Below are 141,511 nucleotides of genomic sequence, written 5' to 3'. Positions count from 1 at the left end.
AAGCAGAAACTGACAGGTCTAGAACTTGAACCCTTGTCTGTTTGCTTCCACACGTGAGTTCTTCGCCACAGGACAATACCACAAAATACCAGGAAAGCAGGTGTAAGCCCAAGCCGCCCTACTTGGCAGAGTCTGGCGCTTTCACACAGAGACGAGGCAGCACCCTCAGCCTCCTCTACAACACGGGGTTCTGAGTCTGTTTGAGCTGAAAAGAGGCCCCAGGTACTTGGTCATTGATCTGACCTTGACTCCAAACTTCTCTAGAGGAGCCAAGGGTGAAAAGGGTTGGAAAAGCTCAGAGCACCAGAATATGGGCTATAGGAGATGCCAAGCCCTACATATGGCAAGCCCAGGGGGCATTTTCACTTCATTCTCAGGCCGACATCAGGATGGGCCCCTGTTGATTTTGCTGACTTGGGACTCTTCTTGCCAGGTCTTCCCAGGAACAAGGGTCAGAGTCTGTCCCTTGGCTCCTGCCTACCTACCTGCATTTTAGGTCTCATAGAAGACCCTCTTCCCCCCACTGGGTAGATTTTAGGGCATTTATGAAGGAGGATTGGAATTCAGGGTAAGTCACCTCTATTGGGTATTTATTTTGTGTCTTGACACATATTACCTTATGTGACCCCTTCAATATCCTTTCAAGGTACGTATTACTATTTCCAGTCAATGTAGAAGAAAACTGAATCTCAGGGTAACTTGCCCAAGGTCATATTACTAATAAGTGGCAGAATCAAGATTCACACCCAGGTCTGTCTGGTTACCAAACCAGTGTTTATTCTACTCTGCCAGTCACCTCTCTGTGAGGCTTCTCTCATCTACCGCTCGGCTTCTCAATCTAGACCCCATTCTTGTGGGTCTCATTCAGTCCTATGTCCACACCCCTACTTCTGATTACTTTTTCAAAAGTTATCACCATCCTTCATTACACTATTCATCACGATCACACAGTAATTACTATCACCCTTCTCACATCACCACCACCACCGCCATCAACTTAACCATTGCCACCAACAAAATCATCACTCTCATCACAATCCCACAAAACCATCAACATCATTATCTCTGATTTCACTATAACCATCACCACCTCACTTTCTTCATATCAGCTCTAATAATAGCATATTTTCATAATGGCATAATAGATAATAGCATAATCCCAACACCACAATTCACCTCCTCATCATCGCCATTCTTACTATATCCACCACTACCACCACCATTACCACGAAAGCTCTTATTAAGCACTTAGCCTCCAGATATCTTTTTTTTCCCACTGAGGAGCCCCTGGGAGAGCGGGAGACAGAGCCGAGGCACAGACACAGGCATGGATCTCCCTGTGAGCCCCTGCAATGAAACATCTAGGGGGTCTCCCCTGCCAGAGCACAGGGCTCAACTGTTCCCAAAAACAGGTCAAAGCCCCAAAAGGAGGGGTCTATTTCCTGAGGCTGCGGCTCTGATGACTACAGACTGACCTAAAGAAACAGGAACATGTGCTCTCCCCGTTCTGTGGCCAGAATCTGAAATCAGGGTGTCTGGGGCTGTGCTCCCTCAGAGGGCTGCAGGGTAACTTCCTGTCTCTTCAGCTTCTGGGGGCTCCTGGCCGCATCCCTTCAATCTTCACATGGCCCCGCCTCCATCCTCACGTGACCACTCTGGAGTGATCACATGGCCCTGCCCCCTTATTCACATGCCCACTTCTGGCTGATCACATGGCCCCGCCCCCTTATTCACATGCCCACTTCTGGCTGATCACATGGCCCCGCCCCCTGTTCACTTGCCCATTTCTGATTGATCACATGGCCCCTCCCCCTTGTTCATGTGACCACTTCTGCTTGATCATGTGGTCCCGCCTCCTTGAGACCTTGGATGGTCCCTGTTTCCAGGGTGCCACCCCCCTGGTTGACTGTCTGCCCCTGCTCTCACACCTGTCAACAGTCCCCCTGCCAGAGTCCCTCCAGAAAATCATTTGCGCATGCCATCCCTTTCCTGCTGGGACTGTGACAGCTGGGATTGAAAAGGAGACAGGAGAGCAGTGGCCTGTCCAGAGTCCATGCAAGAGGTCCAGAGGGGCCTGTGCAGTCCCTGGAAGGCTGATTAGGGAGCGGAAAGCCCTCAGGGCAGGTGGGGCACACACACAAGCACCCCACACTCCTGTGAGGAGCAGGGGTGGCCCATTGTACAGGTGAGACTACTGCAGCACAGAGAGGGCGAGCAACTTCCTCGAGGGCACACAGCAGTAAAAGGAGAGAGCTAAAAATGGAACGCTGGGCTGCCCACAGCCTGTGTCTCCTTTACCTGTGACCTCTGGGTAAGCGGCCCCTCACCCTGTGGCCATTTGCTCTGATGGGCTTCACCCTTCACCCCACCCCCTCTCCACCCCCAGCGAACAGGTGTCCTTGTCATTTTACCAGTGCCTCTGGTGGCTGCTCTCTGTCCCACGATCCCTCCCAGCTAGTAACCTTGGTGGAGTCCCACTGCATTGGGGCAAGTGTCTTATGTGGAGAACGCCCCGCCTCCCCTCGCCGTCTGTGGCTTAAATTACAAATACCATTATTTTTCCTGGTCTGGTTTCCACCGCCTGCCTCCCCTGGCAGATTTTGTTTTACCTCGAAAAGAAATTGATTCGGGGTCTGCAAACCAGCTGACTTCCTGCATTCCCTCTGTGAGACGTGGCTGTGTCCCGGTGCCTCCTGGTGCAAGTCCCTGATGCCACCCCACTTTCCTGGTAGCATCTCTCATCCCCTGGAGCCCCATTCAGCACACAGCACCCTCAGCACTCCCCTGCAGCTCCAGGGACCTACTGAACCCAGACCCCAGCCTATCACTAGTCCCCCAGGTCCTGCCTGCAGCCCCAGGGTCCTCAAACTAGTCTGGGGGAAAGGGGACGGCGGTGGGTTGACCCATTGGACAGAGGGGTGCAGACACCAGGTGGGCACTCCACCCTCCCACTCCCCCACCCCCGGAAATGTCATGAGCACTGAGTCTGTGCTGATGTCCAGCTCCTAGAGGGCTCGGCCTGCGCAGTGTGGCCACCAGAGGGGACCCGTTGCAGAGTGGCAGGTGGAACAGGCCTCCCCGGGCAGCTGGATACCCACCTGGCCAGCCTCCAGATATCTTAACTGGGAACCGGACTAAATTAGGAAAGCAAACACTTCGGAAGCTGGTGCTCATTTGTCACTGACCCAAGATTAATTAGCCCACTCCTGTGCTTCCCTCGTGTCCATTCTCAACACTTCCCCACAGCCCCCTTGGCTTTCTCTATGTCCTCAAGCTAATACAATACCTGTCCTTTCTGGGCCACTGCCACCCTCTGCCCCTGAGCCTTTCTGGGAGACAATGGCTCAAACACCAACTTCCTTCCCTCCAGACTCCTCCTCTATCTGAGTTGGAGGCCTGAACCCCAAAACTCTCTTCCTCCCAACTCCTTTTCTATGAATTGGAGGCATGAACCCCCAAATTTTCTCCCTCCCAGCTTCTCCTGATCTGAGTTGGAAGCCCGGCCCTCCTGATCCCGACTGTTAGTACCATTTCCAGGCTTTCCTGGAGCCCAGGGAAAGCTGGCCTCTGCCACCCCCACCCTGGGCAGCCGAGGGTCTGGCATTGATCACCAGCCCCATAATTACCCTGCAGGCACTGGCAGGGATTTCAAGGCTGGTTGACTTCAAATGAGAAATCCATGGGGATTTGAAGAAGGCGGGGGACCCTTTCCTAGGGGGAAGGGCGTGGAGAAAGCCACCCTCACCTGCATGGAGTCTGTGTCTAGAACCACAGCTTCGGCCAGGAAGCATCTACCATCTACCTGGGTCGGTACCTGGAGGCCTCGCCTGGAATCTGATCAGCGAAGCCCCCTGCACAGTCACATCGGCCCTCAGAGAGGAGCCGTCCTGAGAGAACCTGGGCAGGCTTGGGGAAGGAGAGCGATGCTGAAGACCCTCCCCAGAGCACACACATCGAGGTCTTTCTTCCCTGGAGGGTTAGGATGAAGGCTTGGAAGGATGAGTGGCAATTCAGTAAAGCTACTCAAGGCATTAAAAGAAACTGTTCCAGGAACCAAAGGAATTCAGAGGTGAGGCCCACCGGGAAATGCCTTCTGAAATGAGTCACAAATACACATCCTCTGATCCCATGCATTTCCTCGGGGCACCTGCACACACATATTTTCTCTTGTGAACATGCTCTCACCTGTCTCCTACATCCATGCACTCACACGCTTAGAGACAAAAATAAACACAAAAAGGCCATCCCACGTGTCCCTTCTCACACACACACACTCACACACACCCCTCCCCCCACCCTCGCACATACTCGCTAACACATTTCACACCATCACACACTCACATCCTCTCACACACATATGCTCATCCATCTTCAAACACATCCTCACATACTCAGAAGCCAATACCCAGGGAAAAGAGAGATGTCACCTACACACTCATAAGCTCTCTGAGGAATTGCGCCACGAGGTGAGCCACTTGTTCTTCTCTCCCTCTCCCCCCTCGCGGAGGGAATTTCATTTAGAAGTTGCCCGAGCCCTCGCTTTCAGATTACAGTCTAGACCATATAGGTTTCCTAAAGATAAGGCTGAGAAATTGATTTCAATTACCCAAGTGGAGAGGCTGCCCTGCTCAGCCTCCTGAGTGGAGCGTTAACCCTGCAGGTCCGGGAGCTGCAGCAGAGGAATCCCGCGTGGCAGGCACACGGCGGGGGCGGGGAGCAGGGAACGGGGGAGAGGGGGCGTGCACGCGCACTTGGAGCCCACATGGCCCTTTTCAAAGAGAAGCAGCAGGAAACGGCCTCAGATCCTCCCTCTGCGGTTCTCCTTTCCAGGGCCACCCAGTGGGCTTGGCAAAAGTGTGCCAGTCTGCCAGGGGGCTGAAGACCCCTCCGATGAAGGGAAGGGAGGCCACCTCAGGCGTGTCGTCCTCTTCTGAGTTCAGGAGCTGGAATATGAGAGACCTGCAAACTCAGGGCCGCATCCAGGGCACAAGACAGAGTTGAGAGTCCGCCTTGGGAGCGCCTATTGGGGCGTACCTGGGAGGTTCCCCACAGTACCAACCCCTGGGAGTCCAGCGGGGTCCTCTCGGAGCGTTAGCCTGGCACTGCTCAGTGCCGTGGCCACTTCTCTCCTCTCCCCCAGGGCGTTGCTGACCATGACCTCATCTCTCTTCATCATTCCCACCGCCCCCATGGAGGCTGACCGCAGAGCTGTGTGGCCCAGGGGACTGAGCTGCGGCAATGTTCTCCAGTTCCTGGGCCTGCTGTTACATGTGGGCCCTCGCCTTCCCAGCCGCACCGAGCACTGGCTTTCAGACCCTGCCCAGGGCCGGGAGCAGGGAAAGTGGGGGCTACAGGCTCAGCTCTTCCTCCTGGAGCACGGGAGAGGGTCTCCCTTCCGTAAGCACTTGCCATCGTAGGGGATTTTGAGCCAAGAAGGCTTTCCTTGCTTTAATGGTAGAAATTCAGGCCCAGGAAGTGTGTTTTCAGGCTGTTCCTCCTGCTTACCACCCTCCCCACTGCCCACGGCCAGGGCCAGGCTTGCTTGGGATGGCCGTTGGTGGACAGTGAAGAATGGGCATTTCTGCTTGGGGCAAATTCTAGCTCAGACCCAGACAGTGGGATCCCCTAGAGTCTCTTTCATCTTTAACTCCTCCTCCTCTGCTGTCTGAGCACAGTGGGGTCCAGGGGACTCTGCTGCTGCCCTGGGAGGGGTGTTGGGGGAGGCGAAGGGGGAGCCAAGAGCCAGGGAGGACGCAGTGTTCCCTTTCCGCTCCTGTGCACCTTAATTAAGTGCTTTCATTTTCCTCCTTTCGCTCCACACAGGCCCGGCTGAGATAAGGCATTGATCCCCTCCCAGAGGAGGAGAAGCCGGCGGGAGGCCTGCAGTGCTCTCTTTGTGGGACAAGACGGATGGCTTATTAGCGAGCCCTTAATTGTGTAGTTTGTAACTTGGGGAAGTTCAAAGGGAAAAGAAAAGAAGGCTGGACTGGGGGCTGCCTGAGGTTCCATTTCTCCCTTCAAGGGGGGTTCTGCTCAATATCCCAAATAAGAGAGACCAGCCCAGATCAGCCCAGCCCAGACCTGCCCCACCGAAGGGGGAGCTAGGAATCAGGATGCTCCTGAAGGACATCATCTCACGTAGCCAGAATGATGCTCTGTATTGCCTGATGCAGCCAAGGATAAGGCCCTGAGCTGGGAGTCCAGAACCCCGAGTCTAGGAACCAATTCTGCCCCTAGCGAGCTGCATGACCTTGATCAAGTCTACACCTCTCTGGGCTTCAGTTTCCCTTTTCATCAAATGTGAGGGCTGACCTGCATCCATATGTTTGAATTATGGGCTAGGACTGTGTGGCAGGGAGGATCCAGAGCCCCAGCTTCTTCACGGCCCATTTACATCTTCTCTGTGTATTGGAATTTCATGTCAGCTCTGTGACATCACCCACTTATTTAACCTCCTGTCTTGGTGCTTCAGCTGCAAAATGGGCCTAAGAATAGAATCACAGGATTGTCGGGCATCAATACATAGTAAGAACTCCATTGTTATTGCTTCTTTTTTGAAGTTTCTTGCTTTAAAAAAAAAGATTGGATTCGATCTCACACAAAAATCCAGGTTAGGTTATTGTCCCTATGTTACAGGTGAGGAGACTTAGCTCAGAGCAGTTCATTATCTTGACAACAGACACACAACTGCCCTCAGTAGCCCTGGACAGAGACCCTGAGTCCTTTCTCTTCCAGGGCCCAGAAGGGAGGGGTGGCAGTGTCTCATGGACCAGCTTTCACCAGTGTCTCACCAAGGGGAGGCCCTGACCATGCCCAGCTAGAGAGAAGGCACCTCCCAGAGTGGATGTCCACCCCCTCAGAAGCTTGGTCTCTTCTTGACCACGTCTTATGAAACAGGACAGCTGCCCTGTCCATTCTTAGTCAATGCCCACACACTGGGAGGAGAGGCAATGAGCACCATCCCAAATCCCTGGTCAGTTTCAAAACACCTAGAGTCCAAAGCTCCAAGTTTCCTTCCTGTTGAAGATGCTGAAAATCAAGACAACAGGTTTTACTGTAGGGGTTTTCAATTGGGTGCCACAAAACCCTAGGGTTCCTTACCAGAGTTGTAAGGGTATAGGGCAGTGGTCGGCAAACTCATTAGTCAACAGAGCCAAATATCAACAGTACAACAATTGAAATTTATTTTGAGAGCCAAATTTTTTTAACTTAAACTTATTCTAACGCCACTTCTTCAAAATAGACTCGCCCAGGGGCCAAAGAGCCGCATGTGGCTCGCGAGCCACGGTTTGCCAACCACTGGTATAGGATGTCAGTAAATTGGGCTCCTACTCCTCCATCCCCCCCAGAAAATCACTTTATCTGTTTTATGTTGGGTTTCCCTGTGAGATTTCACTTTCTGAAAGACTCCAGCTTTCTTAAAGTTTGAAGATCTTCGTTTCGCAGGAAAAGCATCAAGTGGGGAGCCAGAAAGACAGGTTTCAGCCCCAGCTCTGTGCTGTGAACCTGGGCACAGCCCTTCCTCTAAGTGTACAGAGAGAGTTTGTGTCCTGTGGGTCAAGTCCACCTGGACTCCCTGGGCTGCTCTGTGGGTGGGATGAGATCAAGTGGGCGGGAAGCCACATCCCCAGCAATCCTCGCTGCCCATCTTGCCGAAGCCACCAGAGGCCTAATAAAGCCCGGCATTGTTTTCTTCCTCGGATCTCTCTGAAAATATTGATACTGGCTTGCCAAACAGAAAAGCAATTCTTTTCTCCTTATGGCGGGAGGAGGACAGGCAAACGAGCCTGCTCATTAGCTAGGCAGCGGAGATGTCTCCCTCACTCCCCTGCTCTCCAGCCTGGCTGGGAGACTCAGGGTAAAACACAGATGAGAGAGATTCATCTGTTTGCATTTAATTTGAGGCTGAAGTTCCCCGCTCTTGACAATGGGGAGCTGCATTCCAGCATGCAGGACCAGGATGAGGGTGATGGAGGAGTGATTACTGCCTGTGAGGTACAGTAATTATAGATCAAGGGCTTCTTGGTACTATCTGGGTTCCATCACTGTTTCCTTGGTGATTAAAGCAGCACAAGGAAGGGAGGGCTGGGTGCCGATGTGAAGGGGCATTGGTGAGGACTGGCGCTTCTGAGACCTCCAGAGAAACCTATCTCCATCACCAATAGAACACAGTGGCCGCCCTTCATCAATTGCCTACTCTAAGCTAAACTGTGAGCTCAGGGCACTAGGGACTTTAATCTAATAAACCCCCCACAACAGCCCTGAGGCAAAATGGGGAGAGTGAGAGCTTCATTTTACACCTGTGGAAACTGAGGCTCAGAGAAGATTAGTAAATTGCTTGAAGTCACAAACTTGAGCCAGATTCTAACCAGATCCTCACCCCAAATTCCACAGCCTATGCTTTTAACCATTCCCCTGTTACCTCTCACGTTTCAGAGTTTATAGATTAACTAGAGGCCTGGTGCATGAGGTTTGTACACTCTGAGGGCGGGGCGGGGGGCGGGCGTCCCTCAGCCCAGCCTGCGCCCTCTCGCAGTCCAGGAGCCCTCAGGGAATGTCTGCCTGCCAACTTAGGCATGCTTAGTGGTGCTGCAGAGGTGGGAAAGGTTCCCACCACCACCGCTGCGCTCGCCAGCCATGAGCCGGCTTCTGGCTGAGCGGCACTCCCCCTGTAGGAGCGCACTGACCACCAGGGGGCAGCTGCTGCGTTGAGCATCTGCCCCCTGGTGGTCAGTGTGCGTCATAGCGACCAGTCGTTCAGCCATTTGGTCAATTTGCATATTACCCTCTTATTATATAGGACTAGCGTTCCCGTTGCAGGAAAAATCCTGCAATAGGATTTCCTGCTGCACTCTACCCCGCCTCCCCTCCGCCCCTGGCCCCGCCCCGCCTTCTCCTCCAGCCCGCCTGCTTTTCCGTTCGCCCCCGGCCCCGCCTCCCCTCCGCCCTTGTCACCTGCCCCGCCTTCTCCGCCAGCCCACCTGCTTTCCCCTTCCCCCCGGCCCTGACTTCGCTCCTCCCTTCTCCTCCCCCCCCACTCCCGGCTTGCTTGCTTCTTCGAAGCTTTACTCCCTTCTGCAGCTCTTGGCTTCTTTCGATGCTGTCTTGATATGCAAATTAGCCGCCATCTTTGTTGGGGTAATTTGCATACTCGTCCTGATTGGCTGGTGGGCGTGGCTTGGCTGGTGGGTGTGGCTTATGTGTAGCGAAGGTGTGGTCAATTTGCATATTTGTCTATTATTAGATTAGATAATAATAATAATATTTACTGAGTGGTTACTGGGTGCCAGGCACACTGCTCTAAGTGTTTTTACCTCATTTCTTCAACAATCGGGGTAAGTACTACTATCCCATTTTACAGGTGACAAAACTGAAGCACGAAGAACTTCACTCAGCTGCAGGAAGTCACACACCTACTTAGGAATGGAGCTGGGATTTAGTATTCTGTAGTTCAGCCCGATTGACTATTTCCTGTCTGTCTGACAGCCCCTGGGTGGGGAAGGGCTGAGCTGGGGCCTGTGAGCAGCTGGACATGTTGCTGACTGGCTAGATGACAGGCAGGAGACAGAACAGCCCTCTTACTCATATAACGGGGAGCTAAAAAAGAGGCTTCACAGAAACATCGCGATACAACACACGCTGCCTGCCCAAGTGAGGGGCCTGACCAAGACTCCATCCTGGGGTCTAAGTCCCATCTGAGAACTGGCGGAGAGGAAGCAGCTGCCTGGAGGTGGCCTGTGTGTCCAGGGTGTGTGGGGCCCAAGGCTGCGCCAGTGTTTACTGCAGAGCCAAGCGATAGAGAAGAGCTTGGGGCCACGTGACCTCCTGCCAGGAAGAGCAGGGACTCAACAGCAGGACTTTGTGGAGAGGCCATGGAGACGGGAGCTGAGCAGAGTCAGGGGCAACCATCAGCCGAGCTTCATTCAGACCTGCACCCGCTTCCCCAACCCTGGAGGGGTCAGTGGCAGCAGCCCCATTTCTGTCCCCTACAACCCGAAAGCTGCTCTGGCTGGAGGAGGGGAGAGATTTGACACCGACTCAAATTTGAAATGAGAATTATTATCTGGGACTAGACATTCTAATTTTGGAATAGAAACCTGTTTCATACCTGAAAGTAGCTCTTTTAAATGGACTCGTTACCCAAAAGGGAGCCAATATGCCATGGGGAGAATATTTAAAAGGACAATGGGAGACACAAATAAGATCGCATTTTGTTTCCATCCCATAAATTGCCATTTAAAATTTTTCAATGCATCAGTTATACCTGCCAAATCCACGATTCTGTGGGATGAGCAGCCAAAAGTGCAGAGGGAGAGATTCTGAAGTCCAGCCCAGAGCAAAAGTAAGGCCGGATTTATCCTCTAATCATTAGAGTCTAATGGAACCCTGCAGTTTAGCCAGACTCTCTGGCCCAGGCCCTGAGCCAGTGTGTGAGAGGAGAAGTAACAACATCAATACCAACCATTTCAACAGCAACACTGTCAGAGGGCCCAGGGAGCTGCCACACCCGGCCCAGCCCCAGCCTGGGTCTCTCCTGGAGACCTCTGACCTCTCACAAGCCCTAGGGGCTGAGTCAAAAGAACTTTGGAATTTATATAAAGCCTACACCAGGCAACTGTAAAGTCATTGAAAGTGTTTAAGCAAGAAGGTAGCCTGGGTCTTGCCCAGGGCCCTGGGGAGCAAGCGGGCTGGAGAGGGGGCCTTGGTCTATCAGGAATGGCTTCTGGCTGCTTCTGGGCCACACCCACCCACCATTCACCCTCTGGCTGCAGGTTACATGCTTTTGTAACTCCCCACAGGAACAGGACACAGAGATGCCCAGGACCTCAAGCATGCTATTCTGATGCAGCCGCCCTCACTGCGTCGGCCCCTGAGACCTCCCAGCCCAGAACAGAACCACCGCCCTGACCTGAGCATCTCCCAAATGCCCAAGACAGGCTCTGGGCCTCGAGGCAGGCCGGGGTGAACCAGGAGAGGTGGCCCATGTCCCTGGAGACTCCACGCGTGAGCCTGGCGTCTCCCTCATAGGCCTGTTGGACAGAGAAGAACCGAGACTGTTCTCTCTGGGCATGAGCTCCAGCCGCTCCCAGCCGCCCGGGGCAGCCCCGCTCCACCTCAGCACCAGCTGCAGGTTGGCTCCACGGCCACTGTAGCTCCAGCTCCTGCTCGCGCAGCAGGCCTAGAGCCAGGCTGCCGGGTTCAAATCTCTGACCTGCCACTTAGCCCTGTGACCTTACGCAAGTGACCTACCCCCTCTGCTGTCACTCTCCTCCCTTCATACAGGCGTGGTAATAGAACCTACCTGCCAGGTCCTGCATGGTGAAGCGACTGAGTGACAGAACAATGCCTCGCTAGCCTGACTCCAGCCCTCGCCCTCTTCCCCGGCTTCCTGGGCTCGGAGGGCTGATTTAGTGCACTGCCTCCCTCTCCACTCCAGGGTGGATTGGTTTGAATGTGATCTGTAATCTCCTGAAAGGCCCCGAAGGGACCCATTGGCTCCTTCTAAGGAGCATTAACTCACACTGTAACCAGCTCTCCGCCGCAGGAGGCCAGGTCCTCGGGGAGCCCTCCTGCCGGCCCTGGAGGAGCTGGCAGCCCGGTTTCCAGCCTGGGAGTAGGAGTCGCCTGGCAGCAGCCCCTACCCAGCCTTATGCGTGTCCAGGAACCCACTACCCCTCAGAGACCCCGCCCCGCTGCCAGCTGGGCCCTCCTTGCAGGGCCACTCAGGCAGGCAGCACAAGATGGCCCGGAGCCGTCCCCTTACTGTGGCTGAGAGCAGCCCTCAAGCTCCCATTAAACAGACTCCCTGTGGGTTTGATCACAAGTCCTTGACCCCTGCCCAGGAGCCCCTCCTCCTCCCGTGGGGGAAACGAGGAGTCCCCTAGCAACTAGCTCCCTGGGGCCCTCGTGGCCCTGGCTGCTGCCCCGTGTCCACCTCTCCAGGCCAGTCACAGGCCCTGGGCATCGGAGCGGTGGGAACCCCCTCATGAGCTCCTCCCTCACCAAGATCAGCAGCCAGGAGTAAAAGAGCAGCAAACCTCGGGGTACACTCCCCATCAATGAGGTCCTGCCTGAGCCTTCGGGGTGTTTACAGCCTTAGCCTCATTGATTCCTCAAACCTCCCCATGCGGTGAACACAATCATGTCATCGTAAACAGTGAGAGCGCTGAAGCTGAGGTTCCGGAGTAAATGCTACGTAAACTCCATGAAGGCAGATGTGTCCCTGTTTAATTCACTCCTGAATGCTCAGGCTCCAAGACCATTCCCAGTATCAAGGAAACACTCAGACTTTTTTTCTTGTACGAATGAATGATCAAAGAAACAAATGAAGAATTGCTTCTGGGATCAGCAGTTGACAGATTATCTCCCATCAGCCCGACCTGCCAGCAGCCCCACAGCTGGAACACAAAGTCCCAGCCTGCGGCCCCGGAAGGTCTAGAAGATGGGGACCCCTATGCTGAGCTGGGGCCTCCATGGATTTGACGAGTGTGGCTGAGACGAAAGAAAATACAGTAGAACCAATGCCCCGAAAGTCAGTCTAGCAGAAAAGCATTGATGCCAGGACCCCAGCCTCTCTCGTCTGAGGTGGGAGAGGGCGAAGGAGCTCTGCCCACCAACAGGCAGGCCTGTTACGCTGTCTGCCAGCCTGCCCGCCGACCCCCTGGCCAGGGCCTGCCCACCTCACCCAGCTCCCAGCAGCAAGAGGTCACAGGCTGAACCCGGAGACGCCTCCAGTCACTCCCCGACTGTGTCCAGAGCTTCTACCTTTTACCCCAGGCCTGAGCCAAGAAGTGACTGAGCCTCAAGGAGGAGAGAGAGTAAAGGAAATGATTTTCTGCCCCACCCCCTCCCGATACTCACAGATGCAGGTTGCCACTCAAAAAGCAATCTCTCCAAATGTTTAAAAACATGCATGCAATTTATATCTTGTGCTTGACAGAGCACCTCCGAGTCATTTCCTGGCTCATAGAAGTACAGACTCCTGAGCCCAGGGGGCTGTTCTGCCCCGCTAGGGCTCTAGGTTGGATACCCCCACAGGAGAGGGGAGGGAATAAGATGGGAAATCCCCCTGGATCTCCTTCCCACCTCGGAAGCCCTCAGAAGGGAGTCTCAGAGGCCAACAGCTGCAGTCCCAGCCAGGAGTCCCCAAAGGTTACAAAGCCAAATAAAAAAATGGGTGTGTTCTTTGACTTTTCAGACATCCTATATAATAAAAGCCTAATATGCAAATTGCCCCCATGACTGGGAGTTCTCCCACTCGCTATGACATGTGCTGACCACCAGGGGACAGTGTGGCTCTGGCAGCAGGCAGCAGTGGAGGCACTGCCAGCCCTGATGGGCCCCAATGAGAGCGAGACTGCAGCAGGATGGTGGGGCAGGTGAGAGGGCAGTGCCAGCTACCAGGCACTGACTCAGGTGGAGGGGGGCACGTGGAGGCCCAGGGGCCCAGGTGCTGCCCATGGCCCAGAGGTCAGCTGGGACCTGCCCTCCCATGCCAGACGCTCATGCTGTGATTGCCGGCCAGACCTAGGGACCACACCCGTGCACAAATTTTGTGCACCGGGCCTCTAGTTTACAAATAAGCCCCCTGCGGTGGGAAGCAGGAGATTCTAATGCAGTGTGTCCTGTCCTCTAAGACAGGGAGCCTGGGAACTGAGGGACTCAGAGGAGGAGATGCCAGCCTTCCCTTGCCAAGCTGAGACAGAGAAAGGACTCCAAGTGGAGGACACAGCATGGGCAAAGGCCCGGGGGTGTGAGAGAACCTGAAGTGTAGAGTATAAAGCCCTGGGGTAGCAGGAGATGCTGGGGGGTGGGGAGAGGGCGGAAAGGGCAGGGCGGAGATGGGAGGGATTAGGGAGTCCCCTGGCTCCAGGAGCTACCTGTGACCCTGAGGTGTGTCCAGAGGGCCTTGAAGGAGGAAGGGACATCGATGGTAGGACAGAGATAGGCAAAGAGGCCAACCTGAGAGGAAAGAAGCCGCTCAGAGAAGAGAGAGTCACTGTGGAGACCTGGAAGATTATGAATGTCCCCTCCTCTCCTCTCCTCTCCCCCAACCAGGGGCTGGGGCCTGAATTCCCACTTCATCTCCTTCCACCCTCTCCTTGCACACACTCACCTTCCTTTGGTCTGTTTGTACAATCTGCCAAGCTAATTCCCTCTCCAGACCTCCCCCCACCCCCACGTCTCCCCTGCCTGGAACACCCTTCCCCCAAACCCCCCCAGCTCCTTGGATGGATGTTCCTCCTCCTAATGCAGGTCATCGTTCAAATGCCACCTCCCCGGGGAGGCATCCTCTGCCCTCAGTGTCTAACATCGCCTCCCTCTGCTCCATCAGCCTTTTTCATTGTCTTCAGAGCATTTACCATCTGAAATTGGCTTATCATGGCTTTATGCCATCATTCTTCGTCATCTGCTTAGAATTTTAAACTCCATGGGAGCACAGCCCTTGTCTCGCTGTCCCCAGAGATAGCCCCAAGCACGGAGACCAGTGCCTGCCACATAGTAGGTGTTCAATAAATATCTGCCCAATGAATAAACAAACAAGCTCTTCATCACAGCATCTGAGATGCTGGCTCTCTTCAGAGTGGGGCCCTCCCACCTACAAACTCTAGCCGGGCTGCTGTCTGTGCAGCGCTTTCTGCAATTAATCACTTTCTGTCAGTGGTACCCTTTGTGTTGTCATTGGAAGCTGCACCTCATTCATCTCTGTCTCGCCCCAGGGCCCTGCGCATAGTAGGTGCTCCATCAGGGGTTCCCCATCATTAGCCCTCACTACCTTCCCGGGTGAGTGATGGGGCAGAAGCAGTGGGGTTGGGCAGACACCCCCCTTCTCCACGCCCGTAGGTCCCTTTGGGCAGAAAGGATAAGCAGAGAAGGGGCAAGTCACAGAGGGGTGGCTGGGAGGAGTGGTTCAACCAGGGACTGACCATCCTACCCTGAGAGAAAACTCCCTTTGGGGCAGGAAAGCAGTTGGTGCCGCCAGAAGGACACAGTTCTTGGTCCCAAAAAGACCTGATTCCAGCAAACGTCTGTACCACTCGGGAGCTGGGTGACCTTGGGCAAGCCCCTTCACCTCTCTGAGCCTCAGGTCTCTCATCAATAAAAACAGCGTTGTTGGGGAGATCACATGTTATCATGGATGGAGAGAGCCTAGCACACGCCTGGACACGGTCAATGCCAGCACTGAAAATAACAACAGTGATAACCAGCGGCTATCAGGAGCTCAGCCCATGTGAGCCACCTTTCAGTGTGTGCCTGTCTCCACAGCAGCCCCGACATCAGCACTGTCATTAATACCGTTTTGCAGGTGGGGAAAGGGGGAGCCAGGGGAGTTAAGTAACATGCCCCCAAGACCACAGAGCTGGCAAGTAGAGGAACTAAGATTCCAACCTAGGAAGTCCGCCTTCAGAGCCCACCCATCCTGTTAAGTTTGCTACTATTATTGCTAGAACAATGCACAACGGAAGCATCGCCTTACCTCTCTCCGCCTCAGTTTCCCTGTCCAGAAAATGGGTGTAATTACACTGCGTGCCTGTAGGGGTATTGGAAGGACTCAGTAACACGTAAGAGGCGTCTGGCACACAGTGGGCCCTGAATAAATGTCAGCGGCCTCTCCTCCCCCTGCCCAAAGGGCCGGCAGCCCACGCGAGCGCTCTGAGCAGAAAGGCACATGGAGAGCAGAGCCAGCTGATGAAACAAGTGTCGGCTGCTCATTTGGTAAATGGGATTTGGTTAGAAAGATGAACGCTGCCACTTCTGGCTAATGTGTCATGTAAATTCTAATGATAATACAGCTCCCGCACCCGCACCCGCCCGTGCAGCAGCCTCTGCCGCTGCCGCTCAATTATCTCCCGAGGCTCCTGGCAGAGTCCATGCCTCACTGGGATCCTCGCCCCAGCCTGCCTTCCCCAGCCACAAATAATGAAAACCCGCCTCGTCCCCAGATTGCTCACTTACATTTTCTATTAATTTTTTCCTTTCAGAGGAAAAATGAGAGGAGCTGGAGAGGGAGGAGGCAAGGGAGGGGGCGGGGGGTGAACAGCAGCCTTTCCAGGCCCAGTCAGCTCTGTCCCAGGGACCAACACGGGCAGCCTGGGGAGGGGTGGGCAGACTGGGGAAGCTGCCAACGGATCCCTGGGGCAGAGGAAGCGCCCTAGATCAGTGAGGCCCAGAGGGCAGAACCAGGACCCTTGCCTGGGGGGAGCACTGGACTAGGAGTCAGGAGCAAGGGTTCCCATGCTCCATTCGCTTGCTGTGTGACTTTGAGCAAGTCTCTTAACCTCTCTGGAAGCAGTTCCTTCATTTGTAAAAGATGGGTTGAGTTGGTCGGCTGGTGCCCAGGGCCGATCTCGGGCTGACTGGCTATGATTTTCCATCTCAGAGACTTGCAAGCACCCCTTTTCCTTGCAAAGAAGGACTTCTCAGGTGACAGGAAGGGGCTCTGTGAGTGCCAGTGAGTTCCCCGTCAAGGAAGGTGTTCAAGCTGTGACAAGGATGTACAGAGACTTGTTGTTCTCTCTGGCAAGGTTCTGGGTCCATTTATGCAGAATCTGATGGTTGGGGCAGCATGGAGCGTGGGGGAGGGCAGGGACCGTTGTCCCCATTCTAGAGAAAGGGAAGGCAAGGCTTGGGGAAGAACAGCTCTGCTCCAGGTCCCACCCAAAGTCTTGCATCTGTGTGGGGTCATGGGGAAGCCGCAGTCATGTTTGGAAGCAGTGTCTTCCGTGTGCTAGACATGGTGGGTACGGCCTTAAACCTGACCACAGTCTTTGTTCCCCAAGGAGCTGCTTACAGTCCAGCGGTGTGGAACAGAACCCACAAACAGGCCATGGCCCTGAAGGGTTGCCAAGAAAGTGAAAAAAATCACAAGGGATCCTAGTGAGAAAGACACCCACATGGCCACGCCCAGGGGCGGCTCCCATGAGGGGGTGGTGTTTATCCAACAGCTCTAGAATGGGCAAAGGCTGACTCGAGGATTCATTAACATGTAATAAAAAATCTGCACACCGTGGACACTCAATAAATGTTGTGACCCCACTCCCCCAACCCAGCAGCCCAGGACAGCTGGCTTCATGAGTCCATGACGTGTGCACGATCTGGCCTGGCTAGAGAAGAGACCATCGTGGCTGCCCTAGACCCCATCTGGCCTGGACTCTGTTCCCTGCACACACCTCCGGTCAATCTGAGGAGACACCAGCACCACCTCACTGCCCTTGAGGAGGCCAGCACAACCTCTCCCCCCATCTCTGCTTCAGAGACTGCCTGGTGAGGCCACTGCCCACCCATCCCATGGACAAGTGGCCTTCTCCAGAGACACCAGCCTCTCCGAGAGTCTGGGGGGGCCTCCCCGCCCCAGCCCCATGAGGGCATTTACACAGGGAGCGCCATGCAGGCGCCCGAGGCCCAGCGCGAGGCCAGACACAGAGCAGAGGCTCAGTCTGGGCCTGGAGAGTGAGTGGCAACACTGTATTTATAACCAGAATGTGATCCCGTTTCCATAAAGGAAAATCCTAAAACCTTCCAGTCTTATGTGCATGTATTCGGGGAGAGGCCTGGAAGAACACACACTAAGCCTCCGACTGGGGCTGCCCTGGACAGTGGACCTGGAGGAGGGAAGATGTGCACTCCGCTCTGCAAACTTCTGTATTTGTTGCATTACTTTTGTGATATTAATGACTTTTCAAATGCGAGAAATGGCCCTGGTCGGTGTGCTCAGTGGGTAGAGCATCAGCCCTCGCACTGAAGGGTCTCAGGTTTGATTCTCGGCCAAGGGCACATACCTGGGTTATGGGTTCAGTCCCTGCACCCGGTCGGGGAGTGTTTGGGAGGCAACCAGTCAATGTGTCTCTCTCCCCGCGATGTTTCTCTCTCTCTCTCTCTCTTCCCCTCCCTCCCTCCCTTTTGCTCTCTCTGAAAAAAAAAAAAAAAAAAACAAAGAAAATAATATCCTCAGTTCAGGATTCTTTTTTTAATGTGAGAAATGTTTAAGCATTGTACCTAATTAAAAATTAAATCAGTCTCAGAGAATTTCCCATCCTCCTTTCTCCCATCCAGGAACTGCCCTTGCCGGGAAGTCCTTCCCAGCGTCACGCCCGAATCCCTGGAGATACGAAGCTCCCTCGGTGGCTGTCTCCAGGTGAGAGGGAGAGGAGCTGGCAGGACCTCTGCCCAGCCACAGGCTGATGCACCGGCCCACAGGGCCCCAGCCCCATGGGAGGGAGAGGAGGTGCAGCGGCGTGGCCTGGCCCCACTCTGGGGAGAGCGCGTCACCTCCAAGGAGGGATTTTCCTGGCAGAAGCAGCAGCCCCTTCAGCTCCCAGGACGCGTGGGATGCCTTCAGGCCCAACATATGTGGGATCTTCTAAAACAGGGATAGAGAAGGAGGCAAAATAAAGTCTGTTCCCCCAGGTCTGTTGTCTCAACACACAGAGGCCGCCAGAAACACTTCCCACAAGAGGCAGTGGGGGCCAAGATTCAGAGGCAGAGTCCCAGTGTACAGATGGGCAAACTGAGGCCTACTGGAGGAGGGAGGTGAACTCTGGATCACCCATCACAGGGGGTTAGGAGCAACGCCAGGACTAGGACCTAAAGCCCCTGTATTGGACCTGGAGGATAAGGAGATGGTGGGCCTGAGAGAGGATGAGGATAGGGAAGGGACAGGTGGGGAGACCCAGAGTTGCAGAAACAGAGCTGGGGAGACTGGGTTGGAGAGGGGAAGTAGAGCTGCCCAGGTTGGCACTCTACAGGGCCCTTGTTGGGGTTCCCTGTCTCATGCAATTAGCAGAGAATAGAAAAGATTCACTCAGTGTTTCCAATTCTTCCCCTTCCTGGCAAGGGTAGTTGCACTTCCGGTTGCTGGAAACGAGGCATGAGACTAGTTCCGCCCACCAGTTGTGGTGTGCTCACTGCTGGACCAGAGCACATAAGTGCCATGGCACCTTCAGAGCTCTCTTTCCCTCTGCCCAGCAATGGGCAAAATCCAAGGTGGCAGCTGCTCTGTCAGCCAGGTGACTAAGATGGATGGAGTGACATAGTGAACAGAGGTGCTGCTGACCCTCGTTAGCCACTGAGACCTGGGGAGTGTTTGTTATAGCTGCACAACCTGGCCTATGCTGACTGATACACCAAATAGGAGCTTTGGAACCAGATGGCCCAGGTTCAAATCCTGCCAACACCACTGATTCTCTGAATGGCCTTAGGCAAGTCCTTTTCCCCGTGGTTCTCTGCCTCCCCTTTGATAAAAATATAGGACCCAAGCATTAGGCTCCTTCCAGCCCCCAGAATTCCAGGCCTCTCTATTCCTTGTGTTAGAAATCTCCCTACCCCAGCCCAGATCACCCGGGGTCCTAAAGAGAGGAGCCTCCCAGGAGAGGACACACTTCTGGGGATCCCCAGAGGGAATCTTTCTAGGGCGGTGGGATGTTCTCCGTCAGGGGTTCCCAACCTTGCTGCTCATCAGAATCACCTGGGGAGCTTTAAAAATGCAGATTCCTTAGCCGGACATCCCGCGACTCAGATGCGGGAGGTCTGAAATGGCGCCCCTGAGGTCAGGTTTGGGAAGCCCCGATGGATCTCCCCAAGTCTGGCAAAGGTTAGACTGGGCTGAATAGGCCAAGCCCAGCCATGGATCCCCACAGAGCCCACTGCCCCTCGTCCTCCCCCTCCTGGAGCCCTGGAACAGCCACCTCAGGCAATCCTGGCTACGTTTCAGATGAAAGCAGAACAGGGCACTCAATAATGTAGCCGATCCCAGCTCATCTGCACGGCCACATGCCTCCCCAGCCAGGTGCCGGCTAGGTGAATCTAGCCTGGAGGCCTGACTCCTTCCACAGGGTCCCTGGCCATCTCCCCATCCCTCCCCCCACTGTCCTCCCCAACCCCCCCCCCAGGGCCAAGGGGAGGAAAACACCAAGGTCTGAATTTCTGATTAAAAACCAACCTCTGCTTATTGCCTTGGCTGTTCTTTCGGGAAAAAGGGAAAGTGTACACATGTGTGCTCAGGAGAAAGGGAAAGTGTACACGTGTGTGCTCAGGCATGTGTGGGGGGTTACTGATTGGGGAGGGGGCTGCGAATAGGTATCTGTGAGCATCTGTGTGTCCATTGGAGCCTCGGGTGTGAGAGTGTGTACAGCCATATGTCTGTGTGTAAGTACAAGGTTTGGTTGAGTGTATGTATGTGTGTATCTGTGTGTTTGGGATGTGTGCAGGCATGGGTGTGTGTGTGCGTGTGTGTGTGTGTGTATGTACATGGATACACTTAGGAAGGTATGTGACAGTGAGTGTGTTCTTAGTGCAGGAAAAGCCTTCTGGTTAAGCTAATGTTTGGGGTAGTGGGGTAGTCACAAAGGCTGGTTCTGGGAGACATCATTAACAAAATTACACATCTTCACAGCTCCACCTTTTTTTCAACTTTCAGCATCTAAGTTGCCTTTTTTTTTAAATATTTTTTATTTAATGTCAGAGAGGAAGGAAGAGGGAGAGAGAGGTAGAAACATCAGTGATGAGAATCATTGATCATCTGCCTCCTGCACGCTGCACACTGGTGATTGAGCCTGCAACCCGGGCATGTGCCCTGACCGGGAATCGAACCATGACCTCCTGGTTCATAGGTCGATGCTCAACCACTGAGCCACGCCAGCTGAGCAAGTTGTTAGGCCTTGTTGTTTTCTTTGGTGCAGTCTCCCCTCTGCTTATGGGGCTGCTGATGGCAGCTGGCTCATCTTTCTTGGGTAAACTAAACCCAGAAGACATCATTCCCAGTTTCCTATTTCAATTTCTCTAAAGTGGAGCATGAACTTAAAACACTCTTGTAAAGCAAGGTGAGTGCCGAATCTAGAGTTTTGCAATATTGTTTCCAATCTTGGCTTACAGTTGCTTATCCACATCTAATTTGACAGCAATTTTTTTAGCAATTCACCTTAATAGAGTCTTTCTAAAGACCTCGATTTTGTTTTATAGAAACGAGAACTTTTTGTGTGTTCACAATATTGGGGTTGACTCGTTACTTACGTAAATTACACAATTTCAATGACAAGTGCCACTGGCATAAACAGGTTTGGAAACAAGGGCAGCTGGCCCTTTGTAAGCTCATAGCCCCGCCTGTGGGAGCAGAAGCCAATGGACCAGAAGATGAGAGAGAAGCCTTGCCGATGGGCGATGTCTGTGCAGTGTGCACGGCAGGCTGTGCGTTTCACAGAGGAAAGGGCGGACACAGGCAAACCTCCTGTGTGTGTGTGTGTGTGTGTGTGTGTGTGTGTGTGTGTGTGTGAGAGTGAGAGAGAGAGAGAGAGAGAGAGAGAGAGAGAGAGAGAGAGAGAGAATCTGTTGGTAGGGACATCTGAGTGTCCCTGTCACTTACCCCCTGCAGGCAGGTCTCAACCCAGACCCCGGGGAACCACATTTCTCCACTCAATCATCCCCTACGGCAGAGGGCAGTGGTGATGGTGGTGGCCGGCTCCTCTGTGTAAGTGAGCTGGCCCGGGCTGTGACATGGCCCGAGCCCTGGAAACACGACAGAGCTGGGGTGGGTCCCCACCAGTCCGTCCTGAGCATCACTCTCTGCCACTTCTTTGCAGTCTCCCAACAACCTGTGAGCTAGGGACCCTTCTACCCCCACTACCCATGTGGACGCTGAGGCTCTAAGAGATAAAGAAACAACCCAAAGAGGCGCCCCGGCAGCTCGTGAAACCTGAGCATGACCCACACTCTCGCGACTGGCAGTTAGTAAGTGCACAATGAAGTGCATTCGACTGACCAAGGTTTCCAGATAAATCTTCTAGCGTAGGTGTGTCCCAAGTAGTGTATGGGATATGCTTACACTTAACATTTTTATAGCTTCAAATTGAATTTAACAAAGCATCTTTTACTTCTTTTTCTTTTTATATATATTTTTTATTAATTTCAGAGAGGAAGGAAGAGAGAGAATTAGAAACATCAACGATGAGAGAGAATCATCAATCAGCTGCCTCCAGCACGTCCCCCACTGGGGATCGAGTCTGCAACCCGGGCATGTGCCCCTGACCAGAATCGAACCCGGAACCCTTCAGTCCACAGGCTGATGCTCTATCCACTGAACCACACCAGCGAGGGCGCATCTTATACTTTTGTCGGCTAAGTCTGGAACCCTACAATGACACCCCCCTCCCGCTCATCCACTTCTAAGCCTCCTAGGAAACATCGGATAAGAAGCGTCAGCCCCGCACCCCTCCACCAGAAAAAGAGCTGATGGCCCAGCGAAATGACTGGGGAGTGCTAGGCCTTGGCCTCTGACAGCTCTGGGTCTGAGCTCTTGCTCCCTGGAGTGTTATTTGGGCCGAGTCACTCACCCCCTCCGAGTCTCCATAGGCTGGTTACCAGCATTAAATAAAATTGCATGTAAAATGCTGTGTCCTACTTCGATGCTCAATGGAAGGGAGCCATTATTTTCATTCGTGTTGTTGTTTTATTGCTATTTACCAGGAAATGAAATTAAGACTGAGAGAAAGTGACGTGCTCAAGGTCACGAGGAATCAGAAGCAAACCAGACAGATGCCCATGCTCGGGCCCCCTGTGTCCTGGCCCTCGGCACTGCCCGCCGCCCAGCTGCTTCACTGCTTCGTGGCCAGAACGCTGGCTGGTCTACCCTTGAACATTCGCCATCTCCAAGCAGCTGCCTCCTCAGCGCCCTGGGCACAGCAAGCAACTCAGAGCCCCACAGTCTACACTCTCCCTCTGCCCCGCCCAACACCCACAGACTGAGGATGGCCCTCAGTCTGCCCCCCGCCCCCCCCCCCGACCTGGGGTGTCTCCCAGCCCCACCACCACCCAGGAAGTTCAGAAAGGTGCTGGGATGACAGGAGTGAGGAGGGGCATCCCATCCAGATATCTCCGGGGGGGTCAGGAGGCCTGTGGCTGCTCACCCCACCCTCACCCCCAGGTTCCTTCAGATGCACCTGTCCAGGGAGCCTGGGCTTTGCCTGGGGTTGGGAGGAACTGAGAGAAGGGAATGCGGGGCCATCGCAGCCCCCCCCCACCCCCCACCCCCCCACCCCCCGCGCCTGGGGCTCGACAGGGGGCCTGGCCCAGAACTCTGCCCTCTCCAGCTCCCTTCCTGCCCCCCCCCTCCGCCTCCAGCCCCTCATCTGTAACCCTAAGGAGCTGCTGGGCTGCTGACAGGCCCCATCTGCTCCTGCCTGGCTCCCTGGAGGAAGGGAGAGAGCGGAAAGGACACCGAGAAAGGCGGGCGGAGCAGAGAGAGGGCGGTGGGCTTCCTACGACGCTGGGCCCTGTGCCCTCAGGCCGGGGCTGCTGGGCATCTCTGGCCCCCATGGGAGCCCCTTGCCCTGCTGCCAGAGGCTTCCTCTCACCCTCACCTCCCAAGGGTGAGAGGGTTTTTGAAAGAGGAGGTTGCAGGCACTTCCTGTCTTGCCTGGACCCCTAGACCCAGCAGCTGGAAATCTTTAACCCCCCAGACGACCCACTTCAAGAAGAGAAGGGACAAGCCTTCCTCCCCAGCAGAGGAATTCCTGAGGTACCTCCTCCATGCCCCACCCCTCTCCCCAACCCCAGAGGCTCTCAGTCTGTGGGGAGGGGCAGGGGCTTGAGGACCAGAGGGCCCTGACCAGCCCAGCCCCCTCCGGTCACCTCCTCCTAGGCTCCTGCTCGCCAATGCTGCCATCTAGAGAGGAGATGGGGCACTGCAGGGATTGATGCCTGGCCCCGGAGCTGGGGTCGGTCCTTCTCCCGGCCCACATGGAAGGATGACAGCAAGCCCAGACTCCTTCCCTGCAGGTGCTGGGAGACATCTCATCCATGCCCAGTTCCAGGCAGCCATGTGGCCACGAGTCATTTCCTGGCTCCTGGCTCACTGAGTGACCCCCTCCAGGAAACCCAGAGCCCCCAAGAGGAGAAAACCGGGTGCTGGGCACTTCTTACACATCACCTCCTCTGAGAACCCACAGAGCCTGACACACAGTAGGTGCTCAGCCTGTTTGGAAAATGAGTGAGTGAGTGGATTTGGGGCTGTTCACATGGGAGCCCCCAGCCATATCGGGTCAGATCTACCTCCCCCTCCACTCCTGGCTGCCCTCACCCAGACGGCCAGGGAAGCCCTAGGGGAGAGGAAACGTCGGTTCTAGTCCAGGTCCTGCTTCTCACTTGCTGTCTGAGCCGTGGCAAGACTCCACTCTCTGGGCCTCAGGGTCCCCGTGTGTTGAAGGGGAGCTGGACTAGCCAGGAAGCCTCTAAAGCACGAGGAAGGGCCTTGGTATAGGAGAGAGGCCTGAGCCCACCCAGCCACCCTGACTCTCTTGCCCCTTTCACCCAGGGTCAAAGGTGAGGCCATGGCGATTCAGAGGAATTGCTGCCGATGCACATGTGTGTACCCCCCACATACACAAAGCATGCACATGTGTACATGCAAGCATGCACATATGTGTACAAGTGCCCACATACACACACCTGTGTCCACACACCGCACACTCCCACACACGCCCTCTACCAGCGCTGCAGAGCCTCAGGAACAAGTGTGGGGACGCACTAAAGTTATGAAATTGATTTCTCTGGGAACAGTTGGAATTAGTTTTAATTATCTTTATCTTTCTTCCAATTGTGCTCTCAGCCTTCTCCTTGCTGTTTAATCCATTGCTATTGACTTCCCCGCAGGCGCTGGGGAGGGGAGTTGCAGGGTGGGGTGGGCAGTGTGTTCATTTTCAGAAAAAATAAACAACAGCAACAACTACCCACCACCCCCCTCTTCCTCTGCGCCAGAGTGAACAGCCTCTCCCTGGCAGTTGGCAGGGCTTCCTGCACACGCACACACACGCACACACGCGCGCGCACACACACGTACACACACACGCACACACACACAAAAGGCCAAACCTCATTCTCCAAAGAAGCCCCATCCAGAAGCCATCCCTAACTGAGACAAGGAGCTGAGATGTGATGTGTTCAGATCTCAACATCTCACAAGTTTGGTGCTTCAAAGTGGTCCCTTGGGAGGCTGCGCTTCCTTCAGGAGTCTCAAACCCCCTTTCCCTCTCACTCTTCAGGCTCCCTTCTCTGAGCCCATCCCCAGAACACATGGGCCAGGTGGGGGGGGGGGGCACCTCCCTGCCACTGTACTTACCGTGGTGACAGCCACGCCTGGGTCAGATTCACCTGTGACGCCAGGCACATAGTAGGCGATCAGTAAATACTTGCTGAATAAATGAATGAAAAACTTCTCTTTGAAACCTGCATTGAGTCTAGCACATTCGCTCATTCATTCATTCAGCCAATACTGAGCACCAGTGAGGCTCCAGGCGCTGGGCCAGGGGCTAAAGATACAGAAATGCTGCCACCTTGTCCTGTCCTTATGGACGCCCACCTAGGAACCTGGATAGGTGGGTCGCAGTCCCCAAACCGAGCGAGGGTGAAGGGTGTATCTGGGAGAGGAGAAGACAAAGGCAGAGGCTTTTATTGTAAACACCCTCGATGAAGGCAAATCTCCATTTTTGAGGATGAGTTGATTTCCTTGCTCCTGCTCTGCCTCCAGAACTGGGCGGGGGGCGGGGGGCGGAGAGAGCACTGATCCTAGGATGCTCTGTTCTCCAGGGACGCCCCCAACTGCACCGAGGCCTGGGCCAATTCCACAGCAGGCTCCTGGCAGCGCTGCAGGTCTGCATGTGGGGGTGGGGGGGATATTGGCCCCTCCTCCACGGGCACTCCCCTGGGAGCCGCGGAGGGGGCGGAGGGCCATGCCTCACCAGCAAGGTGTCCACGCTAAGTGCCCTGCAGCGCTAATATTTTATGATTAAAAACCATTAAGGTTTAGACCGTGAAAATCCAAGGGACACAAAATCAATGGCCCAATATTGCTTCCCCTGGTAAGTTGTGTAAATATTGTGTCTTTTATTGTTTGGCCGATGGCAAGAGCAGAGATACAGGTACAGATTATACTAATGAATCCCCGCCCGTCCCAGCCCTGATCTGGTGGAATTAGCCCAGCTCGGAGAGCTGGCCACTGTGGACGGTCAGTCCCTCTCCCCAGCCCCTCCCACAGACTCCCCACCCGCACAGTCCAGCCCCATCCGCCCATGCTCCTCCCTCCCCCACGCAGTGTCCCACACGCTAACCACACAGACACAGACACTGGCTCACACATCACAGGGTGACATGCTCTCCTGACAGCCCGTCCATCACCGTGCTCCGCCATCTGCTTGAATTTGCATATTTAATCAGAATCTGTCTTTTCTCCTCTGGGGTTCAGATTAGGGTGGAGACGATGATTTCAGGGGTTGTTCCTGTCTGTGTGGGGAAGAGGATGATGAGGGGGTGTCTCTCCTGTCTGCTTGGGGTTCCTCCTGCCCCTCAGGGTGGGGCAATGCCAGGTGCTCTCCTCGCTCTGGAAGGGGCTGGAAAGGATGCCGCGGTCCTTCCTGTCTGGGGGGCTGGGGATGCCTGCATTCTCCCCAGCTTCTTCCAGTCTCCGAGCTTCCTTCTCCCTGCCCTGCCCTCTCAGAGAGCAGCAGGTGTGACCCTAGGATTTGCGATCCCAAGCCATGTCCCCGCTTCCCGCAGGGAGGAGGAAGTTGGAACAGAGTTGGGGGGGACCCTCTAGCAATGCCAGAGAAGCCACCTGGGAGAATCCAATCTATCCCTTCCTCTCCCTGAGAAGGCTCAGAAAAGAGAACCGCTGGCCAATAGAAGGAGAGAAGAGCCAGCTGACGGGGGCGGGCAACTGGGCTGATCTGATGGGGGAGAGATGCCAAACGCTGTGGAGGAGGACGGCTGGGTGGACCTGAGGAGGAATGGCTGGGCTGGTGTTTGGGGAGAACATCTGCGCAGATGGGGTGGGACACCTGGCCTGATGTGAGGGCACAACCACTGGCCTAATAAGGTTGAAAGTGGGGTGACATGGGAACATCTGACTGTAAAAGAAACAGGGAGATGTAAGAGAACGACTAAGCTGGTGCTGGGCGGCAGCTGGGCTCACGTGGGAAGGTCATCTTGACCAATGTTGGGAACAGACAGACTTCTACTGGAAATGTAGTTGGTTGAAGTGGGGCACAGCGGGGCTGAGATGAGGGAAGAGCTGGGCTGAGGTGAGGGAACAGCTGGGCTGAGGTGAGGGGACAGCTGGGCTGAGGTGAGGGGACAGCTGGGCTGAGGTGAGGGGACAGCTGGGCTGAGGTGAGGGAAGAGCTGGGCTGAGATGAGGGAAGAGCTGGGCTGAGATGAGGGAACAGCTGGGCTGAGATGAGGGAAGAGCTGGGCTGAGGTGAGGGAACAGCTGGGCTGAGGTGAGGGAACAGCTGGGCTGAGGTGAGGGAACAGCTGGGCTGAGGTAAGGGAACAGCTGGGCTGAGGTGAGGGGACAGCTGGGCTGAGGTGAGGGAACAGCTGGGCTGAGGTTGCGGAACATCTGGGCTGAGGTTGGGGAACAGCTGGGCTGAGATTGGGGCACAGCTGGGCTGAGGTGAGAGGACAGCTCATGTACGTGTGTGTGTGTGTGTGTGTGTGTGTGTGTGTGTGTGTGTGTGTATTGTGTATAGGTATGCACATGTTATATACACATGTTTCATTCACTTTTGTGTCAGTTCTGGACACGCCAGCATCACTGCTGTGTTTGCATCTGGCAGCATGAGGCTTAGTGTGGCATGTCGCTGTCACTCAGATGTGGCTGCTGGTAGGTACAGAGTGTCTATAGAATGTGGGTCAGTGAGTGTGTGTTTGTATGTGCATCAGTGTTGTGAGTGTGTCAGCACTGTGAGCAGGAATGCATCAGCATGTGTGTATGTAATGTCAGTGTATGTGTGTGTGTTGCATGAGAGCGTGTGCCAGGGTGTGTGTGTGTGTGTGTGTGTGTGTGTGTGTGTGTGTGTGTGTTGGCAACATTTGGGGTATATGTGTGTCTACAATGAGTGTGTATTTCAATGTTGAATTTTCTGTAGATGTGGGTCACTAATGGGTTCATATGTGCATCAGTGATGAGTTTTGGAGCCTAGCTTGCCAGACCTGGCACCTGCATCCCCCAGACGCTGCCCCCACCCCAGCCTCTCCCTGACTGGCACCCGAGTTAATGTGCTACTTTTCTCCTATTCTACTCAGTGTATATATATACACACTGAGTGGCCAGATTATTGTGTGTTCAGAGATCATAATAATCTGGCCACTCAGTGTATACACCCCCAATACTGACATATATATAAATCCATTACACACACACACACACACACACACACACACACACACACACACACCCCACAGCATACTAGCATACATACATGCCCATGGCTGATGCAGACACACACAAATGACAAACTGAAACACATACACTCATCACTAATGCACATATGAACCCATTATTGACCCGCATCTACACAAAATTCAACATTGAAATACACACTCATTGTAGACACACATATACCCCAAATATATAATATATATATATTAGAGGCATGGTGCATGAATTCATGCATGTGTGGGGTCCGGCCAGCCTAGCCAGGGAGGGGACATGGGTGGTTGGCTGGCCTGCCTGCTGGTCGAACTCCTGGTCGAGGGGACAATTTGCATATTAGCCTTTTATTATATAGGATATACACTGAGTGGCCAGATTATTATGCGTTCAGAGATCATAATAATCTGGCCACTCAGTGTATATGTCACTGTGCCCGTGACAGTGTGCATACGTGTTTTGTGTTGGATATGTGTGTAGATGTGTCATCTTCTGGTGCACATGTGGGTCAGTGCTCTGTGTGTGTCGATGTTGGGACTACGTGTGTGTCAGCACTGAACTCACATGCACACCAGTGCGTGCACGTGCATCTCTGCTCCCTCACCCCCAGCCCATCCACCTTGAGGCAGGAGGTCAGGAGGGCTCTCTCACCCCTGCATCTGAGCCGGGACCCCTAGTGCCCCTGGGGCCTGGCTTGCCAGACCTGGCACCGGCATCCCCCCAGCCGCTGCCCCCACCCCAGCCTCTCCCTGACTGGCACCCGAGTTAATGTGCTGCTTCTCTCCTATTCTACTCAGGCCCGTGATGGAAAATCCTCGGGCTGGAAGTGAGCCTCGAATCGATAGTCCATTCCATTTAACAGGGTGGCTGTCACCATAACGAGATAAAAGTGGATTGGCTTCTGTGCTGCTGCCGCGTCCGCAGGAAGCCCATCTGTTCCCTGCACAGCTGGCCCGGCTCAGTGGCAGCAGGGACAGGACCTGGCTGCGGGGCCCGCCAAGGCCTGGGATGCGTGGAGTGCGGGTCAGAGATGGCTCAAGACTGGGATCCAGGTGGGGTTCAGAATGGGGCGCAGGACAAGGTCCAGGCAGGATGAGGGTGGGCTCAGGACGGAGACGAGACGGGGCCAGGATGAGGCCAGCACAAGATGAGGGCCCTGTGTCCAGGCTGAAGATCCCTCGAACCCCTAAGAAGCCTTCCCTCTCCTGGACTTTACATGTGGATGAAAAGACCCCCAGGAGCCCTGTATAGTGTGTGACGTCGCCCCAAGGAGAGACCCTCCCATTCCCTACGGACTGAAGGAAAGAAGAGACTCCCACTGCAGCAAGAAGGATGCAGGTTGGACACCATGAAGAGCTTCCAGATCGTGAGGGTGAGCACTTTGACAAGCCGAGCACCGAAGTTCACGTTTTCAGGATTTGCACTAGCTCTTGATGGCTTTTTTAACACTAGGTGCCAGGTGCGAGCTAAAATGGAGATTGATTCCATGAAGCCCTCCTCGAGTTCTTTTTTTCTGTGGTACATGCTACCCATGCGTTTCCCGGTTGCTCTGCCTTGAACTTGGAGGTTCTTTTGATGTTGTCAGTTCTCAGTCTTGTCTGTAGTGTCTTCCTTTGTTTCCTGGGGAAGGCCCACCTCATCCTGAGATAATCACCTTCGCTTCTTCTAGTTCTTTGTGATTTCATTCTTTCTATTCACCTTTTTTACCCACCTGGAATTTGCATGGGGCAAGTCTCTTTATTTCTTCCAAATGGTTAACTAATTATCCATCTCCAGTTCATGACTAACCTGCCCTTGCTACACTGATTTGAAATGCCACATTCATCATTTATTGGGGTCCTATTTTGGACATCTCTGCTCAGTTACTCATTCTTGCGCTAACCAATCAAATTTATTTAGAAAGCTCGGTGGTATATTTTGATACCTGGAAATGTCTCTCTTTGACATCGGGGGCCTTGTATCCGTCTTATTTAATAGCTGTGTAAATGCACAACTTTATCTAATGAAGGTTCCAGAAAAGCATACTAATTGAAGCCTAGGGTGACGGCTTTTGAAATGTAAGCAGCGGTTCCTAATACTGTATATATGTTCAGGTTTTGTGGGTCCAGATCCCCAGGCACCAGGAAGCAGTACCCTGGCTGTAGCAGCCCATGGAACCCACTGGAGGCCCTGAGGACACGCCCAGCCGCCTTGCATCCGGAGGGGAGTGAAGGAATCAGACCTGCATATCCCAAGGCTCACTCTTGGGTGTGCAAGATGGATAGACCACAGTCCGGTCCTGACTGGGCTCCTAGAAGCTGACTCTGAGACAAGGACTTAGTGCAAGCCTCCTCGTCTTAGGGAGGCGATGGCTGGAAACCCCAGCAGGGGCGTGGGGCATGAGGCAGGGAAGAGAAGAAGGGAAGAAGGGAGGAAGCGGATAAGTGTACCTTTATCAAGCCACCATGGGGAATTGGAGCTTTCTTCCACTGGGACCTTGGAGACTTGAGTCACCTGTGGGCCTCAGTTATCCTGCCCACAGCGGGAAGAGCTGGGGCATGTATACACCAGCTCCCTCGGAGAAGCAGGGCAGGCCATCACCTCTGCAGCACTTCCTGCTGAGTGCATGGAGCAGGCTGCAGCCCCAGAGGCATTCCCGGGCATTTGGAAGTAGGGCCGGTATGTACTGCATGGATCTGGGCCTCACACCAACCTGTGGGGACATAGATGTGGTGGCCCCGTAAGAGAGGACAAGACCCAGATGAGGGCAGAGGTCATGGGAACGGGATAAAGGGGAGAGTCAAGAGGCTTTTGGGAAGCAGAATAGGCAGAGCTTGGGAGCCAAAAACAGAGGGGGTGGAAGGGAGCGCAAACTAGGCCACCCTCGGATTTCTGGCCTGGGAGACAGATGGATGATGGGCAAGGTGACTCAATGGACAACTCAAGAGGAAGAGCCTGGGTGGGGTCTTTGGAGCATCAGAGAGGAGCTTTCCTGGAGGCAGGTGGGTGTGTGGGTCTGGGCAGAGCTGGGAAGTAAATGGAGAATTGGGAATCGTCACCAAAGCCACGGAAGCCAGGATGCGGTGAGGTAGGTCCATGTTGCAAAAGGATCCAGAGATGGGGCATGGGGGGCCTCAGGGAATATCCCACAGATGTGCGGGAGGGACATGGGTGAAGCTTGACATGGGCCTGCCTCCTCCTGGTTCCCCAGTGACAGGGAGGCCCCTCCCACCCCCCTGGGGCAGGGAGTGGGGACTCAGAGAGGGAGGAGGGGAGGAAGAGAGGAGACGGGGTGAAATGGATTCCAAAGGAGCCGACAGCTGTCACATAATATAAAACCTCATATGTTAATAATTCTTACAATTTTGCCAAAGACTTAATGGCTGGCCTGTCAAGAGCGGTGACAGAAGCTATTATGGAAACAAGATGGGAATATTTGGAGGCAGCCTCAACATCAAGGCCCCGTGCTGGGCCTTCAAGGACCAGGAGGAAGGCAGCCGGGCCTTCTGCTCAGCCAGAGGGGACCGGGTCATTGAGGATTCAAGCCATTCACCGGGGATTGATCACCTGTGAGGACATTTTAATTAAGCATCAGATCTTGGAGCTGCCCCATCCTTCCTGTCCCCACTCCCTCTCTAATCTGCAGCCACCTTCACCCCAACACACAAAACAGAAGCAATCAGCCAGCAACACAGCACAGCGAGAGGCACCGCAGTGGGGTTCAGTGGTAAGAGGGGCAGATGAGAGGGTCTAAGGGGTCCCTGTGGCCTGATCTGGGGTCCTGCACTGCTCATGACCTTGGGTGCCAGGACTAGACCCAGTGCAGCTGCTGATTTCACTAAATGAGCTTGGGCTAATCACTTGGTTTTGAAACACCTCAACGTCTCGTGTTTAAAATGGGAACAATAGCAGGAAGCACATGCCACAGATCTCTGAAGTACCCTTCAGCTTCATTTATTTAAAATACATTTTTATTGATTTCCGAGAGAAAGGGAGAGGGGGAGAGAGATAGAAACCACCTGCACCCCCCACACCGGGGATCAGGCTCGCAACCCAGGCATGTGCCCTGACCGGGAATGGAACTGTGACCTTCTGGTTCATAGGTCAACACTCAACCACTGAGCCACACCGGCCGGGCCAGCTTCATCTTGTTTAACTCTCCAGTCAGCTCCAGGAGATGGCATTGTGACCTCTGTTTTACCGATGGGGACCATGAGGCAGGGAGCCAGGCTGAGGTGGGCACACAGGGCTAATTGGCAGAGCCAGTATTGGAGCCCCGTCTTCCCTGCAGCGCCAGAATCTGCCTGACGTTAAAGGATGCCTTTAGACTAAATCATGACAGCTCCCACCTGCGAGTGCCTACCTTGTGCCAAGAAGTATGCTAAATCAGAGCTTCTCAAACTGGACGTGCACGAGGAACCCCTGGCATCTTGCTGACATGAAGCTTCGTGTTCAGCAGGGCCGGGGCCTGAGAGTCTGCATTTCTCGTATGCACCCAGGAGGTAGCGCTGCTGAGTATCTAGGTGCTAAATGCTTTACCACATGTAATTGGCACAACACCCTATGAAATACGTACTGTTATTCACCACCCTTGTTTTACAGAGGAAACTGAGGCCTGGGGAGACAGAATCAGGCCACGGCGCTAAGCAGAAGAAGCAGGATTTGAAGCCAGGTCAGCCACCATCCTGAGTCTGCCCACTTACCCCCAGAGCTCTACCATCTCCCCAGCACAGGCTGGGTTTAGGGGAGCGTTTGGGGGAGTCCTGAGAGAGGTTCAAGAGAGAGCAGCATGCTTGGCAGGGAGATAGATAATGAGGAGAGATGCATACATAGGGAGCAGAAGTGAGGCTTTTAAGATGCAACTCTGCTTGTTGTGAACAGCCTTTGCCTTTGTGTTCCTCAAAGGACTTGAGTAAACACTCAAGTGGTTTTTCCATTTGGGGGGACCCCCAGACTGTTATGTCTCTGACTGTGACAACAGGCGGACGATGAGCCATGCAGCTGCTTGGTTTTGTACAGGCCCCACAGGGAGGCCAAACCACAGGCGGCTGAGGCCCAGGGAACTGCCGGCCAAGGGCCAGGGCCAGGAGGTAGCTGCCCAACCTGGGTCAGCAGGGGAGACCATGTCCTGCCCATTCCACTTGGAGTGGAGGGTCCCCCCAGCTGCCAACAAGTACGTCCTCTACTCTGAGCCACCAAAGACCCAGAGGCAAGAAAAAGAGGCCATTGATACAGAAAACAAGTGGCCGCTGGAAATACCACAGGACACCTGCCCCCGGGTGGGCGGGGAGGCCCCTGTTCGCAGGTGCGGGTCTAAGGCAAAGGGTCTGAGCAGACAGAGGAGCAGGATACAGGCGGGAAACCAGCCTGATGAAGACTTGGAGGAAGAAGAGAACGAGAGGGAGGGAGAAGCTGACATCGCTGAGCACCGGGCACGGCTTGCACCATCTCATTGAATCCCTGCAACCCTTTCTTTTTCGGGCCCTTAATCTTATTACCCCCACTTCGCAGATGAGGAAACTAAGTCTGGAAACGATAAATATGAATGGTCCCAGGGAGTGGTCCAACAGGACTGTGATTCTAGGCCTGTCTGGTTGCAAACTCTTAGCAGAGTTTGGGGCCCTTTCCTGGTGTCTTCGTCACCTCAGACTGCTCTAACAACTTACCACAGACCAGCTGGCTTCAACAAGCATTTGGTCCTCACTGTTCTGGAGGCTGGGACACTTAACATCAAAGTGCTACACACCCCGTGTCTGGTGAGGGCCCCCTTACAGGTTTGCAGATGGCAGCCCGTGGTGGAGAACAGAAAAAGGAGGCACACCCTCTCAGACCTCTTCAAACAAGGGCACGAATCCCATCATGAGGGCCCCCTCCTCATGACCTAATTACCTCCCGAAGGCCCCATCTCCAAACACCATCAGAGGGGGATAGGGCTTCAACATGTGAATTCTGGGAGGATGCAAACCTTCAGTCCATGGCGCCTGGGATGGGAGGCGGGTGCTTCCCACAGCAGAGGCCCTCAGGGTCCACTTTCCCACAAAGAACAGATCCACAGAGTTCCAGGCCATCCCCAGTGCTCTGTTTCACGTGGCCAGGAAGCACACAGACGTCCTGGCTGGGCCCTCCTGGTCCCCACCCAGTCGCTGCTCCCAGGCCACTGGGCTGCGAGCCCACCCTGCCTATAGGCGCCCGCCCGGGAGCATTAATTGAAAATTAATCCGCTCAGTGCGTGCTGATGTGCAAATCAAAACTAAGTGTCTCAATTAGGAAGAGAAATGGAGTCAGGCACTCGTCTCAGGCACCGGCTTATTTATGGGGATAATATCATTTTTAATGAGGGGAGCTAATAAAAGGCACAACAAATGCAACATTTAATAGAAAAAAATTACAGCATTCCATCAGCTGAACGCTGGCGCGAGGGTGGGTGCCAGGGACACGCGAACACCCGGGAATCTATCTATGGCTGTGCGGGCGCCTCTGTGCACCAGCATCTGTGTGTGACATGTGTCTGTAGGACCTCACATGTCCATGTGCACACACATGTCAGCACACATGTCCACATCTGAATATGTATATGTGTGTCTGCATCTGGGGGAAGGGTGGACATCCCTGTGGTTTTTTGCTACAGAAGGTAGATTTCCCACCTGCTGCCTAAAGTATCCCCATTCAGCATCCTGGGCTAGTCAACGAAGGGGCCCGGTCCATTTAGCCCCCGGAGAATTGTAGGTCTATGCCACCCACTCCCTGGAAGTCATAAAGGGGGAATTAGACCCGTGGGGCCCAGCCTCCTCTGGGCTCTCCCTGCCACACGTAGGCCATGGTCGTCCCAGCCAGCCACATCACTGACAGATGCAGGACAAGGCCCTCTGGACACCACCCCACTCCCCCAAGATGGCACTTAGGCCCAGCCTCCCCCTTCAGGCTCAAGAGCCAAGGACTTTGTTTGCCAGGCTCAAGTCCAAGTTCCCATCCCCACTCCTCCACTCCTGCACCAGGTGCAGCGCAGCCCCAGACCCAGGCTCTGCAGCCCCAGCCCAGGATGGCCTCAGCGTTAGCATCTGTGGAATGGGGAACAGTGGAGGTGGGCAGCTCAGAACCCAGCCTGCCTTCCCAGCACCCCAACACAACATGCACACGTTAACCTCCCCACCTCTGCTCCTGTGGGACCCTTCCTGGGATGCAGGTCCAAATACTGCCCTCGAGTCCATGCCCAGAGCAACCTCACCACCCCCACCCCTCCCCTCCTCAGGCTCCTCCCAAGAGGTCAGTGTCCTCACCCATCAGTTGGAAATTGCAACAGGGCTTGCCTCCCAGGCAGGTGGCTTGCCCTGAGGGTGGATGGGACATGTGCGTAGTACACCCAGTGTGCCCCCTCAGCACACGGGCCAGAGCAGCTCGCCCTTAGGGCTAGTTTTACCACTGTGATCAGGGTTACAACAGCCACCTCTGCCACCTCTTCCCAGCACCACACAAAACCTGGGAGGCACGGAGTGGTGATTTTTATCCTGTTTCTCAAAAGAGAAACCTGAAGCTCAGAAAGGTTGAGAGACTTGCCTGAGGCCACACAGCATGTGTGAAACACCAAAAGTTCTGCAGAGGTTCCAGAGGGCAATGGAACCCAGGCCTCCTGGGACCAAGACCAGGGCCCTCCCAGCTCAGAGGAGCCTGGGGGCTCTAAGCCAGGGGACTCCGGTTTAACCTGGCTATGCCTCCCACTCACTCTGTGACTTTGGACTCATTACTTAACCTCTCTGTGTTTCTGTTTTTGCATCAATAAAATGAAGTACTAACGGCACTTACTAGCGGGATTGTGTTAGGGTTAAATGAGCTAATACCCATAAAGCACCTAGAATCCGGTCTGGCACATGATAAACGATCGGTATGTATTGAGATGTCGTTACTAATATTAGTCCACCCTACCCCAAATCATTCTCTCCCTGGTCAGGCAGCAAGGTCATCCATCAAGCGGCCTTCAAAGGTCCTCAAGGCAGGGCCTTCCCCTCCCCCACCCGCCCAGCATGGGGGCTGACACAGATTCCCTGGCCTGGGCAGTGTGCCTTCCTGTGCATGGTCATCATTCATTGAGATGCATGCTTGTGTTTTTGTGCCTCTTTCTGGATGTGTGTTATTCTTGAGTTTTCAAAAGTAAATAACAATAATAATCAAATGAAACTAAGCATGGGAGGGGGGCTTGTACCCGGTAGAGGGGTACCAACTGGGCAGGGGTATTGATGGTCATTAGTACCTTGACCTTATGCAGGAACAATGTCTGTCTCCTTCCCTGCGGTACCTCCAGCAGTACCTGGACGTGGTAGGTAATCAATTATCACTAAAAAGAAGGGGGTTTCGGGGGGCTCTGCCCGGGGTGGAGATCGGAGTCCTTGTGCCCTCAGTCTCAGGAGTAGAGACCCCCCCCCATGCCAGACGCCGGAACTGGGGGCTCCCCCTCCCTCGCAGACCTCAGGCACCTCCAGATGGACGACATTTGAAAGTTAACTTCCCACAAAAGTCACTCTCCAGGATTAATATTTATTTCTTATGAAATTTAAATTTTTCAGTGTAATTAAATTTTTATTCATCGTGAGTTATAGATAAAAATATTTATAACGTTCCCTTTTGTGCCACTGAGGATGAGCCTTGGATGGAACCAATTACCCGGCCTCCTCCCGGGGACTGCTCCCAGGTCAGGGGCAGGGAGGAGGTCAGAGGGGCTGGTGGGGGCACAAGGAGCACCTGTCACCCAGGCAACCGTGTCAGCTCTGCCTCCCATATCTAAGCAGTGGGGCGGGAGGAAAAGGCGAGGACTCAGACCCACCCCACCCCCAACTTCCTGGAAAATAATTCAGTGGGAGCTGGGAATCAGGGCCAGAGAGGGAGGCCAGCCGAGGCTGGGAGGGGACAGGAAAATGAGACCAGAGAAGGAGCCAAAGAGAGAAGGGAGGGAGAGGGCCCACATCCTCCCACCCCAGCACGGAACATGGGGGAACCGCCTGTCAGAGGCAGCGGATGTTGCCAAGGAGATTGCGGCTGTTGGCTCTGGGGCCTTTAATCACGTGCCCAGAATCATAGCGAGTGTCCTCTCAGGTGAGGAGCAGCCGGAAGGACACACCTCGGCGGAGAGGGGAGGTGTGGCGGGGTAGCCACAGGTGCAGAAGCCAGCATCAAACACCGGCTCTGACTGGCCTGGGACGTGTTCCGGAACCACTCTGCACATCAGTTTCCTCATCTGTAAAATGGGGGCCTGGAGATCACATCAGATGATGTGTAAAGGGCCTGGCGCACAGCCGGGGCTCCATTAACGGGAGAGGATCCTGACGGGAAGCTCACGGCCTCACAAGGATAGTCGGCTTGGCTGCAAATCCGTGTTCTCATTAAACCTGAACCCTACACCCTGAAAAAGAGGGCTCTCTGCACCCCCTCTGATTTCATGGGTGTCGCTGTGAAACACAATCACCTCAGGCACTGGGAGAGCAGAACCCACCCTCAATACCCACCACCCAGGCTACCATCAGCACAGCCTCAAATCTGCCCACAAACTTGCTGCCCGACCTGGGGAGGCCTGGGTCCCACATGGCCCTCCGCGCAGTCATGTTACAAGTGGCACGCCAGACAGCAGCCAGACAAACAGCGACCTGGTAAAGAACATTATAAACTGATGAACAAAAAGATAGATACAGAGACAGTAAAGCATCAGACTGTCAAATTACAGGGGGAAGGTTAGGGAGAGGTGGGGGAGATAAGAAATCAAACGAAGGACTTGTATGCATGCATATAAGCATAACCAATGGACGCAAAACTCTGGGGGGTGAGGGCATATATGGGTGGAGGGTGGGGGGGGGCAATGGTAAGATATGTACACATATAATACCTCAATAAAAAAAATGTCAAAAAAAATAAAAATAAAAAATAAAAAAACAAACAGCGACCTGGTGAGACGCCACACCACAAGGCTGCATTAACAATGAAAGTCAATCAGGCTCCTGCCACGCCCTCCTCCCCTCCTCCCAGGACCAGAGCCCCAGACTGCACAAGGGCCCGGACTGCCTCCCTATCACGGGGGCAGGGACCAGCCTCCACGGCTCTCCTCACCTTGCCCGGGCACAACGCACTTCCTAATTAGACCTGTCACCGGCCCTGAATCATTCCCGGGCTGGGCTGCGGAGGTCATTAAGCCAGAGATGGATAAGTGCTAAACCGGCCCGCTCTGGAGATTTACAAGGCTCGGGCTGGGAGGATTTATAAGGTTTGTTAAATTTCTAATTGAGTTTAGAGTGCAGTGCCACGGTCTCAGTGACCAAGCCGCACCAACGAGAATTAAAACAAGTGCACCCATCCCTCACGCTCTGGGAAGGCGGTGGCCTCCTCACCTCTCCCCACCGCCCGCCCGCCTGGCCGCACAGGCCACGGGCTGCCAAAAGGCAGGGAGGTCCAGTGGGCAGCCCCAACCCAGCCCTCTCAGCACCCCCTGCCCTGCTCCAGGACCGCAGGCCAGCCTGGCAAAGAGCGGCGGGCTCAGTGTCGGTTTGCAGTTGGTTGGTTGTCTGGATTTGTTGTTTGTTTGTTCCTTTTTTTTTTTTTTAAAGCTAATACACCCACATAATTCAAAATTTAAAGAGCATAAAAGATATCCACAGTAAATCTCTCTTCCGCCCTGTCTCACAGCCACCTGGTTCCCTTTTGTGGAAAAAAAAAAAAAGAAATAGCCTGGCTGGCATGGCTCAGTGGTTGAGTTTTGACCTATGAACCAGAAGGTCATGGTTCGATTCCTAGTCAGGGCACATGCCCAGGTTGTGGGCTCAATCCCCAGTGTAGGGCGTGCAGGAGGCAGCCAATCAGTGATTCTCTCTCATCATTGGTGTTTCTCTCCCCTCTCGCTCTCTCTCTCTCTCTCTCTTTCTCTCTCTCTCTTTCCCTTCATCTCTGAAATCAATAAAAAATATTTTTTTTCATAGTGATGTTACCAGTTTCTGGCAAGTCCTTCAAGATTCACACACACAGCAAATCTATATATACATATGCATCCTTTGTATGTACGAATATTCGTTCTCCACTTTGATATACACCCTTAGGTACCTTGCTTTGTTCACTCAATACCAGGTCCCAGGGAGCTAGGTTAGAATGCCAATTGGTCCGCATCACACAGGCCTGGGTTTGAATCTCAGCTTTGCCCCATGATGTACAAAAGCTGACTCACAGCCGAAACCGGTTTGGCTCAGTGTATAGAGCATCGGCCTGCGGACTCAAGGGTCCCAGGTCCGATTCCGGTCAAGGGCATGTACCTTGGTTGCGGGCACATCCCCAGTAGGGGGTGTGCAAGAGGCAGCTGATGGATGTTTCTCTCTCATCGATGTTTCTAACTCTCTATCCCTCTCTCTTCCTCTCTGTAAAAAACCAATAAAATATTTTTTTTAAAAAAAAAGCTGACTCACACCTGCTCACAAAAGCCAATTGTGAGCATCTCTTCCCAACTTCAAGTTCAGTATTGTCATGTTGGTATTTTGAAGTTCCGTGGCAGTATTTATACCACAGAAATTGGCAAACACCACAAATGGAGGCTTTTTTTGTTTGGAGAGCTGGCTGTTAAACACTGAGCAGCACGCCACCAGCTTTGCCATTTGAGAGCTCTGTGACCTCAGGCAAGTCACTTGATCTCCCTAAGCCTCAGTTTGTTCATGTCTAAAATGGGTATAAATATAAATATAGAAATGAGTATATGATATCGTATCATAGTGAGGATTAAATGAGATATAATGCATGCGGGTACTTAGCACCATGTCTGAGTGCTGCTGCCAGTGACTGTGATCTCACTCTGGGCAGCCCTAGGATGACGTAGAGGAGGGCAGGGGATGCTGGATGGGCATCAGATTGGAGTGATGTGGATGGCAACTCTGTCCTGAGGGATCTTTGAGAATGGAAATCAACCCAGTTCTGGACCCAATTCATCGGTATCACCACCCTATCGGTGGTGTGCCCGTGCCCACGCTGGGCATGAGGGGTGCAGACATGAATAAAACTCCAGGTCTGCCTGCAAAGGACTCTGGTCTGGTAGGAGGGGGAAGACAGCTAAACAGACAATGCCATCGTGCTGTAGGTATAGGCCAGTGGTCGGCAAACTGCGGCTCGCGAGCCACATGCGACCGACACCCCCACTTCTTCTAACGCCACTTCTTCAAAATAGACTCGCTCAGGCCGAAAACCGACTTCTGCGCATGGGCCACGAAGTTTCAATCGCACTGTATGTGTGCGCCCGCACGTGGCATTTTGTGGAAGAGCCACACTCAAGGGGCCAAAGAGCCGCGTGTGGCTCGCGAGCCGCGGTTTGCCAACCACTGGTATAGGCCAACAGGGTGATTCCAGGGGAGGAACCTCGCTCCCCAGGTGGGCTGGGAGGGGGTCACCCAGAGGAGATACCCTTTATGCTGGGCTTGAAAGGTGTCCAAGGACCCCAGAAAAGATTCGGCCTGGAGGGCAGAGTTCCAGAGCCAGTCCCAGGAAGCAGAGTTCACTTCTCCGCTCAGAGAGAAGAAGCCACTTGCCCAAGGTCACACAGCATGGAAGCGACTGAGCCAGGATTCTAATACAGATCTCCTTGGCCCAAAGCCAGACCGAACCTCCTGCTGCATGGGCTGCTCTCCGCCCAGTCACCACGCCATCGGCAAGTCGGCTCTCGTGGGCTGGGAGGGTCTCCGGAGCACTTGGCACTCCACACAGTGCAGGGCCGGTGCACTCCGCACCTCCTGACAGGACTGGTGCTCTGACCGGGACCTCAGTGCTCACACGGGGCAGTCCTCGTGGTCAGAAACCCACACACACACACACACACACACACACACACACACACACACACAGACTGCGTTTGGAAAAGCAAAGGCATCCATTACCTCTGCGGGCCCCCTCCCCAGAGACCACCAGGCGCTGAACCCCACCCTCAGGGCCCACTGCTCCCCTCTTTCTTCCTCTCATATCTTGGCTTTGGTTCTTAAATCAAACACTCCATGGCTTCCTGTCTGAGACACGTGCCCACTCATGGGGAACAGATGAGGGAGCAAGGAGCCCGGAGAGGAACCGGCACGTCTGCCCCTGAGTGTCCCGGAGCCTGGGGCCTGCAGGAGGGTCCCTGTGTGAGTGACAGGCAGCTCTCCATCCCCCACATTCACTTACTCAATAATACCCACAGGAGCCTACTACTGTGTGCCATGTGGGAGACGAGGTACATTGGGAAACACGGCAGGCAAGGTCCCTGCTTTAGTGACACTTTCATTCTAACCAGGGAGACGGAGCATAAACCAGGAATCTGGCTAATTTCAGATGGCGATAATTTCTTCTGCTCTAGGAGAAATTCTATAAGCTAGTGAGAAAGAGAGGGTGGTCAGGGGTCTTCTCTGAGGAAATGACATCTGGCCTGTCGCCCGAATGACAGGAAGAAACCAGCCACATGAAGATCTGAGGGAAAGATGTTCCAGGCAGAGGAAACAGCAAGTGCAAAGGCTCAGAGGCTGTTTGAGCTGAAGGAGGTCACTCTGTGGAAAGGGAATGGCCCACGGGGCATTGGGCACACCCACAACAGGGGGCGCAGTAGAACCAAGCACACCAGATGCCCGTCTATGACCTCTCTGGGCCTCAGTTTCCCCATCTGTGTATGAGTCAATAGCAAAAACATTCAAACTTACTGAGAGAATGAAATGAGCTTGCGTGTATATGAGTCACCCCATTTCTGAGCTTGCCCTGCTAGGGCTTTGGGAGACTGAGGGGCAAACTGAAGTCCAGGGTGGGAGCCTTCCCTGACCTAAGGAGGGCAGTGAAGGGCCCAGCCCCGAAGGAAGACCAAGGGCTGGGACAGGTTGGCCAGTTTTCTGGCTCCTTGGAGAGACCCCAAGGATAATAGGGTCACCCTGCTCAGTGATGCCAAAAGGTTTTCTTGTCCAAAGGCACAGGTGATTTGGGGGTCTAGGCCATGTGGGAAGCCACTGAGCACTTTCCATCTCAGTGGGCCTACCTCTTCCCATCCCCAGGGAGACACAGGTGAATCCTTTCCTGAGGGTGAGCCATGGAAGGATAAGCAGCAAGAGTGGAGAGCCACCCCTTGAGGCCCAGAGTCAGGACTCCTAGAACAGCCTTCACATTCTCCACACACCTTTACACCACCTGCATACAGGAGTCCAAATAACAACGAAGCACAGCGACTTCTACCCACCCGGAGAGAAGCTAGGGCACAGCACCTCTGGTCCAGAATCTTAGCATCAAGCGCCCCCTGGTGGTAATCATGACAATCCAAAGCCTGGAACCATCAAACTGGATGGAGAACCTCTGGCCCAGCCCTGCCAGATGAGGAAGTGAAGAGCAAAGCCCAGGGCTCACCGGGCACAGTACAATGTTCGGAGCAGGGGGGTGCTCTGACTTTCAGCCAGCGCTCACTAGAAAGGACATGCCCTGAGATGACACAGGATATGTCCACAGTCACACAGCAAGTGGATCGTACCTAGTAGTCATGAAGAGCTCTCTTTCATTCATTCATTCATTCATTCATTCAACCTGCTTTCTTCAGCATCTATGGTATGCCAGGCACTATTCTAGGCATAGGGAACCCAAGAGTGACCCAGCCAAAGTTCCTACCCTGTGAAGCCTGCATTCTACTGAGGGAAAAGGATGATAAGCACATGAGCAAACAAATATTCAGGGTGTCAGGTAGGGATAACTGGTATAATGGGAAATAAAGCAGAGTAAGGAGAGAAGAATCCGGGGGCTCTCTAGGTCGCATAGTCATGGAAGGGCTCTCTGAGGAGATGACATTTGAGCTGAAGCCCAATGAGGAGATAGGGAAATACCTAGGGAAGCATCCAGACAATGGAAAGAGGATGTATTCCCTGAATCAGAGGTGTCCTGGCATGTTCCAGTAACAGAGAGAAGGCCTGGGTGGCCAGGGTGGAGTGAGCAAGAAGAAAGGGGAGAAGATGAGGTGAGAGAGGTGGGAAGGCCGTCTCATCTAGAGTCCTATTCCCCTTGTATGAATCTTGGACCTTATTCTAAGTTGTGTTAGGAAGTTGTTGCAGGGCTGTGAAGCATCATGATGGAGCTAACATCTATAAGGGCTCCCTGGCTGCTAAAGGAAAAAGAGACTGTAGGGGAACAGGAGTGAAAGCAGTTTTTTGGAGTTAGGAGGCTACTGAAGATCCAGATGAATGATGATGGTGGCTTGTGGGGGGATGAAAGGGTCTCAGATTCGAGATACATTTTGGATGTCAAGTCAAAAGAAGTAGCTGAGGTACTGATATCGGAAGTGAGGAGAAGAGAGAAAGAGGATGAAACGAAGGCTTTTTGCCTCAACATCTGGTGAATTTTCTCTGGATAAGGAGATATTTAGCAGGGGAAGGAAGGGGAGATCAAGGGTTGCATTTTGGATGCAGTGAGCTTGAGGTGCTAGCCATGAATATTCCCATTTGGATATAAGAGTCTGAAGTTTAGAGGGGAGTGTGGGCATCATTAGCATATAAATGCTATTTAAAGGCATAAAGAGACTTCTATTTCCATCCAAAATGAAGAAACAGAGAACAAATTGACCCTTCAACCTAAAATAACCAAAATAAAACATAAAATATATATGAAACAATGTTTTTCAAAGTTGAATACTTTCTCCCTAAAATTGGGAACTAGGTAACCATGTCTACTCTCACTTCAAATTAGCATTATACTGGAGATTCTGGCCAGTGCAATAAAAGAAGAAACAGAAATAGAAGTATTCAGAGTGAAAAAGAAATAAATAAAATTGTTTTTATTCACAGATGATATGATTATCTATATAAAAAGTCCAATGGATCTACCAAAAAAAGGCTACTAGAATGATTGGGTTTAGAAATGTTACAAAATCCTACCTAATAAAAGAGTAATATGCAAATTAACCATCACTCTGCTACACCCACCAGCCAATCAGAGTGAGTATGCAAATAAACCCAACCAAGATGGCTACAGCCACAGAGAGCAGGAGAAAGGCTTGGGTTTCCCAGGCAATGGAGGAAGCCAAGCTTTCCACCTGCCCTTGCCGGCCTAAGCCTCCACTCAAGGCTACAAAGTTTCAATTATAGAAGGTAAACAAATCCAAACAGAAATGGCGGCAGCTATGGAGCTGGAAAGAGCGGGAGGCTAGGGTTGCCCCTGGCAATAGAGGAAGCAAAGCTTTCCACACACCCTGGCCAGCCCAGGCCTCCGCGTGAGGCTACAAAGTTTCAATTGTAGAAGGTAAATAAATTCCAGATACCAGGACCTCCGCTTGGGTTGCCAGGGGGCGTGGATGGCCTGCAAACTACCACAGGCCCCTTGCTCAGGACACCCTTCAGGGCAAACCAGCTGGCCCCCACCCCTGCACCAGGCCTCTATCCCATTTAATAAAAGAGTAATATGCAGATTGACCATCACTCCAACACACAATACGGCTGCCCCATGTGGTCAAAGATCCTGACCCCATGTGGACACAAGATGGCCACAACAAGATGGCCAGCAGGGGAGGGCAGTTGGGAGGCACCAGGCCTGCAAGGGAGGGCAGTTGGAGGCGATCAACCCTTCAGGGGAGGGCAGTTAGGGGTGACCAGGCCGGCAGAGGAGGGAAGTTGGGGGCAAACAGGCTGGCAGGGGAGCAGTTAGACATCAATCAGGCTGGCATGGGAGTGGTTAGGGGGTGATCAGGCTGGCAGGCAGAAGCGGTTAGGGGCAATCAGGAAGGCAGGCAGGCGAGCAGTTGGGAGCCAGCAGTCCTGGATTGTGAGAAGGATGTCCGACTGCCCATTTAGGCCTGATCCCACTGGGATCGGGTCTAAACGGGCAGTCGGACATCCCTCATGGGGTCCCAGATTGGAGAGGGTGCAGGCTGGGCTGAGGGACACACACACCCCGCCCCCGTGCACGAATTTTTCGTGCACTGGGCCTCTAGTCTATATATATAAAAGCCTAAGTGACTGTTACGACCGAACGACCTGAATGACCAGAACAACCAGTTGCTATGACATGCACTGACCACCAGGGGGCAGATGCTCAATGCAAGAGCTGCCCCCTGGTGGTCAGTGCACTCCCACAGCCAACCTCCCCCAGCCAGCCAACCTCCCACAGTCCTTCCCCCAGCCAGCAGGCCCTGATCACCAGATCGGGACCCGGCCCCAGACTGGGACAGGGAACCAGGGGTGGGTGGTGGCGGATGTGGCCCCTTTCCCAGGGGGGCCATTGGCCAGTGGCCAACCTCCCATGCCCCATCCCTCTCCTCAGCCAACAGGCCCCAATTGGCCCACCACCTGCCCACCGTGGTGGTGGTGTGGCGATGAGGGAAGGAGGGTGAAGGGATAAACCACTCAGTGGCCTAAGGATCCCACCTGTGCATGAATTTTGTGCACTGGGCCTCTAGTAAATACATGAAAATCAATTATATTTTTACATACTAGCAATTAACTATTGGAAACTAAAATTCAAATATTAATACCAGCCCTAGCCAGTTTCGTTCAGTGGACAGATCATCAGCCTGCAGACTGAAAGGTCCCGGATTCAATTCCAGTCAAGGGCACATGCCTGGTTTGTGGGCTCGATCCCCAGTAGGGGGCCTGCAGTAGGCAGCCAATCAATGATTCTCTCTCATCATTGATGTTTCTATCTCTCTCTCCCTCCCCCTTCCTCTCTGAAATCAATAAAAATCTATTTTTTAAAAATGTTTTTTAAAAGGAGAAACAAATATCAATACCACTTACATTTTTAAATTACTATATACTTAGAAATAAATTTGACAAAAGGTAAAACCTGTACCATGAAAATACAAAATATTACTGAGAAAAATTAATGAGAGCTTAAATATATCAATATACCTTGTTCATGGGCAGGAAGATTCAATATTGTTATGATGGCAATTCTCCTCAAATTGATCTATAGATTCAACATACTCACAATGAACATCCCAGCAGGACTTCTTTGTAGAACTTGAAAAATCGATTCTAAAATTTACATGGAAGATACAAAAGACCTAGAATAATTAAAAAGAACAAAGTTGGAGGACTAATACTGATTTCAAGATTGGTTATAAAGCTACAGTAATTAAGACAGAATGGATTAAAGATAAATATATAGACTTATAGAACAGAGTAGAGTTCAGAAATATATATACCAATATCCCACATGAATATAGATGAATATATATAAATATATATATATGCTAGAGGCCCAGTGCACGAAATTCGTGCATGGGAAGGGGTGGGTCCCTCAGCCCAGCCTGCACCCTCTCCAATCCAGGACCCCAGTAGTCGGACATCCCTCTTGCAATCCAGGACTGCTGGCTCCTAACCGCTCGCCTGCCTGCCTGCCTCATTGCCCCTAACTGCTCCCCTGCCAGCCTTATCACCCCAAACTGCCTCTGCCTTGCCTCCCCCCCACCCGCCCCGCCACCATGGCTTTGTCCGGAAGGATGTCTGGAAGATGTCCGGTCTAATTAGCATATTACCCTTTTATTAGTGTATATATATATATATTTGAGTTATATATATATATAAAATTTTCAACAAATGTTCAAAGTCAATTTAGTGGAGAAAGTCCAGTCTTGCATATCTAGATACAAAATAAAATTATATTTCAAACAATATATAAAAATTGACTCAAAATATATCGTAGATCTAAATGCAAAACCTAAAACAATAAAACTTCTAGAGAATAAGGTAGGAAAAAAATCTTTGTAACCTTGAATTAGGCAAAGATTTCTTAGTCATAACACCAAAAACACAATCTATAAAAGAAAAAATCGCCAACTGACGTTCACAAATACTCGTGGCAGTGTCTGTCAAGGGATTTATTTTTTTTACAACAGCATTCATTGCCACTTGTTTGTTTAATGAGGGGGATGAGTCGATAGCAATGCAGCTGTGAGGGTGAGCCCCCTGCCCAGGAACACCCTGGTGGAAGGTCAGACCAACAGGCCTCAGAGAACAGCGCAAGGCCCCCATCCCGGGCCAGAGTGATTCCCTGGGGCTTGGGCCACACTCAGCGACTGAAACTATTCGAAGGCCTGGGGATGTTAAATGTTTCCCAACCCCAGAAGAGTCTCAGTCCCCAGCCACTGCTTAGGGGCCACTGTCCCCCACCTCCACCCCTCCCCACAGCCTCAGTGAAACAGTAGGTCCTCCTTTAGGAACTTGCCCTCAGAGACAATTAAATCCTAGTGGAGGCAACTGATGCAGATCACTTCCTCGGGCATATAAATGTCTATTCACTATGTGCCTGAAACTAATATAACGTTGTAAGTCTACCATAATTGAAAAATAAATTTAAAAGAGAGAGAAAGAGAAAAGAAACTCCAACTTCAGATCTGCAGGTCTCCAGCCTAAGCTCAAGTATCAGCTCTACTATCACTGTAGGACCCTGGTCAAGTCCCATCAGCACCCTCAGCCTCCATTTTCTCTTCTGTAAAATGGGGGCGTAATCCCATCCTCCCAGCATGGCGGTGAGGATGACAGGAGATAACACACGTGCTGCTCCAGGCACAGAGAGTCCTTTCCCTTCGGCCTGCTCCCTGTGGTTCCTGGGGACAGGGGGCTCTCCTCCTCCCCTAGCTACTCCCATCTTGGGTCCCTATTTGGCCCCAGGGGGCTCTAGTTCTTCCCCTGCCTTTCCCCCGATGTGACAGTATCCCCTGGCTGGGCCCAGCAAACCCATGGCAGCTGCAGAGGCAACAATCACTGGCAAGGTGTGCCTGACAGAGGACGTCTCCCAGCTCCCCAATGTCTCCAGGACCCCTGTGAGGGTGGGTGGGAGATGGGGAGCCCCACCCCAGGGGATGTTCAGCAGAGTGGTTACGGCTCTGGCTCAGGACCCTGGTTTGGGTCTAAGTTTCCCACCTCCTAGCTGTGAGACCTGAGCCAGCCACTTCCCCTCCTGAGGCTCTCCGTGTCCTGCTCTGTGACATGGCACCTACTTCAGAGTTGTCCTGAGGATTAAATGAGATAATGCATGAAAGTGCTGCACCCAGTGCCTGGCCCACAGCGAGCACAGCACTATGGGCTGTTGTTGAGGTCATGTCCCCCTCCACCCCACCCCCTGCCTCGGCTCACCAGGAGGCTGGTGCCCCTCACCCACTCAACCAAATCAGTTGAGTTTCTTATGAGCCTGGGTTCATAAAGCCAGAGATGGGCAGGGTCCCATGATGCTTCCTCCCCAAACACAGTCACAAGCCCATCCCTCAGCTCAACCGGGGCTTTAAAATAATAGAAATCCTGCTAATCACCTCTCTGGTGTCTGAATTAGCTCTGACATCTCCAGCCCAGCTGCTGCTCCTCTCCTGGCCGGACCTCTCCCACCTTGGCCCTGCTGCTCCCAGACTCTGTCTGTCTCCTGAGCATTAAGACTCGGCGGCCCAACTGCCTGGCTCTGCCTCCTCCCAGCTCTGTGACTTTAAGCAGGTCACTTGACCTCTCTGTGCTTCAATTTCATAATCTATGAAATGGGGCTAAGAATGGGATCCCCTTACAGGGTTACTCTATGGATTAAGTTACCTAATGTGAAGTGCTTGCAGCCATGCCCTTTAATCGTCATTTAAGTCTTTGCTGCTATTACTGTTCTCTTTATCCAGCACATAGCCACGGGCACAGTAGTCGATTTCAGGGCCAGCTCATTGAAAGAATGGATAGAAGGGTGGATTAATTAACAAACCAACCAACCTTTCCGGTTCTTTAGTTCACTGGAAACTAATAACAATGGCTATCGGTTTGAGCGTCTAGCAGGTGCCAGGTGCGTCATACCACGTGACCTAATCGTCTCCTCACAACCATCCAAGGAAGTGTATCATACGCCTGTTTCACAGAGAAGGAAATCCTGACTCTTAGAGGTTAACACGTCCAAGATCACACCATCATTTTTTTTCCTCCCCTTTAATTTTGAATTATACATGATACAAAATCGCTGAAGAAAGAATTTCAAAGAGAGGCAAAATAAAAACAGTAAAGATAAAACCACCGGAAATTACACACCCAGAAATCTCCATTGCTAAGTGTTTGTAGACTATTGTGTAGATTTTTTATGCAAATGAACATATATACATTTTTTTACACGAAGATGAGCTCGCATTATGCATACACCGCACTACAACAGTGTGGCTCTCCTTCTGTGTCAATAAATCCGTCCACCGGCAGCAGCTAGTATTCGGTCGTAGAGCCGAGTCACAATTTATCTAGCCAATTTGCTGTTGTGGGATATTTAGGCCGATCCAATTTCTCACGTTTTATGTGATGAATATCCTCCTTACCCACACAACTTTCTGAACTTGTCCAATTATTTCCTTAGGATAAATTCCTAGAAGTGAAATTTCTGAGTCAAAGACAATACATTTATTTAGGGCTTTTCATATATACATGCTGCCAAATTGTCTCCAAGAAAGGTTGTGCCAATTTATGCTCCCACTGGTGGTGAATAAGATATGGGCCACTGCTATTAAAGATTTACAAAGTGGATCAGAAATGGTGCATTAGTCAGCAAAGGCTAGGCCAGGCTGCAGTAACAAATTAACCCCCAAATCTCAGTGGCATAACACATTGAAGATTTACTTTGGGCCCACATTGCAGGCTCAGTCAACCTGGGTCAGCAGAGGGTCTCCGCCTTGCACCGTGAAATGCGGGGACCCACGCTGATGGAGCTGCACCATTGCCCCAGCACTGGAAGAGTAAGCGCTCAGATTTTCAAATGTCTGGGCTTACAAGAGACACACATCGCCTCCACCCCTATACTGTCTCTCTTAATCTCACTCCCCTAAAGTAAACCCCAGGACAGAAGGAAAACAACAAGCTCTCTTCCAGGCATTGAACGCTATTTGCAATGGGGATCAAGAAGTTGTTGAGATTGGAGGCAGGTTCAGTCACCCCAGACACATCAGCCCAGACACGGGGCAAGATGGAAGCTGCCAGGAACTCCAGGGGCCCCTTTCCCTTTGCGTTGTTTAGGCGAGTAGAGGGGAAGAAAGAAGAGGAGGAAGCTGGAGGGCAGAGAGGGAGGGTAGGGAGAGCCATGGTGGGGGAGAGAGCCAAGGGCCCAGGAGGCTGGCATTCTCTAGTCACTTAGAGAGTACCAGGCCTGATGGGAGTCAAGGCTGTGTGGCCTTGCTCAAGGTCATCCAAGTAATATGAGGTCTCTTCCTCTCCCCCGCCCCCGTCCCCCACCCCCCCCCCCCCCCAGCTGGGGAATATAGTGGGCAAGGGACAGGGAGGGGCATTTCCTAATGTCTGCTCCTCCCCAACACCTAGATGGAGAGGGACCTAGGAGTGTTCCCTTGGGGACTGTGGGGAACTAATAAGGGTTTCCTAATAAGGGTTCCTTCCCTTCCCTTCAGCTCTCTTTGGCACACACACACACACACACACACACACACACACACACACCCCAGAAGCTCACACAAACACACTTACCCCTTAGAGACAAGCGAGTCTGCTAGGGAAAAGAGAAGCCTTGAAGCCAGATGCCGTTTTAAATCCCACTCTGCCCCTCACTGCTGGGTGACTTCTCCTCTCTGAGCCTCCCCACCCCCGTTTCCTCACCATGGACTGCTGTGGGGAGTAAATGAGTTCATCTGTATAGTAGCACCTGCAACAGTACCCAGCACATCATAAGCAGTAAGAGCTGCTAGTATGTTCACACAGGCTCTCACGGAGGAGCAAAAACCTACCCCCTTCACCCGCCCATGTGCCCTCTCACAGGTATGCAGACATGAACAGATAGATACACACAGACACAAGGGCCATCAAAGCCCAGTGCCACTGCACACCCTCAAAGCAAGAAGGCAGGGGGAGTGGCCCTCCTGGGCCCAGCAGCTGTGTCCCTGTCAGCCTGCGGAGACCCCACCCACAGGGCAAACTCTCCCACTGGCCGCTCGCCAGCACCATTGCCCAAATCCCCCATTCCCGCCCCAGGGTCGCCATCACTTCCCTCCCACAGGCAGAACGGCTCCAATGCGGCCCACAGCACAGCAGCAAGGGGTGGGACATGGATCTTAGAAAGGGCAGGCCAGGTGCTCACGGTCTTCAGTTCCATCAGTATCACCAAGCCCTTTGCATACTTACCACCTTGCTAGACCCAGACCTGCATAGACGGAGAGAGGAGAGCGTGGGGGCTTTGGGAGAGGAGAGACCAGGGGGTGTGATAGGGACCTAAAGGCAGTGCTAATGGCCCTGGAGGCTGTCAGCCAAGACAAGAAAACAAACAAGACTACAGCCAAGGTTGTAGACTAGGACCAGTGGGAAAATCCTACAGAATGAGGGCTCGGCTTTAGCTTTTGAGATAGTGAGCTGGTCCCGTAAAACGCCCACTTCCACCATCTGGCTGGGAGTAGGGAGGGTCCCTCCAGACACCCAGGTACCAGAGCTCAGCTAAGAATCCCCGACTGGCATAAGCCAGCTGTCACCTCCTTCTCCCAGCTCCGGGCCAGGGGTGGGGCCTCCGAGTTGATGGGAGAAGAGCAGAGAATAAAATAAGCAGGAAGGAATGTTCCCAGGGAGCCCCGAGGGAGCCCGGCAGAGAGAGAAGCTAATCCTGCAAAGCTCTAGCAGACTCCAGGGCGGACCATCAAAGAGACTGTGAGGACTCAGAAAAGTGCGATCACATCTTCTCCGGTGACCCCCATTTGCTATTTTGTGAAGGAGCCAGCCATCCAGAGAACTTTTTACTCAGAACCTCATGTTCTCCTGGGGGAACTGGATACAAAAGGGATCTTGGCTGCTGGTCTAGTAAAGCACCCTGCCCCCCACTCCATCCCTGGCTCCTCTCTCCCTCGGCCAGTCCCCACCCTCACCTCCTTAATGAAGTTCCCAGCTGACACCTCCTAATTCCTCGATGATTAACTTCCGGTGGAATAGAACCAGGACAGCTCTTTAATTAACACGCATGTCTGAGATTACTCGGGACTCATTAAGACTCCGCGATTGACTGGTGCAGGAATTCAATTACTCATGACACTGAAATCCTGACCAGCGGAAGGGGGCGGGGCAGGCGGGCAGTGGCAGGGATGACAGATGCCCAGCCAGAGAGCTCCAGCCTGAGGGAGCAGACACACTTGACCCCGGGGGAGCCCAGACGGAAGGGGAAGTCACAGCTCTTGTCCCCAGAGCCCAGACGGAAGGGGAAGAGACAGCCTCTATCTTGGAGGCTGAGAGGGGAGATACATTTCTGACCCCCAAGGAGTTGCCTGAGAGGAAGACCAGCTCATGTCTCTGGGGACCCCTGGTCTGGGGCGGTACAGCCTCTCTCTTTGGGTACCCCCATTCTGGGGGCATGAGACAGCAGTCAGAGCAGGTAGCCCCTCCCTCTTGGGGGGGGGCGGATAGGGGCTCAGTGGAAGGTAAAGCCATCATTGGAGGCCCAGTCAGAATGGGGAGATGTGGCCAAGGCCTTGGGGAGTCTAGTCTGAGCTTCCAATCCGAGAAGTGACACAGGCACAAGGCCAGCGTGTCCATAGGAGAAACCCAGAAAGAGCAGCTACAGGAGGGACTGGGAATCCCATGCCGGGGAAGGGACTGGCAGAGGCCGGTAGAGAGCAAAGACAGCCAATCCCAAGCTCCCTCTCTCCAGGCCTGGCTGCCCCACACAACCCACACTGGGAGCCCCAAGGGGAGGGGCCAGGGCTGTTGGTCTCTATAGCCGCTGCCCTGCCTGGCCAGCCTGGGACCTGACCACATCACTGGAGAAGGACTCCTTGAGGAAACTGAGGGAACTGAAGTCTGACAACTGAAGCTGGGGTGGCCACAATGTGCTGGTGGTGAGTGCCTCCTTGGCATCGAGTGTTTCCCACACATATTCTCAGTTATTCTCCCCACGTCACAGATGCGGAAACTGAGGGCCAGAGAGGTGAAGTAACTCGTCTGAGGTCACACGGCAATGGCAATGAGGTTAAAACCTCGCTGAAATTCAAGTGGTCTGCGTCATTACCCTTTCCTGCCCTGCGCCCAAGCCCCTTTAGTCCTGGTGGCCCGTGGGATGGCCGGCTCACACCTGCTGCTGTCATCGCGGTGAATTAAAACTCTTCCCACAAAACTGCGTTAAGGAAATTCAGAAGGGTGGGCCATGAAGCCTGGTAAAGAGGAGACGCCACGAGGAAGCCTGGCTCACTATGCCAAGCAGGCCCAACAGAATGGTGGCCGAATCTTGGTGCCAATCCCTGGCAAAACTCCACGGCACATTATCCAGCTGATAACACCGAACGCAGAGTGGGAAGTGAAGAGGGTAGGCACTCCTCGGCTTTCTACAAGCTGTGTGGCCTCAAGCAAGTTATTTCACCTCTCTGTTCCCTTACCTGGAAACTGGGAGTGGTAATAGTACTTTTCTTTTTATATGTGTTTTTATTGATTTCCGAGAGGAAGGGAGAGCGAGAGAGAGAGATAGAAACATCAATGATGAGAGAGAATCATGGATTGGCTGCCTCCTGTGTGCCCCCTACTGGGGATCGAGCCCGCAACCCGGGCTTGTGCCCTTGACCAGAATCGAGCCCAGGACCTTTTAGTCCACAGGCCAACACTCTATCCACTGAGCCAAACCAGCTAGGGCAGTGGTCGACAAACTGCGGCTCGCGAGCCACATGCGGCTCTTTGGCCCCTTGAGTGTGGCTCTTCCACAAAATACCACGTGCGGGCGCACACGTACAGTGCGATTGAAACTTCGCGGCCCATGCGCAGAAGTCGGTTTTCGGCTCTCAAAAGAAATTTCAGTCGTTGTACTGTTGATATTTGGCTCTGTTGACTAATGAGTTTGTCGACCACTGAGCTAGGGCGATAGAACCTTTCTTATAAGGTTACCTGGGGTTCAGAGTAAACCACATAACGTATGAATGGCTGGCAGGTGGACAGCGCTCTCAGCACGTTAGCTGCTTTGGGGACATGGGCGTTTGTTACCATTACGGGAAGGAATAGAGAAGTCACCAGGAGCTAACAATGGTTCCCTTTAAAAAGTTATGTCCCTTTGCTCCACATGGAATGGCGTTTCTGAGCCGATGAGCTGAACCGGAGAGGGCCGCGTGGACTCGTGTACAGTGTGGGCTCAGGTGCTGTCGTGTGGTGACCAGAGCCGTGCTGAGGGTCCATTAAATGCCCTGGAGGCCATGCCATTGGAGGGGGTCGTTGCAAATACATGTGTAGCTGACACGGTGTCAGGAAGCTGGAAGGGCCACAGAGGAATGTCAGGTGACCCCTAAAGACCAAAACAGTGCATTCGGGCCAAGGAAACAGAGCGCAACAAGAAAAGGTGAGAGATCTTTTCTTTGAAAGCTGATAGGAAAAGAATTCCACTGTGTGCTGTTTAGCAAACAAAGCCCTAAGTAAACTGGTGAGTGGGGAGAAAGAAGTGTGTGTGTGTGTGTGTGTGCGTGTGTGTGTGTGTCCTTTAAAATAGCTTAAAATGTCTTTAAAAAATCTTAAAATCTTAAAACATCTCTGGAAATATACATAAGAAATTAATAACTTTTTTTCCTAGTTTGTGGGGAGGAAAACTAAGGCTAGAGGACAGGGGGGTGGGAGGGAGGTTTTTCCCTGAATACTACCCTTTTATAATTTTTAATGTTGAACCCTGTGAATGTATTGCCTATTCAAAAATTAAATTAAAATATGTTAACACTGGTTATCTCTGGTTGCTGGGGTGATGGGTGGTTTTCCTTTCTCCTTCATATTTTCCTGTATTGTCTGAGTTTTTAATGGCCATGTATTACATTTTTAAATCAAGAAAAATAATAGAGCTATTAACATTTGCTTTAAAAGTCTGCCTCGCTTGGATAGGCTAAGGATCTCGCCGGGCCACAACTCATGTGACAAAAAGGAGGCTTTCAGTTCCAGGGAAACTCTTTAGAAATGGGAGCGGGCTTGCTGCGTGGCCACAGAGGCAGAAGGAGGAAGCGCGGGCAGAATGACATACTGCCACTCAGGGCAGCAGCCAGAGAGAACTTTCTATCAGGGTTGCTCTGAGAGGAAATGAGCTCCCCATCACGGGAGGTGTGCAAACAACCCTGAAACGTTTGTCAGGGGGTTCCAGAGAAAATTCTAGCTCAGCAAAGGAGTTGTATAGTCTAGGAGCTCTGAGTTCAAGGTCATCTCCTTGGGGACAGGTGTAGATACAGTCTTCTAAGCCAATCAGTACTAAGCAGGAAGCCCACCTCAGAGGTTTGGATCTTGCTCACAGTCCTGGCTGCCTGGACCTATCATTCATTACAGGTGCAGCATCACCTATAATGTAGCACCGTGGTCGGCAAACTGCGGCTCACGAGCCACATGCGGCTCTTTGGCCCCTTGAGTGTGGCGCTTCCACAAAATACCACGGCCTAAGCGAGTCTATTTTGAAGAAGTGGCGTTAGAAGAAGTTTAAGTTTTAAAAATTTGGCTCTCAAAAGAAATTTCAATCGTTATACTGTTGATATTTGGCTCTGTTGACTAATGAGTTTGCCGACCACTGATGTAGCAAATGTAAAACTCAATAACATATAATAATCAATGATCATCAACACAGCAAATGTGTATTTAACAGTTACTATGTGCCGGTTACCACCCTAAGCACTTCCATGGGTTAACGGGTCAATTTTCAGGACAACTCTATGAGGTAGGTGCAGTTATTAGCCCATTTCACAGATGAGGAAACAAAGCAGGGCTGGGTCAAGGTGTTGTCTACAGAGAGCCCAGTGTTACGGGCTGAATTACGTCTCCAAATTTTTCTATGTTGAAGTCCTAACCCCCAGTACTTCAGAGTGTGACTACATTTGGAGATGGGGTCTTTAAAGAGGGATGGAAGTAAAATGAGGTCATATGGGTGGACCCCAATATATCTGACTGGTGTCCTTATGAGAAGAGGAGATTAGGACACCGACACACACAGAGGTAAGACTCTGTGAGGACACAGGGACAAGCCGGCCATCTCAGAAGAACCAGCCCTGCCAACACCTGGACCTCGGACTTCCAGCCTCTAGAACTGAGACGGTGGATTTCTGCGTTGAAGCCCCCATCTGTAGCGCTCTGTTATAACAGCAGCCCTAGCAGAATACACCCGTTAGTTATATATGGGCATCGGGGCATAGCCTGCTGCTTAACTTCTGCCAGCTGCGGGGGGTGTGTCCGTGCTAGGGAGCGGTTGTGAGTGAAGGTATGGATGGAACAGGCCAGGGCCGGAACGTGTGTGCGAGTGTGTGCCTACACCTTTGTGCGGTACCTAGGTGAGCGTGCACTGACTCAGGTGTGCAGGTGTGAGTGCATGTGTGAAACCACAGGTATGGCCACATGGGTGTGTGTGTGTGCGTGTGTGTGTGTGTGTGTGTGTGTGTGTGTACGCCAGCTGGGTAGGACTGTGTGAACACAGGTGTGTGTTCATTCAGCCCAGCCTGGAAACAGATTCTGAGAAAACCACTGCACTGTGCACATGCAGGCACGTGCGTACCTCCCCTCCTGAGTGCCAGGACATTTTGGTTGGCGCCAACCCTGTGGGGCAGTCAGGACCACACTTATTATCCTGGCACATACTAAACACTCATTAGGCATTGCTATGGTCTTCATTATCATTTGTATCACAATTTCACAGGTGAGGAAACAGGGGAAATGGCCTGCTCAGTATCATTCTATATAATAAAACCCTAATTTGCAAATTGACCGAATGGCGGAACAACCGGTCGCTATGATGCGCACTGACCACCAGGGGGCAGGCGCTCAATGCAGGAGCTGCCCCCTGGTGGTCAGTGCGCTCCCACAGAGGGAGCCCTGCTCAGCCAGAAGCCCAGCTCACAGCTGGCAAGTGCAGCAGCAGTGACAGGGAGCCCGGCAGTGGGACATCCCCTGAGGGATTCTGGACTGCAAGAGGGCACAGGCCAGGCTGAGGGACATCCCCCACCCCAGTGCACAAATGTCGTGCACCAGGCCTCTAGTCCATAGTAAGTATAGAGTGAAAATAGAAACCAAACTCAGAGAACCCAATTTCAACCCAAGGGTTTTCTCCTTATATGCTGCTCTTTGGTGCCCAGATCTCAGCACGCATAGATGTCATCACAACACACTCATACACAGGTGCCATGACATATACACAGGTATCTGTCACATGTACACACTTATACACATATGTGGGTATCTGTCACACACACAGACACGCAGATACCTGAACATACAACATAATATTAGCTAACATTTTGCTGGACAACAGACTCAGTACTCTGTATGCATAATCTGCTTTCCTGCTCCCAAAAACCCTGAAAAGTAGATGCCATTCTTATCTCATAGACAAGGAAACCACGGCACGCAGGGCTAAGTGACTTACCCGAGGTCACCCGGCTGTTAAGCAGAAAATCCAAAATCCTCCCCCGCCCCTCACTTTTGACCCTCTGCACTACGCCTCCTGCGCACACCTTCCACTTGCATTGGCTCGATGGAAGGATAGAATTATTCATCATACAATGGCCTAATATTAAAATGAAATTAGCAGCGACCGTGCCCAGACACTTTCCAACTTGGCTCCCTCCCCCATCCTCTTCCGGAGAGCCAGATTGGTTTTAAACGACCATACATCTACATAATGGCTTTCTTTTGTTCTTTTTCTCCCGACTCCACTGGCCAGGATACACCCTTAACCCCAGAGGCTCAGACTGGGGTCCAGCTACAGTCACCTGTGCACACGGCTGGGGAAAGGTGGGAAGGCCAGTCTCCCTCTGTCTGTCATGCAGACTAAAAATTGGAGATATTCAGGTTTGGCTGAGGGCACAGAGAAGGTCACCTCCCGGCCTATTGAAAAGACTGAAGGTTGGGCTTAGAGCCTCCAGGATGAAGGAAGAGAGTCACAGCCCCCACCAGCCTCTCTGTGGAGCCAGGATGTGGGATTGGACGGAAAGGACATTGGTAGGAGCTATGGAGGGTTTTGTCCCTTTAAGGCTTATGAAGGCTGTGAAAGCCTTTCTCCCTGAGCCAGGCTGGACCCAAGGCTTTGGTTCATCCTGTGGAACGTGCCACCGCTGGTGAACGTTCCAGAACATGCTGGCAGCCAAGCAATCTCGGCCTTGATTTTCCCATGCCATTCGCCATTCTGGAAGCCGCCGCTATGGGAGGATGGATCCCAGTATCAACAAACACCTGAAACGAGTACTTACTGAGCCGCTAGTGTGTGCCGGGAGCTGAGGGTGTCCGTGTGAAGAGACCATGGCCCAGGCCCCCACAGGATGCATGGTCTCACGGGCTCTAAACAGGGCGCACCCCCTGCCCCGGGACAGGCCACGGCCTGCTCAGGAGCAGAGATGGGCTCTGTCCCAGGCCTTTAGGACTTGCTGTGGGGAGGCAGGGCTGTGGCCTCCGCACACAGCCTGGAATCCCGTGTGCACAGAGAGAGATGCAGGAACAGTCCCAGAAAAGGCCATGGATACCCCAAATATGTCTCCGACAGAGGAGAGGACCCAGCTTGAGGGAAAAGGAAGAGTCAGTCTGTCATGCCCCCCCACACACACACACCCTACCCTGTCCCTGCTCCTCTCTCTCTCTCTCTCTCTCTCTCTCTCTCTCTCTCTCTCACACACACACACACACACACACACACACCATCTCTGCCTCTAAGGACAGATGGCCTCCCCCAAACTAAATCGGTGAGACCAAGAAACCAAAGGGCCCCCCACGCAGCTTTCAGACCCACAGACGCCCCCACCCTCATTGTGGTGTTTGGCCCCCGCGGTGCCCACCAAGGGCCAGGCACTGAGCAGCGCTTCCCGCAGCCAGGGGGTCTCATAGTCCTCGCCGCGCCCTTGGTGCACGCCCACTGCAGCCTGTGCTGCTGTTTGGGGTGCTGCTGTTTGGGGTGAGTTTTAACAAGGCGCCCCCTCGGGCTGGTGGATTAGAACGGTGCTGCCTGGGAGGGCACACAGCTTAGTGGGCAGAGGCGTGTTGGGGATACTAAAAGGGCATCTCATTCAGCCCTTCGGCCAGAGCCGCAGCAGCACCCCGACTTTGTGGAAGCTGTTCCTCTCGCCACTCTTTCCCTGAGGGAGGAGGTGGAAGGGGCCTCACTGAGGGCACAGCTAGTCAGTTACCAGGGGTGGGATTTGAACCCAGGACTCCAAAGCCGAGGTCCTGCATGGGTACCCATGCACATACCATCACATATGCATGCACACTGCGGCAGCTTCAGGGTGCCTGGGGCGTGCCCAGGGCCACGGCCACTCACCTGAAGGGTCTCCCAATCTCAGAGAAAACATCCCTACCCTCAAGGGAGCTGGCCTTGTCCTCAGGGAGCCCAGGCCGAGAGCATGCCATGGGGGAACATATACCCCTATTTGGGGTTCTCCATTCTGAGAAGGGTGACAAGACAAACATGAAGCAAAGAAGCCCTGACCAATCAACCCTGCCTTCACCCCTCAAGCAGGCCATGGCAAGGGGGACCCCGAGTCTCCCCATCTGTGGGTCAGGAGGCGCGGCATGAGCCCCAGGGCCTGGCAGGGAGAGCCCGGCAGAGGCGGGAGGGGAGCAGCTGTCACTCAGCCGCCGCAGCTCCCCGGGGAACATTTACAACTTCACCTATTCTGCATCGCCTGCTTGACGGAGCATCCAAAGCAATTCCAGGACTATATTTCATTGTCACATTTATTTGCAAGGGGTGTCAGTCAGGCCCCGGAAGTCGGCTTCCCTGCTGCTCCTCGCTCTTTGTTACACACGCACACACAGAGGCGCACCCTGGCGGAAACCCACGTTCAGGTGCACCTTGAGACACCCAGAGGACACCCAAAAACACACAGCCATGCTCATGTCGTGGACACACAGACTTGGGGTCCATGAATCAGGGCCACCGGGTTGCACAACCTCGGGGAGCACCGTGGGTATTGCTGTTACTCTCGTACATGGTCACTAGGTGCACACAGCAAGGCACGGTGCCCCTGTGCGCACAGGCACACGCGGACACACACAGAAGCACAGCCTCAGTCACAATGGCACTCAGAGGGCCAGTCCTCAGGCCAAGGACTGCCAACCCGGAGCCCTGAGATCAGGAGACACGTGGGAGCAAAGAGCAGGGAGCTCCCTGAAGCCCCCCTCTCCTTATCCTAGGAGTCTCCCACGCTGAGAAGACCCTGCTACACCCACACACACGTGCAAACATACACACACCGCAGGAACCTCTCCCGCCAGCAGAGTTAAAACCTAACCATTAGCGGTAATTAGCACACTTGTTGGGAAAGGGTTTCATTAACTCCGCTGGGGCTCCAGGGGAGCCAGGGCCATGGCAGGCTTGCTGAGGCTGGGCCTCTCTCTCCCCCTCACATGGCTTTTTAGGCATGGGGGGAGCGTCTCCAGTGAGCGGTTCACATGTCTGGACCCCTGGATATATACTGACACCCATTTGACACATTCAGATGTATGCACGTGTGTGCACAGACATACATGGAAGCATCCCCGCAAACATGTGACTCCAAACTTTAGAAGATGGTAGATGACAGATAGATAGATGAGTGGATAGAAAGATAGCTAATGGGTGGATAAATAATAGATGGATGGATGGATGGATGGATGGATGGATGGATGAATAGACATCTGACTAGAGAGATAATAACAAACTGATGAGTGGATGTGTAGATAATGAATGGACAAACAGAAAATAGACAGTTTGGAGAGAGGGAGAGAGAGAGAGAGAGAGAGAGAGAGAGAGAGAGAGAGATGTGAGTGGGTAGGTGAATGGTAGACAGATGGACAGATGAACAAATATAGTTACATACAGTCACATACATGAGGAACACACAGTATGTACTATACACAGTCCTACACAAGGATATACATTATCGCCACTTACATCCTCACATATGTGCATATTCTCTCTCCCTCTCCCACCCTTCTCCCCTTTCCCTTTCCAAGAATGGAGGATTGATAGCTTAGTGGTTGGGACATGAGCTCTGAAGTTCAACTGCATAGACTAGAGCAGTTCTGCCGGTGTCTAGCTATGTGACCTTGCACAAGTTCCTTAAGCTCTCTGTGCCTAGGTTTCCTCATCTGTCAGATGGAGACAATGGTGCCCAACAAACAGGGTGGTGTGAGAAATAAAGGGGACGAGTCCCTAGAACACGTGAAGAGTGCTTGGGGGAGTGCCTGGCACTCTAGCAATGCTGAGGTGGCTTTCTCCTACAGGGAACAATCTGGGGGTCTCAGAAATATCCAGAACAGGCCCATGTCCCCAAGGAAGGAAGATGAGGGCCTCTGGCTCCACCTCTGCTCCCCTCTCCAGCCTCTTAGCCCTCACACCCTGGAGACCAGGTCCTAGACAGAGCCCAAGGGCGTGAGGGGATCCCCTGGGATCCCGTGGGGCAGAGAAGCCACGTGTGCCAAGATGGGCTAAGCCAGGCCCCACACAATCAGCCAGGGAGAACCAGCCTCCAGGGCCCCCGAGCCCCCAGCCCCAAACAGTGATATATATTTTCAATTTTCTCAAAAACTATGTATTTTTTTTCTCTAGACGTTCATCTCGTGCTTTTTGACCAGGATAAACGGAAAAATAATAGAATCCAGATGGGAAAGAGATAGTCATTTGTCCTGCACAGATTGCGATGCTGGCACACGACCCCCCAACTCATGGCCGGGGGTGGGGGGTTGGTGGGGAAGGAGAGGCCAGGCCTAAGCAGGATGGGGACTTGGGCCCCCTCCTGGCTCCTCACAGCCTGGTGGTGGGGAAAGAGCTGGAGTTTGGAGCCGGGACAGTAGGGTGTTATCTCATCATGTGACCTTAATTCTCTCTCTTGGAGACTCATTTTCCTCACCTGCAAAATGGAGGTAATAAGTACTCAGTTGTGACCAGTGGTCGGCAAACTCATTAGTCAACAGAGCCAAATATCAACAGTACAACGATTGAAATTTCTTTTGAGAGCCAAATTTTTTAAACTTAAACTTCTTCTAACGCCACTTCTTCAAAATAGACTCGCCCAGGCCGTGGTATTTTGTGGAAGAGCCACACTCAAGGGGCCAAAGAGCCGTATGTGGCTCTCGAGCCGCAGTTTGCCGACCACGGGGCTACCCAAAGAGAGGATGGGAGGTTTAAACGAGCTGCACGTGGGAGGGCTTTGTGAGATGCGGCCCCCACCCACACAGGTAGCATCTGTATGCTGAAGGGCCCTGGCTCCCCGCACCCACACTCCGGCGCTGGGCTCAGGGATGGGCCTAATGAGGGGGCCTCCTGTGTCTGCTGCATTTGCCCCGTCAATTCTCCCTGACTCTGGTACATCCTAATCCCTGATCCTCAAACTCCACTGCATGGATTTCCATAGCTCCAGCACCCTATCTAGCAGAGAAACACTGCCAACATGGTCCCTTTTGTTCTGAAAGATCAACAAAGAAGGCAATTCATCTGTTAGCGCCCACGAAGTCCTTCCCAGCATCTAACTCAAATCTACTAAGGAATGCACCTGCTTACTCTTATTGTGGTCCCAAGAGGATCAAAGCCTGGTTGACCAAGGTGTTTCATTTTCTGCCAAAAAGGAAAAAAAAATCTTTCTTTCCCAATGCTCCTTTCATTGAGACAAGGATGACTAATAAATTTAAAAGACATTAGAGTTGCTCTAGCCTGTTTGGCTCAGTGGATAGAGTCTCAGCCCACGGACTGAAGGGTTCCAGTGAGTGCTGGAGGCAACCAACTGATGTCTCTCTCTCACATCGATGTTTCTCTCTCTCTGTCTCTCCTCCCCTCCACTCTCTCTAAAAGTCAATGGGAAAAAATGTCCTCAGGTGAGAATTAACAAAACAACAACAACAAAGACATCAGCATTTGGAGTGTGAGCACCAGCTCCGACACTTGGCTGTGTGACCTTCGACAAGTTACTTAACTTCTCTGAGCGCCCATCTCCATAGGGCTCAGAATCCTACCTTGCTTGCCTCCAAAGCCGCTAGAAGGCCAGAAGGCCTTTGTAAACTAAGGTGATCCCCGCAGACTTGAAGGACGCCTGGCTTCCTGGCTCGGGAGCTGGCCTCTCCTCTCACATCCCCCAGCTCCAGCCTCCCTGCCAAGGGTGAGACTTTATCTCCCCAGAGCAGAAGGGGGTGGGGAGGAGGGGGTGATTGGAAGGAGAAAGAGGAGCTGCTCGCTCTCTGCCCGGAGTAATTGGTGGTAATCCCACAGCCAAGCCTATCGCCTCCCTCCCAGCTGTGGCGAAGCTGCGGCCTCATCATCCGTCATTAGCCGGGCTCATCTCTCAGCTCAATTGTAGAACATGATTTTAATAACCCTGGCAGGAGGGATCATTTTTCTTTTGTCACTTAACTCCGATTCTGTTGGAGAGACAGAGACAGGGAGAGAGAGAAAGAGAAGCTGACAGGGTGGCAGAGACAGAGTAAAAGGGAGAACGAGGGGCAGAGAGTCAGGAAGAAGAGGCACCTGGATAGCTGAGGACGGGAAACGTGGTGGGAAAGAGGGAGAGGGAGGAGCAGAATGGAGCAGAGCCCTTTCTGCCCTGTGGTTCCCACTGTTGCTTCCCGTCCTCACCCCCACCCTCTGCACTGGCCAGGATAAGACACCCCCTGACCAGGCAGGCCCAGACTGTTCTCTGGGCTGACCCCTCTGGCTCAGCTGAGGGCCTTGCGTGGATGGTCAAAGTGCTCCAGGACTGGGGTGGAGGAGGATGAAAGGAGGGTCCCGAATTTGGGGCCCTTTGCCTAAGAGCAGCAGTTCCTCCAGGACACGGCTACAGTCCAGTGCAGAGGGTAAGACCACAGGTCTGAGTCACACAGATGCCAGGCTGCGGCCCGACTCTGCCACACGCAGGCTGAGTGGCCTTGCTGGCCTTCCTGACCTTGGTGTTCTCATCTGTTCAGTGGGTACCTACTTCACATAGTTGTATATGAATATGTGAGCTGATGTGTGTGCCACATGCAATGCAGTGCATGGCAGATAGAAATAGGTGGGAAATGAAACACCCAGGACACGGAAAACAGCCTGGGCAGCTGAGAGGCCTCCTAGGATGGCAAGGAGCATGCCCTGAACTGTGCTCAAACATCACACCCCACCAGAAACTACCAGCAGTGCAAGGAGAAAAGCCACAAAGAGGCCTTGGCTCCGTTCATGGGACCCTATAGGGTGGCAACCACCAGGATGGGAAGAGCCAAATTGCACGGACAATACCTGTGGTCGGCAAAGCTGAGGACACAGCGCCACCTGTTGCCCGTTGGGGAAACATACAAGAGCTCTGCAGGAGAGGAGAGGTGCTGGAAGAGGTGGGGTGCTTCTCAGCCCCCAGGGAGGACCAGGTTTGGGGAGGCCTAGCCCAGGAAGGCACCAGACTGGGTCCCTGAGTCCTTCTCCCTGCCTCAGGGCCCGCATAGATCTCCTGGGCAGGCCCAGGAGAAGGTGGTGACCAGGCTGATGGGGCAGATCCCAGCTCTCCAAGGTGAGGACTACAAAGGCAGCTCCATTTTCTAAATGGCATGTTTTCTGCCCAGCCAGTGTGGCTCAGTGGTTGAGCTCCAACCTATGAACCAGGTCACGGTTCCATTCCAGGTCAGGGCACATGCCCAGGTTGCGGGCTCCATCTCCAGTGGAGGGTGTGCAAGAGGAAACCGGTCAATGATTCTCACTTGTTATTAATGTTTCTCTCTCTCTCTCCCTCTCCTTTCCTCTCTGAAATATATAACATGTTTTCTCACAAGCCCCGGGGTCTGGCCCTCCCCCACAAAAAGAAAATCTTCAACTCAAGTCTGCAAGACTGTGCCGTGGACTGGGGGTCTCAGGGAAGGGAACTGGGGGTCTCAGAGAAGGGGGGATCCATTTCCTGGCCTGGGGAGCTCAGTCTGGTTGGGATGAGGGAGCTGAAAGCAGCCCCTGCAGTGGGGTGGAGGTGTGAGGCATGCCGGCCAAGGCCCGCAGATGAGAAACAGCCTGGGCTTTAGGGGGCAGGGGGCAGCTGGGGGCGCTAGAAGTCAGAGGAACCTCTTCGTGGCTGTCATTAACTCGGTGAGACTGTCTTTCGAGGGCCAGGCCTGTGGATGGGGATATTCCCAGCTCTATTCAGTGACGGTAAATGCCGGCCCCTCTCTGGGCCTCTGTGTTTCCCCATCTGTGAAATGGCCCGTGGAAGATGGAGCTAGGTCTGTGTCCTGGGCCCAGGCTCACCGCCCAACGGTGCCACCTCTCATTTCTGCTTTCTCACGTCCAGGAGGAAGCCCTGCTGCCTGAGACCTGCTGCTAATTCCTCTTTCCCAGGAATGGCAGCGAGCCTGGCCGTGAGCGCAGAACCTGGGCAGGAAGATGAGCGCTGATGTCCGGGTGGGGTTAGAGCAGGGGCGGGAGGAACTGACCAGCGCATCCTCAGGCAGGGAAGCAAAAGCTCACGCCTTGGAGAGTTTTCAGGGTCCACCTGAAAGACAAGCTCATGGCCAGCTGAGGCCTTTGTCCTCAGGCACAGACTCGAGGGGGAGGCCTTACCCTTATCAGGGCACCAAGAACACCCCCCACCCTTCTACTCTGGACACCCCCACTGCGCTCTGACTGCAGGGTCTGGCAGCCTGGACGAGGGCAGGAGGCAGCCTCCACAACCTCCCCCCCCCCTCCCCCCCCACAAGCAGCCTGCTCACTGCTTGCCTCTCCCGGAAGCCTTCTCTGGACCAGGGCATGGATTGCAATGCAGGGACTTGCCCTCGGAAAGCCCCCATGTGTGGCCACCACATCACACTTGGGATCATCATTATTTCCTCCTCCCACTGGAGAGAAAATGTGTCTCTTGTGTGTGTATTGTGCCCCTGGTCACATCCAAGTCCTCCTGATTGTCCCTCTTAGAAAGTTCTCGAGTCCATGGCCTGGGCCACCTATAATAACCTCTGCATGGTGTCCCCTGCCTCGTCCACACCCCTACAGCGAGCAGTACCATCCAACCCACGCGCCCCCTCTAACCACAAAGGGCGGCTCCAGGAGCTCCTCTACCCCCTGGAAGGAGGCCAACCTGGAGGACGCAGGGGCAGTAGGGTGACCGTCCCCTTCCCCGGGAGCAGAGCACCAACAAGGTGCCCCAGATACTGTTCTGGGCTCGGTTCTAAGGTCCAGACATTGGCAGGACACCCCAACAGCCCGAGAGCAATGCACAGCTAGCAAATCACTATCAGGAGTCGGGCAGGTCCCAGCCCCCGGGGTCCAGCCCCGACCCCAGCTTCTCCCTGTGCTGGTCCCACTCCTATTTGCCTTCAGAGCCCTTCCTTGCTCCTTGGACCCAGGGCTGGCCCCGCGGGCCGTGTTCCAGATCCTGTAAGAGGCGCTGGTGGGAGACTGGAGGGTGGGAGGAAGGTTCATTTCTGAGCCTGTTTTGACACGTTTGAAAGCCCAGAAGTTACTGGACTCAGAACTGGCCCCTGTCCCGGGCTGCCCGTCAGGTGTGTGGGTCCATCACCACTCTGTTTTGAGACCTCGCCCGCCTGTCATTACTCTTCACCTGAATGGAATTCACACTCCCCTCATTTGTCACATCCCTGCTTCTTAGTTATTTGGCCTCCCTAGAGGACACCCCTGTGGTCCCCCCTGGGCACTCATACCCCTGAGGGCAGCAGTAACCACTTGGCAAGGTGGTTATGGGGGAGTTGCCCTAGATCCTAGACTAGGGCTGTTCGCGCACCTGAGCCAGGTGATAGGCTGGTTGCCTGGACCCGTGGTCGGCAAACCGCGGCTCGCGAGCCACATGCGGCTCTTTGGCCCCTGGAGTGTGGCTCTTCTACAACATACCACGGCCTGGGCGAGTCTATTTTGAAGAAGTGGCGTTAGAAGAAGTTTAAGTTTAAAAAATTTGGCTCGCAAAAGAAATTTCAATCATTGTACTGTTGATATTTGGCTCTGTTGACTAATGAGTTTGCCGACCACTGACCTGGACTCATCCAAACGACCATGAGCATGCAGGTCTTGCTGCAACCCCTTTTCCTGTGTCAGCATCCCCAACAGAGACCCAGCCACAGCTCTCCCACCCCCTCGCCTCCCGCAGGCTAGAAGGCTGGGGCAGAGAGCAGGGCTGGCACTCTCCTGCCGGGTGGTGGCGGGGAATTGGCTGGTCAGGATCCGCACTGGGAAAGGTAGAGATGGCTCAAAACCTCAGCTAGAACCGGGGGAGCTGTGCAGTGAGTGGCATGGGGCTCCGTGTGAGATGTGTCGGAACCTGAGCCGAGCCTGTTTAACGAGAAGCCATGAAGAGTGAACTACAAGCTCTCTCCATCACCAGGCGGGTCTCATTTCCGGCTGAGAGAGTTTTGTCAGATTAATTCAGAGTCTGCCCAGTGGGTAGACCTGAGCACCAACATCCACCCTCCACCCGGTCCTCCTCCTTTCCCTTCCACTCCTGAGCCGCTTTGGGGGAAGTTGAGAGTCCTTTTTTTCTCCCTTTAAATCTCAGTCTGTTGCTTATCTTTTGGCTTTGTTTATGGTGTCATTTGTCTTACAGGAGATTTTTATTTTTACGAGCTCAAACCTGACAGTGTTTTCCTTTATAGCTCTGAGTTGTGGGCCTCACTTAGAAAGGCTTCCCCTCTCCCAAGGAGACATTTTTCAAGACATGTCACTCCAAGTCCAAAGGAGGCACTTGAACAGTTTGCTAGTGCAAGACAGGTGCTTCAGGGCCTGCCCCGGGGCCTGACGGGAGGCCTCGGGGCCCACAGCAATGATGCTTTAGTGACGGCAGCGAAAGGGCTGTGTGCTTCTTTTCAAAAAGCTGTTTCTTATGGAGAATTCCAAACAGAAGGGTAGCAGAGAGCTCTGAGCTCTTATGTGATCCCTGCCTCCACATTTCTCTGGGCAGGTCCTGGGGCTGAAGTCACCCTCTTGTTACACCCACGCCCTTCCCCACACCCACCTTCATTCCCTGTCTGCAGTGTAGTGACTGATCCTGGTCTTCCTGCTCAGGTCCACTCTGACACCCAGCTCTTTTTCTTCTCCCCTTGTGTCTGGCCCTGGAGCGCCCAGTCTCTGCCCCATCGAGGACCTCTCTGGTTGCTTTGTTCCCCACATGTCACCTGTTGGAGAACTCTGCCTCCTGAGCACCAGGGCTGGGCCCACCCCCGACCCTGTGCTGGATTCCTCAAGGCGCCAGTGCTGCCAGTCTCAGCGGTGCTGGCACTGGTTTTCCAGGAGCCCGTCTAGCCATCAGACCATGAAAAGCTTTGCAGCAATGGAGAGCCATTGAAGGTCTGGGCGTGGTAGTAAACACTTGGTGGTCCCAGTGCTGCTAGGACCTTGGCTGGGGGCTGTCAAAGCAGAGCCAGAGCCCGGCTGGTGTGGCTCAGTGGTTGAGCATCAACATATGACCAGGACGTCATGGTTCGATTCCAAGTCAGGGCACATGCCCAGGTTGCAGGCTCCATCCCCAGTAGGAGGTGTGCAGGAGGCAGCCGATCAATGATTCTCATTGTTGATGTTTCTATCTCTCTCTCCCTTCCTTTTTGAAATAAATTTTTTTTAAAAATTTTAAAGCAGAGACAGAAAGATGTGGGCCCAACCCTCTCTATCAGCCCTCAACGCCTCCTCCCAAGTGCCAGTAACCCTTCCAAATAAGCCCATACCTGGGGTTCCCCACCCTTCATCTCAGCACTGAGCCTGGTTTGCAGGGACCTCTCGGTGGGACAGCGTGACCCTCCTGCCCCTCCAAATCCTCTCTTTCCTTGCCCTGGGCCAGTCCCCACTCCATCAGGTTTCCCCTACCTCCCGGCTGCTCCTCCCCTGCCTTTCCCACAACTTCTCCCTTCTCTAATTAGGGGTCTCGCCAAGGATCATGGATTCACCCTCTCTTCTTCTCTCCCTCAAAGATTCCATCCACTTTCTCTCCTCCAGCCCCACTTCTGGGCAACGTGCCCCCAAAGCCCGTCTCCAGCCCTTTCCTCTCCCTGACCTTGGGACCTTCCCAAGGTCATCTGTTCCTGACATTGGGATTGTCGGTAGTAACCAACTCCAGCCTGAGCTCAGTCCTCCCCTGGAGCACAGACATACCTGCGGGCACCTGAACGGGGAGGGAGGGCAGGCAAGATGCCACCATGAGAGGCAGGCATGGAGCAGAAGGAATCTGTGCTGCCAGAGAGAGGGGCTCTCAGGAGGGTCGTGCTGAGGCTGCTGGTCCCCAGGTCCATCCTCAGACTCCCATCAGAGCTAAGAGGGGCCACACGGGTCACTAACAGAGCAACTTCCACCAGGATTTCCATATGACACTGGGACAGAAGCCGTTTAGCTTCAGTGCCCATGCAATGAAGTACGTCCCAGACTGGAAGTCAGGGCCAGCCCCCACTTCTCCAGGGAACTCAGTGTAACTGGGATGCCACTCGGGCTCTTGGGAGTGTCCGGAGGAAGCACCAATGGCACGAGGGACCCAGGTGCCACATGGAGGGCCCTGGCAGCTGTGATGTGGTGAGGAGCTCAGCAACCACACAGACGGTGGACATCAAGGGGGGTGGGAGCCAGAGAACAGAGTGGATGCCACGAGGTAACTCAAGCTGGGTGGCTCTTTCATAAACACCAGTCAAAACTCCCCGGAGGATTCCAGAAATAACTGGACGAGACCTGCAGGCTTCGGAAAGTGCCGGTGAACAGATGGGGATAGAAGCCAGCCAAGGACGGGTCGTGACTGTCAATGTGACCTCATTGGTACCTTTCCCAGGCTGGTGAGGTCTTGGGGGAAATTAGACAAAGTGCTTGTGCCCAGCCTCTGCCAACATCACAATTCCCTCAAACCATAATTCTTCTTCCGAGGAGGCTCGGTCCAGCCCCCCAGACACCAATGCTCAGTGCGTCTTCAGACCCGTCCGCGTGTATTGAACACTTACTCAGTCACTTACAGGAATTACGTTCATTTATCCCCAGGGTGACCTTTTAAAAGTAGATACAATGAGAGAACCCTTATTTATAGCTGAGAAAACTCAAAACAAAATTTTTTTAATTTACACAAGAGCCCTGAGCAAGTGACAGTCAGAGCTCGGGCATGCATAGAGGCAGTCTGACACCAAAGCCCCAGCTCTTCACAAGCCTCTTCCTTTGCTCCCCCTACATCCTCTTGTTGTTGCTGTTGTTGTTGTTGTTATTGTTGTTGCTGTTGTTGTTGTTGTTGTTGTTGTTCCTGCTGCTACTGTCATAATTTAAAAACTCATGGGTGCTTCATCTTTGTCCCAAGAGGACATGAGAAAGCTTTACAACAGGCAAGATTAATTCACTCAACAGATTCATATTGCTCAAGAAAAAAAAATAGCAATCTTAAAGGTTGCCGTGGTTGCTGTGATTGATCCTGAAATTTGGCACTGAGCTTCCTGGCAGCCAGGGCAAAAAGTGAAACACTCAGTTCCGACCCTCTTACTATCAGAAAGGAGGAAGCAGATCATTTCCCACCACAGGGACAAATATTTCCAGGAACTACTTTTGAAATGGGCTTCTCCTCTGGGGCCTCATGTCACAGACATGGTATGACATCATAAAAAAGCAATCTTCTATATGATTTGATGGCAAAACCAGGTAAAAGACTTTCTGTATAAACGAAGGGGGCAGCATGCAGTCTTGGACACAAGAGACTCATGTGGATTGCCTGTAAGTTAGAGCTCAGTAGAGCTAGAATTTTCGCCATGTGTCTCAGCTCTTACTGGGTTTTCTGACAAGTGCCAAAGTACTGTGAAGTGGGGGTGGGGCGGGGCAGAGCCCCAGGCTATGGAAACTAAAGATGTCCATGAAGTGTAGTTGTGTTCTAAAAGTTGAGACTATGCACACATTCATTTATCAGATATTTATTGTGTCTTTTTTTGTGCCAGATTTTGCACTAGGTGGAGTGAAAAACCAATTAAATAAATAGCACAGGGTCCCTGACCTCAAGGAATTCAATCATTAACAGAAAAAATAACTTACTTTTTTTTAAGCACCTACTATGTGTCAAGCACTAGCTGGGCTTTGCATTTAGCATCTCATTTAATATTTATAATAAACCTATACAATAAATATTATTATTGCTGACAACAGCACAGGACTAGAAAGAAGCTGAACCCCACAATGGCACATACCCAACAAGAAGGCCAGAGACCCATCAGCCTCTGTGTATCCAATAGATTCGTCTGGTTGAAGGAGTTTTTGTATCCCTAGTCCTGGTGTGAACCCCACATCAACAACATGAAATGATGTCCTAGTACATAAAAATTCTACTAATCAACAAATAATTTCAGGCAAGAGAAACTTCAGGGTGGGAAAGGGGCTTCTGTTCAACAAATGTTTATGGAGCAATTTCTCCGTGCCAGGACTTGTGCCAGGCAGTGTAGATACCCAAAAAGTGAAATACCCTCTCTGACCTCAAGAAGCTCCCCTCTCTAGTGAAGAGAAAATGCATAAATTAAAACTTTCAACCTGATTTGTTGACTGCTAAGAGTGCGGTAAGCCCAGGGGACTTTGGGAAGACAGAGGAATCTTCCCTAGGGGACAGAGGGGTTCTCCAATCTGGAGGAGGATCTGGGAAGACTTCCTGGAGGAGGTAGCACAAAAGATGAGTCTTATAAGATGAATAAGATGTATTTCAGGCAGTAGAAAGAGTTTGGGCAAAGGCAAGGAAATAAATAAACATAAAACGAGACTCAGCAGAAAGAGAGAGTAGGAGCCACAAAGAAGTTAAGAATTGGTGGAGCATACAGTTTGTTTAAGGATAGGAGCCATTGGGAGGAGACTAGAAAGATTAGCAAGAGCCAAACCTTAAGGAGAATGGACTTTACCATGAGAGATGTGGGAACTGCTGGAAGGTTTTAACCAGGGAAGAGACTCGGTCATATTTATGCTTCGGGAACTTCTCTCTAGCATCAGTATGGAGGATGGTTTAGTAGCCTGGCGACTGGAAGAACATACAAATCACAAGAGAGAGCACAGGGAGTTGCAAGGAAAGGGGGAATTATTTTCTAGCACTACAAATAAGACCTGCTATGTAACGTACAAACCACACCACACATAAACCAGTTCCTTGAAAGAAACTGCCTTTTAAAACATTGCTAGGCACACAGAAATTAATGGACTGCTCCAAGCCCGCCAACACCATCAGCAGAAAGATAGAGAAAAGAGTTGACAAGTGAATGGGAAGGGGGGCTGCAAAGAAAACAAGTGAATATCGCCCTGAGAGCAAATTCTACATCAGGAGATCAATGATGGGCTAGAAGCAAGGTTTGGGCTGTCACCTTAACATTAACCCAGGACCCTCAACAGAATATATATATATGAATATATATATATATACATATAGATAGATACATAGATAGATAGATAGATAGATAGATATGTAGAGAGAGAGAGAGAGAGAGAGAGAGAGAGAGAGAGAGAGAGAGAGAGAGAGGCTAAAGTGATCCCAGGTTACTGGTATCCCTTGATCCCTAACAAAAGCAAATAAATCCTCTGGAGGACAGTATCCCCAAATTAGGCACTCAGAATTCCCAAAGAATACACATATAAACACACTTTTTTAAAAAATCAAATATACAGGAGGTGAGAGTGAACAGAAACAACAAACACTAGATTTAGATGCCTAAGAATGTCAGACATTGTGATTGTTAAAATATATAAAATACTAATTGATTTTTTTTTAAAGATAAAAGTGATCTTTTATAAAAGTGATCAAGTAATACAAAACAATAAAAACCAACTAGTCAGATCTGGACTAGAACAAATTAGAACATTTGGAAATGAAAACTGTTGAATAGCATATTCTACACAATCTAAGAGACAACGAGTAGGTTAGAAGATTGAGCTGAAAAAATTACATAGATTGCAGCACAGAGGTAAGCAAATGGAAAATCTGAGAGAAATGAAAAGCTATGGTGGACAGAATGAAAGTCCTAGAAAGAGAATAGAGAAAGAATGGGAAGAGGCAATTTTTTTAAAATTTAAATTCTTTATTGTTGAAAGTATTACATGTGTCTCCCTTATGGGAAGAGGCAATATTTGAAGAGATAATGGCTGAGAATTTTTCAGAACTGATGAAAGGCATGACTCCGCAGATACTGGGAGCATAATATACATCTAATGAGATAAATAAAAAATAAAAGTCCACATCTAGTCACAGTATGATGAAACTGGACTAACACCCAAGACAAAGATCTTAAAAGCAGCTGCATAGAAAAGACAAAGAAATGATAATTAGACATCAACACACCTTGCCAAAGCATTTGTGAAAGCCAGAAGACAGAGAATACCTTCAGAGCCCTGAGAGAAAATAACTGCCAGCCTAGAATTGTGAACTTACCAAAACTGTCTTTCAAGGTTAGGGTGAAATTAAGGTTTTTCTTTTTCTTTTTTTTCTTTTTAGAAAAACAAAAGGAGCCCTGACCAGTTTGGCTCAGTGGATATAGCGTCGGCCTGTGGACTCAAGGGTCCCAGGTTCGATTCTGGTCAGGGGCATGTACCTTGGTTGTGGGCACGTTCCCAGTAGGGGGTGTGCAGAAGGCAGCTGATCGATGTTTCTCTTTCATCGATGTTTCTAACTCTCTCTCCCATTCCTTTCCTCTCTGTAAAAAAATCAATAAAATACTTTTTTTAAAAAAAAGAAAGAAAGAAAAACAAAAGGAGTTTGCTATTGGGAGATAATAGAATATATATATATATATATATATATATATATATACACACACACACACACACTAGAGGCCTGGTGCACGAAATTCGTGCACTGGGGTGTCCCTCAGCCCAGCCTGCACCCTCTTTAATCTGGGATCCCTCAGGGGATGTCTGACTGCCAGTTTAGGCCCAATCCCGCAAGGACAGTCAAACATCCCTCTCACAATCCGGGACTGCTGGCTCCTAACCATTCGCCTGCCTGCCTGATTACCCTTAACTGCTTCTGCCTGCCAGCCTGATCACCCCCTAACCATTCCCCTGCCAGCCTGATTGACACCTAACTGCTCCCTTGCTGGCCCGATCGCCCCCAACTGCCCTCCCCTGCCGGCCATCTTGTGACAATGTGGAGGCTGCCATCTTGTGATGACGTGGAGGCAGCCATATTGTGATGATGTGGAGGTGGCCATCTTGTGGTGGCCATCTTGTGATGACGTGGGTGTGGCCATCTTGGGATGGCCATCTTGTGATGTGAGGGTGTGAGAGTCAATTTGCATATTACCTCTTTATTATATAGGCTATATCTGCCATAGATTCCTAAGCATTAGAAGCATCTTTTATTCTAATGAGGTAATGTTGGGTGAGCTCCTGGATGGTTCCTGGATGCAGATTGGCCACCAGAAAGATCATGCCTACATAAGGAGCCTCCCTGAAATCCCCAAAGCCCAGCATCCAGCGTTTGGAGAGCTTCCAGGTCTGTGGACACATCCATGTGCCAGAGGGTGACATGCACCAATTCCCCAGACAGAAGCTCCTGCACTCGAGACCCTCCCAGACCTCACCCTATGTATGCTTCACCTGCCTGTCCATCTGTATCCTTATCATCTCCTTTTATAAACTGACTAGAGGCCCCGTGCACGAAATTCATGCAAGGGATGGGGGACGGGGTGTCCCTCAGCCCAGCCTGCACCCTCTCCAATCTGGGACCCCTTGAGGGATGTCCGACTGCCCACTTAGGCCCGATCCCACCGGATCAGGCCTAAACGTGCAGTCAGACATCCCTCTCACAATCTAGGACTGCTGGCTCCCAACCGCTAGCCTGCCTGCCAGCCTAATCACCCCCTAACCACTCCCCTGCCAGCCTGATCAACGCCTAACTGCTCCCCTGCCGGCCTGATTGCCCCTAACTGCCCTCTCCTGCTGGCCTGGTCACCCCTAACTGCCCTCCCCTGCAGGCCTGGTCCCCCCACAACTGCCCTCCCCTGCAGGCCTGGTTCCTCCCAACTGTCCTCCTCTGCAGGCCTGGTCCCCCCGAACTGCCCTCCCCTGCTGGCCTGATCGCCCACAACTGCCCTCCCCTGCTGGCCTGATCTCCCCCAACTGCTCTCCTCTGCAGGCCTTGGTCCACCCCCCCGAACTGCCCTCCCCTGCAGGCCTGGTCCCCCGCAACTGCCCTCCCCTGCAGGCTTGGTCCCCCCCAACTGCCCTCTCCTGCAGGCCTGGGTCCCCCCACAACTGTCCTCCCTTGCAGGCCTGGTCTCCCCCAACTGCCCTCCTCTGCCATCCTAGTCCCTCCCAACTGCCCTCCCCTGCTGGCCTGATCGCCCCCAACTGCTCTCCTCTGCAGGCCTTGGTCCGCCCCCCCGAACTGCCCTCCCCTGCAGGCCTGGTCCCCCACAACTGCCCTCCCCTGCAGGCCTGGTCCCTCCCAACTGCCCTCCCCTGCTGGCCATCTTGTGGTGGCCATCTTGTGTCCACATGGGGCAGCCATCTTTGACCACATGGGGGCAGCCATCTTGTGTGTTGGAGTGACTAGTCAATTTGCATATTACTCTTTTATTAGATAGGATAAATGTGAGTACCTGTTTCCCTGAGTTCTGTGAACTGCTCTAGCAAATTAATCGAACCCAAGGAGGAGGGTCACAGGAACCTCTGATTTGTAGCCACATCGGACAGAAGTTGTGGGTAACCTGGGAATCTACTACTTGTGATTGGCATCTGAAGGGAGAGGTGCAGGTAGACTGAGCCCTTAAGCTGTGGGATCCAACATTATCTCCAAGTAGATAGTGTCAGAATTGAATAAATTGTAGCTGGTGTCATGGACAATTGCTTGGTGGGGGTTGGGGGAACCTCCACACTTTTGGTGACCAGAAGTGTCCGAGTAAAGTGTTTGGTATGAGTAGGAAAGAAAGACACGGGAGTAAGAAAAACTTACTGGTGGTTTTTCCTACAGCCATCAACAAGTCTTTGCCAAAGGAACCTCCAAAAGGTGTGCTATAAGAAAAAGTGAAATCAGACCTCCCAGAAAAAGGTCTGGTGTGCAAGAAAGAACGGTGAGCAAACAGATTGCTAAACAAGTAGAGAAATCTACACAGCATTGTATAAAATAATCACAACACGTGAGAACAGAAAAAAACTAAAATACTGCACAAAAAGAGCATGCAAATCTGGAGATCAAATTTAAAGGATTCAAAAGTCAGTGACTGATTTGGGAAGGGGTTTTAACATACCCATAACCTTAGACTTCATTAGGTATGCAGGACAGAATTTCAAAAGCAACCACTAGAAATATAGAAGTAAAGTATATAAACCCAAAAACAATAAAAAGGATAGGAAAGGACAGAATAAGAAAAGAAACAGACTCAGTAAATCCAAAGTGGGGAGAAGCAACAAAGGAAGGGGAGAAGGCATTGGGGTGGGGTGGGGAGGTGTAGATAGGATATATAAGAAAACAAAAGCAAGTCAAAAATATCAATACACAACAAATTTCAAAGGATTAAATGTGCCATTTTAAAGACAGTGTTAAACTGGATATTTTTTAACCCAGCTCCTTCTTGTTTAGAGTGGCACATCTAAAACATAAGGAGATAGGTGGAAAGACCACACAAACACTAATAGAAAGCTGGGGAGCTCCACTAAAGTCGGAAGGAAAAAGGACAAAAAGCATGATTTGGTATAGGAAGGGACAGTGCATAAAGATCAAAAGTTCACTAGGAGACGCAATTCTAAATCTGCATGTACCTGATGAAATAGTCTCAAAAATCAGAAAGCAGGGGAAATAGAAAAACCCACACTCATGGGAGTAGATTTGAATATTCACCTCTCCATTCGGTCAAGTAGAAGAAAATTACCCCAGAGGATTTGAACACGATAACAAGCTGGGTTTAATGGAAATGTATGGAACGCTGCATCCAAGAACAGAGACCTAACTTCTCAAGCACACAATTTAAGAAGTTATTTTAACTGGTCACCTATGAAGTTATAAAGTAAGTCTTAATTACCAAACATACCCACACAAGTTCTCTGACTACAGTGCATTTAAATTAAAACTCAATAAGGAACAGATCTTTTTTTAAATTCCCATACTTTTGGAAATTTTAAAGTTTTCTTCTGAGTAATTCGTAAGTCAAAGAAGAAATCATGATAGAAATTTAAAAACACTTAGAATGGTAATGAAGATAGTGCCTATCAAAATCATGGGACCGAGCCAAAATAGTGCTTTCAGTACAATGGACAGTTATGAAATTTCTGTTAGAAAAGATGGGGGGAAAAATGAACTAAATACCCAACTTAAGAAGTTATAAAAAGAACCATAGAATAAACCCAATGAAAACCCAAAAAAGTAATAATAAAGCTAAAAAGAAAAATTCATTAAATTGAAGCAGAGACGGTAAAAAAATCAACAAAGTCAAAAATCGGTTTCTCAAAAAAATTAATAAAAAGACAAATCTTCGGCAAGCTTGATGAGAAATAAAAAGAGAAGTCACCAAAATTTTGTATTAAAATTTTTTTAAGGAATATATTTAGAAATTAGAAAGACAGAAAGTGAACACCATGAATGACTCTGTTAAGGAACAGATCATTCCAACTCATACAAAGTCTTTCAGAGAATAGAAAAAGACAGCACACTCCGCAGTCCATTCCATGAGGGCAGTATAACCTGGATTCTGGTATCTAACAAAGAGAGTGGAAAAAAGGAAAATTACAGGCCAATTTTACTCAAGAGCATAGATGCAAAAAAATCCTAAACAAGGTAATAACATAGAGACTATAAAAATATTGTCTCATTTTTCAGCACTGAATCCAGCAGTGCTGAAAAATTAGACTATCTGATGACCAAGTTGGGTTTATCCTACAATAGCAACAGCCCAAGAATAGAAACTGCTGGCAAAAAAAATAACAATAATAATAAAGTGAGGGGACTTGCTCTACCAAATATCAAGACTTACAAAGGTAAAGCAATTGAGATAATGTGGCATTGACACAGGGATGGTCAAATGGACCAATGGAAAAGTATGGAGAAGCAAACCACAAATACGTGGAAATTTTACATATAATATTACAGATCCCCAGGGAAAGGGAGAGCTTTTCAATAAGTGATAAATTGCACATCCACACAGAAAAAATGAAATAAGATCCTTTCCCCAATCATACATGATATCAGTCCCAGATGGATGAAAACCTTAAATATGAAAGGTAAAACTTGAAAAAATACAAAGGAATATCTTTATGATCTCAGAACAGGACAGTCTTTTTTCAACAAAATAAAAAGCATCAACCATAAGACAAAATATTCATAAATTCAATTACATTAAAATTAAACTTTTCTCCATAAAGACTTCACAAAGGAAATGAAAAGACAGGCCACCGACTGGGGAAGTTATTTGCAACATACACTACTGACAGCCCAGCTGAAAACATGAGCTAAAGACCTGAACAGGCATTTCTCAGAAGTGGAACATGAAAGACCAATCAACACATGAAAAGATCAACCTCATTTATGCAAATTTAGACAACAGGAGCTACAATTTTACACCATGTCGGCAAAAAAATGAAGAAGTTGGACACACTGGAGGTTTGTAAGGATCTCATCAACAGGAATTTTTACACTCAGCTGGTGGGAATGTAAATTAGTGCAAGCATTTTAGGAAACAAGATGGTGCCATATGTAAGTGTGAACATTTGCATATCCTACCTGCCCAGCAATTCTTCTAAAGAAACTCATGAACTTACGCATCAGGAAAGGGCCCTGGCTGGGTAGCTCAGGTGGTTAGAGCATTGACCAATACACCAATGTTTCAGGTTCAATCCCCGGTCAGGGCAGATACAAGAAGCAACCAATGAATGCATGAATAAGTGGAACAACAACTGTTTCCCTCTCTTTCTAAAATAAATAAGGAGATGATGATGATAGATAGATGGATAGATAGAATATAAGAACACCAGTCATATTGGATACTGATATTAACTGCTTCCAATTAACTTCATCACCTATCTCCAAATACAGTCCCTTTCTGCTGGAAGTTGGGACTTCACATAGGACTTTGTGGGAGGAACACAATTCAGCCCATAATAAATAGATACATACATGATAAAAAGCAAATTTGGTAAAACATTAAGGATTTGGGTGAAGTGTAGACAGAAGTTTTCTGAACTATTGCAAGATTTCTACAAACCTAAAATGATCTCAAAATTAAGAGCTTAAAAATACATACATAGAAAAACACACACATACGTACTAGTACATAGCTACCATACACTAATATTAAGGCTAAAAATTATAATTACAAGTTTCTTTTTTTATTATATTTTTATTGATTTCAGAGAGGGAGAGGTAGAGAGAGATAGAAACATCAATGATGAGAGAGAATCATTGACCAGCTGCCTCCTGCATGCTCCTCCCCAGCCCCATTCCCAGGGATAGAGCCTGCAACCCAGGCATGTGCCCTGACCAGGTTCATAGGTCAACACTCAACCACTGAGCCACGCCGGTCGGGCCAATTACAACTTTCAAATGATATACTTCAGTACAAAGTTTCCCTTTAGAAATCCATTCAGGCCAAAGGAACTGGAGGTTGACTGGCAAATCCAGCAGCCAGCTGAGTAAGGACTGAGAAGGAGGTGGTCATCAGAAGAGAAGGTGGGTAATCTGGAGAGAAACGTTCCTATGGAGAGATGTGGGGGAAGCCAGGTCAGATTGGGTGGCAAGGACGTGGAAATAGCAAATGCTGACAATTCGTTACAGTAATTTGGCTGAGTGGGAGGAGAAAGATAGGGTAGTATCAAAAAGGAAATTGTGCTGAAGGAATGGAAGAACTGGATCAGGGCGAAATGCTGCTGGCAGAGCCGTGAAGCAGGAAAGCCGGCGCAGCATGGGATAGACCCCGTGGTTCTGCATACAGAGAAGCGGCGTCGAGCTGCCAGGTTCGGAGCCAGGCTGTGCTGCTTTCCAGCTCTCACAGGCTTCCCGTCTTTGGTATGGGATGACAGCAGACCCTACCCCATCGGGCAGCCGTCAGCATTAAGTTCAAGAATGCAAAGCGCTGAAAGCAGTGCCTAACACTCAGGGAGCACTCAGTAGAGGAAGTTATGATAGTTACCGTTAGTACAAGAGCAGGGGGGGAAATGATGGTGAAGATCGCTAGGGAGATGGGAGGTGATGGTGAGGTCCATGTTGTTACCTCGGTATTGGTGGCTGAAGTGGAGAAGCCCCTGGAGATGACTGGGCAAGGAGCTGGACAACCAGGGTGTGGTGCCTGATCCATGTGGCTGAGAAGGCCCCCAGCTGGTGTCAGGCTGATAGTGGAGAGGAAGACTATGGGGCAGGCATCCAAGTCAAGAGAATGAAGCCAGCCCTGGCCGGTGTGTTCAGTGGTTAGAACGTGGCCTGCACACCAAAGGGTCGTGGGTTCAATTCCCAGTCAAGGGCAGGTACCTGGATTGCAGGTTTGATCCCCAGCCCTGGTCCAGGTGTGTGCAGGAGGCAACCAATCGATGAGTCTTTCTCACATCAATGTTTCTCTCTCTCTCTCTCTCTCTCTCTCTCTCTCTCTCTCTCTCTCTCTCTCCTTCCTTCCCTTCCTTCTTCCCGCCCTCCCTCCCTTCTACTCTGTCTAAAATCAATGGGAAAATATCCTTGGGTGAGAATTAACAAAAGAGAGAGAGAAACCATCACAACCTGGCTTCTTATTCACACACTATCCTCATACCCAAGTGTAGGGTCTGATTGATAGGAGGCGCTCAAAATTATTTGCTGGGTTTGATGAGTCGGTCATTGGATGGATGGGTGGCAGATGGATGAATGAGTGGGTGGGTGTGATGAATAGATAGATGAGTAGATGGATGATGGGTGAGTAGGTGTATGGATTGGGTGAGTGAGTGGATGGATGGATGAGTGAGTGAAATGATGAATGAAAAGAAGAGTGAGAAAGTGGGCAATGGGATGGGTGAATAAGTAAATGAATACATTTAATAAACTGGACATTCCAGGAAATGTAGGAGAACAGCCTGGGACATCAGAGAGGTGATAGAGATAACATATCGGGCCTTACCCCAGAAGTCTAAGCCACTCATAAGAACAGCTATAACCACAAGGAAATTGCAAAAGCCACCATCTCTCTGCTCCCCGGTGCCCCTCAGCCCAAAGGCTTATCTGTGGGCAGAAACCCCTATCTGTGGTCCCTGGGTCTAGACTGGAGGGCAGGGGACATGGGACCGAGGGAGCACTGGCTACCTCTGGGGACCCCTCTTCCCTCTCAAGATCCAGGCTGGATCCCTGAGGAGCAGGGGAGAATGCAAACCCCAGTCATCGCAGAAGTTACAGACCTGCCTTCACCCCTCTTGCCTTAAGCAGGTCATTGGACTTCTGGCCACTACTCCTGGTAGGATTTTTAGGGAAAATGCCTGTCTTCTCCCTCCCCCTGCCCACCTCAGGGCTATGGGGACATGAACCAGTTGCCTGGATCCGGCTCCCTCACCAAAGGAAGCCCATGGTCAGGGCAGAGGCTGGCCTGGCCTGGGGACTCTGCTTCCTCGGCTGCCCCCCTTCCCATCTGCCAGCCACAGGGCTGCAGAGGAGAGAGGCTTCCTCCAAGCCGAGATAAGCATCTGAGCTTTATCTCCCCTCAGCCTCTGATCCCACCACCGCCAGGACCATCCCCCTCTCCAGCCACCCCTGGCAGGCCAGGCCCGGAGAGCAGAGATAAGGCCCTCCTGGCTAGCGGACCACAGACGGGGGTTGGGAGGTCTTCCCTTTTGCCCACCGAAGCTAGAGCTCTGCTTCCTTCCCTGGAGGTAGGCCCCAAGAGAGCGTCTGGGCAGCCAGTCCAGCCTCTTGGCAGCCTGGGGCCGGCTTTTCACCCTCCAGCATTCAGCATTGATTGCATCCTAATTGACTCATCTCTCATTTGGGGGGCACCAATCAAAGAGAGAAAACCTGCCAGTCTGTGCACCAGGGAAGCAGGAGAGTGTGGTGCTGGCTGCCAGTGGTTGGAAGAGACTTCTCCAGACCTCCTGGCAGGTAACCTGATGGCCACTGGGGACCCCAAGTCCAACATCCAAATTGTCCAGCACCCTTTCACAGAGACGTCCTCCAGGCCAGGCCACAGGGTACTGGGGCCACAGATCCAGTCCCTGCCTTCACAGAGCACCTTGGAGCCCAAGCAAGCAGCACCCAACCCACCCTGGGAAATCCAGGGAGTCTTCACAGAGGAGGTGACATTCAGCTGGGTTTGTAAAGGATGAGAGACACAGAAATAAGGGCCCTCCAAGCAGAGGGAACGGTGTGGGAAAGACCTGAAGCCATGAAAAAGAGCACATACATGATTGGACAGTGATGGTGAATGGAATGGCTGGAATGAAGGGGAAGGGGAGGCTGGGAAAGGGAGTCGGGAGAGATGAGGCCCCAGCATGAAGGAGGATTAGGGGCTGGTTTTGAAGGGCCCCAAGGCCATGAGGAAGACTGGAACTTTATCCCATGGCAGCGAGGAACCAATGGAGGTTTTTTGGCCGGACAGTGACACGCTAGGACTTGTGTTTTGGAAGAAGCTCTCCGGCTGAGTACAGCAAGGGTGGTCTCCCAGGGACAAAGTCCGGGAGATCAGGAAGCGGGCCCTGGGTCACCCTGAAGAACACCAATGGTGGCCTGACTGCTGCGATGGCAGTGAGGTGGGAGAAAGAGGGCAGAATCCGCAGGGAGGGCGACAGGCCGGATGTGGGGCATAGGGGCCCGGAGAAGTCCAGGTCAAGTCCAGGTTTCCGGATCCCACTCGCCAGGACAGAAAAGCAGGTTTTCAGGAGAAAATGTGGAGGAGTTCAGTTGGGGGTCTGTTTGGGTTGGGTTATCTGTCGAGTACCAAGGGGGAGATGAGAATCGGAGAGGCAGGGCTGTCCAAGGTCATGCAGGGTCAATGTCATCTCTGGGTCTAGAATTCAGGCTTGCCCTTACCTATCCCCACCCCACCATTCCCAGGCCTGTGCTTCCTCCTCCTGCCTCTTTAATGGCCTCCATGCATACTCTTCCCATCCCGGCCTCCGTGCCTTGTCTCCTGCTGTTCCTTTGCCCAAAACACCCTTCCTTCCTCTGTACAAATCCCGCCCATCCCTCAAGTTCCAGCTGGAGTCCCAGCTCACCCCAGTGCCTGGAGTAAAGATCCAGGGTCAGAGGTGGCTGGGGTATAAAAGAGAGGTGGTGATTGTGACAGCAAGTGCAGAGATCTGATTTAGAGCCCAAGCTGCTGCAAGCTGGCTGTGTGACATGGGATAGGTCACTTTCCCTCTCTGGGCCTCAGTTTCCTACCCCTTCAAAGGAGAATAAAGGAAGACCCTTGTCCCCAGGGAGCTCACAGCCTAGAAAGGGCCATAAGGTTAAAACATGACCAGTGACTTCAGGGGTGTATCAAAGGCCTTGACTCTGCACCTGAGAAGAAGCTTTTGGAGAAAGACCGAGTGCTGTTTTTCTGAGCCTTGAGGAATGGATAACATTACCACCAGTAGAGACAGAGGCAGGGGAGAGCACCCCAGGCAGAGAAAACAGCCTGTGCTGGGAGGCAGAAAGTTCGGGGTGTGTTCGAGGAAGAATGAATGTCTAGATTCTGGTTTCTTTCTGACTCACAGCTCGGCCGCTTTTTGTAAGCTGGCAGCCCAAGCCAGGCAGCCTCCAGTAAACACCTGTTTACACAATCGAGGTCACACACAGGGACGTGTTTGCACAATGACCTGTTTGCACAATCTCAGCCGACAGAGAATCCCAGCCAGACCAACCCCTGCTGGATGAGCACAGCCACCACTTCCGGGTACTCACCCTGGCTGGCCCACCGGCCCCGGCCCGGCCCCCTCCAGAACAGGCGGCCCCTTGACCCACCCAGCAGCCCCACACGTCAGGGCAATAACAGAAACTGAAACGATCTGACCCTCAGCAGGGCTGCTGAGAATGGGGTTCCCTCCCAGGGCTCTCTGTGGGGTTTCCAGCCCACAGAGGACACCCTGTCCAATGGAGGAGGGGGTGGGGCAGAAGAGGTGGAGGAGGAAGTATCCACAAAGCAGACACTGGAGGGGTGTGGAGGGGATGACTCCACATCCGTCTCCTGCTTTTCAGCTCACCAGAGTAAACATTTATTGAGCATTTACTATGTGCCTGACTCTGCTCCACGGGGCCTCACATGCATAATGTCCCCGATTTCTCTCAAGAATCCCATGAAGCAGATTTTATTATTATCGTCATTTTAAAAATGATGAAACTGAGGCTCAGAGAGGTTGAACAACTTGCTCAGGGTCACACAGCTAGCATGTGGCAAACCCAAGCAGACTGACTCCTTAGCCTCTGCTCTTAACCTCTCTGCACACTAATGACTCTCCCTTTAAAAAGTTCTTCCTTAAATCTAACCTTCACTTGAGCTGCTGCAGCCCCACTTCCTGGTGCAGGTCGGCAGTGGAGAATGAAGCACAGATGAGATCAGTAAAATTTCGTTCTGAAATATTGAATGATGTATGCAGGGTGTAAAAGAGAAAGGGCTTTTATTGAACACCTATTATATGCTGGTTAATGTGCAAGGCTCCCGTAGCTCATTGAATTCTCACAAAACCCGCAGGGGGAGTTATTATCCCTGTGGCAGATGAGGAAACGGCTTAGAGAGGGCAAACAGCTTCTCCAAGATTCCGCAGCCCGGTAGTCATGCACTGAGAATGCCCTGTGTGGCCTGCCCTGTGCAGAGGCTGGAGGCAGAGATGAGAATACGGTTTCTGCCTTCCAGGACTTCACAGTCTCATGGAGGAGGCAGGCAGCCCACGGCCCACCGCAGGCTCACGGGAAGGACGCTCAGCAGGCTGGATGTCTGAGCTGTGTCAGAGGCAGGACTGGCCAGCCTGGCCGGAGGGGATGGGATCAGCCAGAACAAACAGTGTTCCAGAGCCTGAGGCAGGCAGGGAAACAAGCAAACTCTGCATGGAAAGCATAACTGGAGCGTGAAGAGTCCACCTGGGGAAACGGAGGCAGATGAGGCAGCGAAGGGAGGCAGGGCTGGAGGAGCCCAGCAGGCAAGCTGGGACATGCAGGCGAAGGATGCGGAGGCCTGGCAAAGGCAAGGAGGGGAGATGGACTCAGCGATGTGGACAAGACAGAGCTCCCTAAGGCAGGAACCGGAGCTGCTCTTGCAACCACTGTACCCCTGCACCTCCTTAGGCCATGTTTTCTGAATGATGAACAAAACGGCCCACCCATTCTCCTTCATTCTGAACAGCCTGGATGTGGGAGTATGGAGAAGAGGTGTGAGGAATGACTCCTGGGTCCCTGGTCAGGTGACTTGGGGGGATGGGGACAGTGGACTCATTTACCAAGGTGAAGAACGTGGGGGTTGGGAATAGGTTTGGTGAATTAAAGGAAGATGCATCCAGTCAATCCATTCATTCAACAAATGTGAACTGAGGGCTCACTGTGTGACAGGCATTGTTGTATACACAACAGATAATGTTTTAAACAAAACAGACTAAAACCCTTGCCTTCATGGAGCTTCCATTCTAATGGGAGGTGAGGACAGGGGCAACAGATGTCAGATGGTGAAAAGGGATATGGGGGGGGGGGGGAGAAGAAAGGAGTTGGGCTTGCAATTTTGTGAAAGGATGGTTGGAGAAATCCTTGATGAGAAAGTGATATGTAGAGAGCACCTGGGAAGGCACATGGGCATTTCTTTAAATTGTCAGCTGAACCCAAGGCGACAGGCAAAGCCACGCCCTGGGAACATGCTTTGCCAAAAAGGCAAGGGTGTTATCAGCTTGACCTTCATTTCAGCCCAGGTGTGGGGTAGTGGGTTTTGATATGTAAATCCAGTTAAGCACCAATCTCCTTTGTCTTGACTTTTGGTGAAACTTCCTAGTATTTGGGGGTATAAAATAAACACGCTGCATGGGCTCTGGGTCGCTGTCTCTTCAGCAGAAGAGGCAGTGGTCCCACCCGGTTCCCAGCTTTTTCCTTCCATTTTGTGTCTTGTCTCTTTCTTTCTTTTATTTCTCAATCGCCAGCTCCTCTGCTCAGGAACTGGACCCGCTCTCTAGCCGCGCTGGACGCGAAAAAGAGAGAAATATTTACATCAGTGATATTTGAGCAATGACCTGTAGATGGGGAGGGAGTGACCCATGTCATTGTATTTTGGGGGAAAGAGTCCAGGCAGAAGAAACAGCAAGTGCAAAGGCCCCGAGGCAGGAGGGAGCCTAACAAGTTCAAGCAACAACAAGGAAAGCAGAATGGCTGAGTAGAGCAGAAAGGGAGAGAATTATAGAAGAAGGATCAGGGAGCAAATGAAGTGCTCCGGGTTGAATAGGGCCTTGTAGATCATCGACAAGGGTTTGACTTTGACACTGAGTGAGATGGGACCAACTGGGGGTTTGGGCAGTGGGTGATGGGAACTGGCTTCTGTTTGATCAGCATCGCACGGGCTGCTGATGGAACTTGAACCTTTTGCACTCGGATGTCGAGATTAAAATTAGTCTTTGAATGTATCAATAATTTGAAATATAAAAAAAATCCAAATAAATAAGTTTATATGAAAAGAAACTCCAGTTTTTTATTCTACTGCCGCGCTTTGTAAAATCTGGGGTATTTAAAAAATTAAATCCCAAGTAGAATAAAGGAATCGAGAAAAAAGCAAGCGAGTGCAAAGGGTTAATAAACAGGTGGAGGGGCGACGAAGAATGGAGGTAGGAGACCTGGGAGGGGGCCATTGCAATAGTCTAGGTTTGTGTGATATTTATATCTTCCAACTATTTATCATGAAAATATTCAAACAGAGCCACGTTGAACTTTACAGTGAGTATCTGTCTAGCCAGGATTCTGGTTCTGTTTTGAAAGAAGAATCAATGGGATTTGCTGAGCCTGCAGGGGCCTATGGGACATCTCGGGGAAGTAACCGCAGACAGTTGGGTATTTCTATCTGGAACCAAAACTGTAGCCCAGGTCTACCCCCTCACACCAGACTCAGAGAGCCCATTTTTTTCTAAAAGAATCCTGTTAGGGACACTCTGCTAGTCAGTTGGGACCTAACCTTTCTGCATCATAAATCCAATAAACTATGAACAGACAATTATAAACAATTGCAGAGAAATCATGGATATAGACAATGAAAGACATAAGATGTAGTCTATTCCACTCCCTCAAAAAAATGTCCGTTTAGCAGAATCCTTGTGAGTACACATGACTAGTTTCTGGAGAGCCTATGAAGACCCTGAACCTCACAGGTCTTCCCTCTGGGGTCCCAGAGTCCCCGTTTCTCCTCTGCTTGGCCACAGGCAATGGTAGGGAATACGCGGTGAAGAGCGGAGCCGTGAGGAAGGTGCTGCATTACTACATGCCCTGTAACCTGGAGGCTGCCCCTGAGTATTGTGAGGATCAGGGCCCCAAGGCTGGTGCCAAATAAAAGGCTCAGAGCTGAGCGAACCTTCCAGCCAGGGTCTGTTCTGAGCGATGCTCCCCAAGGCAAGGGACATGGGAATGGCACCCAGCGGGGTTGGAGCCTGGGCCTGGCCGGGCCTCAAAGCTTTGAGGTCAGGAAATCCGGAGCCAGAGGAGGGGGACATGGTTGCCACATCCCCCAGCCCCTTTAAGACCCCCAGGGCAGGAAGGCTGCCCAGCCTCACCAGCTTCCCTCCCAGGCTCCTTCCTGGGAGGAAGGGGCTGCCTGTGCGGCAGCAACAGGGCAAGGGAGGGAAGGAGGCTGGGCAGGTGTTGCAATCCACAGCCCCTGGGTCTGTCAGAGGCCAGGAGCCATTAACGACAGGCTGGGGAGAGAAGTCAGACGGCGCTGTTTTCAGGAACTTGCCTGCAGAAGAGAGCAGAGACCCGGAGGCCAGGCGGCGGCGGCAGCGGTGCGGTGGCCGCGGGGCTGCAGGCTCCAGCGTGAGTAGGGGACCCTCAGGGAGAGCTGAGCCTTGGCCTTGATTGGGGCTTGGAGTGCCGTGGCCATTCCCTCCCGCCCATCCCCGCCCCCCAGCTCTGACAAGTGCCAGCATTCAGGGCCCCTAGGCCTGGGACCAGAGCTCCTGCCTTTAAGGTTTGTCCCTTGGACCAGGGACCCTAAACACTGAGGCTCTTTTCCCAGAGATGTCCCCGCTTGGGGGTGGGCATCACAAACAGCGGGGCTCAGGGAAGGGCCTCATTGTTAGCCCTCTCACGCCTCTGCCTCTCGGAGGTGTGTCTCCACCTCTCCCTGTCTCCACCTCGTCTATTTCACTCTCCATTTCTCTCCCCGCAGCCCCTCTCTGGCTTGCCGGGGCTCCGAGCCTCTCTCTGTCTGCCTCTCTCTGTCTCTCACGTTTCCCTGACTTTAAATCTTAAACTCTCGTGGGTATCAGACTGCTTCTCAGCCTCCAAGTGCCTCAGTCTCTGTGTCAACATCCTTGTCACTTGGGCTCGTAGCTCCCCGACTCTCAGCGGCTCCCCTGTCTGGGTCTGCCCTGAGTAGCTTCACTTTCTTACTCTTTCTGCCTCGGTCTCTCTCTGAACCACACCTGGGAAGGCCTCTCCCTCTGTTGGTTCCCAGCTCCCTCCTCCCTCTCATCCTCCTGCCATAGAAACACCTCCCGATGAACTAGAGTAGAAAGAACAGGCGAGAGGGGTGGGAATGGGAGAAGGTGGAGTGGAGGGAGAGGAGAGGGAAGCGGAAAGAGGGGGTGTGATGCAGGGCTCCGGGGGGCAGCGGGTGTGCTGGGACCCAGAAAGAGCCAAAAGGGCCCAGCGGAGATGGCTGGAGCGACAGGGAGACTTGGGGGGCCAAGGAGCTGGAAGTAGGGGGCCCAGAAATGAGGCCTTGAAGCCATGCAGCATGACATAGACAAAGCAAGGTGGCCGTCCCAGGAGGCGGTGACCACGCAGCCTGCAGGCGGGGGAGGGGTGCTAAGCCCTCCTGTGTTCCGTGAGGTGGTGCAAATAACTTGGTTATTGAGTTCTTTCTCCTGGTGTTTTTAGCAGGGTCGTCTTGTTTCATCCTCACCACAGCCCTGAGGAGAGGGTGCTATTCTCATCCCTCCTTCACAGATGGGGAAACTGAAGGTCAGAAAGTAACTTGTCCAAGGTCACAAGGCTGGTAAGTGGCAGAGCTGTGGTTCAGACCAGCTGGTCTGACTCACAGCTGGGCTCCCAACCTCTCCGCACACTGACCCCAAGCGAGGAGCCCATGTTCCCACGGGCCCCAGTTCTCACTCACCAGGGCTGGGAGGCACCCGGGCTGCCGTGGGGGACCAGGGACTGATGCCAGGGTCCCAGGACCCTGCAGCCCAGGGGGAAGGATGACTGGCCTCTTGGGGGTTGGGGGATGGTTGCCAACTCTGATCAGGAGCTAGTGGGGAAGTGGTCCCTCATCGCCACTGGGTCCCTCAACAGCTGGGCCTGAAGCTGACCCTGCTGAGGCAGCAGGGCTGGGTAGCAGATGGAGATGGAAACCAGTGTCCCAAAACCTGGGCCAAAGAGGCTAAATCTTCCCCAACAAGTGTGTGGGGCGGGAGGGGTAATCAAACCGATGTGGTCTAGGAAGAAGGTTGCCTATCACTGAGTGGTCGACTGGGGCACTCTGAACAGCTGTCCGCAAAGCTACAGGGCTGAGGGGCAGGTGGAGGCTGAAGTCCAGCTGTTCTCCGGTTACCAGGTCCTAGTGCGGGCTGGCCACCTGGTATCCTGCTACTGTGATACATGTGGGGAGCCTGGGGGGTCTTGAGGCCCCTACAAGCGGAAAGAGCCTTGGGTATCTGGGCAGTTGTTAGTCACACCTCTGTGTGGGAGGGAGAGAAGCTCTCGCCCTCATGAGCACAGAGGATCTGCTGGGGGGCCACCACCTATGTTTTTGTGAATGAACGTGCTGGCTGGTCAGCGATTCCCACCGGCCTGCCACCAGGTGTCAGTTGGTGCTGGAGAATCAGGTGTCTGGCCCCCAGGTCCCAACGGGATCAAGTGGAGAGTTAGGCTGGAAGCCCACCCCGGCACTCTTCCTGAGACTGGAACTAATGCTCCCTCTACCCAGGCACTGTCGCCGTGACTACAGGACGCCTGGCCCCAGAAGGCCTTTAGAGGTCTGTGCCCAGAATTGGGGGTGTATGACACCCCTGTGTGTCCCACCTTTCAGCCCACCTTTCCCTCCAGCCATTGCCAAGGCAGCCAGCTTCCCACAGGTGTAGCCTGACAGCCCCTTGCCTCTGCTGCCCCGGGGAGCTGTCCCTTTCTGCCGGGGAACATCTCTGACACTTCTGGCATGACTCACCCAGCAGAACCTGCCTCATACTCATGCATGTGCAACCTGGATGTGCCAGGCAGTTAATACCCCAAGGGACATCCCTAGACGAAAGGGGACAGGAGTCGGTGCATAAGTGTTCCCAACCTCCCTCCCGTTCAAAGGTAAACTGCCCCTTGGGTGGACAGTTCTGAGGCATGTACACGGCTCCTTGGAAAGTTCCAGCAGGATTGAGTCCTGGTTGTCCATAGAGGTGACGTGTCCTTTGTAAATATTTCTCTCTTTTCCGCGTCCAGCGCAGCTAGAGAGCGGTCCAGTTCCTGAGTAGGGGCGGCTGGGGATTGAGAAAATGAAAGAAAAAGACAGACACAGAGCTAGAAGTAAAAAGCTGGGGCCGGGTTAACTTCTTCAGATGACCCCATGTTGGCACTTTTAAAATGACCGTAATTTTTTCTTCTGGGGAAGTCAAGAAGCAAACCTGTAGCTATTCAAATGCAAAATTGCTATCTACTTCCTGCTGGTTACTTGCCTCCGAGGGAAATTTTACAAAAGCCACATTTTTTTCCTTAGAGATTGCCTTGGGAAGCTAACCTTCTCAATCAACAAAGGGCGTAGCCAGTTTTCACCTGGGCCACTTAGATTTCTATAACTAATATATTATTTAACTGTTTCAACAATTTTTGGATTCTAAAGTCAATTATAATTATTTTAAGGCATTTTCTTTGGCAAATTTTTGTAACAGAGGCAATTTACTGATTTTCCTGGAGGCCCCAAAGTCAACTTTTGAACATGGTTCATTAGCATTTTTAAAAACCACTCTTTATCATGGATATACCAATCTTGTTGCTAGAACCAGCCTGTATTTTTTCCTGGGTCAAATTCGCCATCTTTCTGAGGAGAAAAAAAAAACAAAAAAAAACAGTCTTTGAGGTTTTATCCTATACATCGCAAAGAGTTAAGCTTAACTCAAAAACTCTATCTAAATGTTCAAAACTCGGACAGTTGCGCGCATTTGTTTTAAGCTAGCTTTTCTCTTTACACATGCACAGAAATCCCAGACACATTTCTAAATTTTGTAAAACTTTTAAGTCACTAGCCAGAAAAAAAGCATGGCGAAGATGAGACCATTTAAAATGGCTTTCTCAGGGAGTGGGCGTCCATATTGGATCTCCACGTGTCTCCCTTCCCCCACCTCCTTCTTGCTTTGGGGGAAAATTCAGTAATGTTCTGGCGTCTACTGTTTTTATTTTTATATTTATTTATTTATTTATTTATTTATTTATTTATTTGGGAAAGAAAAGGATTTTTTAAGATAAAGAATTATTGGCAGTTGCTGAGAAATTCCTTTAATCCTTTCTACTTGGTTCAGCCTAGTACAAGTAGTTTGAGCCTCCAACAAAATGAAATACGAAGTCACTTTTGGCCAAGCGCCTGCATCCAGCCTTAAATGCTGGGCAGCTGCGAGCAAAACCTCTCTTATCATCTGAGTCATCCCGCTCACAGTGACACTTGTCTCGCTCTGCCTCAAACTCTAGCTCCCGCTCATAATTACGAGGTAAATCTTTATCAGGTGGGCTCTTGACTGAGTTTGCAGGAGTGACACATGGAGGCAGAGGAGGCACAGAGGGGGGACATGGTATTTTTAGAGATTCACATCCCTCCATTGTAGGCGTAAAGCCGTGGCTACACCCTGCTTAGACATTCTTAAACTCTCCTGTGCTGGATCAAGGCAATCACAAATTAAAGACCATAATGTGAATATAGAAATGGGAATCTTCTCTGGACCTTCTGCTGTGTATCGGTCATTCAACTGCTTTCTGACCTTTTCCCTTGTTTCATTAACAAAACTTAAGAAATCAAGAATCTGACTACGCTTAACCGAGCATCCTTGAGCTTTGAGCATAGTTTTAAGCATTTGAAAGTAGGTATCTCTTTCCTGAATTACCCATGTTTTATACCCAGCTAATACAACTTACAACAAGCCGCTCCTTACCTTACTTGTTTAATCTGTTGCGTGGCGCACTTCTTGGAGCGACCCCCTCACCTGACTTTTGTGAGTACGCCTGTACTCCATCCCTGTTTCCGGGGCGCCAGATGTAAATATTTCTCTCTTTTCCACGTCCAGCGCGGCTAGAGAGCGGTCCAGTTCCTGAGTAGGGGCGGCTGGGGATTGAGAAAATGAAAGAAAAAGACAGACACAAAGATAGAAGTAAAAAGCTGGGGCCAGGTGGGACCGCTGCCCTCTCCTGATGGAGAGACAGTGCCTCCGAGCCCATACAGCGTGTTTATTTTATACAGCGAGAAAAACAGGAAGTTTTACTTAAAGCCAAGACAAAGGAGATTATTCGCAGTCTAGGGTGGGCCCGGGTCATATTCCCTGGCACCTGGCCAGAAATGAAGGTCAGACTGACAACACTTCCGCCTTTTGGCAGAATGTGTTTCCAGGGCGTGGCTTTGCCGACGGCCCTGGATTCAGCTGACAATTTAAAGAAATGCCCATGTGCCTTCCCAGGCACTCTCTACAGTCCTCGTGTTGGCTTTCCCTTCTTACCTGTTTCATTCTCCCTACTCCCTTGCTCTGTTCCTGGGAATCTTCCTAAAATAAACTGCCCACGTGCAAGCCTCATCTCAGGCTCCTCTTTGAGGGGGGAGCGGGGGATCCCAGGTAAGGAAGAAGGGAAGGGGGAAATGCTGTTCCTTGCTGCTCCTTCCCCTGCTCTCTCTGGAAGGCAGTACAATAATAGCAGTGCCTGTCACTTACAGTCATTTCCCGTGTGCCAGGGCTCCTTCTCAAAGCCCTGTGGAGTAGTATCGGCTGTTAGCTCCATTTTACAAAGAAACTGAGGCTCGCAGAGGTCAAGTAACCTAGCCAAAGCCGCACTGCGGCAGAAAAGCATTAAGCTCCGCTCTGACTCCCAAGTCCAAGGCCTTAACCCTGCCCCTCTGCTTCCAGGTGAACAGCAAGTTGGCACGATGGTGGTGGGGCTGGGAACCTGGAGCCTGGCCAGAGTGGCTCTGATCATCCTACTGCTCCCCAGAAGTGAGTGTGGCCGGGGTGGGTGCTGTGGTGAGAGGGGAGCTACAGGGAGAGATTTCCAGGGTTGGAGGAGAGAAGCATGTTCCTGCACTGCCACACGGCCCCTGGGGATCCTAGAGAATCCCAAGAGAATGAGTCTGGGCCACAGATGTGGGGTAGCTGGGCTCCCATCACAGACTTCTGCAAGCCGCCCCCCAGGAGGAATGGTGAGGGGACCTGAGCTGGTCAGCCTGGAAAAGGCCAGGGTCGGGGGTAGCAGATCTTTCTGCTAATCTCTGCCAGGCTGTCAGAGGAACCTCTGGCTTCTGTGCAGTCTTCACGGGCAACAAAGGGATCAGGGCGGAAGCCACAGGAGGTAGGTTTCATCCTGAAATAAGGAAGCCCAGGCAGAGCCCTCCTACTATAGAAACTCTGTCTTGAGAGGTGAAGACCCTCCCATCTCTGGGGGCGTCCAAGTTGAGGCCAGGATCGACAGGGATGCTGCTCAGCAGGGCTTGGCAAACTTCATCCGACAGTAACATTCAGGCTTTGCAGGCCACAGGCAGTCTCTGCTGCATGTTCTTAGTTGGTTTTTGGTTTTGTTTGTTTTAACCCTTTAAAAATGTAAGAACACTTGTTAGCTAGCAGGCCATACACAAGCAGGGACCCTGGCCCTGCTGTAGAAGACATAGCATCGGGTGGTGCCTTGAAGTAAACAGTTTTGCAAGGCTCCTTCCAGTCTGAAATCCTGAGTCCGTGAAGTGCTAGGAGTCCCACAGACTTGCTCTGTGACCCTGGACAAATTGTTCCTCCCCTTAGGGCCTCGACATCCCCATCAGGAAAATGGGCCGAAGGACACGTGAGAGAGGAGGGAAGGCGTGGTGGGCAAAGCGCAGGGCTTTATTCTATACATGTTCACCTCGGGCTACTCTGCTAGGCGCTGGGAATACAGCAGTGAGCAAAACAGCGAGGTCTCTGGCCTGACGGAACCGCTGGTCTAGCTGGGGGGACAGACAAGCAAATAATCACATGGCTATAATTATGAAGGATAATAAGAGCTTTGGGAAACTTCAGGGGGCTTGGCCTGGTCTGGTTACATCCAAGATGCCTAAATGTTAACCAGGGGAAAGAGAGGTGGGAGGGAAAGAGCCCCTCAAAAAGCAACCGCAGGTGCAGAGATGCTGAGATTGGAGAGAGCCTGGCATTTTCAAGGAATTGCAAGAAGCCAGGGTGACTGCCGCTGAGAGAGGGAGGTCTGAGCTGGAAGTGGGAGGATTAGGCAGGAGCCAGGCCTCGCGGGCTGTGAGAGGCTCTGAGTCTTTACCCTGGCAGCAAACACTCACTGTTCTAAGTGCCTTACACACGTGATCACGCCTAATGCTTCCACACCAGGGTCCCATCATTAACAAGCAGTAGGACCAGGCTCTAAACCTAGGCAGTCTGGTTCCCACAGCCTTGCTCCTACCTGCCAACCGTACTGCCTTTCGGCGCAACAACGTGCCACTGCAGTGCTGAGATCGAGGTGCGGAAACAATCAGATCTGAATTCTGAAGAGGCTGTGGCTGTGGCTGCGGGGTTCTTATCATTCTAAGCACGGCTTTCGCCACCCTTGGGGCGGGTGGTGTGCGCAGCAGGCCCGCGGGCGCTAACTGCACAACTCTCCCCAAGTTCCCGTTCAGGGCTTTCAGGATGTCACGCTGGTAGCTTGCCGTCAGCCACGGTGGGAATAGTCCACCAGGGAAAGCAGCCGCACTACAAATCAGGATGGGTTTTTCCCTGCGCAGCCGGTTGATAAACTTTTATGCACACACCACTGTCTCTGTCTCCTCCCCAAGAGCCTCTCACAGTCCCGAACACAGCCCCCCACTCCAGCTCCCACATCTCGGGGTGGGGGAGGCCCTGAGTCTAAGAGTACAAAGGCCTAGCTGTGTAGCCTGGCTCTGCCAGGCAGAGGAATCACTCAGGGCCCATTCTCTTCCATCCCAGGCCTGGAGGAGTGCGGGCGCATCAGCGTCTCAGCCCCCATCGCCCACCTGGGAGATGCCATCACGGCCTCCTGCATCATCAACAGGACCTGCAGCCACCTGGATCCAGAGTCACAGATCGTGTGGAGATTGGGAACAGAGCTTCATCCCGGGGGGAGGCAGCAGCGCTTGCCGGATGGGACCCAGGAATCCACCATCACCTTGCCCCACCTCAACGACCCTCGGGCCATTCTCTCCTGCTGTCTCCGCTGGGGCAACAGCCTGCAGATCCTGGACCAGGCTGAGCTGCGGGCAGGCTGTAAGTCTCCTGCTCTGCCTCCAACTCCCCCCCTTCCCCCCACCGCCGAGAATACTAATAAGAACTACTCTTCCTGGAGCCCTTGCTCAATAGCACTTTATGGGCTCGATATTAGGTCATCTTCCCTACCAGTGGATAAGTGCTGTTTGGCCCCATTTTACAGATGAGAAAACTGAGGTTCAGAGAGGGTAAGTAACGTGCTGAATGAAGGTCACAAACTAACAAGGATGGAGCGAAGATTTATGCCAGGCAGTGTGGCCTGAGAACCAGTGTAGTAACTGCTGCTCTATATGGCCGCCGAGTAAGCCCAGCTCCCCAGCCACAGGAGGGTGTGCCCAGAGAAGACATTCTCTCCCAGCTGGAATTGCTCCCAGCTTCTCCCCCTCCCCAGTCTCAGCCTTCTGCACACGCTGCAAAGAATGGAGTTTGTGCCAAGCCAGTGCATAAGAAAAAAAGAAACACAGACAGACCAAGGTTCTTGTGTAAGAATCAATAATAGTGCTCTGAGCACTGTACATAGATAAGTCATTCCGCCTGCACAGTAACCTAGGGGGCAGGCACATTACCCCCATTTTACAGATGAGGACACAGAGCCGTTAAGTGACTTCAAGATCACACAGCTAATGAGTGGCCGAACCAGAGTGAAACCAGACACTGCCTGTCACCGTGAAAGGGGGTGGAGTTGAGGGGGTTTGAGGCTCTGTGAAGCCTGTCCCTGTGCAGGCCTGCAACTCAGTGCGACCCTCTCCCCGCCCCTCCCCCCGGGGCTGCACGGAGACAGGCGAATAAACAAAGCGGCCCCAGAGCAGGGAATGACCCAGAGCAGGGAAACAAGCCGGTTGGTCCCAGTGGGAGCTTTCTGAGTGTCCTACCCAAAGCCCTCACTCTCCCCACCCTGTGCGCAGACCCTCCCGCCGCACCCCACAACCTGTCCTGCCTCATGAACCTCACCACCGAGAGCCTCACCTGCCAGTGGGAGCCGGGACCTGACACCCACCTGACTACCAACTTCACCCTAAAAAGCTTCAAGTGAGTAGGGTCTCTATCCCAGCCCCATTCCTGGGGTGGGGCATAGGTAGGACTGTGGGGTGGGGCATAGGTAGGACTGTGGGGTGGAGCATAGGTAGGACTGTGGGGATGGGGGAGACAGAGACCAAGACGGGAGGGAGAAGGGAGCCTCGCTTTCTTCCTCTGCTTGACGCCCAAGCCTGGCCTATTGGCAGGAGCCGGGGCAACTGCCAGGACCAGGAGGAGGCCATCCCCGACTGCGTGCCTGAGGGCGGGCAGAGCCGCTGCTCCATCCCACGCAAACACCTGCGGCTCTACCAGAGCATGGGCATCTGGGTGCAGGCAGAGAACGTGCTGGGGACCAGTGTGTCCCCGCAGCTGTGCCTGGATCCCATGGACGTTGGTGGGTGATGCCCTGGGTACGGGGGAGGGAAGAGGCTCCCACAAAGGGTAGACCCAGAGAGGCACAGAGAGGGAAACACAGACCCAGAGACAGAGACAGACAGACAGACAGACACTGGAAGACCTAGGGCTGGAGGAAGAGAAGAGAGACGGAGACCAAGTGGGATGCAGTTGGAGACAGAGCTATGGAGACACAGAGACATGGAAGAAACACAGACACAAGGAGACACATTCATTCCTTCGGCAGATCTCTTGAAGTGCCCACTAGGTGCTAGGCACTGTTCTGGGTGCTGGGGATGCAGCAGTGAACAAAAGAGCAACGTTACCTTCTAGTGGGCAGAATAAATAAAACAGGCTGTCAGCTGATGATACGTGTGATGGGGACATGGCAGCGGGGAAGGGTGTGAGAGCTGGGGGTAGGGAGCAGTTGCTATTTCAGTAAGGTGGTCAGGAAGGCCTCACTGAGAAGGTGACATTTGAAAAGATCCTTGAAGGCAATGAAGGAGCAAGACACTGAGTCTGGAGGGAAAGTGTTCCGGGAACAACCAGTGCACCCTGGGGTGAGAGTGTGAAACAGACCCCTAGAGAAACAGACACATGCACAGAGACAGACCCGCAGAAACACAATAATATAGAGATGAAGAGAAAGAGCAAGAAAGAAAGACACAAGACCCCACGGATGGAGACCCAGGGAGAAAACTGGAACCACAGACAGGGAGAAGAGGGAGCTAAGGCAGGGCCTATCAGATGGGGGAGGGAAAGGGTCTGACAACCCCTCTCCCTGCAGTAAAACTGGAGCCCCCCACCCTGTGGGCCCTGGACCCCAGCCCTGAGGTGGCCCCACCCCAGCCAGGCTGCCTACAGTTACAGTGGGAGTCATGGAAGCCAACCCTCTACATAGACCAGAAGTGTGAGCTGCGCCACCAGCCACAGCCTGGGGGAGCCAACTGGACCCTGGTGAGGTGGAGGGCAACCTCAAGAGCCCTGGGTGGGGGTGGCCCTGAAGGGCACAGGAATCCAGGCTCAGAGCCACGCCTTCCTCCCCCAGGTGGGCCCCCTGCCCTCCAAGACCCTTCAGCATGAGCTCTGCGGGCTCCTCCCATCCACAGCCTACACCCTGCAGATGCGCTGCACCCGCTGGCCCCTGCCTGGCTACTGGAGTGACTGGAGCCCCAGCCTGGAGCTGACCAGCGCGCAACGGGGTAAACTGGTGGTGAGGGGCTGGGAGCAGCCGTCAGGACCCAGTCCCACCTCCAAAGCCCTCCCTGACCAGCACCCCCTCCTCTCACTCCATCCACAGCCCCCAATGTCAGACTGGACACGTGGTGGCGGCAGAGACAGCTGGACCGCGGGACAGTGGACATGCAGCTATTCTGGAAGGTGACCCTCTGAAGCCACCCCTGAGGCTTCCTTCAACCCACACCAACCCCTGTGAGCTGGGGCTCAGGACTCCACCAGCTCTGGGTGGCTTGGATGCATTTGTGTGTGATTTGCATGCACTTTGCATGTGCCTTGGAGACTTCTGAAGAAGTCTGTCAGCAGACACTGAAGAATCTACCTGGCACATACTAAGGCAGGACTCACCTATGGCAAAGGGTTGGCTCCGTGGAGAGTTAAGTGCCTGCTGCACACACCAACTTGCTTCTTCCTCCTCTCCCTCCTAGGACCCGGCACAGGGCAACAGAGGGAAGCAGGGAGGAAGGGAGGAAGGCTGGCCTTCCTGGGGGGGGGGCTCAGCTCCTGTGGTCCACCCACCCCATCAAGAAGCTCTCCCCCACTCAAGATGAGATGTGCATCTCCCTATCTTTTTCCTCCTATGCCCACCACAGCCAATGCCCCTGGAGGAGGACAGCGGGCAGATCCAAGGGTACCTGGTCTCCTGGAGACCCTCGGGCCAGGCTGGAGCAGTCCCACCCCTCTGCAACACCACCGAGCTCAACTGCACCTTCCACTTGCCTCCAGAAGTCCGGGAGGTGGTCCTTGTGGCCTATAACACCGCCGGGACCTCCCACCCCACCCCAGTGGTCTTCTTGGAGAGCACAGGTACAGGGGGCCGGCAGCTAGTACAGCATGGTGGTTAAGTATGTACATTTGAAGGCTCAACTGCCTGGGTTCAAATCTAGTCCTGTCACTTGCTAACGGTGTGACCTGGGCAAGTTACTTAACCTCCCTGGCCTCTGTTTACTCATCTAGCAAAAGGGGATGATACAGCACCTACCTCAAAGGGTTGTTGTGAACATTATGAGTTAAGAACATTATAGTAACTGTTCAGTATGTGTTAGCTATTATTATCATGAGCCAGAACCAGGTTAGCGATGGTGGTGCCTACACACACACACACACACACACACACACACACACACACACACACACTCAGTCCATTCTGCCAAGGAAGATGATAGAGAAAGCCCTACGTTTTTCCAACTGGAACACGGTCCCTGAATTAATTGGCCATTCTCCAGGGACCAGCCACTACCACCCACAGGTTCCCCTGAACATGGGTCCCCACAGGTGTGACTAACAATAACAATAGCTCACATTCCCACCGTCTAGCTGCATACCTCAGATGTTACTTCGCCTCTCTGTGTCTGCTTTCTCATTGATAAAACGGGGACAGTAGTAGTGCCCCTGTCATGGGACTGTTAGCAGACACCAAGGACTCTACCTAGCACAGACCAAGAACGCCATAGTGTTAGCTTTTGTCACTATCAAGCGGTACTCTACACGAGTTCCGCTTCATCTCACCTCATCTGCCCCAAGACTCTATAAGGGAGGAACTTTTATCATCATTTCCATTTCACAGATGAGGAAACTGAGGCTCAGATATTGACTTGTAAGTAGCAAAGCCAGGATTTGGACCCAAGCTTCTGGCTCTAGGATCTTCATCTCATCTTCTCCTACTCTATCTCCAGGCCCACCCCTGGGCAGACTCTATACCATGGCCCAAGACCCTCACAACCTCTGGGTGGGCTGGGAACCCCCCAGCCCTCCGCCTCGGGGCTATGTGATTGAATGGGGCCCGGGTCCCCCCAGCCCCAGCGGCAGCCATATGACTTGGAAAATGGAGCATAATGGAAGCATTGCAGGGACCCTGCTACAAGGTGAGGCAGGTCTGGGGGAGCGGGCGGGTGGACAGGGCTGGGAGATGGGGAGGCAGTGGGCCAGGGGCGACCTGAACCACCCTGGACAAATAGATCCCCAAGTCTTTCTTGATCCTTCACTGGTCTCACCTCATATCCTCCGAATCAGGAAGTTCCTCTTATAGTCTAACTGGATCCTCTCTTGCTACAGCTCTGACTCTGCCACCTTTCTAGCTCTCTCTTCCACTTTTTTCCCCTTACCCCTACCAAATGATCTGAAGAAGAGGCTAGGCCCAGGTTAGCCCCGACTAGAGGTCTGAGGTTAGCTCCTGATCATCAGCAGAGGTTGCCCCTAACCAGGGTGCCTCCCCATTTTCTCTCCACAGAGAACATCTGGCCCTTTCAGCTCTACGAGATCACTGTGACCGCCCTGTACCAAGACACCACGGGACCCTCCCAGCGCATCTACGCCTACTCCCAAGAGATGGGTTCGTCAGCCACCAAGCCCTTCTCAGAATCCCCCCTCCTCTGTCTCAAGGCCTGCTTAGGTCCCACCCACCAGGAGCAGGAGGAAGCATTTCCTTCTTCCCCGACCTCTGGCCCAAGGAGGGTCCCCCCTCCCCGCCCCCGCTCCCAGTCCTAAGATCACCCCTGGCTTACACTGGATCCCTGCGGCTACAAAGAAGTCAGGTGGTAGGGTGATAGAAATTAGGCAGTGAGTTTGGCGGAATTCAGGGAGCAAGTCTGGCAAAACTCAGTCAATTGTCCTGACAGAAATAAGGTGTCACGTGTGATAGAAATAGAGAGAGGGCCTGGCATGGATTCAGAGAGAGAGCGGCAGAAATTGAATAGTGAGTAGGACAAAATCAGGCCTGGTAGAAATCAGGGAGTGAGGAGAGAACCAGGCTCAGATCTGACTTGGCCACTTATTAGCAGTAGATGGGATTCGGCCCAAGTTCCTGAGAAAATGGAGCTTGGATGGGCATCCCCTCAGACTCTGGTGTCACCCACGTCACAGTATGTCCCCGTTCTTGAGTCTGAGGAGCCATAAGAAGTCCACCCTGCCCCTGTCAACCTGCACCTCTCTCTCCCGGCAGCCCCCTCCTACACCCCAGAGCTGCATCTAAAGCACATTGGCAAGACCTGGGCCCAGCTGGAGTGGGTGCCCCCAGCCCCTGAGCTGGGGAGGAGCCCTCTTTCCCACTACACCATCTTCTGGACCAATGCTCAGGGCCAGTCCTTCTGTGAGTCTGTCCTCAGCCCCAGAACGCCCGGGAGGGAGCAGCCTTGGAGGGAGCCTCGGCATCGGGGCCCAGGCTGACCATTCTCCTCTGTTCCCAGCCACCATCCTTAATGCTTCCTCCCATGAGTTTGTCCTCCCCGGCCTGGAGCCTGCCAGCTTGTACCACGTCCACCTCATGGCTGCCAGTCGGGTGGGGGCCACCAACAGTACAAGCCTCACCCTGATGACCTTGGCCCCAGGTAAGGGGAGGAAGGGGCTGGCCAGACAAGGCAGTTGGGAGGGTGCCTCAGACAAAAGCTCTCCGTTTTTAGAGTAGGCGAGGCTTGCCTGGATCTCCTCCAAGTCCGAGGGAGGAGGAGACCAAGCCCTGCCCGTGGATCCTAGTCTGAGAGAGGAGGGCCAGCCTTACTCGCATGCACTCTAATCTCTCCTGGCTCTCCCCTCACCCCAGGGGAGTTCGAGCTGCACATCTTCCTGGGCCTGTTCGGCCTCCTGCTCTCGCTCATCTGCCTCTGTGCGGCTACCCGGTTCTGCTGCAGACCCAGGTGAGTCGAGAGATCTAACACCCAGATACCCCTCCCCACAAGGAACTGCAGGCCCACCCCAGCCTTCTCAGGCCTCAGGGCCCGTGTCTGGGAGTCAGGCCCTCCACCTTCTCCTCTCTGCACTAAGCAGCCATGCCTTCAGCTGCGGGGGATGGGTGGGAGACCGGCTGGAAAGATGGGAGGGCATGCCTGGCCCTACCTTTACCTGCCCCCTTCTCCAGCAGGAAGAATTCCCTCTGGCCAAGTGTCCCAGACCCAGCCCACAGCAGCCTGGGCTCCTGGGTGCCTAGCATCCCTGCGGAGGTGAGAACCCTGGAGGAGGAGGGACATGGGACTGGGGGTGTGGGCCCAGGTTCAAAGTGAAGAGCTGCCCCTCTGAGGATGAGTCCTCAGGCCTTCCCTTCACTTCCTAGCAAGAGCCACTCCCTTTGGAGTAAAGCAGACCTGAGTTTACCCACTTTATCCCAGCCCTACCCGTTTCAGAACCTCAGACATCCCACTGTGAAAGGAGACTAATCCCACACAGAACTGTTGCAGAGATTCACCCAGATGAGTCTGAACAGCACATAGCGCATAACACGAACCTATGAGGTGCTTTGCAGGTGCAAATGTTTGAGTTTCAACAGACAGCTGCAGGAAGGTCCCCACACTGACCCCGCTCGGGAAGGGACAGCGGCTGGGGCAGACATCTGAAAGGAATCATGCCCTCACCCCATGTCCTGTGTCCAGGAGATCTTCCAGCTGCCCAGCCTTTGGGACACCAGCATGCCACCCATCACCAAGATCACGGTGCTGGAGGAGGAAGAGAAGAAGCCAGGGCCCTGGGAGGCCCATGAGAGCTCAGGAACCTGTGGCCTTCCCGCCCTGGTCCAGGCCTATGTGCTCCAGGGGGACCCAAGAGCATCTACTATCCAGCCCCAGTCCCAGTCAGGCAACAGTGACCAGGTCCTTTACGGCCAAGTGATGGGCAGCCCCGCCGGCTCGGGCCCAGCGGACTACATCCGCTGCGACTCCACTCAGCCCCTCTTGGGGGGCCTCACCCCGAGCCCCAAGACCTATGAGAATCTCTGGTTCCAGACCAGCCCACTAAGGACCCCAGAGCCTCTAGTCCCCAACCAGGAGGATGACTGCGTCTTTGGGCCACTGATTGACTTCCCCCTCCTGCAGGGGCTCCAGGTCCATGGGGTAGAAGGGCTGGGGGGCTTCTAGGGCTTCCTGGGATGCCCCAGCTGGGTCTGCCTCTGGAAAGGCTTGGGCCATCAGAGAGGAGGCGAGGGTCAGAAAGCCCGTCACTAAAACACCACCCTGCTCCAGGAAAGGCAGACAGGCTCCCTGTTTCCCGCTGTCTGAGGCCCCCAGCATCCCTCCCCATTGCCCGGTACCCATGGGCTGGGCCTCCCACTTTAAAGCCCTCCCGGCCTGTCCACTATAGTGCCTTTTGTGCCTCTTTCCTGTCATTTCAGTCTCTTAAACTGGTTTATGGTTCCATTTGATTTGGTTTTATTTTAAGAAACTCTTGTGTGTGCCTGGGTCTCTGTTCTTTTTCTTTTCAGGGCCCTGGCAGTTGGGGCCGGGGGTTTGTACCTTCATTCATTCAACCAGGGACTCAAAAATGCCTTGGCTTAGTCCATTCTCAGAGAGCTCCATTTTAGTGGAGAGTTGAAAACTGACCACTAGGACATAGTGGCCAGGGTTACCTGGAGGGAGTCACAGAGTGCAACATAGGGATACAGACCTCAGAAAAAAGTAACTTCTGTTGGGGAAATATAACTCAAAACAAAGTCTCCCACCAACCTAAAAAAACTTCTCTACAAAGGCAGAAAATGAAGAAACCAGTTTTCTTACTGAATGAGCATTAAACCAGAATGTGATGTGCACCACAGGCAATTAGCTAAAGGGCTTGCAAAGACAAGAAGAAATCATATTCTTGCTCGGCTGGTGTTGCTCAGTGTGTGAGCATTGACCCATGAACCAGGAGGTCACAGTTGATTCCCGGTCAGGGCACATCCTCAGTGTGGGGCGGGCAGGAGTCAGCCGATCAATGACACTCTCTCATCATTGATGTTTCTATCTTTCTCTCCCTCTCCCTTACTCTCTGAAATCAATCAATAAATTAAAAAAACATTTTAAAAAATCGTACTCTTTTATATAGCCAAGTGGATCTGACTTAATGCATATATTTTCTCAAGATAAACAATAACTAGTTCTTAAGCAAGAGGACTTGACAGCACCATTTGTCACACAGGGGTCATTCTAAAGTCACCTGATAAATGGGGTAGTCACCTGTATTTGCTAACTGCATTTATCCAAAAGAAAAATAAATTTCTCATATCTTTATGAGAGGACATAGGTTTGCAACTTGGAGCTAGGCACTAGCTGAAGTTAGGCTCCTAGCCTGCCTCCCACAGAAACTGGGAGGGAGACAGGAGCACTATCCTCCTTAATGACTGCATTTCAAAGAGATGGCTCCGAGGTCCTAGAGAAAGGCATTCCTGGGTTGTAACACTGGCAAGAGGCTTACTGAGCTTTTTAAAAAAATGTGCTCACGTTTCAAAAGGGCAGAAAGAATTCACAATTAACAAGTATTCTTTTCTCTTTTTTGCAACAGGGAGAATTAAATTTTATTTTCCCTACTTTTCATTTGAATTTGTCCTTATATTTCACAAATATTATCACAGTTACTACTTATTAAATATTCACTATATACCAGGTGCTTTGCACACAACTGCCTCAATTAATCCTCTCACAACCTAAAAGACAGATACTGCTATTGCCCTCCTCCTTTGATGGATGAGTACACCGTGGCCCAGAAAGGCTGGGTGACTTGTCCACAGAATCACATGGTGAGTAAAGGGCTGAGGTAGGATTCCAGCCCAGAGCTGCCTGATTCCAAAGTCAGCGACCTTAACCACCAGGCTACGAAGCTGCCAGAGAGGAGGCTGAAACCCAGGGCCTCCTCCTGGACTTGGGGGGTGAGGGGCGGGGGTTGAATACTAGGAGAGAAGGCTACAACAGACCCCACGGAAGCCCCCAAAATAATCGGGGCCGAGATCAGAAACGCAGAGTGGGATTAAGGACGGGGTGCGTGCCCGAGAATAAGTGGCATCTTAGAGTGTATATGGCACCGCACACCACGAACGCGGTCAGGCAACCACCAAGTCCCCCATCTCGAGCGACCACTAACTAGACCCCTCGGCTCGCGCCAGCCCCACGTCACCGCCGAGTCCCGCCTCTGCAATCAGCCGCTCGGTCCTCCTCTGCTCCGGTCTCGCGGCTGCACTCGATTGGTCGAGCCTGAGCCAGCATGGCGGCGCCCATGTAACCCGCTGCGCACCGCGAAGGCCACGGCGCTGCCGCCCGCTGGGGTCAAACGCCACCATGCTGAGGGCGGCGCGGAGGGTACTGAGTGCCATCCGGACCCAGGCCCCAGTCCTCGGGCTGCCAGGGGGAGGGTGCTCCCGGCTTCCTTCCGACCCCCGGGTCCTCCCCTCCCCTCCCCGCGGTGAGGAGCTGAGAAACGGGACTGCAGGAGCAGGGAAAGGGTTCGGCGGAGGTGGAGGAGGGTAGGGGAGAGAGAAAGGGTGGTGGGTAGGGAAGGATTGAGACGAGGTGGGGGGGACACAGGCTGCGGGATGCAGGAGAAATGGGACGGCGTTTAGGCGCGGGGGTGCAGGCACCATGGAGGAAGGGCCATAGAAAGGAATCGAGGCTGGACCATTAAGGCGATGGCCTGAGCCCTCTCTTCTGCACAGGTCTCCTCCCGGCCGCCCGCGGATATGCCATCCAGAAACCAGGTAGACCAGGTAGGAGCTCTTGGATGGGACTCGGGCAGAACTTGGGGCGGAAGAGAGAGTGCCCAGAAGGCTTGGGGTGGCGGAGAAGCCGGAGGCGGCTAGGTAGCCACGAGGTGGGATGGGCCCGAGGTCCTAAACCAACCGCGTCCACCTTGTCACACAGCTTCAGCCTGAAGCCCGCCTGCGGGACGGGGGAGCGCGGGAGCGGGGGCGCGGGAGCAGGAACCTTCCGCCTGGGTGAGAGTGGAAGTGAGCCAGGCACGGGGAGCCTACCCAGGTCTACCCAGGATACAGCACCTTGCCCTTCTGAGGTGCAGGGTATGGTTTCCCCTCCGAGGCAGTCTGCACACGGATTGGGGAAGAGCTCTCTTACTAGGTTAACGATACTGGGCAATCACTTCCTCTCTCAGTCTCATTCTAAAATGAGTGAGCGGATCGTTGTTAGGACTCGATAACACATGAAAAGCATCCTTAATACTATGTGCAATAACGGTAGTATGTACTTGTGTTTGTTGCTATTCTTTGCATAGCGCAGAGTAGGGTCTGACTGGAGGGGACAGGTTGTTCTCCCCCATAGCTCTCCCTCACCTCCAAGCGAAGACACCAGGGCTGCACACACTAGGGCTGAGCGTTTCCTGTATTTGGTGCTTACAAGTGTCCTAAAGCTAGGGTTTCCTCCTCACCTCCCTTACTTCATTCATGCAGTCAGCAGGCAGTTGTTTTGTTGAGTGCCTGTTTTGTGCTGGGCTATGGATCAGACTGGGGGTGGGGGGAGGGGGTTCAAAGGAAATCACATTCAGTCCGCATCCTATTGGGGATGTGATGACTGTAGAGCCAGACAGGTGTGAGAGGTGACAATACAGGGTGCTGGGAAAGGCCATCTACTCCCAGCGTGAAATATCGGGGTAGGTGCCCAGGGAGTTTGCAGAGGAGAAACCGAGCCCACAGATATCCATGCCTTGCTGGAGACCCTGGGTGTCTCTGATAGAGTTGGTGAGAAGAGTGGAGTCTGGGAGGATGGGCAATGAGAGTTAACTGTGCTTTTCCATCCCTCCACTTGACAGTCCGGCCCAGCCAAGAAGATGACCCGCCCCCTTCCACGCTCCTCCAAGATTACCAGAAAGTCCCTGGAATTGACAAGTAAGCAGGAAAAAATTCTCTTTGGTGAAGCAGGGGGCCCTGGGAGGATTGGCGAGGAGAGGGGGAAGACAGCGGCTTCGAGTCCCGGCCTGATATATCTGAAGCTTGATTATAGAATGGGGCTGGGAACTGTAGCAGCACAAGCATGGTGGGGGTGAGTGGGCAGCAGGGACAGGTGGAGCTCATGGGGCTTAACTGATTACTTTTTTTGTGCTCTGGGTGAAGACCCTATACTATTAGATACCAAGGAGGCAACATGCCTCACGTTTTTTTAGAAATCTCTCATGTCTTGATCCTCCCAAAAATGTCATGTCACAGATTATCAAGCTGCCCAATGTCATACAGCTCCGTTGGGACAGAGCCAGGGTTTGAATCCCGGGCCAAAGGACACCAAGGCCGGGATCCTTCTGCTCGGCCCCTGTTGTACGGTCGTAGCTGGGCAGTCCCTCTTGCCCCTCCCACTGTGCAGTGTGACTTGAGAAAGAAACAATGGTTATAGAATTGAAGTGTCTCAAAACAGATTGAACCATATTCTAGCTAAATGGAAATCCTCCTTTTACCCTCCCGATGACGATCCTGGAACACTCGAGCTGACAGCCTCGATTTTCTGTAATTATTACATCGTTCCATGTTCTCAGCCCAGCAGGTCAGATGCGTGTTGACTTCTAATCTGTGGGAAATGGCTCCCGACTTCCAGAGAGACTCATTTGTTGTAAAAGAAGTTTTTAATCATCCTTGCTTTGCCAACTAAAATGAAAACAGCATTGCTTCCCTTTTCCCCTCTACCCCAACATCTTTCTCTCATTGCTATGACTTTTCCACAGGGTTGATGATGTCGTGAAAAGACTCTTGTCTTTGGAAATGGGGAATCAGGTGAGTGGCCTGTGCCAAACCTTGGCCTCCCTCGGTCCTCTCCTCTGGCACTCCCTCCTATCCCGGTAACACCTCCCATCCCATGCTTTTCAAGTAGCAGCACTTACACCAATGTCATTCTGTGTCTGCTTGTTAATACCTCGAGACTGAGCGTCTCAAGGGCAGTGACAGTCTTGTTCCCCATTACACCACTCGCACCTGACAAACAGTAGGTGCTCAATAAAGATCTGATGTCTGAATGAATGAGCAAGCTTTAGGGACATTCATCAAACAAGCCATTTCTCCTGTCAGTAGCCTTGGCCTTGGGCTCACCTAGATGTGAATAGCCATGTGGTTGGCCAGAGGCCAGGCCCTGGTAGCAAAGTGAAGTCAGGCCCTGAGCTTTATGGCCTCGTTGCTATGACCGAAGCCCATGGCCTTGGGGGTGTGAGGACCAGTTCTTATGATGGGGTAGCAGACTTCATAGATTCTCTCTATCTTCAACAGAAGGAGAAGCTAAAAATCAAGAAAGAACAGCTGATGAACAAGGTTGTGGCAAACCCCGAGGACACCAGCTCCCTGGAGGCTCGAAGTTGGTTAGGGGGCCCTTGGGGAGCGGGGGTAAGGGGGGGGAGGGGGCGCTGCTAGCTGGTACTTGATCCAGGGCCCTCATCTGCAAGTACATAGGGATTAGATGTGGCTTATTAAAGGAGAGACAGGAAGAACCATGGGTAATGGAAACTGGACTGTGTATCCTGAGCTGTGTGATGTTGGAGTCAGTGCCCAGGTCCTGCCTCATAGCTCTATGTGAGCTCAGGCAAGATTCCTCAGGAACCCAAATTTCTCTCTCTCCCCCCACCCCCCCCCCCTCTTTTTCTCTCTCTCTCCCCATTCTGCAGCTAAGATGGTGTGAAGGGACCATGTGGTCAGAGCCAAGGTTCCCACTGCCCTGTCTGAGTGCTCCCAGAACTCAGTGTGTGCACAGAAAGGGCCTACCATAGTTACAACCTCTCCTTGGGGCCACCTTCTGCTTTTGCCTTTGCCCATCGTTGCAGGAATTAAACAAGAGGATACCTGAGGAAGGATATTCTGGGGCTTTAGGAGATGAGTGGGAGTTGATAATTCTGAAAACTCATTAGTTAAAAACATAGATAAGGGTGGTAGCTGGAAGGGGAGAGGCAAGGAGTAGACCCTTGGCATTTCGGGAATTTCATCTTATTGCATTGGCTAGGACCTCCAGTGCAATGTCGAATCATTAGCCATGATAGCATGCATCCTAAACTAATTCCTGGATTTAATAGGAATGCTCTAAGGTTTTACTGTAAAAATGCTATTTGCTATGGTTTGGGGATATACCTTTATAAGATTAAGGAGCTTTTCTTCCTTAGGCTTTGCTTGCTAAAGCAAAAATAATCCAAAATCTTTTGAGATCTTAAAAGTCAGAGTGCTTTGGGAATTACAGAGAGCTGTACAAAAACCTTGGTGATTGTTATTCCTTGAGGTCTTGATACATAACCCAGGCCCCAGGCCCGGGCCGTTCCTTCCTCTGTGCCCAGCTCTCATCCTCTGTGGTTTGTGGTTTCAGTTGTTGCCTTGACTGTCAAGATCCGCAATTATGAAGAACACATGCAGAAACATCGAAAGGTAAGCCTTGAGCATCGCTCACAGCTAAACACCAGCAACTGGGCCAGAGGAGTCTACGAGGTCAAGGGCTCTGGGTCCTAAGAGTCAGCTTAAGATGCCAGGAGGCTATAGCACCAGAGTGCCCACCCCTCAGTGAGGAAAACATTTCCTTTCTGCCTCAGTAGAGAAATGGAAGCCCTTCAGGGCTGTGCTGAATGTCACCAATGGTCAACAACACAAACTTTAAAGCATGGTCACAGTGTCTGGCACCTAGTGGATGCTCAGTAAATATTTGTTGAATGCATGAATAGGGTCAAATTGCTCTGGGTTCAAATCCAAGCTCTGCCACTTCCACTTAACTAGTTAGGTGAATCTTGGAAAGTTATTTTACATGTCTGAACCTCAGTTCTGTCTGTAAAATGGGAATCATAATATCTACTGACAGGATTACAAGGACTATCTATAATAATAAAAGGGTAATATGCTAATTAGACCGGATGTCTTCCGGACGTCATTCCAGACATCCTTCCTGACCAAGCCAGGGCCAGAGGGAAGCCAGCCCAGGTCCCGGGTGCCTGCCGGCGGCTAGAGAAGGGAAGCCTGGATCCCAGGTGCCAGAGGGAAGCTGGTGCCAGCAGCCGGAGGAAGGAAGGTCTACTCTTGCACGAATTTTCATGCATTGGGCCTCTAGTATGAAATAAAAGCAGCCAACATGATGCAAATAAAGTATTTAGACTTCTTTCTAAATATTTTACATGCATTAGCTCATTTAACCTTTATATCCATCTTTCTATCCCACTTTACAGAGGAATAATCTAGGCATGGAGTGGTTAAGTTATTCTCAAGGCACAGAACTAGGAAATGAGTGCTAGGACTTGAAACTAAGTGGTCTGACTCCAGCGCAGTGTCGGGCACAGAGTTGCTGTAATTAGGCAGTTGCTAGTATTTTTAATAAACAGTTTGTGAATACAGACCGGTCCAGCTCCAGGCTGGCATCTCAGTTCTCTGGAAGCTGGTTGAGCCTGTTCCTTGGAGGTCAGAGTTTTGTTCTAGAGTGTGGAACACCAAATTTTCTCATGGAGCAGTACCTGGCTGTGGGTAGGGGTCTTCAAGAAGAGTGAAAGTTTGCTGAGCTGTGGAGAGGCTGAGTGAGTAGTGTAATGTAGGGAAAGAGCATGAGATTTAGAGTGAAACGAGTATACCAATATTCAAGACCTGATAACATTGTTGAGCCTTTATTTTCCCATCTGTAAAATGGGAATAACAATAACAATACCTACCTCAGAGTTACACTAGTATTTGCAGCAGATTGTTGGGAGACTTCAGTTAGATAAATTACTATCCTTTATTACTATAAAGTGGCACACCACTTATATAATACTGAAAGGGATACCACCAACCTTCTTACAGGACAAAGCTCTCAAGCGCTATCTGATGATGAGCATTGACCAGAGGCAAAAGATGCTCAAAAACCTCCGTAAGACCAACTACAAAGTCTTTGAGAAGACGTGCAAGGACCTGGGGATTGAGTACATCTTCCCCCCTATGTACTACCGAAAAGCCCACCGCCGCTGGGTGGCCAAGAAGGCGTTGTGCCTTCGGGTAAGAGTCCAAATTGCTGCTTTGGTTGATCCGTTCTGGGACTGTGGTGGAAAAGCAGAAAGGAGGGGTTGTCTCTTTTCGATAAAGGCATGGAACTGGCGCCAAGGCCTTAACCCCATGGAGAAAGGCTGTGTTGACCAGCTGGGGGAGTCAGTTCCCAGCCCATTTGCTCCCAGGCAGAGGTTTTACACAGAATTACAAAGTCTTTTCTTTGTAATCTCCAGGTTTACCAGGAGGCTCAAAAGCTAAAGAAGCAAAAAAGGGCCTTAAAAGCAGCAGCAGCAGCCCGGAAACAACGCCTGATGAACCCAATAAGCTCTTCCCAAGCTGAACCAGAGGCAATCAAGGAAAACCAATAAATTTTATTCAAGTTTTATCTTTCTGTCTTGAAAAATAATAGAAGGTGGGACTCTTTGTGGCCTGAGGAGGAGTTCATGCATTGTCATTCAGCTCTAGGATCCAAGGGTTGTCTGAGGCAGATCCCTGCCCTCGCATATCAGGCAGGACACACTCTCATAACACCTCACACACGCACAACTCCCTGTCATCCAGGTGGTATTTCAGTGGAGGTGAGACCACAGCAGCACAGAGGAAGCATGCTGGCTGGCTGCTGGGTGAGAAGGCCAGGGAAGTGTAGATGACTCTAGAAAGGTAGTTGGAGACTACCTAAAGGCCATCTTATCAAATAGCAGGAAGCCGCTGAAGGGATATGTCATGTTGAAAGTGGTGTCTTCTGAAATTTAGCCTAGCAGCCAGTATGGCTGGAGGAGAGAAAAGAGCAGTAATATGGAGGAACTTGGCGATGCAGACAGAGAAAGAAATAGAGGAAAATAGGAGAAAGGTTTTGGTGGAAAAAGCAGAACTTGGTGACTGATAATAGGACCCAGGGCGATCAGGTTTCAAGTCCGAATGGCTGGAGGGAAAAATGATTAGGTCTTACAAATATGAAATGTTACAAAAATGGTTGCTCATCAACTTAAAAATGTGCAGCAGATGAAGGAAAGGTGATCCTGGAACGCAAGATGGGGGTGAAGGATGGGAAGCTGCTTAGCAGCTGGAAGGAGGGGCGCTTGGGAGTCCCCAGCACATCCTCCAGGAGCGGAGCAGACGGTAACGCGCCTGGTTTGCTTCAGGGGACATAGACCAGTGGGGCTCCACTCCCAGTGGCATTAGGGAGGAAATGCAAATAATTCAAGGACTTCTGATCCTTGCCCCATCTGAAAGAAGAGTCAGTTACCATTAGTGGCACTTGACATGATCTCACTGATTCTTCAGCAACCCGGTGAGCTGGGCGTCCTTTCCAATTTAAGAAAAAGGAAGCCCCGCCTCTAAATGGCTGCGCGGTCGCACCCTCGGCTCGGAGACTGCTCTCAAGATTCGCCCGGGTTGTCCTCGTTCTCGGGCACCTGCGCACGCGGCCGTGCTGGGTGAGGGGTGTCACGTTCCTCGGCGCCCACCAGCCTAGCCCGGCCCTCGCCCCTCGGCGCAGCTTCCGAAAGTCAAAACCAGCGCTCCCGGCCGGGGCCCGCCTCCGGCCCGGACCAATCCACCTCGTAGGTCTCGGGCGCCCAGCCCAATAAGCGTCCTCCCCCGGGCGCCTCCCAACAAAGGGCCTGCTGATTGGCTAGTTTTGCCGTCCGCTGCGTTGCCCTAACAACCAGGTTACGAAGACGCGGTGGTCGGGCCTCCAGGTCTCTGGCTACCCAGCTTTGAGTCTCTTCGCCATCTCTCCGTGCTTTCGGCATCATGTCGGTGCGGACGCTACCGCTGCTCTTCTTGAACTTGGGCGGGGAGATGCTTTACATCCTGGACCAGCGGCTGCGGGCCCAGAACATCCCGGGAGACAAGGCCCGCAGAGGTGAGAGACGCCCGGCCTGCACAGCCAGCCCCATTATAGACTGACCAACACCCCTGCACACTGCACTCTTATAACCCGGGGCCCTTATCACTACGTCCACAGGCCCATCCAGTCAGGGCCCCTCAGGAGTCAAATTCCCCAAAAGTTCTTTTCACAGCAGAGGGATTTAATACCCTCATTGGATGTTATTACGGTACCTCATGCCCCATCCCCCAATACCCTCCACCCCTCAAATTGGCCAGGTGATTTCCCAATCTCTCTTGACAACCGGTCCCTCCCAAATACCTGGTGTCATTCTCTTTGCTAGTCCAAGCATCCTCTTTCCCTGCATGGGACAGGTTCTGACTCTCCATTCCTCTGTGTGGTATCCTCCTTTATAAATTGAAAGCCAGTCTTACTAATTTCAGAAGCTATTTCTAGAAAGGTGAGGTCCTGAGATAACATAGGTAAATTAGAAAACATAAGAAAAGTATAATTCTTTCCCATCCCAATTGTTGGAAGAGAATACAATTGTGGAAATTATTATATGACAGTTTCTAAAATGTAAAATCTGTCTCCCATATACACTCCATCTAATTCCCAGAGAAATGGCCACCCAGAACTCTCTGCCATCCTTTTTCTCTCCCTCTTTTCCTCCCTTCTCAACCAACAATTGCTTTCACCAACTTGCCTAGGATTACATATTATATTTCAAGGTAGAGGAAGAAAAGTTGATATAAAGGTAATTGACATGGTCACAATTAAAACATGTATTCCCTTCAACAGCATCTGTATGCTCAGTTGACGTTAAGCATACATATTCAGGTATTCACTATTGGGTCTGTGCAATTGAGTCCAAGTCCATTCATAAATAGATAAAAAGAGCTCCCTATAGCACACCCCCTCCATTCATCTCATACCCTGTTGCCAGTGAGCTTTTTGAAATGTAAATCTGTCCATAGTGCCTGCTACTTAAAACGCTTTGTCAGCTTTCCCCTGCTGTCTGAGCAGAGGCCAAGTCCTTGGCAGGACATTTCAGGACCCTTCCTGATCTGATTTCTGTCCACCTCTGAAGTCCCACCTTCCACCACTGCATGCCTGCCTCCTACTTTGTATATTAGTACCAAACTGCTTGTGGGTCTCCATTTAAAGCATGTTCATTCCTGTCTCCATGCTAGTCATCTCCATTCTAACCCCAAATCTCCCACTTCTGTGCTAGTAACTCTCCTTTTGTCCTGCATTAGTCTGCTTAAGATTTCTTTCCTTTCCCACATGGCAAAGAGCCTGCACGTACTCCCACAGCACCCGTACGTGTCTCTCTACCTCATCACTGACCATTTTACCCTGTATTGGTCTATGTATGTGTCTCCCCCACATGATTGTCTTATTCATCTTTGTACTCCAGCCCCTAGTATACCTAGACCAGCATAAATTGGTGCTCAGTAAATGTTGAACTGATTATTTAAGTTCATTGTTTTGTGTAACATTGCCACTTACTCCTCTAGAAGGTTCCGTTTTCCTTGGCGCCTATGTTGTGTGATTTCATTTGGGCGAATGGCATTAGTGAGCTGGCAGTCAGTTCTTAGATGGGTAGTCTACATCTTGGAAGGCAATGTAAACTAGCAATTAAGAGCATGCTCTCTGGAGTCATACAGATATGGGTCCCCAATTCCAGCTTTGCCATTTAACTAGTTGTATGACCTTAGAATGTAACCTCTATAAGTCTGTTTCTTTTTTCCATAAGATGGGAATCATAATACATACTATATAGCAAAGTCGTAAGGATTGAATGAGATAATGTATGTATTTGATATATTTAGCATAAGAAGTAGTAGATGTTGTCTTTCAAGGGGAGGTCTGGGCAAGACCTTGTGAATACTAGGGGACTGGCTTCTTTGTCTTCAGGAGATGTAGTCCTTAGGGGTTCGCTAGATATAGCTTAATGGAGTGTCAGCCATCTTTGGTCATTCACATTCACAGACTAATTCCTTCCACAGTTGGGATGGGTGTCAGAATACACATGAGATGCTGAGGGGAGCATGATCCAGCCCTTCTGCACATTCACTGGAGGTAGTGCTTTTGATCAGTCTGGTTCAGTAATTGATTCTAAAAACTAGAGGACATAGCTGCTTCATGACGACAACAACAACCATTAAGCACTTACCATGAACCGAGGACTTCCCTGAATACCTTAATCCCCACAACTGTCCTATCATGTAGGTAATACTACTATCCCCATTTTACAGATGGGGAAACTAAGGCTAATTTGCCCAGGGTTACATAGCTGGTAAGAGGAAGAGCAAAGAATCTGAACCGAGGCCATCGGGCTCTAGAGCTCATACTCTTAGGCACTGAACTATACTTCCATATCTGATGGTTACTGTACCAGAATCTTTGTGGGGGTTGGAAGGTCAGGAGGAAAGGGAGAGGTTTTGGAAAAAAATATATATATCCAATATACCAACTGATTTTTTTAAAGAAATGATAAAGAGTATCATGGTTGGCTGATGGGGACTTGTAGAGAATAGAGTGAAAAAGCAGGGTGGAGAGTTTGGGATTCAAAGTTGAGAAACACTAATCCATGCCACTATAGAGCTGGTGTAGCTACAGGAAGCAGGAGCCGCTGTGACAGATGCCTGTGCATGGAGACCCATAAAACACCCGACACAGTAAACTAGTCTTCGTTGGAGCTTTGAATGGAAACCATATTTCTTCTAGATGTTTTCATTATCTTACACAATAAGTGGTCTCCCGGAGGCCATCCTGCTCCCACAGGCCAGTACGGATGGTGCCGTTTTCCCCCACAACGCGGCCTCTGGCTCAGCGCTCAACAGAAAGGAAGTGCTCTCTCTGTGGAGCAACTTCTGCGTGTTGCCTATTGAAAGTTGTCCCACATTTTAAGCAATAGTGAGAATAATAAAACCTGCCTTTGCCTCACTCCCAACCTCTTAAAAATACTCACACATAAGACCCAGTTACATTTTGTTTACATTCCTCATCTTACAGAAGGGGAAACTGAGGCATGGAGCCATTCATTGATTTTTCCAGTACGTGAAGATCACAGTGTGGTACTGAGCAACCAAATGGTTGAGGTTCTCTTTTTATTCTTCTAGTTCCGATTGAACAGGCAGCTCTGCATAGCCGTGGGCATGCCTCCCACTCAAAATATAACTAAAATGAGATTGTCACAAGCAAGTCTTCTGGAGAAATGATAGGAAAATAGGACATTATTTAACTTCCCCTGGATCTTCAAGTGCACAGGAGCCCGGAGCACACAGCGTGGCAGAGACCTCTGCTGGAGCTGAGCTTCATTGCCTGTGGGAGTGCCTCCTACCCCTGGGCATGCACTTGCCAACTTCATTTTGTCAGCAGCCGTAGTCACTGTCCCTGGGAGTAGGCGAGCCCCCTGCAGCATCACTGTTCCCCAACACACCTTCACAAGGGTCGCAACTCCACCTTTCTGAATTCCCACCAGCCTGTTAGGCAAGACCACCTGTAAAATAAATGCCACAGCAAGATAGCAGATGTGGGCATTATGCTACAGAAGCTAGTATCTGCTTTAAGAAGGCCTGACTCTAGGTGCTGCTTCCCCAGTGTTTTCTCTCCAAACACTTGTGACAGAGAATTTTCCCAGAGGAGTCTGATCTTACAAAGGCAGCCCTTTGCAGCCCATAAGGGCTCAGTACTGGCTATGCTTCCAGACTGGTCTCTCAGGAACTATTGGCATTGTGCATTGAAGACACATGTATTTTTTTTATTATAACTGCAGAAATTACCTTTGAAATTACAATCTAGTGGCAGATGTTTTCAAGGGGGACCATTAGTTATAAAATGATTTTTTAAATATGGGTGTGTGTAGAATTCTGTTTAGCTGGCGGTGGTTTTTCTAGATTGAAATCTCCCCAGAATATAAAGAAAGGGGGCGGGGGGAGTCATCTTTCATTCTTTATGGGTAGTGTCCAATGTCCTTCAGTAGAGAAAGAGGAACTAAAAGAGAAGCCAGCTAAGTGCTTGATGTTTCCCACAACAACCCTATGAGGTAGGTTCCGTTATGATCCCATTTTACAGATGAAGAAACTGAGGTTAAACAAGTTGCTTGAACTTATATAGCTAGTAAATGGTAGAGCCAGGTCTCAACCCATAAAGGTTCTTAGCTCTTACAGATTTCTCTAGACAAGTACACTTTTCCTTATTTGCTTTCCTTTTGACGTCCCGATTGCTTTTGTCCTCAAGGCTTTTCTTTACAGTGGCCGCATCATTACCCCCCTCTTTTTACCTGGACGTCACACATCTATGTATAAAAACTAAGTCAGAAACAAATAGACATTTTTTTTCTTTTTAATGCACATCTCATGTTTTCTAATTTGAGCAGTTCCGTCTGTACTCTAGAAAGGGAAATCTTACTTAATAATAAAGGAACTCCTTTGTCTACCTGTTCTTGGAATTACTCTTCCTCGTGGAAGTCAGTGTTTTTTGAAAGCCTTATTTTGAATAATATGTATTCTCGTGGCATTAGAGAGGATGTCTTCTTGAGCCTTTCAAGACAAACCCCAGGGTAGCTAGTCGACCTGAGTTTCCCCTCCTCCTAGCCCACTCTCTGTAAGATAGAGCCTCTACGGCTTTTTTGGAACTTCTTTCTCCATCATCCTTTTAAAAGTTTCACATGGGAGGTAGAGTATTCACATTAGACATTGATGCAAACATGACAAAGTTTCATAGACCAGATAGATCCTTGGAATTGGTATTTTTAAAGCCTCCTTGAAAATGATGTTTTTGCTTCATGAACTGGTGTTTTCTTTTTGTATGCTTCATGTAGATGAATGGACAGAGGTGGACAGAAAACGAGGTATGCTATCTCTGGGTTGCATGTATTCAGTCTGCATCCACAGTTCAGCCAGTCCTTTATCAGTGGGGTTTAAAGTGGGACCACTCTCAATATTTTAAAGAAAATAGTCATGAGTTTCTCTTTAGCTAAGACATTGGTTATATATTTGCACCTTTTATGTAAAGACAGCATGTAAGATAAAGACCAAGCAAACCTAGGCACAAGGCCATATTGCACCTGAGGTACCTTTTTCTCTCTTCATCTTCTAAGCTTTGTGGGGGCAGTAGTTACACTTCTGGGTAGGCTGTCCTGTAGTGTAGTCCTTAAAGCAATTCTGTGGTAGTCTCATGTTACCAAAGAATTGTGGTTCAACATGAGTGACCTTCCTTGAACCATTCTCCTTAGCACACAGAGAGATCTGGTGAGCAACTGAGGAAAATGGAAGCATGTGGCTGCATGGCTGCCAGGGTTGTGGGCAGAAGGCATGATATCACGCATGCAGTATGGCCCTATCATGCCAGATCTTCAGTTTCCCCTTCACCTACAACCAGCAGCAAACCTGGAAAAGTTGCCAGTTCCTCAGAGCAAAGCCTTAGCCTTTCTCCTCGTTAAGTGTCATGAGTAGCTCTCATCATTCGACATTTGGGTGCAATTTATGCATGTCATCAGCCATCGTCCTCAGTAGTTTAAATGCTCTCACCACACCGAGTATGCTGAGGAGATAACATAAAAGATTTAAGAGGAAGGGAAGTGGAATCAAACAGCCCCACTCTCATTTCAACTCCAGCACTAGCTGTGTGACCTTGGACTTTAACCTCTCTATAAGACTCAGTTTTCCTCCGTGATAGAATAAGGATAATAATCCAGAGTTGTCTTGGGGGACGGTTAAATGAGATAATGCATGGAAGGTTCTAAGCCCAGTGCCTGGAACAGGGTAAGGATTTGAAGCATCATAACCATCCAGAAGTAATAGCTCCTCTCTTTTACCCTAGGTTCCAAATTGCACGTTCCCATTAACAACAGAGGTCTCAGTTAACAGGTTTATTAAATACTCAGTAGCTTTCATCAGACCAGGCTCAAAGAAAAGCCCCATAGGAGTGCTTGATATGCTTTAATCATATTTCACAACCACCTTTGGCCACTTCTCTTGAGCAGGTTTTTGCCCACCCCTTGATGTGTGGCAGAATTTCAGATGAGAAGTGTGGATTTTGAGCGCTTTTTGCATACATAACTGAATCACTGGAGCTTATTTTAACTTAAGCATCCCAAAATAATGAGCAGAAATGAACTTCATAACTAAACTCAGGATGCACCTGTGAAAAGTCACTTCACTCCCTGGCCTTAGTCTTTTCCTGATGAAGCCTGGCTCCTAGAACGTTCCGGCCTCATGAAATGATGCAAAGCTCATGTGGCTGCTAAACACTGACACTGGAATAGACTGACAGGTGTGGTTAGACCCACTTCTCAGGTTCACCTGAAATATGACCTGGACTGCTTCTCCAGATGAAGGACAACACGTCCTTCCTCTGCGCCCTGGTGTTTATCTCGGTATCTGGTACGTAGTAGGCCTGCCTCATCCAAGTGCGAGGTGAAACGTTGTGAGATGTAGGCTTGTTCTCCCATATTCTTTTGTGGCCCCCACATTCTTCCCAATGAATTGTATGAGAGGGGGACCCTGGGTTCTGGGGCCCAACCATAGAACTGCCGTTTCCTCCTTGGGGACATTTGTCACTGCTCTGCCCACAGGGAGAGGGCCTGCTGTACCCTCTCTCCAGCCAGTGAACTTCCTGGACATTCCTGTGCAAAGAGCCGTGGTGACATACAGCTTATTCCCTTCCCAGAGGGAAAGGCCTCGTTTTGCTTTTTACTTTGCCAGAGTGGCCAGCAACCTCCTCGCAACTTTTTCTTCTAGCACTGACTTATTTGGGGGTAAGCTATTTTCCTAGATCCTGCTAAGAGCTGAAAGACAGAAACACTCAGCACCGAGGTGAATGGCAGCTGTCTGTAAGCATTAACACAGCCAGAGCGGTGTGATTCTTTGCCTTGAGTGCTTCCTCTTTGGCACTCCTCCCTGGCCGACAGAAATCTGTGGAAAGTTCAGACTCTCTCCTTGGAGGCCTTATGTGTAGCTTTTCAGTTGCACCCGTTTCCTTGCAAATCCTGTATTTCATATAGGCTGCAGTAAGAAAGAGGTTAGGAAATCCCTTTTACGCTACCGCAGGTCCTTGCTTGTTTAGGTCAAAGGTCAAAGGCTGTGCATGAGGCAAGTCCGGAAGAGTTATGTCTCCAAGCTGTCCACACTGGGGACATGTTAGTGTGCATTAAGGGCAAGCTGTGGTGGGTTGAACTGGTCAGAGTGAGGGATACCTTGTTTTGGAATGGAAGGAGTCCAGAAGCAAGTCCAAAGGGCAAGTGTGAGTTCAACACGTCAGTAAGAAGTGTTAGTTCTTTTGTGTCAAGGTCCTTTCCCCCTTTCCCCTTCCTCCTCTCTCTGTAGTTCTTCCATTTAAGATTTAAATACATAGAATTGTATACCTGAAACCTTTATAATGTTATTAACCGATGTTACCCCAATAAATTTAAAAATAAAAAATAAAGATTTAAATACAACCAGCCCTGAGCTTCCCCTGCCCGCCCCCCAAAAAAATGCTCTTGACATGCTGAAAAATGCTGGCCTGAGCCTTCAGGGCACTCCTATCAATTACTTAAAGGTAGAAAGGGTGCCTGAAATCACAACCTCGATGCTCTACCTTGCCTTCTCTCTCTTAGATATATGGCCACAGCCAATGCCTGGTGTGTCCTTTTGTGGCAAAAGAAAGAGGCTTTTGTATCTTTCAGTAATAATCACTCATGATTAATAATTGATTGTGTGTAATTATTTTAAGTAACCAGTTTTCTTTCAAATTTTAATTTCTATGAATGTATATTTTTTAGGCAAGAATATACATGGTTTCATTAAGAATAATCTGTGTTCAGCCATCCTTGTTTCTATTTCTTGTACCAGAGGGTTTTCCTAGCCCTCAACTAATGATATTTGAGTAGCAAAAAATGTCTTAATGAATGAGTGAATGAAGGACTAGATTTATAGATACTTTGGTTTGCACACATCTTAGGACCTTTTATTCTCACTAGATGAAAGTTTTCCATTTGAGCAATAGTCTGAGACATAGCACTACAGTGTAATATCAATATTATAAATCAAATGTAAAAATTAAGACATTCTAAAATGGTACTGATCAGAAGTACATGTCTTGTAGAAACATTAGAAACATTTTAATTCCTAACCAGTGGGTAGACTTGTCGATTTTCATAAAATGTTTTGCCAAAAATAGTCAACTTACCATTATTGGTCCCATTTTTATAAAATTTAATTTTAAGTAAAAATGTTATAGATTTGCTAAACAAACAACAAGAGTGATGTTGTTTCTCACGTTAAGGAAGAGATCTAACCTAAAATGTTTATAGGAGTATTTTTTAAAGAAAGAAGAAACATTTCCCCTATCACCAAGTGAGAGAAGTATGTAAAAGTGATTTGTAACCTCTCACGACACATTTGTACATTGTCACATTTATGTTTGCCCTGAGATGGCCTCATCAGGCACTCTGGACCCTGCCTTCTATTGGAACATCTGTGTGCTTTCTCCCCAGGGAGCAGATCTCACCAAGCACATCAGCATCCCACTCTGCGTAGGCTGGCTCCTCCATCCCATTTGTACACAGAGAGCATCTCCTGATTAAGCTTCCTCTAGTATCTTGCTTAGCTGTATATTCTCTCTTGTCACTACAGTTCTTCATGACATCGTCTTAACCATGTTCAACAAAAGCTTTATAGAGGAATTGTTAAAACCCCAAGAGCTGTACTCCAAGAAGGCCCTCAGGACCATCTATGACCGCCTGGCTCATGCCTCCATTATGAGACTGAACCAGGCCAGCATGGATAAGGTGAGCAAACAGTTGCCTCTAGCCCCTTGATTGCATGTCTTGTATCTTTGGTGGATGATTGTAGACTGGAATCAAATGAGATGATGTACACAATGGTGCCTTATAAAAAAATGGCCTTGTAAATATTAGTTGTTGAGTTTCGGAGTTGGAAAGGACCTCAGACGTCATCCACACCCGTCCCTCTATTGTTTACGTCACTCCACCTGCCCAAAGAGAGTGCTGGTCTTCATGCCCTTATTTATGAACACCTTAACCCAACCCTAAAAACTTCAGTTCTGCTTCGTTCTTGACAAATCTCAGCTCTGACAACCAGGAAGTATTTGAAGCAAATTCAAAACTGCTCAGCCTTTACTTATGACAGGGACATATATATCTTTTTGGGGAACAAATTATTAGGGCATTCTGATTTTTTTAAGTTAAGCCCATACATTTTTAAAATATGTTTTTATTGATTTGAGAGAGAGAGACAAATATCAATGTGAGAGAGAAACATCGATTGGCTGCCTCCCACAAAAACCCCAGCCGGGGATTGAGCCAAGCCTACATAGCTTGGGGTTGGCAACCTGCACATGTGCCCTGAACAGGAATCGAACCAGCAATCCTTTGGTGCATGGACGACGCTCCAACTGACTGAGCCACCCAGCCAAGACAAAAACCCTTTATTCGTTAATGTCTTTTCCGCAGCTAGTTTTGTAATATCTTTTTGCCATTTTTAAATTAAGGCATAATTCATATGACATAAAATTCACCCTTTCGTAGTGTACAATTCAGTGGTTTTTAGTATACTCATAATGTTGTATAACCATCACCACTATCTAATTAGAGAACATTTCCATCAGTCAGTAGTAATGTCCTTTGTTTCATTTCTGATTTTAGTAATTTTAGTGTTCTCTCTTATTTTCTTGGTCAGTCTAAGTAAATAATTGTCAGTTATCTAGCTAAAGGTTTGTTGATCTTTTCAAAGAACCAACTTTTGGTTTCATTGATTTTTATCTACTGTTTTTCAACTCTTCATTTCACTGATTTCGGCTCCAAGCTTTCTTATCCTTCCGTCTCCTTGGTTTGAATTTAGTTTGACCTTCTTTTTCTAGTTTCTTAAGGTGAGAGGTTAGGTGTTGATTGGAGAAATGCAGGCATCTCTACTGCTGTAAATGTCCCTCTGAGCACTTCTTTAGCTGCATTCGAGACTATTTTTTATGGATGCAAAAACTCAGGCTCAGAGAGATGGGAGGACTTCACCAGGCCCATTCACCTAGTCAGTGGCAATGGAGGGCTTGATTTCGGGATTTTGCTCTCCAACTCCAGCACCCAGTGCAGGGCCCCACAGCTGCCAATATTGTTTTAAACATGTTCCATCAGCAATAAGCTGACCAGAAATCCTGGTTTGCCCAGGAATGTCCTGGTCTAACCCTGTTGTTCTGGCTTTATTAATATCACCCCCCTTTTCCTCTCAAAAGTATCTTGGTTTGCTCTGCTGGTGTGGCTGTTGGTTGAGCGTCATCCCATACAATGAGAGGTCGCCAGTTCGATTCTCAGTCAGGGCACATGCCTGGGTTGCAGGCTCGATCCCCAGTATGGGATGTGCAGGAGGCAGCCAATCGGTAATTCTCTCTCATCGATGTTTCTGTCTCTCCCCTCTCCCTTCCTCTCTCTATAAAATTAATGAAAACATATTTTTTTTGAAATATCTTGGTTTGAGGGATAACTGATATATCGTCACCTGAGCTGTATGATATACCCAGTACTAGTTTTCAGTAAATGCTTGACTGCTTCATTGTGTGAAGGTTCTGACATCTGCTTTTATGATCCCATTTATTTTGTCCGTGTATGGGTCGGCAGCTCTATGACCTGATGACTATGGCTTTGAAATATCAAGTACTGCTGTGTCCCCGTCCCAAGGATGTGTTGCTGGTCACTTTCAACCATTTAGATACCATCAAGGGATTAATCCAAGACAACCCAGCCCTCCTGCATCTAGTGGATGAGACTCTCCGGCAGCTGATTGAAGTAAGACACCATCAGTTTATCACCTCGGAGCCCCATACTTGCTCTCATTCCTCTGTTAAGAACGGAAAGATTCTATGGCAGGGAGAACAGGATGAGGAATGGCAAAGCCTGCCACTCTCCCAGAAAACCCTAAAAATCTCCCAAGTATCCATTTTGGTCATACAAGAGGCATTATCATCTTTGGACCTCTTAACGGTTGCCTTCAAAATTGGGAAAGCAATGATCCAGAGCCTAGCATTTTCTCCTAACTTTTCAGAAAGGGGGTTGGTGTTGGATGTTCTGCTAAATCTTGGGGAATGGCTTCTCAGGGTCTGTGGGGGACAGGAGAGGTGGTGTGCCCTGCTGGGTGTGGCATGATGGGGTCTGTGAGGGGGCAGTGCTGGCTCTCCTGCTGCCCTTCTCGCCCCAGCAGCCGAGTCCTCGCCTTGCTATGGCTCCCATCCCTGAGCACCCACCTACCCCCACCTGTCTGCACTTCCCACTTCTGAAAGGGAACCGCTTCTTGCTGCTTTGCCTCTGCAGGTATACGGGCATCTCTCTGCGGGGGAGTTCCAGCTGATCCGGCAGACGCTCCTCACCTTCTTCCAGGACCTGCACATCCGGGTGAGTGACGGCAGGCCCAGGAGCACCCTGCCACTGCTGTCCTAGGGAACTGGGGTGCCACACAGCCAGGCAGACAAGGGCTGAGCTGGCCCAGTTAGTGGTGTCCTCAGTGTTTGGCTCCATAATGAGCAACTTTCTTTTCTTTTCTTTTTTCTTTTTTTTTTAAATATAATTTTTAATTGTTGAAAGTATTACATACGTCTCCTTTTTCCCCCATTGACCTCCTCCAGCCCATCCCCTCCCCAGGACCTCACGCCCATTTTCTGTGTCCATGGGCCATGCATATATGCATACAAGAACCTTGGTTGATTACCTCCCACCCTCCCCGCCTTCCCTCTGAGGTTCTGCACTCTGTTCCATGTTTCGAGTCTCTGGAGCCACTCCATTCATCAGTTTATTTTGTTACTTAGATTCCATATATGAGTGAGATCATGTGATACTTGTCTTTCTCTGACTGACTTATTTCACTTAGCATGGTACTCTCCAGGTCCCTCCATGCTGTCTCAAATGAGCAACTTTCTGATGCAAATCTCAGCAGTTGTTAAATGGACCAAGGAAGGCAATGAGACTGCCACTCCTTCCCAGTTACCTGTGTTCCTTGGTTTCTTCCCTTCTCCAGAGGACATGTGCTCTCAGGGCCACCAGCCTGATCTGAATTGCACAGCCTCCCCCAGACCTGTCGTCCCGGTGACTCTGCAGTGTCTGAGGCTGTGAGAGGCTGCCCTCCTCCAGGAAGCTCTCGCCTTCCCTGGTGTCAGGCACCATGCCATCCTGGCCTTCCCTTACCCTTTCCATCTCTGTGCCCTCACCCCTTCCTCTCCCTCTTCCTATCTCCAAACCTTCTCCCCTCCCCTCTCCCCCTGCTCTTTCGGAATCGCTTCCCTCCCCACTTTCCAGCCCTTTCACCCAGAGTCTAACCTCCAGCCCACCTTGCCCCAGCCCTGCCATCTAGACCAGCATCTCCACCTGAAACTCTCCACGGGGATGCCCACCGGTGCCTACAATTTCGTGTCTGTACCTAAACTCACCTCCAGAATTCAAGTCCTGCCTCAACTTCCTGATGTCTTTTGAGAGCAACGTCATTCCTTCACTCACTTCTCTCAGAACCAGAGCGCCGCCTGTGGTTCCCCTTCTCTGGTCTGTTTTCTTTTTTTTGTTAATCCTCACTCAAGGACATTTTTTCCCATTGGTTTCTTGAGAGAGTGGAAGGGAAGGAAGGAGGGAAAGAGACAGACAGACATCAATTGGTTGCCTCCGGTACACACCCCGACCAGGGCCGGGATCAAACCTGCAACCCAGGTCAGAGCCCTTGACTGGGAATAGAACCCGAGACTCTTAGGTGTGCGGGCCGATGCTCTGACCACTGAGCAGCACCGGCCAGGGTTCCCCTCTCTGATCTTCATCTAATTGCCTCTGAGGCCCCTAGAGTCTGCCTTTTCAATGTCCATGCCCTCATTCCATTCCTGTTGCCACCAGCCTGGCCAGGCCCTCATCCTCCTTGTTGGCTGCTGCCTCCCAGTTGATGCTGCCTCCTCCTGTCATGTCTGCTGCAGACAATTGTACACCCTAACTTTTAAAAAACTATTTCTGAGCTTCTGAATGTGGGGCCTGTCTCTCTTGGACAGGACTTTGTTCCTTCCCATCATGTAACACACTGATGTGGGAAAGATGGCTGATATGGCAAAAGGATCCCGGGCTCTGGAGTCCAGCGCTCTCGTGTTTGAGTCAGCACAGCTCCATGGCCTCGGGCACATCACTTCTCCTGATGACATGATGATGGTGACCACTTAGCGTTTGTTGGGAGGATTAACTGATGCAGCGCGTGTAATGTGTATGTATTCCCAACATATGCATAGTATAGCGTGCTTCTGGGAGGATGGGCAAGAAACTGGTCACAGTGGTTGCCCTGGGGGTACAAGAGAGACCTAGGTTCCATTGTATTCCCTCTGAACTTCTGAATTTTGTCCATATGCGTGTGTAACATGCCCACAAAACCGAATTCAAAGAAAAAGAAGAACTAGAATATGTCTAGCCCCTATTGTTATTTCCCTTCCATGGACTGGGGAAGACAAATAGATTTCAACTCTGAGGCCAATTTTATTATTAATCCTCATGAAAAATTATATTTGCTATGGATGGAGCAATAATAGCATCAACATAAATTAAGATCTCTAATAGTCATTGATTAAAATAAAAAATAGGAAAGTACAAATATGATTAAGTTTTACACTGCTTTAAACTATTGGAAACTCTGCATCATGTTATCAAGACTGCACGCTTGGATGTTATTTTATGTGCTGTAGGAACATAGCAGCCGCAATGACTTATCAAGTCTGACAAGATCAAATTAATTATAATGAAAAGACACTCTTAATAATAAGACTATAACAAAAATATTAAAATATATTAAACCACAAAATATATTAAGCTTTAATTGCTAAAATGGGCAAGCAATGAAACATCAGAACATTCATCAAGAGAAATAGGATTCCCACCTCCTGGCAGAATTCAGCGACTGATCTGTAGCATTTGCTGGTTTTCCAAGACTGATCTTGAATGGTATTCAGCTCGGCTGCAATTTGTGATTGCCTATACAGATTTTCTCTGTTTTCAGCAGTCTTGATAGTCTTTAGATTTGCTAGCAAAACCAACTAACTAAATGAAGAAAACACACCTTTCATCTAATATTTCCTTGTTCATTGTTTAACCAAAACTCCTAGTCTGATCACCAAAGCTTTCTGCAATATCACGAGTCACTGGAGTGCTCTAATGCGGCCCAGGCCCTGCCCTGCCCTGCTCTCGGGCCTGGCCAGGGAGCCTGCCCAACGACCACTTCCATTTGGAATCCTGAGCAACCCCTCTCAACCCTCCAGAACTCTTCCAGAGTTACCTCCTGCAGGGTGGGCCCCTCAGGTCACCCACCCTCTCCCACACTCTCGTTCCCATTCACACATCTTTCCACTGTGCACTTTCCTTGTGTTCTTTCCATTGCTCCTGTTGTTGGAAAACATCGTCGCCTCATCCTGGAATGTTCCTTATATCTCCACTCCACTATCCACTCCACTTGGAAATGTTTCATGCCTGCAAAACCAGTCTAACAAATATTTCCTAAGTGCCTACTCTGTGCCAGGCACTGTTTTCAGTGTTGGAGATAAGTAAGTGAGCAAGAAGGAGACCCTGCCTTACGGGGGTTCTTTGCTAGCGGGAAGATTCAGAGAGGACAAGTCAATAATATTCTGGTTCTGACCACTTCTAGGAAGACGGCAACATAGGATACCATTATAGAGGCAACTGGGATGGGATGTTGGTCAGACCAGCACTGTGCAATAGAGCCTTCTGTTGTGACAGAAAAGTCCTATATCCCTTTTGTGCAGTATGGTTGCCTTTAGCCACACGTGGCTGGTGTGGCTGAGAAACTGAATTTTCCATTTAATTTTTATTTCAATAGCCACACTTGACTAGTAGTTACTATACTGGATAGCACATCCTTAGATGATAGAGTCAATTACAGCCTTTCTGAGAACAGACTTTTTTTTAAAATATATTTTTATTGATTTCAGAGAGGAAAGGAGAGGGAGAGAGAGATAGAAACATCAATGATGAGAGAGAATCATTGATCGTCTCCCTCTTGCACACCCCCCACTGGAGACAGAGCCCACATCCTGGCATGTGCCCTTGAGTGGAATTGAACCCAGGACCCTTCAGTCCACAGGCCGATGCTCTATCTACTGAGCCAAACCAACTAGGGCTGAGAACAAACATTTTAATTGAGACTGTGACTAACAACAGAGATCTCAGGAAAGGGCATCTAAATGGAAGTGGCAGCAAGTACGAAGGCCCTTGGATGGGAAAAAGCATCAATGTGCCTTGGACAAAGAGGAAGCCAGCGTGAACGAAGCGTGTCAAGGCCAGAACGATGGCCCAAGTTCACAACCTGTGCAGCACGGGCACTGACTCGTCATGGAAGATGCCAGTTATATACAAACTGGGCCCTACAGTTGACTTACCTTTAGACCCTAGTAAGGAGTTTATTCTAAGAATGAAGAAAAGATTTGAAGCATTTTAGGGTGATCTGATTCATGTTCTGAAAGACGAACTGTATGAGATCAGGGCAGAGGTAAGACAGCAGTTGGAAAACAGTTGCGGAAATTAGGTAAAAAATTAAAGTTCTTGGATTGGGTGCTACCAGTAAAGACAGTGAGACCTGTTCACACTTAGGATACACTAGTACCTTCAGAGCAAGATGAGTAAGACTTACTAAGAGATCAGATGCGTGTAGGGGGGATAAATTGTGATAGAGACTTGATTTGGAGTGGTGAACACACCATACAGTGTAGAGATGATGTGTAGTAGAATTGTGCACCTGAAACCTGTATAATTTTGTTAACCAATGCCACCCCAATAAATTCAATAAAGGCTGAGAGAGAGAGAGAGAGAGAGAGAGAGAGAGAGAGAGATCGGTCAGATGTGGGGAATGAGAGAAAGAAGAATAAAGAACGAATTCTAAGTTTTTGTCCTGAGCAACTGTCGTGCCTATTAGGCATCCAGGTAGCAATATCAAATAGGCAGTTGGTTGTGCTGCAAGCAATTGAGCTCGGCTGGAGCATGGGGTCACAGAGGAGCATGGCTGCGGAGAAGATCGGGGGCCAACTGGAAGGTGTATAACTTACCAAAAACCCAGAGCCGAGGGGTGGCCCAGCTAAGATGTACCCTAGACAGCCCACTGTCAGAGCCTAAACTGGCAGCTTACAAATTCTTGTCACTTTGCATTTTCACTGCCTGGCATACAAATCCTTGATGATATTACAAATATAGTCTCAGAGTGTGAAAGGACTTTCAAGTTCATCTTATTTCACAGATAAGGAAGCTAAGATCCAACAAAATTGATTAACTGCAAAATGTTTATGGGATTTAGTCTGACCAAGACCTCAATACAGAGTGCACGAACCCAGGAGCAGAAATAAGCATGTATGGTGTTTTCAGGCACATAAAAGACCTTCCAACCATGGCCAGCTGGATGCTCCCTCTCCAGCCTCTTCTCGCCAATCCAGCACGGGCTAAGAGTTTGTGCTCCAGAGTCAGATACCCAGGGCCGGCTTGAATCCTCAGCTCTGCCCCTATGAGCTGGCTGACCTTGAGTAAGTGTCTTAATCTCTGAGCTGTGATTCCTCATCTGTAAAATGGAGATAATGAGGTTCTTAGAGCTTGAGCCTCGCAGCTATGTGCAAAGTTAATGGGAACCAAGGAATGGATGTGGGATTTGGAGTCAGCCTTGGTTTTGAATCCTTGCCCTGTCTCTTATTGTTCTCTTTGGGCAAGTCACTTTACTCTGTGACCCTCGGCTTCCTCATCTTTAAAACGGGGGTAAGCCCTGACCGTGTGGCGCAGTGGTTGAGCATTGGCCGATGCACCAAGAGTGCCGATTCCCAGTCAGAGCACATGCCCAGGTTGTGTGTTGTAGTCTCGATCCGCCAGGGAGGGGGGAGGGTCCGCGTGTAAGAGGCAGTCAATCGGTGTTTCATCGATGTTTCTATCTCTATCTCTCCCTTCTCTCTCTAAAAATCAATGAAAACACATTTTTAAATAATAATTGCTAAAAAGGGGGAGAGGGAGTAATGCACCTCACCTAGATTTTCTGTGAGGCTCAAACGAAGTTTTGTTTGTAAAAACACTATAACTCTGCTGATGTTAGCTATGGTGAGTTTTCCTCTTATTGTTACAACTCACTAGGTAACATTCCCAACCCACTGCACACTTTCCATCCTCACGGTGCTCATGTCTATGAAAATATACCAGGAAAAATGACAATAAGTGTATTTTCTTTCCAGGTGTCCATATTTCTAAAGGACAAAGTTCAGAATTCTAATGGTCGCTTTGTGTTGCCAGTGTCTGGGCCTGTTCCCTGGGGGACTGAAGTTCCCGGACTCATCAGGTGAATTCTCAACAGTAATTGTCAGACCATTGTTTGGGGTTCTGTGAAAGCAGTATGTGGGCCTCCACACGAGATGCGGCTCGGTGGGCCCTTCCTTTCCTCAGTAAAGCACGGGAGTTAGGGGGTCAGGTTCTAGTCCCAGCTCTGCCACTTGGCGACACTCACGGCAAACCACCCCACCCTCCAGCATTCATCTCCTCATCTATTAAATGGGCTCATCGTTTGTCTTCCCAGACCCGAGGATGAATAAGATAATGATGCTCTCACATGCTTACATAGCACCTGGCACATAATAAATATTATTGCATCAATATTATTACCACAACCGGCACCTTTATCTTGAAAGAGCACATGAACTCCTTTTTGTCCCACAGTACAAAGAATAAAGACGCCTCCAGGACTACCCAGCCCGGAGAACATCCCATCATGTCATACTTTGTATTGCAGGATGTTCAACAACAAAGGCGAAGAAGTGAGGAGGGTGGAATTCCCGCACGGTGGAAACTATGTCACCGCGCCAAAGGAAGGTTCTTTTGAAGTTTATGGAGACCGAGTCCTGAAACTAGGAACGAATATGTAAGCAAATCCTCCCTCCCTGAATGAGTTCAAGTCCAAGGGAGTCACCTCGTTTAGAAAGCCAACCTGACTTCTACCGTGAAATCCTGCTGACAATTGCAGTGATTTCCCCTCAGACACAATGCATGCCGCGCCCTCCCACTTTCACAGGCACCTAAGATTTCCAGACATCAGGTCAACTCTACAGGTTGAAAAGATAAATAATTTTAAGCCCTAGCTGGTTTGGCTCAGTGGGTAGAGCATCAGCCTGTGGACTGAAGGGTCCCAGGTTTGATTCTGGTCAAGGGCACATGCCCAGGTTGCATGCTCGATCCCCAATGGGGGCATGCAGGAGGCAGCCGATCAACGATTCTCATCAGTGATGTTTCTCTCTCTCTTTCTCTCTCTCTCTCTCTCTCTCTCTCTCTCTCTCTCTCTTTCTTTTCCTCTCTGAAATCAATAAAAAATATTTTTAAAAAAGATAAATAATTTAAGTGGCCCTGGAGATTCAGAAAGGCGAGGTACTTCCACACAGCTTCCCAGGTATTTTTCTTTGGGGAAAAAGTAAAATTTGAGCAGTCGACAAGCACTTACTTGTATTCTGTACTCCCAGCACCTTTCTGGATGCTTTTAAACATCTCAAAATAAAAGCCAAGAGCTAGCCCAGCTGGCATGGCTCAGTGATTGAGCATCCACCTCTGAACCAGGAGGTCACAGTTCGATTCCCAGTCAGGGCACATGCCTGAGTTGCAGGCTCAATCCCCAGTGTGTGGCGTGCAGGAGGCAGCCAATCAATGATTCTCTCTCATCATTGATGTTTCTATCTCTCTCCCTTCCTCTCTGAAATCAATAAAAATTTTATTTAAAAAAAAAAAAGCCATGAGCTATATTTAGGGGTTAGAAGGAAGTCAGTTTAAAGGGCTAAACAACATTTTCACAGTTTTCTGTTGACAACCAGGTACAGTGTGAACCGGCCTATGGAAACCCATACATCTGGAACATCAAAGAACTTAGCTTCACAGACACAGGTGAGCCTCCGCCTCCTGTATTTATCTTCTGAGCTTACTTCTAGATACAAAAGTCCGGATGGGGAGAGGGGTGGGAACTCTGGATTTCAAAGCTAGCCAACATTTCCCTCATTGTTTGCAATCTTCTCAATTCAGCCCTATAAGTACACAGGTTTTTAATTGTAGTTTCCCATGGAGACCTCCAGTGATCTGACTAATTAGGTAATTTTAGGCTTGGCTCAATCACCATAATTAAGTGGAACCACACAGCAGGATATGTGAAATTAGCACCAACCAGTGCCTTCAGGTCCAGGGCTGCTGACTTCAGCACCTGTGTGCACCCCAATCATTAAAACGTCCCTTTTCAGTGCTCCCCTTTATAGTGAAACCTAAGTTCAACATGGGATTTTAGGTTCTCTGAATTCCATCTTTACAAATTCTCACTGAACTACCAGCTAGCTACAGGACAAATCATAGAATATTCCGTTATCAGGAAAACATTCGTTGAACTACTTCCATGGGCTGGGTACCCAGGGACACAAAGCTGGCTTAGATGGGGTCTCATCCTGAAGGGGCGTATATTGCTGGGAAGACAGCGAGAGAACAAATAACTTTCACTCAGTGGAGGTTCTGAACGAAGTGCTGTGTGTTCTGTCCAATGGGCTGGGAGCAGGGGACCGAATAAGGAAAGCTGTTCAGAGGGGTGACATTCAGGTGGAACTCTAGAGAGGGTAAGATACTCAGCAGCCAGAAGGAGAAATGGGCGTGCAGACCAGGTGACAGTTTGGGCAAAGGCACCAAGGGGCAGGAGAGCATAGTGTTGGGGGAGCGGGGAGGCAGCATCTCTCCCACAAGACTAGATCACGGCCTAATTGAGGCAGGTGGCCAGAGGTTCGGCTGTACAGGGACACCTGTACGGGGCCTAATTAGGAAGGAGCGTAAACACTTTGGACTTTGTCATTTAGGCAAGAGACGGAGGGTTTTATTTCAAGCAAGGAAGAGGTGAGAAGAGAACTGTGTTTTAGATAACTGGCGGCAGATGCCGGAAGAGGCAGAGCAGGGGAAGGCTGGGTTAGAGAGCCATGTTAGAAGGGGGAAGGTGGAAGAGGGCAAGGCTGAGTGAGAGGAGGGAATGGATGCAGGGTGTGTTCACCATGGTCACCACCAGAGGGCAGTGTGGTAGCTCCTAGGCAATGAGTGCCCTGGGACCTGGGGCCCTCAGTTTGAGGGAACCAAACCGACTGGAGAGGAAGCAGTGTTCTTCTTCAAAGAGGGAGGTAGTTTGAGGACAATGGGATCCCTGGGGCCTTCCACTCGTCCTGAAAGCGTGAAAGTGTCTGGTTTGCGGCCCTGCGAGAGTCCCTCTGCTTCTGACGCAGATTGTTCCTCTGCTGGTGAAGCCTGTTTTCTATGCTTTATTTGGACCCAGTTCTTCCCAGAAATAATGTAAACAGTTATTGCTTTGCCTTGGTTTATAATACCACCCTGGGTCTCTGGGTCTCAGCAGGAAACATGATCACTTTCATGTGGCTAAAAATCATGACATTTTTTCTGCAGCAAAACATTGCTCCAAACCCTCTTGCTAAAGAAGAGCTGAATTTCTTGGCCAAGCTGATGGGAGGAATGGAGATTAAGAAACCCAGTGGCCCTGAGCCAGGATTCCGGTTGAATCTCTTTACCACCGACGAAGAGGAAGAGTATGTTTTAAATCTGTTTCTTTAAAGACTTATTTATATAAAAATCCTGAGTGTGCTAAGCCAAAAAAGTGGCCACTCATAAACCAGCGACACTTCTAAATACAAGTGTAAAGACCACAAATGACATGCCGGCAAATTCAATAACCTGGTTAAAGAAGAGCCCCCCAGTGTGAAACAGCCGGAACCTGCTGGATTCGTTCACAGCACAGCTGAACAAGAAGTATTAGAAGTCAAGATAATCAGGTCAAGGAATGTCTGTTTAGAAGCCAGAGGAGGGAGGTCAAAGAATGATATCTTTGAGATTAGATGGCCTCCCCAAAACCAGTAGCAGTAGTAACTCACTGAGATTTACAGCGCTTTACAGTTCACAGAGCACTTTTGCATTCATTATCTCATGTGATCCTCCTCACAGCCAAATATTTGGGGGTGGGCATGGGGGTGCCTTCTATTCCCCTATCCATTGAACTGACTTCTTTGGTGTATGTCTGTGTGGCAGGTACTATGGTAAGTGCTGGGGACACAAAGATGGAGCATGTGACCTAGGGCCTGTCCTCGGGAGCTCCCCGAGTAGCAGGAGAATGAATGTGTACATAGGTCATGTCAGTGCCGGGTCATAAGTGTGATTGAAAGAGTTGGCATCTGAGCTGGGTCTTGGAATTTGCCAAGTAGAGGAAGGGAGAAACATTCTTGGCAGAGTTTAGTATGTGCAAAGGCACAGAGACATAAAAGAATGTGACTTTCTGGAGTGCGGGGGGCATTGGTTGGGCACATAGGAAACAAAGTTGAAGGGAAATGGCAGGAGATGAGGCAGGAAAAAAAATAGGTTGCCAAATTATCAAGTGCCAGTTTGTCACGCTGGCAGGGAGAGAACTCTAACCTTTGACCTTTTTCTCTACCATCTCATACAGACAAGCAGCGCTAACCAGGCCAGAAGAGTTATCCCATGAAGTCGTCAACATACAAGCTACTCAGGTGTGTCCGGGGGACTCCACACCAAATCTTATTCCCCTTCTCATCCTGTAATAACTTTGACCTTCCAAGGCCATACCTTCTGTCTCATCAGTAAGATGAGCTGAAATGCATCACAGTGGTGGGATAAAAATGAAATACCAACTGCATGTCTCATTTCTCGAACAGGACCAGCAAAGGAACCAAGAGCTGGCTCGGATCATGGGCGAGTTTGAGGTCATGGACCAGCCAAGGTGGAGTGCCAACAAGGGGGATGACTTGCTGGCCATGATGGACGAGTTATAGCCGTGCGGACCGGGCACACCCCTCCGCTGCGGGAGAGGCTGCCTGATGCGGGCCCTGGGGGGTGCAGAAGGGTGCTGCTAGTTCCCTGCTGAGTGAAGAAGCCATAGTCCCTTGTTCCTGTTCATGTGGGAATGGACTGCTCAAGTCTCTCAGGAAGCACACTCTCTGGAAGGCTCGCACATACACATCTGTTCCCACTTTCCTTCTGCTTTAATGACAACCATGCAAGCATCCTGAGCCACAGGTTCAAGCCTCGGAGTTGGTAAGGGGCGCTTCCTGCTTTCCTGTGGGGACCTACAGCTCACCGATGCCTGTGAATCGTCACCAAACTTCAGAGCTTTCTAGGATGGATCCTGCCTTGTGAGTCTGGAATAAGTGGAAACGGCAGTTGCCTCATGCAGTTGGGGCCCAGTTTAGACAGCTCTCCTCTCCCTGGCACCCTGGGAACTGTAACCTCAGGGGCAGGGGAAGCAAGGCCGTGTGATGGGAGCACGCATCTGGGTCCCACACAGAGCACGTGGGCACCCGCAGTTCTCTGCACAGCTCTCCATCCATACGTGGTGGGGGCTTCTCCCTTATGGAGATGCGCACCAAGGAAATAGTGCTGCATCCCCAGAGCCTTCCTCGGCCACTTAGTGTCCTTGCCTCCTAAAGACACCCAGCATGGTGCGCCAGGACACCGTCTCCTCTGCCTCTCCGCCGTGGCCAAGCAGAGCCTTAAGTTGGATTCATGGGAGGCGCACGTGGTGAGTCATTTTACCTCCCGTGTCCCAGATGAGCTACTTCCCTGGGCTCAATGCCAAGTGTAATTGGGATCCACGTAAAATATCAGACCGGGGCTGCCTTCATTGTTTCAGGAAGGCCTGGGACTGAGTAACTGGTGGGCTCAGGGCCAGCTAATGTCCAGAGGTCAAGGTCCATCAGCCCTGTGAAGGAATATCCAGAATGGCAGAGGGTAGGAGAGAAACGGAGCTGCGACGGTCATCGCCTGAGATTGGACCAACCACAGGGAGCACTCGGGCCCTCGCACCCTGGCAAGAGGGGAGGCATACACTTCTGGAATGTGAGGGCCAGGGAAGCTGTCCCTTAGCTTGCCTAGTGTTTGGTCACCGACAGGTAAATCACCAAATAAATGTAATTTGCCGCCTGCCCGTGAAAGTTACACTTCCTTGCCTACAAAGACGCCCCGAAAGGTCCTTTGGGGAGGAGAGACGTTTACTGTAAAACACCTGTTACAGGCTTGCAAACTGCCTTCTCCTTTAGTCGCTTTCAAGCACTCCGGGTGCTGGATGGAAGGGAAGCTTCTGTCCAGTTCTGGGTCTGGCTCCACCGCGCTGCCACAAACCTGAACTTCACTTCTGCTCTGAGCCTGTCCCGGGACCTTGGAGGTTGGCCACAAGCTGCTGAGAAGCAGCAGCCTCCTCCCTCCACCTACTGCAGAGCGATGCCGAGGGTTTCAAATGTATCTGTCCTCTCGGTAAATAAACAAGATACGGATCTCTGGTAAGGCAGCCTAGTGATGAGGCAATCTGAGTTTCATGTCTCTAGACTTGCACAAATATTGAGACAAACAAGTTGATTGGCATGGTGGTTCAGGGCATCCAGAAAAAGCAGGGGAGTCGGGAGGAGGCAAAGAAGAAAGGAGATGGGGAAACTGGCAAGTGTGCGGACTGAGGACCAACCACACATCAGTGTTGGTTTAAAACAGGCCACGGGGAACAGGGTGTCACACACGGTGCCCAGTGTGCTTCAAGGGGAGGCATGCTGTGGTCAGAGGCAGGACACTGGGTTCAGGTTCCATTCCTGCCCCTAATTCACTAGGCAGTGACCCTCCCGAGCCTCAGTGCCCCCATCCGTAAGAATGAGAAGGAGCTAGTTCGCAGGCTGAAGCAGGCTCACCCAAGTCCGTCATTGACGTTAGTTTCCTAGGCCCTGGCCCAGGTGGGGCCTGGGAATTGGGATGTTTACCCGTGCTGGCCCCAGCTCCATGCTTCCGGGGTTTGTCTGCTCTCTCTCAGCTCCTCTGTGCCTAATCTCTTCTCAACTAAGTTTCAAACGGTGGCGCTCCGTGTCGGAATGCCCTACAGATTAGCAGGCAAAACTCTAGAAAAGCCTTCGGAATAAAAGTTCTTTAATGACTCCCAGAAGAAAGATGTAATAAAAATGGAGACTGAAGAGGGAAGACAAAAGGGGGCAAAGTGTGTGTAGCCCTCAGTTGTAAGAGGCAAGTCACCCCATGTAGCCCACACAGGCATCTAACAGTTTTTAAAGTGAACTCGCTTTTTGCGTTGTACGGATCTAGATGCTAGTGGGCAAGGAACGAACCTCAGCACAGTCACCAGACCCTGGAGACCCCACGTCCAACCAGGATCAGGCTCCCTCACCCACTTCATCTGGTTTATCACTCTGGTTTGCATCCCGTGAGACCAACTCGAGCCACAGGAAACCGCAGAAAGAGAAATGCAAATTTTAGAAAAGATTGATCACCATAACTAATCATAAAGACCCAAGTGAAAATCTGAAAAGGAATACTACCATTACCTACCCTAACTCCCTTTACATAATGCCCTGGATAACGCCGCCTCAGGTGCTAACTTCCTGGACGGCTGATCACAGAGTTCACAGGGAGCGGGCGGGCCTGAGAGCCCCTCCGCAGCTGAGGCTTCCCTGCACAGTTTCGGCATTTGGTGAGAAGTAACTTCTCAGATCCTAACTCGCCCCTTTTCAAATGAGAATGTCAAGATGCATTCCAAGGACCAAGGGAATTACTGTGGGTTATTTGATTACCTTAACCACCCCCACACGCACACGCACACGCACACGCACACTACATTCTTTTTGTTTCTGGGCAGTGGTGCCTCTGCTGACAAAAATAACATTACCTTCTCTGTTAGTTCCCCAAACTGCATGGCCCCGCACCACGAGCACAGCCCGGAAGAGCGGGGCAGAGCCCAGGGCTCCTAACCCTGGAAGCGCGTGGTTGTCTCAGATGGCTCTGCCTCCTCTTTATAAAATTCCCTCCCTTCCTTCCGAAGCGCTGGGCCTCCGCGGTTTCAGGTTTTCCCTCTGGGGAGTCCTGGTGTCCGCAGAGAACGTCTGACCCAGGTGTCCGGATACCCCAAAGACCTGTCGGGTTCATTTATCATTGAGAAGATAACACTTGTTTTGTGTGATCTCCCTCAGCTCTCTGCCTCGGCATAATTTTTCTTACACTCTTCCCCTCCTCAGTCGCACCAGCCTTCTTTCTGCACCTCAGATATTGACCGAGTGGCTCCCCTCCTCCCACCTCGCCCTCACCCACACCTTCAACCTCTGCTCCTCTCCATCCTCACTCTGGCTGCTCAGTGTTCCTCTCCCTCCGCTCACCAGCACTCCAGGCGTCCTTGCTTCCCCCCCCCCCCCCACCTCCCTCCCTCCTACACCCCAGAGCTCCTGTCACCACACGGACCCCAATTCTGTTGTCTCCAGGCCCTGGCTCTGCTAGACCCCACAGCCGTTTCTCCTCCCGTTCTCCTTGGCTCTTTTAAGGCCCTGGGCCTGCCAAACACCTTGTCTTCCTAAAATCCTCTCACCCTTCCGCCCTGTGGCTCTAATCAGACCACTCTCTGAATACACTTCCCCTCCCTTCCTCGGTGGCTTCTGAGTGAGGGTTGCCCTGTAGGATACAGATGCTGACGCAGCCATTTTTTAAAGCCTGTCAGAAGGCCGGGTCATTTGCCAGATGACCTTTATTTCATCCCTTTCTTCCTGTTCCTCACCCTGATCTCATCTCTCAGTCTCCATTTCTTACCCTCACCCTCTCCCTCACTCTGACCCCATTACTGCCCAGATGTCTTATGTGCCCCTCAGTGCTTAGTTTGCATTTTTCTGCAAATTGTTTTACATCCCCCGCCCCCACCCAGAGAGGCCATTACTTTCAGCCATCACTATTGATTCACAAATCCCGGCACCCCCCTCACCTGGGCTGCAGACTCACTTTCCCTGGGATGTGCCATATCACCTCACACATCAGTGTCATCTTTATTTAGTACATTTACTTCACTTTCAAAAGGCATGAAAGAACCTAAATATGATAGGAAATATCACAGTTTTCCATTGAAAAAAACTGAAAGTGATGGATACCAAAGACTTCCTAACAATGGAGTCAATAACCCAGCGAAGAAATGAGTTGCTGGTCGCTGGAGTGGATCAGGTAGTGGTATCACGGGTGCTGGGGAGGGGATTTGGGCGCTGGGTGGCAAGTTGAAGCAGGAGACGTGGGAGCCTCCCTAATTCAGGATCCTGACCATTGGAAACGGAAGCACCACTGAGTTCATATAAAGAGAACGAGAAATTCAGTCTCCCGAAGTGAACTTAGTTCAGGTGGGCCTTGTCCTGGTCTGGGTGGCCAGTTACAAAAAATTGAAACCAATTCTGGCTACTTAAGTAGAGGAGTTTACTGAAAAGGGATCAGGCAGCCCACAGAGTTGTTGGGAAGACTGGAGAGCCATGAGAAAATGGCCAGAAACCAGGGGATGGTAGGCAGGTAGGGAAGGACTCCGGCACGAGCAGCCCCCCTTCCCGGGATGAGGCCCTGAATGACTCAGACACCAGGACAGAGCTAAACAGTCCTTGCTGGTTTGTGCCATGTGCTCCAGATTTAAAGTCAGATAACGTCTGAGCTTAGGTCACATGGCCTTGTTCACAAGAATCAGAGACAACATCTTACCTTTAAATCATCTGTAGTGGGAAGCCGATTCTCACCTGCCACCGAAATTCACAGAATGTCCGATTTCCTCAAACGTGGGGAAAGGAATTCAGTGGCTGAGTAGCCAAAACATGAGGTCTCCTCCACAGGCATGACCCCCATCCCACCCCAACCCTCTCACTCCTATCAATGGGCCACCATCTCCCTGGATACCCAGTGTTACCATTTAAATCATTGATCCCTTCTCTTACCACCCGCACTGATTAGCTGTTTTCAGGGTCTTTAACATTCATCCCTTTTTTCCATTCCCACTGCTGTCTTCATTCAGATCCCTATCTTCTCTCCACATTCATAAAACCAGGGTTCCTCATGCAACTGCGGTTTGTAGTATGAAGCACATCTGTGGGGCCTCCTAAGACTTCTCTGCCCCAACACCCAGGACACCAATAGGGGAGGTAAGATTTATGCAAATAACTCTCAAGAATCTGCATGCAACAAGCAAACAGATAGCAAGCAATAAACTCTAGGGAGCATAGAAGAGATATCACTCCCAACCGGAGTAAGCAGTGAAGACTTCAAAAAAGTATAGCAATTGAGACAGGCGGGCTTTGAAGGAGGGGTTGGACTTAAGATCTAATGATAAATTGGAGAGAGGACTGGAGGGAGATGGAGGAGGCAGCACAGCAAAGGCAGAGACAAGAGTGTAGGGTCTGTCTGGGGGTTGCTGAGTGGCTGAGTCTGACTAGAGAGTAGGACAGTGAGTCTCAGATTTTGTGCGTACTGTTAGATGTGCGGATTCCCTGGCCTCCACTTCTGATTCTGTAGGTCCGGCATTGGGTTTAATAGGTTTTCCAGGTAACAATGAGGCAACTGGTTCCCAGACCACACTTTAAGAAACATCAGTTAAACCCAGCTGGTATGGCTCAGTGGTTGAGTCGACCTATGAACCAGGAAGTCACAGTTCGATTCCTGGTCAGGGCACATGCCCGGGTTGCAGGCTGGATCCTCAGTAGGGGTCGTGCAGGAGGCAGCTAATCGATGTTTCTTATCAATGTTTCTATCTCTCTCACTCCTCCCTTCCTCTCTCTAAAATCAATAAAAACATGATTTTTAAAAAAAGAAAGAAAAACACTGGTTGGAGAGTTTGTGCAGAGAACCTGAAGCAGACCCAGCTGCAAGGTAGGGTGGAATCAAATCATGGAAAGCCTTACACGTAGAAGCTTTATTCTGCCGGCTGATAAATAAGATCATACCTATGTACTTTGAATCTGTTGGCAAAGGCTCATGAGACACAAGGGCCAGTAAGATGGCTTTTATAATCCTATATAATAAAGAGGTAATATGCAAATTAACCCTCACAAGATGGCTGCCTACAACCAGGCCGGCAGGGGGGTTAGTGAGGGACGACCAAATGACTGAACAAGCAGGCTGCGTGGGGCGACCAGGCTGGCGGGGGTGGGGGGGGCAGTTAGGGGTGACCAGGCCGGCAGGGGGGGTGCAGTTGGGGGCAACCAGGTCGGCTGGGGGGGAGCAGTTGGGGGAGATTAGGCCAGCAGCGGGGGGGGGGGGGGCCGTTAGGGGCGATCAGGCTGGCAGGGGGGTGGGCAGTTAGGTGTGACCAGGTAGGCAGGCAGGTGAGCAATTAGGAGCCAGCGGTACAGGATTGTGAGAGGGGTCCTGGATTGGAGAGGGTGCAGGCTGGGCTGAGGGGACGGCCGCCCCCACTACCACCACCCCATGCATGAATTTCATGCATCGAGCCTCTAGTGATAAAATAAGGGGGGAAAGGATCTCAACTAGTATGGTGGCAGTCAGAATAAAAAGGCAGGTGAAGAGTGGGAGACAGGCTTCAAAGAATCTGCAGGGTTCAGTGGCTATAACAGGTGTGGGGGAATCAAGACCTGATAGAAGTTGCCAAGTTTATTCAAGGTGCCCAACATGGGTAGCAACCATAAAGATAAAAAAAATCCAGAGCAGCAAGCGATTTGGGAAGGCCTTGGTGAATTTGCCTGTAGACATGCTGAGTTTCAAGTTCTAGGAAGACAGATGGGAATAAGTAACAGACAGATGGAAAATGGCGCTCTGCAGAGCAGTCTGGGCTGGAGACCTAGACAAGGGACTCAGCATGTAGTAATAAATGGCATGGAGATAGATGTGACCATGAAGACATCTGGGCTGGGAATACAGCACAGAGAAAGCACATTTGGGAGCAGGAGAATGAAGTGGAGGGGGGTGGGGTAAAGAGAGAAAGAAATGGAGAAGAAACCATCAGGAAATGTGGAGGTGGGGGGGGGAGGGGGGGCCGAATGATACAATGCCCCAGAAAAAAAAAATCAAGGAGGGCCAAAACCGGTTTGGCTCAGTGGATAGAGCGTCGGTCTGCGGACTGGAAGGTCCCAGGTTCGATTCCGGTCAAGGGCATGTACATTGGTTGCGGGCACATCCCTGGTGGGG

The 141,511-nt window shown here is 51.1% G+C and overlaps 3 protein-coding genes across 8 annotated transcripts; all 3 read left to right on the top strand.

The window, feature by feature from the left end:
- Positions 1–87,656: 87,656 nt before the first annotated feature.
- On the top strand, positions 87,657–103,231 carry CSF3R (colony stimulating factor 3 receptor). 3 transcript variants are annotated; one of them, XM_054721079.1, is made up of 17 exons: positions 87,657–87,800; positions 88,869–88,986; positions 93,077–93,163; positions 95,126–95,422; positions 96,328–96,451; positions 96,646–96,833; positions 97,620–97,789; positions 97,881–98,034; positions 98,133–98,212; positions 98,662–98,875; positions 99,745–99,933; positions 100,299–100,400; positions 101,010–101,156; positions 101,254–101,394; positions 101,607–101,700; positions 101,925–102,003; positions 102,430–103,231. In XM_054721079.1, the coding sequence occupies exons 3-17, from the start codon at positions 93,097–93,099 to the stop codon at positions 102,907–102,909; spliced, it is 2,526 nt and encodes an 841-aa protein (XP_054577054.1). In that variant the 5' UTR covers positions 87,657–87,800; positions 88,869–88,986; positions 93,077–93,096; the 3' UTR covers positions 102,910–103,231. The 3 variants fall into 3 exon arrangements, with proteins under 3 accessions (XP_054577054.1, XP_054577053.1, XP_054577052.1); XM_054721078.1 differs by having other exon boundaries at positions 87,658–87,800; positions 88,872–88,986; positions 101,922–102,003; XM_054721077.1 differs by having other exon boundaries at positions 87,658–87,800; positions 101,922–102,003.
- A 1,767-nt stretch (positions 103,232–104,998) lies between these two features.
- MRPS15 (mitochondrial ribosomal protein S15) lies at positions 104,999–111,087 on the top strand. Of its 2 annotated transcripts, none has more exons than XM_008151313.3 (8): positions 104,999–105,202; positions 105,453–105,494; positions 106,559–106,634; positions 107,459–107,507; positions 107,994–108,078; positions 109,072–109,130; positions 110,520–110,711; positions 110,936–111,087. In XM_008151313.3, exons 1-8 carry the CDS (start codon positions 105,079–105,081, stop codon positions 111,068–111,070), a joined length of 762 nt encoding a protein of 253 aa, XP_008149535.2. In that variant the 5' UTR covers positions 104,999–105,078; the 3' UTR covers positions 111,071–111,087. The 2 variants fall into 2 exon arrangements, with proteins under 2 accessions (XP_008149535.2, XP_054576635.1); XM_054720660.1 differs by having other exon boundaries at positions 105,453–105,503.
- A 1,295-nt stretch (positions 111,088–112,382) lies between these two features.
- OSCP1 (organic solute carrier partner 1) lies at positions 112,383–135,871 on the top strand. 3 transcript variants are annotated; one of them, XR_008557077.1, is made up of 11 exons: positions 112,383–112,569; positions 121,161–121,315; positions 123,155–123,322; positions 123,845–123,925; positions 129,754–129,857; positions 130,305–130,433; positions 131,371–131,440; positions 132,977–133,116; positions 134,025–134,088; positions 134,254–134,730; positions 135,025–135,871. XR_008557077.1 is itself a non-coding variant. In XM_008151136.3 (10 exons), the coding sequence occupies exons 1-10, from the start codon at positions 112,458–112,460 to the stop codon at positions 134,368–134,370; spliced, it is 1,140 nt and encodes a 379-aa protein (XP_008149358.2). In that variant the 5' UTR covers positions 112,383–112,457; the 3' UTR covers positions 134,371–135,871. The 3 variants fall into 3 exon arrangements, 1 of the variants encoding a protein (XP_008149358.2); XR_008557078.1 differs by having other exon boundaries at positions 134,254–135,116; positions 135,228–135,871; XM_008151136.3 differs by having other exon boundaries at positions 134,254–135,871.
- Positions 135,872–141,511: the final 5,640 nt, after the last annotated feature.

The sequence above is a fragment of the Eptesicus fuscus genome, chromosome 9, assembly GCF_027574615.1.
Source record: "Eptesicus fuscus isolate TK198812 chromosome 9, DD_ASM_mEF_20220401, whole genome shotgun sequence".
Lineage (NCBI taxonomy): Eukaryota > Metazoa > Chordata > Mammalia > Chiroptera > Vespertilionidae > Eptesicus > Eptesicus fuscus.
The sequence above is the reverse complement of the archived record's forward strand: the minus strand, read 5'-3'. Positions and strand labels throughout refer to the sequence as shown.

What these genes read in the sequence shown, in the direction of transcription:
- OSCP1 (XM_008151136.3), top strand. Translation starts at nt 112,458, where the DNA reads ATGTCGGTGCGGACGCTACCGCTGCTCTTCTTGAACTTGGGCGGGGAG. An exon ending in TCCAGGACCTGCACATCCGG is followed by an intron (nt 123,926 to 129,753) that starts GTGAGTGACGGC and finishes TTTTCTTTCCAG; the next exon opens with GTGTCCATATTTCTAAAGGA. An exon ending in TCAACATACAAGCTACTCAG is followed by an intron (nt 134,089 to 134,253) that starts GTGTGTCCGGGG and finishes TTTCTCGAACAG; the next exon opens with GACCAGCAAAGGAACCAAGA.
- MRPS15 (XM_054720660.1), top strand. Translation starts at nt 105,079, where the DNA reads ATGCTGAGGGCGGCGCGGAGGGTACTGAGTGCCATCCGGACCCAGGCC. An exon ending in ACATGCAGAAACATCGAAAG is followed by an intron (nt 109,131 to 110,519) that starts GTAAGCCTTGAG and finishes ACCTTCTTACAG; the next exon opens with GACAAAGCTCTCAAGCGCTA. An exon ending in AGAAGGCGTTGTGCCTTCGG is followed by an intron (nt 110,712 to 110,935) that starts GTAAGAGTCCAA and finishes TGTAATCTCCAG; the next exon opens with GTTTACCAGGAGGCTCAAAA.
- CSF3R (XM_054721078.1), top strand. Translation starts at nt 93,097, where the DNA reads ATGGTGGTGGGGCTGGGAACCTGGAGCCTGGCCAGAGTGGCTCTGATC. An exon ending in GCTGACCAGCGCGCAACGGG is followed by an intron (nt 98,035 to 98,132) that starts GTAAACTGGTGG and finishes CTCCATCCACAG; the next exon opens with CCCCCAATGTCAGACTGGAC. An exon ending in TGCTCAGGGCCAGTCCTTCT is followed by an intron (nt 101,157 to 101,253) that starts GTGAGTCTGTCC and finishes CTCTGTTCCCAG; the next exon opens with CCACCATCCTTAATGCTTCC.